Here is a 120,757-nt window from a genome sequence, read left to right on the forward strand (position 1 = left end):
ACGCTGGGTCCTGCAGGGTGCTGGGAGGCACAGGCCGGGTCCGTGGGGCGCTGGGGGGCGCAGACGCTGGGTCCTGCAGGGCGCTGGGCGGCTCAGGCCCGGTCCGTGGGGCGCTGGGGGACACAGACGCTGGGTCCTGCAGGGCGCTGGGAGGCACAGGCCGGGTCCGTGGGGCGCTGCGGGGCGCAGACACTGGGTCCTGCAGGGCGCTGGGAGGCACAAGCCGGGTCCGTGGGGCGCTGGGGGGCGCAGACGCTGGGTCCATGGGGCACTGAGGCAAGCAGACGCTGGGACCTGCAGGGCGCTGGGAGGCACAGGCCGGGTCCGTGGGGCGCTGGGGGGGCAGACGCCGGGTCCATGGGGCACTGAGGCACCCAGACGCTGGGACCTGCAGGGCGCTGGGGGGCGCAGACGCCGGGTCCATGGGGCACTGAGGCACGCAGACGCTGGGTCCTGCAGGGCGCTGGGGGGCGCAGACGCTGGGTCCATGGGGCGCTGGGGGGCGCAGACGCTGGGTCCATGGGGCACTGAGGCAAGCAGACGCTGGGACCTGCAGGGCGCTGGGAGGCACAGGCCGGGTCCGTGGGGCGCTGGGGGGCGCAGACGCTGGGTCCATGGGGCACTGAGGCACACAGACGCTGGGACCTGCAGGGCGCTGGGAGGCACAGGCCGGGTCCGTGGGGCGCTGGGGGGCGCAGACGCTGGGTCCATGGGGCACTGAGGCACACAGACGCTGGGACCTGCAGGGCGCTGGGAGGCACAGGCCGGGTCCGTGGGGTGCTGGGGGGCGCAGACGCCGGGTCCCGCTGGGCGCTGGTAACAGCCCCTCTCCCTGCCCTGCTCTGCGCAGCTCATGGACCTGAAGCTGACGGTGGATGGGCTGGAGAAGGAGCGCGATTTCTACTTCAGCAAACTGCGGGACATCGAGCTGATCTGCCAGGAGCACGAGAGCGAGAACAGCCCCGTCATCGCCGGCATCATCGGCATCCTGTATGCTACCGAGGTCAGTGCCCGGGCGAGCGCCAGCCGCTGAGCGTCGGGGGGGGCCTGTCAGCTCTCCGCCCTGCCCGGGCCGGGTCAGGGGCTCACGCTCAGCTCTTTGTGCCTGGCTCCATCCCGTTCTGCGGGTCTCTCCTCAGTGCCAGGGCACGTGCCTGCCCGCCGGGCACTGAGCGGCAGGCCGGTCGGAGCCGTGCACCTGGCGCTGGGAGCGGGCTGGGGCTGAGTTCCCCTCCCTGGTGGGAGTCTCTCGGGGGGGGTTCCGTGGGCCAGGGCCAGGGGAGGCTCACCCCGTCTCTGCGCCCCCACAGGAAGGCTTTGCGCCGCCGGAGGATGACGAGGTGGAGGACCAGCCGCCGGAGGACCAGGACGAATACTAGCTCCGAGCCCTGCTGCCTCACGTGACGCCGCCCGGCCGTGCCCGGCCTGCCATAGACACTGGAGGGTTTGCGTGTACAGCCGCGGCCTGCACTATCACACATTATAACAGTTTCAACCAACCAGCCCACCACCCCGGTGCTTTCTGTCCAGCCGCAGATCCTGGGACCCCACGGACTCCGACAAGGCCTAGAGAGGAGAACCGAATTGTAAATACACATGGGGCTGCCGGGGGGGGAGGGCCCCCTGCCCCCTCACCACCTCATCCCCCTTATTTATTTCAGTTGTCACCTTTGGTGTGAGCGCTGCAGCCTTCCCAGGGAGGGCTCCCGCCCGGCCCCTGTATTATAGCTACAGCCCGATCCCTTTGTATATTGCCCGGGAGGGAGCTGACTTGCACTTTGCCTGCTGTGGTCACGGGCGCCCGGTTGTCGTGGCCTGGGGAGCGTGAGGGCTCCAGGAGCGCCCCGGACCACATGAGGCTCGGCCCTGGCCCGGCCTCGCAGGCGCGGGACGGCGCGTTTATTTATTGGTCTCACTTCACGTTGTCAAAGCCGAGAAAGGTGGCTTTCCCAGCGCCCCGCCCCCGCCTGCCATGCCCGGGCAGGGGTGGTGTCCGCACTCTGCTGGGCTGGCAGGATCCCAGAGCAGGGGACACCCCCAACACGATTGTGCTGGGGGGAGCAGGAGCCCCCAGGCTCCACACTGAGTTTCTGGTCCCCCTCCCTGACTGCAGTGCAGGGCACTTGGCCCGCTGCTGGGGGGCGGGACCCGGGCCTGCCCGGAGGCTCAGTGCCCGCCCCCGGGGGTTCCAGCACCACGCCGTTTCGATGAGAATGCCACACAGCCGCTGCTGCCTTGCCCGTCTCCCTGTTCGTATTGCCTGTCTGCCCAGTCGCCTGCTGTGCAATCCTGCATCTGTGTTACGTTGGATTTCAAATAAACTGGTGTGGTAACCGCGTGTCCGGGGGCGTCTCTGGCTCGGCTGCCCGGGCTCCCCCAGCTCCAAAGGGGGCGGGCGTCTCAGGAGGGCTGGGCCCTTTGGAGCTGCTGAGGGATGGGCACCTAATGCCCTGAGGTGGGGGCAGGGCCCCGCCGTCACTGCACAGAACGTGGCATCATGGCCAAACCCCAGGAGTCCAGGGCAGAGGCAGGCGGTTCCCATTGGCGCACCTCCCAGCACCCTCGCTCAGGCCAGAGCCAGCCCTGCGGGGCCCGTAAAGGAAAGCCCCAGAGACCCACGCTGCACCCCCCATTGCTCAGCTTCCCCCAGGAGCTCCCCCCACAACGTACCCGCTCAGCCAAGAACCGGCTGCGGCCTGGTCAGACTCAGCTACGGTGTGAGAATCCCCCGAGCTAACCCGCCCGGATCCCCTGGCGTGGATACAGCTCCCTCAGCAGCCGTGTTCTGCCGTCGCTCGGGGGTAGGAATGACAGCGCCGGACCCCCCCTGCCATTGGTGCAGGCCGTGTCTGTGCTACGGTTCCTCTGGCACCCACAGCCTGAGAACGGTGCTAAACACGGAACTCCAGCCAGTGCAGTAATTCCTGCGGCACTGCCTGTCCCCACTGCACTCCTCACCTGGCGCCTTCCACCCTCCGCGGGCTGGCAGCCTAACCCTGCGGGGGAGAGGAGAATCCCGAGTGCCCCCGTTACCCTGCCTGCAGCCTGGTGCCCCTCCAGCGCTGCCCTCTGGCCTATGCCATCCTCACCGCCCCACCAAGTGTCCCCTGGGATAGCCAGCCCTGGGTGCCCACCAGAACCCAGCCCCTGTGGGCCCCCGGGAAGAGGGCAGCCATGTTGCCCAGGTTTACCTCAGCCCACCCTGCCCGGGGCCACACAGCACCAGTTCCATTAGAGCCGCAAGAACAGCGAGGCCAGTAAAACCAATGGGTGAGATGGGGCCAAACGGGTCCATGGCAAATAAACGATAAAGCGTCCACGGGCCGGACATCCCCGCTCTCCTGCAGGCTGGTGTACCCCACGGGCTGGACATCCCCGCTCTCCTGCAGGCCGGCGTCCCCCACGGGCTGGTGTACCCCACGGGCCAGACATCCCCGCTCTCCTGCAGGCTGGTGTACCCCATGGGCTGGTGTACCCCACGGGCCGGACATCCCCGCTCTCCTGCAGGCCGGCGTACCCCACGGGCTGGTGTACCCCCTGGGCCGGACATCCCCGCTCTCCTGCAGGCTGGTGTACCCCACGGGCTGGACATCCCCGCTCTCCTGCAGGCTGGTGTACCCCACGGGCCGGACATCCCCGCTCTCCTGCAGGCCGGCGTACCCCACGGGCTGGACATCCCCGCTCTCCTGCAGGCTGGTGTACCCCACGGGCTGGACATCCCCGCTCTCCTGCAGGCTGGTGTACCCCACGGGCTGGTGTACCCCACGGGCTGGACATCCCCGCTCTCCTGCAGGCTGGTGTACCCCACGGGCTGGTGTACCCCACGGGCCAGACATCCCCGCTCTCCTGCAGGCTGGTGTACCCCACGGGCTGGTGTACCCCACGGGCCGGACATCACCGCTCTCCAGCAGGCCGGCGTACCCCACTGCCCGGACATCCCCGCTCTCCTGCAGGCCGGCGTCCCCCACGGCTGGTGTACCCCACGGGCCAGATATCCCCGCTCTCCTGCAGGCTGGTGTACCCCACGGGCCGGACATCCCCGCTCTCCTGCAGGCCGGCGTCCCCCACGGCTGGTGTACCCCACGGGCCGGACATCCCCACTCTCCTGCAGGCTGGTGTACCCCACGGGCCAGACATGCCCGCTCTCCTGCAGGCCAGCGTACCTCACGGACTACCGTACCCCACGGGCCGGACATCTCCGCTCTCCTGCAGGCCAGCGTCTCCCACGGGCTGGTGTACCCCACGGGTTACCATACCCCCCCAGGCCGGACATCCTTGCTCTCCTGCAGGCCGGTGTACCCCATAGGCCGGAGTCCCCCCCGGGCTGGCATACCCTAGAGGCCAGTGTGTACCCCACAGGCTGTCCCTCTGATTGCAACCACTTTGGGTGAGGTTCCGTCTCACAAGAGGGAGCCCGCAGGCAGCTTGTGCTTATGGACTGAAGGGTGCCCAGGTTCCTCCTGCACCCCAAATATACCAGAACCCACCTTTGCTGTTCACCTCAAGCTAGGCCCCCCCGTTCCCATTCCTGTTAGCTTCCTCCTGAGGCCTCCGCCAGCTCTTCGGCACCATTTCACTCTATTAAATGGGCCTCCATTGCCAAGCTCCCAACTCCTCCCATACACATCGAGCACGAAACGGGGCTCCCTGTCCGGCTGGGGGGACCATGCGGAAGCTGTTGTAGTGCTCCTGTCCCCCGCACCGCCCCGTGCCACGCCTGAGCCCGGCAGGACCCCGGCTTTCAGCGGAGACCTCCCATGCCACACTGCAGTGAGTTCAAATGTAAATCCCAGCCCCCGGGATCCCGGTCACCCTTATGGCCAGTTGGCATCAAGTGGTCCCTGGGTCGCAAACCTTGGTCTCCCCTCACTCTGTCTTGCCAGCCTGTCTACGCAGGGTGTTAGTCGCTCTGACTGTCCTTAGGGGTGTCACTGCCTACGCAACACCCGACTCCCTCCCCTTGGGCGGGCTCCTGTGCCCGGCTGCACAGTGTCAGCCTTGCCCACGGGCAGCAGCTGGGCTAGCGGATGGCACCGTCAGCAGAGGTAAGTGCTCATGTGCAGCTGTGCCAGTGAATCGCTCCGAGCCAGTTTCCTTTTGCGCTCTCCTAGCGCGGTGCCAGGGGGCCACGTGGCATTGCCTGCTGCCTTGGCATCCACGGCCCTCCGGTCGCTGCTGGCAGAGGAGTAACAGACTGGCTGGGGCTCTGCACTTCTTGTCCCGCTGGCACCAGTGCCCCAGCAGGGGCCGAGAGTCTGATTGCAATGGGGCTGTGTTAGCGCCTTACTAACCTGCATGGCCAGGACGCCCCCTGGCTCCCGTTCAGTGATGCTGGCTCTCTGGGTTTCTCTGAGAGCCCCAGCTCCTGGAGTCCTGGGATTATCAGACTCGCCACTGGCAGTCAAAGGAAAAGCGCATTTCTAGCCCGGCTGGCTGCAGGGAACAGCTGGAAAAGGACCAGCAGGAAATCAACTGACAAGCCCAACTGTAATTGGCTTAAAAGTCAGAGTGTTTTAAATTTACTCTTTTTTTGAACCTTGGGGGTTGGCAACAGAGCACAGCTGTCCCTGGCCTGCCCTGCTCCTGGCCAGCCTCAGCCTGGGCCGAGCACTCACTGGTCTGTGCCGCAGGGGGGTGCCCAGGGCAGGATGGGGCAGGGTCAGTGCCTGCCCTGTGACCCTGGCTGACTCCCCGCTGTGCAGCTTGGCTCAGAACTCTGATACCAGCTGCCTGCTCGTGGCACAATGGCGTCACCTTGGCTTCCACGCAGGAAAGCATTTCCTCTGCCATACACAGCCCCTCTCCCGTCAAAGCCTCCTGACATTGCCTGCTCCGCTAAAGGGCTGGCTGGGTAATAAAACACCAAGCAGATTGGTCAGGGCTCCCAAAGCAAAGGGGTTTGCCTACCCATGGTTACAAACAAACAGGTACAAATATGCTGTGAGGCTTGAACCGAATTTACAGATGAGAAGCGTTGCTTCAAAGTAGTTTGCTCACCCCAGTTTTCTTCCAGCGTGGCTGGCCCGGGCACAGCTAGGAGCTGGCTTTCTCTAGCTCTCCAGGGGACAGCAGCCAAAATGGTTTTATCACTCTACGTCGATCCTGTATCTACAGCCCACGCTAACTCTCCTGACCAGCGTCACCCGTATCACAACCCACGCTAACTCTCCTGACCAGCGTCACCCGTACCTACACCCCACTCTAACTCTCCTGACCAGCGTCACCCGTACCTACAGCCCACGCTAACACTACTGACCAGCGTCACCCGTACCTACAGCCCACGCTAACACTACTGACCAGCGTCACCCGTACCTACACCCCACGCTAACACTACTGACCAGCGTCACCCGTACCTACACCCCACGCTAACACTACTGACCAGCGTCACCCGTACCTACAGCCCACGCTAACTCTCCTGACCAGCGTCACCCGTACCTACAGCCCACGCTAACTCTCCTGACCAGCGTCACCCGTACCTACACTCCACGCTAACACTACTGACCAGCGTCACCCGTACCTACACCCCACGCTAACACTACTGACCAGCTTTCAGAGTAGCAGCCGTGTTAGTCTGTATCCGCAAAAAAAAAAACAGGAGTACTTGTGGCACCTTAAAGACTAACAAATTTATTTTAGCATGAGGTTCTGAAGAAGTGAGCTGCAGCTCACGAAAGCTCATGCTAAAATAAATTTGTTAGTCTTTAAGGTGCCACAAGTACTCCTGTTTTTTTTTACTACTGACCAGCGTCACCCGTATCACAACCCACGCTAACTCTCCTGACCAGCGTCACCGGTACCTACCCCCACGCTAACTCCTGACCAGCGTCACCTGTACCTACACCCCACGCTAACTCTCCTAACCAGCGTCACCTGTACCTACACCCCACGCTAACTCTCCTAACCAGTGTCACCCGTACCTACACCCCACGCTAACACTACTGACCAGCGTCACCCGTCTCTACAGCCCATGCTAACTCTCCTGACCAGTGTCACCGGTACCTACACCCCATGCTAACACTACTGACCAGCGTCACCCATACCTACACCCCATGCTAACTCTCCTGACCAGCGTCACCCGTACCTACACCCCACGCCAACACACATGGGTAATGTGTATGTGACCTTCACAACACCTTTTAGATATCGGCTATGCCAAGAGTGCATTGGGTGCACTGAGAGGGTCAGGCCAGCTGAGGCTCACTGCTAGACTCTGGGAGCCCCTTGCCCTCTGGCTGTGGGGTGCTCTTGGGGGTCACAGGTTCCCGTTTGAGCTGCTCGCTGGGGAGGGGCTGGCTAAGGCTGGGCTGTCTCCTTCCCCTGGGTTGAGCCTCCAAGTGGAAGAGCAGCAAATTCAGCTGCAGCAGACCCCTGCGAAGCTGGTGGGGAGGGACAGGCTAGCTCTAGTGTCTATGGGGTAAAGTCTCTCCCCGGGGTCAGGGGCGGCTCTACGTTTTTGGCCGCCCCAAGCAGTCATGCACGGGAGGCGCCCCGGAGCCGCGGGAGCAGCGGACCTCCCGCGGGCATGACTGCAGAGGGACCGCTGGTCCCGCGTGGCTCGGCTGGACCTCCCGCGGCTGCGGACGGCTCGCGGGTCCGGCGGCTCCGCTTGAGCTGCCGCAGCCATGCCTGCGGGAGGTCCAGCCGAGCCGTGGGACGAGCGCCCCCTCCGCAGTCATGCCTGCGGCAGGTCCAGTCGTCCCGGGGCTCCGGTGAACCTCCCGCAGGCATGACTGCGGCAGGTCCGCCGGCCCAGCCTGCCGCCCCCACCGGCCGCAGGGGACGCCCCCTAGATTTTGCCGCCCTAGGCACCAGCTTGTTTTGCTGGTGCCTAGAGCCGCCCCTGCCTGGGGTCCTGGCTCCGTCAGGTGCCTCCCATGCTGCTGGACCTTTCAGTGAGAAGCCGCCCAGGAGCCTGGCTGCCGAGCCTGGCCTCTGGGCTGCTGGCTGAGCAGAGAACAGGCCGGGGGAGAGGCAGGGGCGGCTCTACAAAGTAGGCTGCCCCAAGCAGCGCGGAGCACTGCGCCGCCCTTCCCCAGTCCCGCGGCGGGTCCCCTCTTCCCGCGGCTCCGGCATCCTGGGAGGGCGGCATTTGCTCGGTGGAGCTCCCCGGCATGCCTGTGGCAGGTCCACCGAGCCCGGACGAGCGGACCTGCCGCAGTCATGCCTGCGGGAGCTCAACCGAGCGGGAAGACGGGACCTGCCGCAGTCATGCGGCGGAGCTCCACCGAGCCAAATGCCGCCTCCCAGGATGCCGCCCCAAGCGGGCGCTTGGCCCGCTGGTGCCTAGAGCCGCCCCTGGGGAGAGGGGACTCTCTCCCCACCTGTGTGTGTCACCCCCAGGCTTGGTCACAAAGGCCTCGCGTTCCTGAACCTGTCCCCCACGGGCTGGAGCAGCCCGGGGTTACCATCGCCTGCCATCTCCCTCCGCTGGCTGCGGGAGGGCAACCAACCCTCCCTGCCCCAGCCCCTCTGGGCTGGGCTCTCACATGCCAGTGCAGCCCCTCTGGTGCCCTGCACCTAGGAGCTGGCAGGGCCCTGCCCGGGCATGGTACCAGGGCAGCTCAGGCATGAGGCAGCGCTTCAGTCTTGAGCCATCCACACCATGAACGGTCTCTCTCTCCGTCTCACGCCCAGCCCCTGGCGGGACACCGCAAGTCCCGCCAGCTTCACCCGTCCAGCATCACAGCCTTACAACCACCCATTGACAGTCTGACAACAACCAATCCCCTCCCGTGCCCAGCTGTTTCCATGGTCACAGACAGCCATAGAAACAAACCCACGAGTGGGGCAAGGCCCCGTTGTCGGGCTCAGATCCCATGGCTGGGAAATCCTGCAGCACAGACCCGGGCTGGGAGAGGGGTGGAGCTGGGCCCCTCAGGGGGAAGAGGTCAGGCCCCATGGCGACGTACAGGCCAGGGCACAGCGCGTGTAACACGCCCAGGAACTGAGTGAGGCTTTACAAGGGTGCCCATCACCATGGCATCTGGGAGCCTTCCACAAAGAGCAAGACCCTGTTCCCGGCCAGTGTCGTGCGTAGGGAAGGAGGCAGCTAAGGAGAGCCCAGAGCAGGGCTCCAGACCAACCAGGTGCTGTCCCAGCCTGACCCCCACATGCGGGCGAGGAAGTGCCCAGGGATGGGGAATACGAAATGGGCATTCTGCTGCCTGACTGCTTCAAATGGAGGGGGGCAGGGCCCCCTCGCCTGGCTAGGGGAGGGCGGGTGTTTGGTGGTGCAGGACAGGTACTGCCGAAGGCATTGGGCTAGGTCCCTTCTCGATCGTGCAGGGTAGGCAGCTCAGTGCCCGGGCCGAAGGCATGAGACGGAGCCCAGTAGAATAGCCGGTTCCCAGCTCCAGCAGCCAAGCCCAGCCAGCCCCTCCTCCCCAGGAGCCCTGGAGCAGCCCAAGGATGGGGAGGAGAGGGGTTGCCAACTCTTCGGGGTTTGTCGGAGTCTCCCGGACTCGGGCTCTATCTCCTGGCGGCTGCTGAGGCCAAACCGGGAGATTTTAGGTGCTAAAACTCCACTGGCAGAGTGGGGCCCCAGCCGCGTGCCACTCCCGGCAGCAGCCAGAATGGGAGGGAATGGGGGGTCTCTGCGTGCTGCCCCAAGTGCAGCTCCCATTGGCTGAGGCCTGTGGCCAATGGGAGCTGCGGGGGTAGTGTCTGCAGGCAGGGGCAGCACACGGAGCCCCCTGCCCCCCCGCCCCGGCTGCTGGGACGTACCGGCCACTTCCAGGAGCAGCGCATGGAGCCCCCTGGCCTTGCTTACCTCGGGCGGCTCCGGGCACCGGTGCAGCGGGGCTAAGACAGGCTCCACCCCCAGTGGCCGCAGTTCCCAGCCAATGGGAATTGCGGAGTCAGGCTCGGGGTGCGGGCAACGAACAGAGATCCCTGCCCCCCCCCCCCAGGGGCCGCAGGGACGTGCCGGCTGCTTGGAAGCGGCGTGGGCCAGGGCAGGCAGGGAGCCTGCCTTAGCTCCGCTGTGCAGCCGACCAGGAGCCGCCAGAGGTAAGTGCCTCCCGGCCAGAGCCCGCACCCCTCACCCCCTCCGGCACCCAAACCCCCTGCCACAGCGTGGAGCCCCTTCCTGTGCCCAAACGCCCACCCAGAGCCTGAACCCCTTCCTGCTCTCCAGCCCCAGCCCTGAGCCCCCTCCTGGAGCCCACATCCTGCACCCCCTCCCCCAGCCTGAGCCCCCTCCAGCACCCAAACTCCCTCCCAGAGCCCACATCCTGCACCCCCTCCCCTGCCCCAACCCCCTCCAGCACCCAAACTCCCTCCCAGAGCCCACATCCTGCACCCCCATCCCCCGCCCCAGGCGCAGCCTGGAGCTCCCTCCCACACACCAAACACCATGGCCCCAGCCCAGAGCCTGCATCCCAACCCCCTGCCCCCGCCGGGTGAAAGTGAGTGAGGGTGGGGGAGTGTGGGTGACAGGCAGGGGATGGAATGAGTGGAGTGGGGCCTCGGAGAAGGGGTGGGGCAGGGGTGGGGACGCGGGGAAGGGGCGGGGCAGGGGTGGGGCCTTGGAGAAGGGGCGGGGATAAGGAGAAGGGGCGGGGCAGGGGCGGGGACACAGAGAAGGGGCGGGGCAGGGCGGGATAAGGAAGGGAACGGGCGGGGCAGGGCGGGGACACAGAGGGGCGGGGATAAGGGAAGGCGGGGCAGGGGCGGGGACACAGAGAAGGGGCGGGGCAGGGGCGGGATAAGGGGAAGGGGCGGGGCAGGGGTGGGGATAAGGGGAAGGGGTGGGGCAGGGGCGGGATAAGGGGAGGGCGGGGACACAGAGAAGGGGCGGGGATAAGGGAAGGGCAGGGACACAGAGAAGGGGCAGGGCAGGGGCGGGATAACGGGAAGGGCGGGGCAGGGCGGGGACACAGAGAAGGGGCGGGGCAGGGGTGGGGATAAGGGGAAGGGGCAGGGCAGGGCGGGGACACAGAGAAGGGCGGGGACACAGAGAAGGGGCAGGGCAGGGGCGGGACACAGAGAAGGGGCAGGGCAGGGGCGGGGATAAGGGGAAGGGCGGGGCAGGGGTGGGGATAAGGGGAAGGGTGGGGCAGGGGCGGGGATAAGGGGAAGGGCGGGGCAAGGGCGGGGATAAGGGGAGGGGCGGGGACACAGAGAAGGGGCGGGGATAAGGGGAAGGGGCGGGGACACAGCGAAGGGGCGGGGCCGGGGCGGGGATAACGGAAGGCGGCGCAGGGGCGGGACACAGAGAAGGGCGGGGCAGGGGTGGGGATAAGGGGCAGGGGCGGGGCAGGGCGGGGACTCGGGGAAGGGGCAGGGCAGGGCGGGGATAAGGGGAAGGGGCGGGGCAGGGGCGGGGACACAGAGAAGGGGCGGGGCAGGGGCGGGGATAAGGGGCAGGGGCGGGGACATAGAGAAGGGGCGGGGCAGGGGCGGGGGAAGGGGCGGGGCGGGGCAGGGGCGGGGATAAGGGGAAGGGGCGGGGCAGGGGCAGGGACACAGAGAAGGGGCGGGGACGCGGGGAAGGGGCGAGGGAAGGGTTTCGGGTTTGTGTGATTAGACAGCCGGCAGCCCTAGGGGAGAGGGGTACGTCCGTGCTGGTTTTTAGACTGGCAGGACTCCCGGGCTGCCCTGCGGGGCCAAAGGGCTTTTCCTGCCTCCCGCTAGAAGAACAATCAGACCTAAGCTGGCCACACAGCCGTGGCCCTTCCCCTGCGAGAGGCACCAGCTGAGAGCAGGCCCCAGAGGCGAGAGTTCCTGGGGGTCTAAGCTCATGTCATGTCCCTCTCTGCGGGCCTCAGTTTCCTCCCCTGCCGTGTGTCCCAGGCACTGTGAGCCTCGGGTCAGAGTTGTGTTAGTGACACACGTGTGCAGGGCCGAGCCTGCACTCGCCCATAGCACTGCCCCAGCTGTGCCGTCCCCAGCCCTGCTGCTGCTGCTGGACGAATGTGCCCGTCGCCCGGGCTAGCGCCGCTCAGCGGGCTGGGCACTGCAGCGACAGACCCCCCCGGCTGGCGCTGTGTGGAGCCCCCACGAAGTACCGCCCTACGGCTCTGCTGCAGGAGCTCCCACCGCGGTACCCCAGTGACGGGGCAGGGAGACGCCATCACTGCCTGTGTCCCGTACCACCAGGGCTGGCGCCCACTCTCTCGCTGAGCTGTGCAGCCTGGGGAACCCAGGCCTTTGCCCCGGTCAGTGCAAGCAGTGAAGTAGGACATCCCCATGTGGGGGGAGGGGGAAGTGCCCCATGGCTGCGCTAATCACATTAAAGTCCGTGTGAAGAGGCCCAGAGTAGACGCCCCCCCAGTACTGGCTGTGACGGAGCGATTCTGGCGGGACCCAACTGAGAGTGCCAAATCAGGACCACTTGCTTAAACTGGGCAGTCACAGCCCTAGGCTGGGGTTTTTCCACCTCTAAGGCAAACCAAACCAGCCAGACAAAAGGACTTTGGTCTCACCCCACTGGCTAACCACAAGTCACACAAGCAATTTCCTTAGACACTCCATTCTCCCAGTATCACCACCAGTGCACTCGTCCTGGGGATAAATGGTTATGAAAACCAACACCCCAATAAAAGAAAAAGGTTCTCTCGATCCCAAAGGACCAAGCCCCAGACCCAGGTCAATATACACATCAGATCTTACCCACAAATCACGCTGTTGCCAATCCTTTAGAATCTAAAATCTAAAGGTTTATTTACAAAGGGAAAAAGGTAGAGAAGAGAGGTAGAATTGGTTAAATGGAATCAATTACATACAGTAATGGCAAAGTTCTTAGTTCAGGCTTGCAGCAGTGATGGAGTAAACTGCAGGTTCAATTTAAGTCTCTGGAATGCATCCCCCGCTGGGATGGGTCCTCAGTCCCTGGTGTAGAGCTTCAGTTTGTAGCAAAGTTCCTCCAGAGGTCAGAAGCAGGATTGAAGACAAGATGGAGATGAGGCATTAGCCTTATATAGACTTTTCCAGGTGTAAGAATCCCTTTGTCTTCACTGTGGAAATTTACAGCAAAATGGAGCCTGGAGTCACATGGGCCAGTCCCTGCATACTTTGCTGAGTCACAAGGCGTGTCTGCCTTCTCTCCATGGGTCCATTGTGTAGCCGATGGGCCATCAAGCCAGCTATGCAGGGCTGACATCAGCTTGTCTGGGACACTTCCCAGAGGCAGAGCATAAAACAAAATATAGACATTACAGATCCAATACTTATAACTTCAACTACAAAATGATACACAGACATACAGACAGCATAATCATAACCAGCAACCCAGAACCTGGTCTTAGACACCTTATATGACCCCCTTTACTTAGGATTTGGTGCCACTACAGGACCTTGGTTGCAACCCATGTTCTATATGGTCCCCATTTATATCAATAACGTCACACTGGCATGGTGAGGTGTGTGGCCGGCGGCATCTTGCCCCCATCAGCGTGCTCAGAGTCGTGGGGACTCGTGCTCGCCAGGGCTGGCAGCGGCAGGTTTGCTGAGGTGCCTGAAAGCTGGGGTGGGCCCTGCTGAAGGGACGATCACGCCTTTATGGTCCGTTCAAAAGCCTTGTAAGAACTAGGTCCAGGATGGGGGCGTGAGCAGGCACCTGCACTCCCTGTGACAGAGCCCTGCAGCACGTGGCTAGGGGCTGAGTCTAGTGTGCTTGGCCTCGGCAGACTGGCTGCATTGCACACAACAGCAGGGTGGAGCAGGGCCTCAGGGAAGCCATTGTGAAGCAGTTGGAGGAGAGGAAAGTGATCAGGAACAGTCAGCATGGATTCACCAAGGGCAAGTCATGCCTGACTAACCTAATTGCCTTCTATGAGGAGATAACTGGGTCTGTGGATGAGGGGAAAGCAGTGGATGTGATATTCCTTGACTTTAGCAAAGCTTTTGATACGGTCTCCCACAGTATTCTTGCTGGCAAGTTAAAGAAGTATGGGCTGGATGAATGGACTATAAGGTGGACAGAAAGATCAGTGGTTCTCAAACTAGGGCCACCGCTTGTTCAGGGAAAACCCCTGGCAGGCCGGGCTGGTTTGTTTACCTGCCATGGCCGCAGGTTCGGCCAATCGCAGCTTTCAGTGGCCACAGTTCGTCACTCCAGGCCAATGGGAGCTGCAGGAAGCGGTGCGGGCCGAGGGACGTACTGGCTGCCACTTCCTGCAGCGGCCCTAGTTTGAGAACCACTAGGCTAGATGGTCGGGCTCAATGGGTACTGATCAATGGCTCCATGTCTAGTTGGCAGCTGGTATCAAGTGAAGTGCCCCAAGGGTCGGTCCTGGGGCCGGTTTTGTTCAATATCTTAATTAATGATCTGGAGGATGGCGTGGGCTGCACCCTCAGCAAGTTTGCAGATGGCACTAAACTGGGAGGAGTGGTTGATACGCTGGAGGGTAGGGACAGGATACAGAGGGACCTAGACAAATTGGAGGATTGGGCCAAAAGAAACCTGATGAGGTTCAACAAAGAAAGAGGCAGAGTCCTGCACTTAGGACAGAAGAATCCCATGCACTGCTACAGACTAGGGACCGAATGGCTGGGCAGCAGTTCTGCAGAAAAGGACCTGGGGATTACAGTGGACGAGAAGCTGGATAGGAGTCAACAGGGTGCCCTTGTTGCCAAGAAGGCTAATGGCATATTGGGCTGCATTAGTAGGAGCATTGCCAGCAGATTGAGGGAAGTGATTATTCGGCACTGGTGAGGCCTCATCTGGATAATGTGTCCAGTTTTGGGCCTCCCATTACAGAAAGGACGTGGACAAATTGGAGAGTCCAAAGAGGATGGAGCTCGGCTGTTCTCAGTGGTAGAAGATGACAGAACAAGGAGCAATGGTCTCAAGTTGCAGTGGGGGAGGTTTAGGTTGGATATTAGGAAAAACTTTTTCACTAGTAGGGTGGTGAAGAACTGGAATGGGTTACCTAGGGAGGTGGTGGAATCTCCTTCCTTAGAGGTTTTTAAGGTCAGGCTTGACAAAGCCCTGGCTGGAATGATTTAGTTGGGTTTGGTCCTGCTTTGAGCAGGGGGTTGGACTAGATACCTCCTGAGGTCCCTTCCAACCCTGAGATTCTATGATTCTATGACACTGGGACGGTAGGGCAGTCCCTGAAATGAGAGCCCAGGACACTGCTTGTCACAGCACCGCTCTGGTTCCTCACTGTTTGTATCGCCTCCGTGCCAGGAGCTGAGGCACAAGGCTCAAAGAAACAGGACTGTAGTGGTGATCCCCACTGAGTTAACACCCTGACCCACAGCTGCACTGGGAGGGGCTGGAGACAGACCAGGCGTTCCAGCAAAGGGCCCTGGAGTTTGCTTCTCTTCCCACCTCTGTTAGCAAGAGCTAGGATTTCTTGACCTGCAGGTCCCAGTGCAAGGCCAAGCTGCCTTCTGCTGTCTAGAGGGTGGGCTAAGTCATTGGGAGGATGGGAAAGGACCTGCGGGAGCCTATGATGAGTGTTTGTGTGCATGCCTAGAGCACGTGCATATCAACTGCACCAAGCTTGCGCAGCCAGTGCCTGAGCTGGGGACACAGCCTGTCACGGAGTCATGTCCCAAGGGGCACGTGTCTGTCCTGGCTGACCACAGTGGTTGGCAATGGAAAAGACCTACCTGACTATTTGTCTGGAGTTTTAAGGTAGACCAAGGCATGCTGGAGTCCATCCCCAGTTCACGTGCTGAGAAGTAGCATAGACTCATAGAGTATCAGGGTTGGAAGGGACCTCAGGAGGTATCTAGTCCAACCCCCTGCTCAAAGCAGGACCAATCCCCAGATCTCTCAAGGATTGACCTCACCACCCTGGGTTTAGCAGGCTAATGCTCAAACCACTGAGCTATCCCTCCCCCACAGAGGTAGGAGCTCAGTAATAGGGATGTAAAATACTAAACAGTTAACCGATAAGCAATAGTCTTACCAATTAACCAACCCTATCCATTAACCCCCATCCCGAGCCCCGGGCCAGCCAGCTGGAGGGACTCCAGCCCCAGGCCACACCAGCCCACTGACCCCAGCCATGTGAGTTGGCCGGAGCAGCACCAGCCCCAGCGGCCCCAGCCTCTCTCTTTAATTGGTTAACTGATTAAATGACATAATTGTAGTGGTTAAATGGTTAACTTTTTAAATGGATATTAACATCCCTACTCAGCAATCTGCTCCATGAGCTCAGTCCTGCTGCCAGCTCCAGGAGCGTGGAGCACGTCTTCTAAAACCAGCACCGCTAGCCAAGTGACCGGGACCCTAGGCTGGGAAACAGGAGCCCTGCCTGGGGTTCTGTTCCCAGCTCTGACACTGACTGACTGCATGGCCTTGGGCAGGTTTCTGGGTCTGTCTCCCTAGCCATAAATGGGGCTCATGACAGAGCCCCTCCTTCGTAGAGCTGGGATGCTCTATGGCAGAGAGACAAAGTAGGGGAGGTGTAGTGAGGCGGTGTGGCTCCCCGCCACTCCGGAGAGGGACGAGCCCAGCCGGAGGCCAGGGTGGGTGGAGCTAGGGAGCTCTGAGCCCGCCCCTCAGAAGGTCAGGCGGCGACCCGGAAGTATAAAGGCTCAGCCTCAGAGCTCAGTAGAGGACCAGCCGCCGGGGAGGCCAGATGCCTCCAGCCTAGCCTGCAGCTGGGAAACCCCCACGGCTCAAGGTGCCCACCAGGACTGGCCCGACCTGCCTTGCCCTGCCCCGCCCCGTGCCTGCCCGCTGGAGGAGCCGCCGGGCCCGACCTGCCCCGCCCCGTGCCCACCACCTGGAGGAGCCGCTGGGCCCGACCTGCCCCGCCCCGTGCCCGCCAGCTGGAGGAGCCGCTGGGCCCGACCTGCCCCGCCCCGCGCCCGCCAGCTGGAGGAGCCGCTGGGCCCGACCTGCCCTGCCCTGTGCCCACCACCTGGAGGAGCCGCTGGGCCCGACCTGCCCTGCCCTGTGCCCGCCAGCTGGAGGAGCCGCTGGGCCCGACCTGCCCTGCCCCGCCCGCGCCCACCACCTGGAGGAGCCGCTGGCCGGCCCCACGGCCACCGCCCCGAGTTGCTGCCAGGCCTGCCCTGCGCCTGCCGCCCGGACGAGCCGCCGGTCCATTACCCTGAGGAGCCATTGGTGCTGGACCCCCCGGAGGACACCACCGGGCCTCAGGTACCTTACGAGGGGGAGGTAGGAATTAGCCTGGGGGCAGCTGACCCTAGTCTGGCTGCAGCACACCCAGAGCCCATGTCAGCGCGTGCGGTCAGGATCCCCACTGACACAGCAGCGAGTCTTCTGCCACTGCTAGGGCCCCGGCTGGGACGCCGTGGAGCGGGTGGGCCTCGCCCCCTGACACTCACCCCGCGGGTGTCAGCCTCCCCCTCTCCCAGGCCCTTCGGAACCAGGACCGGGGCCTCCTAAACTTATTTGTCTGCTCAGCCCCTGCCTGAGGGCCCAGGCCACTGACTCTGCACTGCCGCGCCCTGAGCTGTTACTGAACCGTTCGCTCAGCCCCTGCCTGAGGGCCTGACTCCTCCTTGCTCTGCCCTGACCGAGGGCCCCAGCAGGACTGTACTTATTTCTGCCTCTGCGAGGGCCGCCCGGGAAGACTCCGCGGCCGGACTAATTCCCCAAACCTCAGCAGTGTGTAGTGAGCCGGTGTGGCTCCTCGCCGCCCCAGAGAGGGTCGAGCACCAGCCAGCCCCACATCTGTAATGAATTTAAGCTCCCAGGCTCGTGTCGTGAAAGCGTTGCACAGGTCTCCGGTGAGGATGAGGCCTGAGAGGTCAGCTATGGAGCGATGGCTTTGTGAAAGGTGTGCACCCACCGGGGACAGGGTGTTTTTGTCTCTTACCATTTTTCTGTGCGAGGTCATTCGAGAGCAGAGTGATTGTCTGGTTTCACCTCCGTAGGTAGCTGGTATTGGGGCGCATGGTGCACAGGATGATGTACTCCATGTGTTGGGACAGGCTTGTGTATTGAAAGGGGAGTGGGGGGGTGTTGATCATGGTGGTAGTGGAGAGAGGCCTGCAGGTCTTATTTTATATATATGGAGAGACACCTATCTCCTAGAGCTGGAAGGGACCCTGAAAGGTCATTGAGTGCAGCCCCTGCCCTCCCTAGCAGGACCAAGTACTGATTTTGCCCCAGATCCCTAAGTGGCCCCCTCAAGAATTGAACTCACCACCCTGGATTTTAGCAGGCTAATGCTCAAACCACTGAGCTCTCCCCCCACATCTGTTGTTCTGGCAAGATCTGCCACCGCTTTGAGTAGGTGGGTCCGGGTCTGTGGGGAGTTTGTTTCTGATGATGAGCTTGGAGGGGCTAGGGGGACTGCAGGGCTGTCCCTAGGGGGCTGCGGGGGCTGGGACAAATCAGCCTGTATGGGCCCCCCCTGAACATTTTTTATACAGGTGAAATCTGGTATGGGGAGGGGACACCAGTGTGAGGGGTGATGGAGAGTCACAGGATGGCCCCTGTGCAAGGGGCAAAGGACCCCCCTGTGCTGGGGGGTCCCGGAGATGGAAGGGTCTGGGGCGGAAGGGCAATGGATGGGGTCAGTCTGGCCATAGGCGCCAACTTTGGTTGGCTCCGGTGGGTGCTTGCGCCCTGCCCTGCCCCAACTCCGCCCCTCCCTGCCCCTATTGGACCCTTCCCCAAATCCCTGCCCCGGCCCCGCCTCTTCCCCAAGTGCGCCGCGTTCCTCCCTCCTCCCTCCCAGGTTTGCACGTGAAACAGCTGTTTTGCGGCACAGGCGCTGGGAGGGAGGGGGAGAAGTAGGACGCGGCGGTGCGCTCAGGGGAGGGGGAGGAGGCGGAGCGGAGGCAGAGGTGAGCTGGGGGGGGGGGTAGGGCAGGGAGCTGCCAGTGGGTGCTCCACACCCACCAATTTTTCCTCATGGGTGCTCCAGCCCCGGAGCACCCACGGAGTTGGTGCCTATGAGTCAGGCGCTGGTGTATTCTGGCGGCACTAGGACGCTGGCGGCCGGTGCAGTGGTGGGCGAGTAAGAAAAAGAAATACAACACCCGTTTCCCAGCGGTGAGTGCGGGCCCGACCCCCATTGCCGGCACCAGGCCCCTGCTAAAGCTGCGGGCCGGCCTGGCCCCCCTGAACCCCAGCCCCAGGCCGGCCTGGCCCCCCGGCACCCCAACCCCCCTCCGGGGCCGACCTAGTGCCCCCCTCATGACTCTCACGCTGAAGCACAGGGCCCCCCAAAGCACAGGGCCTGGAGCGGTTGCCCCGGTTCGCCATACCCACGGGCCAGAAGAGGGGGTGCAGGAGAGATCTTTCAGTGCTGATTATCCCATGGAACTTTGTGTTTATTCACTGTGGCCACAAGGTGGGACTGTTGCTGTCTGCAGTGCTGAGAAAACAGCCTCGGGGGGTAACCCCCCCACCCCACCGGGCAGGCTGCACACGGGGACTGGCCTGGCTTTGCACAGGGTGCTGAGAACACAGAGGAAGGTGAGCGTCTTCCTGGTTTGTTGCTCTCCTCTGGACTGTCTCCAATTTGTCCACATCTTTCCTGAAGAGCGGCGCCCAGAACTGGGCACAGTGCTCCAGCTGAGGCCTCGCCAGCGCTGCCTGGAGCTGGACAATGACCTCCTCTGGGTTATGACGTTGCTGTTAACACACCCCAAGAAATCAGCGTTTTCACAACTGCCTCACATTGTTGCCAGGCCTGAAGAAGAGCTCTGTGTAAACTCGAAAGTTTGTCTCTTTCACCAACAAAAATTGGTCTAATAAAAGATCTCACCTCATCCACGTTATTGACTCCTAGCCAATTTGGGATCCAGTATAACCCCCAGCTCCTTTTCAGCAATACTGGCACATAGCCAATTACTCCTCATTTTGTAAGTTGTGCATCTGATTTTCCCTTCCTAAGTGAAATACTTTGCGCTTGTCTTTACTAATTTTATCTCGTTGGTTTCAGGCCAATTCTCTAATTTGTCATTGTGAATTCTGATCTGGCTCTCCAAAGTCCTTGCAACGCCTCCCAGCTTGGTGTCACCTGCATATTTTATAAGCATACTCTCCGTTCCATTATCCAGTTCGTTAACTGAAATATTGACTCGTACCGGACCCAGGATTGACCCCTGCGGGATCCAACTAGATACACCTCCCAGTATGACAGCAAACCATTGATAACTATGCTTTGAATATGGTCTTTCAACCAGTTGTGCACCCACTTTCTAGTAATTCCATCTAGACCGCATTTCTCTAGTTTGCTTGTGAGAATGTCGTGTGGGCCTGTGCCAAAAGCCTCACTGAAATCAAGATACATCATGTCTACTGCTTCCCACATCCAGTAGGCCAAGAACCCTGACAAAGAAGGAAATGAGGTTGGTTTGGCAGGATTTGGTTTTGACAAATCCATGCTGGCTGTTCCTTATAACCCTCTTATCCTCTAGGTGCTTACAAACGAATGGATTAATAATTTGTTCAAGTATAAAGGTAATAATTGGAGATATGCCAATCTCCTAGAACTGGAAGGGACCTTGAAAGGTCATCTAGTCCAGCCCCCTGCCTTCACTAGTAGGACCAATTTTTGCCCCAGATCCCTAAGTGGCCTCCTTAAGGATTGAACTCACAACCCTGGGTTTAGCAGGCCAATGCTCAAACCACTGAGCTATCCCTCCCCCCAAGTATTTTTCCAGATATTTAAGTTAGGCTGACTGGCCTATAATGCCCCAGGTCCTCCTTTCTCCCCTTTTTAAGATAAGTATTATGTTTGCTCATCTCTCTTCCTGGACCTTACCCGTCCTCCTTGAGTTCCTGAAGATAATTGCTAATGCTTCCAAGATTGTTTCAGCTAGTTCTTCGAGTGCTTGTTCACGTCCATTCCAATCAGGTGTGCGCACGTGCACCGTGGCCAGAAGATTTTTCCCCTAGCAGCATCCGTCGGGTCGGTCTGGCCACCCCTGGAGGTGCGCCTTCGTGGCATTCAATATAGAGCCCTGCCGACCCGCCACCCCCTCAGTTCCGTCTTACCGCCAGGGACGATTGGCTGGAACGTCTCGTAGCCCTTGCTTAGCAAGCGTGTTCAATAGTTCTTTGTATATAGTTTAGCTTAGCTATTAGTGATTAGAGTTGTTGGAGGGGGGGGGGTCCCCCCCATTTCGACTCCCCGGAGCCATGGTATGCTGCGGTCTCTGGGGTTTAAAAACGGTGTGGTCTGCGCGAAGCGCATGCCAGAGTGATCCACACGCCTCGTGTTTACGGTGCCTGGGGGAGGGTCACCAGAAGGATCGCTGTAAGATCTGCTGCGAGTTCTGCCCTAGAACTCTTACAGAAAGGGAGCAGTGGCTTAAAATGATCCTCACGGAGGCAGCTGTACACCTCCATCTGGACCCGGGCGCAGGGAACCCAGCTCCTAACGCGTCGTCCTTGACATGGAGCACCCCGGCACCATTGTCAAGCTTGGTGTTGAGAAAAGACTCGTCCCGGGAGGTCCCTATGGGCCAGCAGCTACAGCTTCCTTCAATGCCGGAAGCTTTTGAAACTGTGCAGGACTTGCTACACCTTATGACGCTGTTCTCGCCCCCTAGGAGGGAGGGACCTTTGGCCCTGGCAGTCCCGTCCCACCCCTAGGTGCAGTCAGGCGGGAAGCTGTCAATGATGTCCATGTACTCCCCCTCTCCATGTCCTTCGGCACTGGCTCACTCAGACAGAGAACCTACTCACTCACCAAGCCCTCGACCCTCAAGGCACTGAAGCTCGGCTTCTCCGTGGTCTTCAGTCTCAGAGACCTCAGAGTCAGAGTCCAACTCCCATCACTCCAGGAGAAGTAAGAGCCGACGATCGAGGTCAGGAGAGACACGAGAGAGCCCCAGGAGTGGCTGCCACAGTGGCAGAATCCACCACAGTGGCCATTCTGGACCCCCTGGGCCTTTCACCAAAGCCAGAGAGGGATTCAAGGGCATCGCTCCACTGCATCTTCCGTGGCCTCAGCCATGGTCGTCCCCCCATCAACCAGGCAGCTAGCCTCGGCGCCTACCCACACGCCAACACCTTCAGCTGTGGCGCTGGTGCCGGCCTCGGAACCAACCTCGGCACCGGTGACTGGTTCGACTTCAGTGCCAGCACCAATCTCGACACCGACTATGGTGCAGGCACCAACAACCCCTGCACCGATACCGGCAACGGCCCCGCCACCTTCGTCTGTGCAGGCAGGGAGTCTGGCACCGGCTCCATCGGCGGCTCCACCAGTGTTGCCAATGGCTGTACCAACACCAGGTTCAACACTGACAGCTCCAGTGCCGGCAAGTGCTCCATCGGCACCGATGAGCCCCAAGAGTTGCGGGACCCATTGGAGTGGATGGCGGGGAGCATCCACTTCTTATAGGGGCTTCCTCCTCGTCCTCTCCGGATGAGGCATTGGGAGGCACAGGACAACAGGGTGCTACAGCAGTTGCTGTGCAGGGCTGCTCAGGGTCTGGGCATTTAGTCGAGGAGGCTGATCCCATGGTGGATGTCCTCGCCCCCTTAGGACCTTCTCGTATTGCCTTACCACTGATTAAGACTACTGTGGCCACCACCAAGACCCTGTGGCAAACCCCAGCTTCCTTGCCACCCACAACGCTTCCTTGCCACTTCCTTGCCACTCCTTGCCAAGCGCAACGAGAGGCATTATTTCGTGCCCTCCGAAGGGTACGAACGTTTGTATTCCCATCCACCTCCCAACTCTCTTGTCGTAGACGTTGCTAATCAGCGTGAGCGGCAGGGTTTCCAGGGGCCCTCCCCAAAAAACAGGGAGGCTAAGCAACTCAACCTTGTTGGGTGAAAGGCCTATTCTACAGGGGACCTGCAGCACCATATTTCAAACCAGCAGGCCATCGTCAGCAGGTATGACTAACACCTGTGTGGCGATGGCCAAATTCAGAGCTCCTCCCTTCAGACTCCCAAGTCAAGTTTTCAGCTGTGGTGGAGGAAGGGAAGCTAGTCTCCTGTGCCACGTTGGACGGTGCTGACGCTGCCACTAGGGTCATGGCTACTGGGGTGGCCATGAGGAGGGACTCCTGGCTCCAAGTCTCGGGGCTCTCTTATGAGGTCCAGCAGACTATCCAGGACCTCCCATTTGAGGGTGTGACTCTTTTTTTTTTTTTTTCTCTGAAAAGACAGACAAGAGGTTGCACAGCCTGAAAGCTTGAGCCACCCTCAAGTCTTTGGGCCTGCAATTTCAGTCTTCCAAATGTGAGTTTTCCCCCATATAGACCCTATTCGCCACGCGAGGCAACAGGAAGTGCCAGCAGTTCTGCTCATTCCAGAATCACAGCCCAGGCTCCAGCACAGACGCGTTCCTCCTCCATTGGGGATGTTCTCTCCTATACGCCTTTCTGCCCTTACCGCTTGTTCACAAGGTGTGACGAACTGGGAATGTTCTTAATGTTTTCTCTGAATACTGTGTTGGTGCATCAGTGTCCCCTAGGCAGTTCTTAAGTATCTAGGTGGTGGAATAAGGGTGTATGGTTGCCGCAGAGCAAAGGGCCAGTGCACCTAAATGCCTGGCCCTGTCTTCTAGCAACCGATGGCCTGGGCCCCCCTCTCTGCAAAGGTGCCAACTGAAGGTGTTGGAGACAGAGATCAGGTGACCTCCTGGCCCGGGAAAGAGACAAAGGAGGGGCTGGAGGGGTTTTCAGTTTGGGGCTGGCTGGGAACGAAGAGTGAGGGCAGACGTGCGAGTCTGCCTCACTGGGTCCCAAAATGGACCCGGCTGAAGGGTCCGGTTCGCGGTACCTACAAGCTCTGTGTTAGACCCTGTTCCTGTCATCGAATAAACCTCTGTGTCCCCGGCTGGCTGAGAGTCACGTCTGACTGCGCAGTGGGGGGGCAGGACCCTGTGGCTTCTGCAGGACCCTGTGGCTTCCCCAGGACCCCACCGGGCCGGGGTCGCTGGGGGAAGCGCACGGAGGGGCAGAGGAGGCTGAATGCTCCAAGGAGAGACCCAGGAGGTGAAGCCGTGGGAGCTGCTTGCCCTGCAGACAGGCTGCTCCGAGGGAGAGGAGGCTCCCCAGAGTCCTGCCTGGCTTGGTGGGGAGCAGCTCCAGAGCAGCGCCCGGGGACTCCGGGACACAAGGTGCTGCTCAAGATCCGCAGAGAATGAGCTCAGGTCCCCACTCAGGAACTCTGCAGAGTGGCGACGTGTCCTCCATACACACTTTTGCCACGCACTGTGCGATTACCCAGCAGGCCAGAGACGATGCGGCCTTTGGACGAGCAGTGCTCCAATCAGTGAACAACTTTGACTCTACCACCTAAACTTGGGTTTGTGAGTCACCTGATTGGAATGGACCTGAACAAGCACTCGAAGAAACACGGTCACTCGCTTCCCGTAACTGTTGTTCTTTGAGATGCGTTGTTCATGTCCATTCCAATGCCCACCTCCTTCCTCTCTGTCAGAGTAGCCGGCAAGAAGGAACTGAGGAAGTGGCGGGTCGACAGGGCTCTATATTCAGCGGCATGAAGGCGCGAACCCAGGGGGCGCCCAGGCCAATCCAACGGATGCTGCTTGGGGAAAAATCTTCCAGCCACCGTGCACGTGCGCACACACACACTTGATTGGAATGGACGTGAACAACACATGGAAGAACAACAGTTACGAGAAGGTGAGGAACCATTTTTCCTTAAGTACCCTAGAATTAATTTCATCAGGCTCTGCTGACTTTAATTTATCTAATTATTCTTTAACCCGTTCTTTCCCTATTTTGGGTGGTGTTCCTTTCCCCTTGTTGTTCACATCACATATCTAGTCACAATTAACCTTTTTACTGAAGACAAACAGGCATTCATGACTTCAGTCTCCTGCTGTCATCCATTATTCACTCTCCTTCTCCACTAAGTAGAGGACTATGCTTTCCTTCCTCTTTCTCTTGCTCCTAATAGATTTAAAGAACCCCTTCTTATTGCCTTTGGGGGTCATGGCAGCAAAGGGGGGTGGCTCTAGGCTTGCTCTCCGGAAACCCTGCCTGACAGTGAGATATGAGGAAATGAGAAGGGTCCCCATTGTTTGAGATGTCTGCACTAGACTGGAGAAAGCCCTGACTGTCGTAAACAATCCTGCCATGGGTGACTGGGATCAATGAACCTACCCTAATAGGTCCAGTCCACGTGCAGTTCCTGTGATTTTCGGAAAGGACAATAATGTTCATAATGAACCGGACTTTGCAGTGCACAGCTGTAGAACGCTGGAGCCCTTGCTGGGAAGGAGAGCTAGGCTTGTTGTACTCAAAGTACCATACAGGATCTCTTCAGGGGGATTAAGGCAAAACGCCACATTTATTAGTAATACAGGTATTAATTAATACTCTATGATATGCATATGAGATATATCACAGTCATGCATACACACACAGGCACACACACACTCCGTCTTGCTGTTGTTACCAACTAGTTGCTCCCCTTAACTGCACTGGCCAGGTGAGTTAGATGGGGGAGGGGTGGAGCCGGGCTTCTGCCGATCCGGATCGATGCTCCGATGGTGACAAGACGAGACCCGGGGTCCTCCTGCAAGACACCTCACATTTATAGCAGCTTCTCTCTTATGCAAATCTAGACCAGATTCAAAATCTGGGTCTGTGTCCGTTGGTCTTTGTGCTGCTTTTCTCTGGGTGTTGTCCCAGTGCTGCTCACAGAGGGTGTTTTCTAAAGCAGGTGCTGGCTTCTAATCCCTGAGGCCGTCAGTATGTCTGCGCTTCTTTGTGGGGCCCACTTGACAAGTTGTATTGTCCTTTGCTCTGGCTCCCATTCCCTCTGCAACTCTTGTCCCTGTCTGGAGGTGGGCGTCTTCCAAGCCTCACTCATTCACACCTCATTCAGTCAATAGGGCAATTGATTACAGAGTGGGGGGAAGATCTTATTCTACTTCTAGCAAAAAGGCACATGTTTCTTTTACTGTAACTATACTATCCTTAGGGGCTATAACATTTGATACAAAGTTTTTTTTTTTACCAATTTTCTATATAGGGATCTAATACAAAGTTGTATGAAAATAGAGAGGCACAATGCCAAGTCATATGAAATACAAAATAACATAATGCAAGATGCAATGTCATAAAGATACTTAATATAGAAAGATACTTATGTAAGCAGAGTCAGGATGAGCCCTACCCTGACATCTGGTGGTAAATTATGAGGAGTGGGCAAAGGAATTTCAGGAATGCACATTTGCATTGGTAAACCCACTCCACTTAGCATAACACACAGCAGCCTGGGATGGTTATTTTCACAGCTGTGGAATCCCCAATTTCTTTGTTATTGGGGCAGGAAGGAAAAAAAAGGGCTGTTACCTTAATTATGTGAATGAGGAACTATGAGACTGCTTTATGACAGAAATGACTCAACCTACATTAAATAGTACTTGCTAGACAAGGGACATGGGTTCCAAAACCCAGTGAAGGGAGAGAGGTTGGGGACTGGTGTGTGTACCTGATGGTATGGGCCCCTTTTGAGGGTCTGGAACACCAATTGCACTTCCTCCTCTCTCCACTGTTAAAGAGCAGAGCTAATTTTGAATCCTTTAGGAGTCCATCTAGAGGTTGCTGACCTGAATTCACGTTGGGCCATGTGGCACTGGGGCTCTCCTACTACAAGTGGAAATCACTAAGAGCTGAAATCACTAAAAGAGCTAAGCTTACTGAGCTGAGATCACTGAGTGCTGTGTTAAGTAGTGGGAGAGCCTGAAGATCTATCACCAAGCAGCTGGCAGAGCGGAGCAGTCTGCAGCACGTTGGAGCAGCCCATGGAACAGTGAGCAGTGTGGAGCGGTTTGCGGGGACGGCTGACGTGGTTCACGGGTCGGCTGAAGGAGCGGCACAGCTGGTGGAGATATACACACCTGCCCCTGGAAATTTCCACTGCTTGCATCCGAAGAAGTGGGTATTCACCCACGAAAGCTCATGCTGCAAAACATCTGTTAGTCTATAAGGTGCCACAGGATTCTTTGCTGCTTCTACAGAACCAGACTAACACGGCTCCCCCTCTGATACTTGACAGCTGGTGGAGTGGAGCCAGTCGTGGTGAAGGCTGCAGCAGAACTCCACGGAGAAGCGGGGCAGTCGGCCCTGGCCCACGTAAGGTGTCCCTTAGCACCCTGTGTGTGTGACCCCCCCCCCCATTTCCACCCAGGCTGGGGGGGTAAAACTCTGCAGATAAACTTTTGAACTCTGGGGTGGCACTGACCAGAGACTGAGACTTTTGGGTTGTTGGACTTTGGGGTGATTGGACTTAAGACCCTAAGGACAGTGCCAAATGTACTTGGAGGTGGGTTTTGCTTATGGTTTGTGTATAGTCCTGTTTGTGGTGTCTCTCCAACGTGATGCCGCATTGTTTCCCTCCTTTATTAAAAGGATTTTGCTACACACAGACTTCGTGCTTGCAGTGGGAAGTAGTGCCTCCGCGAGGCGCCCGGGGGGGGGGTGGTAGGTAAGTGTCCCAGGTCACTGGGTGGGGGCTTGAGCCGGTTTTGCATTGTGTTATTGAAACGGAACCCCTGGATACTGAACCCGGCCCTTGTTGCTGCAACTCAGAGGGGCAGAAGGGTTACACTTAATACAAAATAACACAATGCAATGTCATAAAGATTTATAGAGATAGTTAATACAGAGATTTCTCTACAGGCTGACAAGCAATTTCTGGACTCTGCAGAGAGGCGTGGATGCCAGAAAGACGCCTCAGAAGGGGCTGCTGTCTCTGCTGGCTGGTGACCATTGTTCCCTCTTATGTTTTTAAGTCCATGTGCAGAATGAATTTTGTTATGTGCACCAATATGAAGGTGATATGTGGCAGGGGTGGGGCTGAGGGGTTCAGAGTGTGGGAGGGGGCTCAGGGCTGCAGCGAGGGTTGGGATGCAGGCTCTGGCTGGGGGTGCAGGCTCTGGGGTGGGGCCAGAGATGAGGGGTTTGGGGTGCAGGAGAGGGCTTAGAGCTGGGGCAGAGGATTGGGGTGGGTGGGTGAGGGATCCAGATGGGGGTGCGGGCTCTGGGGTGGGGCTGGGGATGAGGGATTTGGGGTGCAGGCTGCCCCAGGGAGAGAGGACTCCCCCAGCCCTCTCTCGCCGCAGCAACTCAGGACCGGGTGGCGAGGAAAAGGTATTTCTCCCCACCTGTGGCAGCTCCGGCGGGCTGGGTGAGAGGCGCCTCTCCATGGCCGCAGCAGCTCTGGCAGGGCCGGGCCGGGGGAAGGGCGTCTCTCCCCACCTGTGCAGCCCTTGATAGCCTGCTGTGCAGCCCCGTAGCTTACAGGGATCGTAGCTGGTCACCCATGCAGCGTTATTGTACAGTCACAAAGGAATTGCCACAGGAGCATCACTCGGATCCCTGGGCACCTACTTGCCCAGAGACCCCAAAGTATTCAACAGGAAACGACTCTGGGAATGACCTGAAGTCCAGTTTCCACACCTCAGAGCTGAGCTCGCTAAAACTCAGAGCTGTGAGATGACACAGTTTCTCTGGGCAAAGGTTTCTGCTCCACTTTGGATGGGGCAGGGGGATAAATACTAAGGCTGGACACAGGGCTGGACTCTCTGCTGGAGGAAAAGTCACTGGGGCAGCCTGGGCGTGAGCAATTGTCTGGCCTCTGCAGAGCCCAGCATGAAGCAATACTGCACTAGTCTTGCCCCAGATGGTCGGTCAGCACGAGGTTAGTTTGTCTTGTTTCTGGTGGGGAGCAGCCTGCTCCAGCGCACAAGACATGGAGCTTGGGTAGAGTGCTGAGACCTCGCTGGATAGCTGTGTTTTCCTTCGCCCACCCCGGCTAGCTCCTACCAAACCAGGCATGGGACAGTCACTTGCTTCAGTTGCTAAACTGTCCGGACACAGCTGCTCCATTCCACCTCCCTGGCATTGTGAGGCTCTCTGTTTACACACAGGATGCTCCAGGCTTTTGAAACATCACAGAGATTTGGCTCTGCCTGGGGTCTCGGGCATGTCATACACCCTGGGATATGGCCTTAGAGCAAAGGCAGTAAGAGCAAACAGAGCTGCAGCAGCAGGATAACCGGGTCCTGCAGCCTTCTTGCAGAAGTGATGACTGTTTCTTTTTTCTGGGGAGACTCTGGACCCTCTGCCCTGCAAGAGGGGATTTGGGGAGGAGGTATGTGGTATTTATCTTCAAGGAATACAGAAGTAAAGTAGCATCTTATCAAATGGATCACTGGATGATTGCCTGTTCTGTTCATTCCCTCTGAAGCACCTGGCACTGGCCACTGTCGGAAGACAGGACACTGCGCTAGATGGACCTTTGGTCTGCCCCAGAATGGGCATTTTTATGCACTTAAATGTTGACCCTAGATATCACCCATCTCTGTAGCAGCCCCGTTTAGTGCAGGACAAACTCATGCAGTCTGGTAACTTACATCCTACCCACCTTTTCACTTGTGACTTGATCATGGTATTTTTGTTCCCCAGGGAGAAGTCTTGTCATAGCAGTGGGCTCTGACCCTTGCAGACAAAGACAAAATGGGACTCAAATGCTGGAACTTGAACAGTAACTCGCACCCAAGAGTTGTAAAAGAGTTGTCTGAGGAGCCCAAAGGACCATCAATGTCGATTTTTTTTTTCAGTCAGTCTTGGAACACGGGGAAAGTTTCAGAAGGCTGGAAAAAAGCTAATGTTGTGCCAATATTTAAAAAGAGCACATGGGATGACCTGGCTAATTATAGGCCTGTCATTCTGACACTGATCCCAGGCAAGATAATATAGCAGTTGATACAGAAATTGATTAATAAAGAATGATCAGACGGTAACATAATTATTGCCTGTGAACCTGGTGTATGGAAAATAGATCCTATCAAACTAACAATTAATTTTTTTATGAGATTACAAGTTCATTTGATAAATGTCATAGCGTTAATGCAATAGACTCCTCTAAGGCGTTTAACTTAGTTACCACATGACATTTAGATTAAATAACAAGAATGATATAAAATTAACATGGCACACAGCAAGTGGATTAAAAGCTGGCTAAATGCTAGGTCTTAAAATGTAATTGTAAACGGGTATAATCATTGAGTGGGCGGGTTTCTAGTGGGGTGCTGCAGGATCGGTTCTAGGCCCTATGCTAGTTAACAATTTTTCAATTACCTGGTAAAAAACATAAAATCTCAACTGACAAAGTTTGCAGATGACCCACAAATTGAGGGAGTGGCAAATGATGACGAGGAGCAATCACTGATACAGAGCGATCTGGATTGTTTTAACATGGCTAAATGTAAATGCACACACGTAGGCCCAAAGAGTGTAGGCCGTAATTACAGGACAGGCAGGGCAGCGAGTCGCATGGGCCCGTGGTGCCCAGGCTCCAGCAAAGTCAGGGCCCAGGGCTTGGCTCCACCAATGTCTGGGGCTGGGTCTCTTCCCGGCCCTGCTTGCCACCCCAGTGCGCCTCCCCGAGCGTCCCTGCCTGCCCTGGGCAGCGGGCGGCTGCTCCCTGCAGCTCTGCACTGCACTCTCTCACAAGCCACTGCCGTCTACAAGGGATTGGCGCCAGGGGCAGGCTGAGGCAGCTACTGCACGTGATCTGCAGAGGGAGGAGGTGCATGGGAGCCCTTCTCCCGCCCCGGCAGGCAACTCCGAGTTGACTCCGGGGGGGAGGGAAGGGCTTCTCATGGCTGGCCCGTGTCTGGTACAGCGGTCCCCCTACTCCACTTTGTTTTTGGGCTCCTCCTGTGGCCGCCCCTCCCTGGCTGTTCAGTTTTTTACCAGGGCCTCGGCCCTTCGCAAAGGGAGGGCCTTAAGTTGTTTAACAAGAGCCATTGCCCTTCTCAAAGCGATGGCCACTTGTGCTGCGTGCTAAGTGGGACCACTGCCCTGTTCAAAGGGTTGGTCCTGTTATCACCTTGTTAAACCTGGGCTTGGTGTAGGGTAGGCAATGTCCAGAGCTGCAAGACCTAAAGGCCAAATAGCTGAGCATATGAGTCATACCTGGGGGCTCAGAACTTGCCCAGACATGTTCTATGCCTACCTGCAGTCTTTTCCCTGCCTTCTCTCCTCCCTGTGAGAAGGGGAACCAATCAGAGTTACTGGTGGGAAGCTGCCTGAGTTTGCCTTTATAACCAGACATTTTCTGATCAAACCTCAGAAAGGTTCCTGCATTGCTGCCTGGTCTGATCAGCCAGGGGTTCTGGGGGTCCTTTCTCCGCTCTCGTTTTATTTTTGAGCGTACCCCCCATGAAGAACAAATTGCTGCCTGAGAGATCTCCTGATTATCAAGACCGTACTGAGCCTTCTGATGTTCTTGCTGCTTCTGCCTTTGCTACTGCCTTGGGGGCTGGTAAGAATCCCTCTGTGAAACTTTCTATACTTTTATTTTATTATTTTAGCTGCTGGCTCTGTCTCCCCAGCACACAGACTCAAGCTAAACCTTGGTCTGTGTCTAAAACCTCTCTTAAAATCTGTGGGACTTTGCCGCTAAAAATAAGTCTGTGCCGCTGCTAAGCTCTGCTCCTGTGGGCTTTGCCTCGGGCTCACTGCTTTCAGCTGTATCCACTGCGGTAGCCACCATCCCTTGGCTTCCTTGGGGGCTGCCTTGGGAGCTGTATCCTGGGCACATACCACTCTGCCCTCTGTAACTTCCCCATAGCATAAGGTGCGCCATAGGTTTTGGTTTTTTTAGTTTAATAAGTCATAGTTTTGTTAAGATTGTAAAGCTTGTAAGTCTCACCTGCCTTGCTATAGTTCGTTGTTTTGTTGCTCCCTATAGTTGCTTGTTATAGTTTTGCTTAGAATTGTGATATTTGTTGTTTTGCCTAGTCGTTGGTTAAGATAGATTTAAAAAGCCATTGCCTGGTTGTATTCTGTACCTGTTTTGTTACTTTGTAGAAGCTGCTTGTCATTTTATATAAGTTTGATTAAGTTAGAGGATAGATAAGGTTTTTGCTGCTTGAATTCGTCTTCCCGCTGTCTCCATCTCTCCCTGAACTTTCCCGTGTCTGTTTTTCCCCCGCTCCAATCTCCCCCTCTGTGTACTTCTCCGTGTCCCCCTGTTGTAACCCCCTTGCTGCTTTTCCCCCCGCGTCTGCATCACCCTCCGAACTTCCCAAACCCCTTGCTGCTTCCCCCCCCCCCCCAACACTGCTCCGTTGTCCTTACCCCGCAGGGCTTCAGAGTCTCTCGCTGCTTGCAGCTGCACCTCTCATCACTTGCCACTATCATTCACCCCCCTTCCTGTTTCTTGACCCAGCCTTTGGGTACACTCTTGCTATCACAGCCTCACAAATTAAGTCAGTAATTTGCTACATTGCATAATTTCACTTATCACCCATATTGTATTATTGCACTGTGATTCACATTTTACTTGTAATTATAACACCCCATTGGTTGCCTCCACCTTTCTGATATACTTTGTATTTGCATTGATACTATTGTGTTACATTGTGTATAAGGCCACTAACCACTTAATACATTCTATCTAAGATTGTTGACCATTCTATATAGAAGCTACCAGTTTGTCTTGCATCTCCTTTTTGGTATGTTTTACATTCCACACTGTGTCTAGAGTTGTTCCTATATAAAGTTGAGTTGCTTATTAACTGTACTGTATCCCATTGTGCCAAACCCCACTTACTGTACCCCACTGTTAGAACTCCCTACACTGTTCAATAAGAACCCCTCCCCACCATCGTCTATTGTAAACGCCCTATACACCCCATCCCATCGTATTTCATTGTTAAATTCCCACCACTTCCTTTTTCCTTTTAATAAAGAAATTAATTGGCACCCCACCTGTGTGGTAATTGCTCCCCAAGATCCCATATACCTGCAGGCAGGGACAGACCTCCTGAGCAGTAGCCGGGGGGTGGGGGGGGGGGGTGACGGGGCTGGGGTGAGTGTTGTGCCGGGTAGGATCCCTCCTTCCATTCCCCCAGAGCTCGCTGCTGCTGGTGGAGAGAGGGCTGGGGGGAGTCCTCCTCTCTGGCCCCCCTGCCCCAGCCCCAGGGCAGCCTGCCTGCTGCACCCCAAACTCCTCATCCCTGGCCCAGCCCCATGCCCCACACTCCCTTCCACACCCCAACCCTCTGTCCCACTCCAGAGCCCGCACCCAGTACCCAAACTTCCTCCCAGAGCCTGCACCCCAAACCCTCTCCTGCACCCAAAGTCCCTCCCAGAGCCAGCACTCACTCCTGCACCCGTGCCCCAGCCCAGAGCTTGCACCCACCCCCAAAATCCCTCCCAGAGCCTGCACCCAAACTTCCTCCCAGAGCCTTAGGCAGGTGAATAGAGAGGCAGGACTTGGACTCATTCTGGGCACCACCAAAAATTATACAAACCTGCCGCTCCTGAGGACAGGGGACTATATTCTGGGCAGCTTGAGACTGAAAAAGATTGGAGGTTTGTGGTGGATTGGCCACAGCATTGCCCTGGGAGCAAACGAGCTAATGCAATTCTGGGCTGCATAAAACAGAGCAATCCTGAGCAGAAGTGGAGGGGTTATTTTACCTCTGGGTTTAGTACTGGTGCAACCACTGCTGGAATCCTGTGTCAAGGTTTAGTGCTCACAATTCAAGACAGATGTTGATAAATTGGAGAGAATTCAGAGAAGAGCCAAGAGAATGATTAAAGGGTTAGAAAACCTGTCTTATAATGATAGATTTAAGGAGGAGCTCAATCTATGTAGCTGAACAAAGAGACGGTTGATCAGGAATATCTAGATGAGGAAGAAATATTTGATAATGGGCTTTTCAATTGGGAGAAAGGTCTAATGTGATCCAAGGGCTGGAAGGTGAAGCTAGACAAATTCAGACCAGAAGTAGGGTGAAAATGTTTAGCAGGGAGGATAATTAACCATGGGGCCAATTTACCAAGGGTTGTGGTGCAGTAACTCCTCACTTAACGTTGTAGTTCTGGTCCTGAAAATGCTACTTTAAGTGAAATGATGTTATTAATCCAATTTCCTCATAAGAATTAATGTAAATGGGGGGGTTAGGTTCTTGGGAAGTTGTTTTTGCCAGACAAAAGACTGTATTTTATATACAAGTTTTGAACAATTGGATACTGTACACAGCAGTGAGAATTCTGAAGCTTGATTGAGGTGGTGAAGTCAGAGGGTGGGATATTTCCTAGGGAATGTCTTACTGCTCAATGAACTCGCACTTGGCTGAGCCCTCAAGGGTTAACACGTTGTTAATGTCGCCTCAGACTCTACAAGGCAGCACGAATGGAGGGGGGGAGACAGCGTGGCAGAGAGAGACAGAGATGTCCGTGTGTGTGACATGCATTGCTCCTTTAAGTACGCTGACCCCACTCTAAGTACTTTGCCTTTTTAAGGAGATCAGCAAGTTGAGGCAGCAGCTGCTGCCAGCAAGCTCCCTTGGTCCTGAGCCCTGCGGTGTCCCTCCACTGCTCTGTGTAGATGGCTGATGGGTAAAGGAGTGGGGGGAGGGGGACACCCTGACATTAGCTCCCCTCTCCTCCCCCCCACCCCGCACAGCAAGCAGGAGTCTCCTGGGAACAGCTCCAAGGCAGAGGGCAGAAGCAGCACATGGCAGTGGGGGGAGGGACAGCTGAACTGCCCACACAGGGAATTTAGGGGAGCTGATGGGGGGGCTGCTGGTCCACCCTGGTTCCAAGCCCCCACCAGCTAGCTCCAACAGGCTGCTCCTTCTGCAAGCAGTGGACAAAGCAGGTGGTTGCCAAACAATGTTATAAGGGAGCATTGCGCAATTTTAAACGAGCACGTTCCCTAATTGATCAGCAATGTAACAATGTTAGCTGGGAGGACGTTAAGTGAGGAGCAAAGAGCCCTGTGGCACTTGATAGACTAACATATTACTCATAGACTTTAAGGTCAGAAGGGACCATTATGATCATCTAGTCTGACCTCCTGCACAATGCAGGCCACAGAATCTTACCCATCCACTTCAATAACAAACCCCTAACCTATGTCTGAGTATTGAAGTCCTCAAATTGTGGTTTGAAGACCTCAAGGTGCAGAGAATCCTCCAGCAAGTGACCCGTGCCCCATGCTGCAGAGGAAGGCGAAAAACCTCCAGGGCCTCTGCCAATCTGCCCTGGAGGAAAATTCCTTCCCGACCCCAAATATGGTGATCAGCTAAACCCTGAGCATGTGGGAAAGACTCACCAGCCAGCACCCAGGAAATAATTCTCTGTAGTAACTCAGATCCCACCACATCTAACATCCCATCACAGACCACTGGGCATACTTACCTGCTGATAACCAATGATCAATTGTCAAATTAATTGCCAAAATTAGGCTATCCCATCAGACCATCCCCTCCAGAAACTTATCAAGCTTAGTCTTAAAGCCAGATATGTCTTTTGCCCCCACTACTCCCCTTGGAAGGCTGTTCCAGAACTTCACTCCTCTAATGGTTAGAAACCTTCATCTAATTTCAAGTCTAAACTTCCTAGTGTCCAGTTTATATGTATTGGAGCATGAGCTTTCGTGGGTGAAAAGCCACTTCATCGGATCTGAAGTGGGTATTTACTCACGAAAGCTCATGCTCCAATACGTCTGTTACTCTATCAGGTGTCACAGGGCTCTTTGCTACTTTTACAGATCCAGACTAACACGGCTGCCTCTCTGATAAGTGAGGAGTTACTGTAGATTCTCCATCGCTGACAATGTTTCAATCAGGATTGGCTGTTTTTCTGACAGATCTACTCTAGGAATTATTGTGGGGCAGCTCTCTGGCTGGTGCTAGGCAGGAGGTCAGACTATGATCACAGTGGTCCCTTCTGGCCTTGGAATCTCTGAACCTACACAACGAGGAGTCCTTGTGGCACCGTAGAGACTAACCAATTTATTTAGGCATAAGCTTTCATGGGTTAGAACCCACTTCATCAGCTGCATGGAGTGGAAAATACAGTAGCAGGTATAAATACACAGCACATGAAAAGATGCTCCCATCTTTACTACACGATTAACAGTCCCTTCTGGTCTTGAAATGTCTGACTGGTGGGAAGATGCTGCAAACCATGGGGGCAGTCAGCGAGAGTGACAGATAATCTTGTTCCATCCTGGAGGGTTCAGTCTGTGTGTACCAGCCAGCTCCTGCCAGAACAGAAATGCAGCCACCTCTGGGGTGGAACGTAGCAGCTGTATAACTGTGCCCAGCAGTGCTGCATGGCCATGCTGGAGAGGGAATGAAAAACAAAGCTAGTATTGAATGGAGGCTGTGAGGGAGATTCAGAAAGACTGGCCAGACCGGACTCTGACTGGCTCCTTGCTCTTGTGCCAAATACCGCAGGCTAGTTGGTGAGCGTAGGCATTCAGGCCCTCACTTCCCCCAGCAGGGGCGCAGCCCCACCTGAGCCAGCAGCGCCCCTATGGGCAGGGGGAGAGGTGAGGTGGGGAAGGGCCACAGGGGGTGCAAGGGGAGGAGATGACGGGTGTCCTGGGCGGTCAATGAGGGGGAGCAGGTGGGGGATGGGACACAGAGGACCATTGAAGGGGAGGGTCAGGGCTGAAACTTGAGGGGGGAAGGGGTGCTGGGAGGAGGACCAAGCTGAAGGTGAGGGGGTGTTGCTGGGTGTCCGGGGGTAGGGGTCAATGGGTGGGTGGGAGTGAGGGGAGCTAGGTGTGGGGTGGGTGGCAGTGAGGGGGCTCTCAGGGGAGGACTGGGAACGTGGGGTGGGCGAGAGTGAGGGGAGGGGAGCTCTGAGGGGAAGGGGCCCTGGGCTATCTGAGGGGAGAGGGTGGGAGTGGGGACGGGTCCCCGGGGGAGGGGCTCTGGGCTGTTTGAGGTGGGTGGGAGTGGGGAGGGGCTCTGAGGAGGGACCCTGGGGTTCTGTGGTGGGGAGGGCCAGTGGGTGGGAGTGGTTTCTGGGGAGGGGCCCTGGGGCTGTCCGAGCTGGGGCGGGGTCTCGGGGGCGGGGCTCTGGGCTGTCTGAGCTGGGGCGGGGTCGCTGGGGGCGGGGCTCTGGGCTGTCTGAGCTGGGGGCGGGGTCACGGGGGCGGGGCTCTGGGCTGTCTGAGGGAGGAAGGGTTGGGTCGGCGGTGGGGGGGGAGTGGCCCCTCCCAAGCGGAGACAGCCGCCGCTCGGCCCCGATTGGTCCACGTGAGCGAGGCCGGGGGGGCGGGGCCGAGACGTGGCACTGCGAGCGCGGGGCCCGGGGGGCGCGTCCCCGCGCCGGAGGCCAATCCGCGGGGCCGTGGCGCGCGCCCCATCCCCTGCCTGCCTGCCGCGGGGGCGCGCCCTGGCTGTGCGCTGACTCGGCGGGCGGTGACGGGCGGCCCCATGGCCTCGGTGGGCCCGGCCGGCGCGGGGCGCTGGGAGCTGGTGCGCAGGGGCCGGGGCCGGCGGCCCGCGGGGGGCGCTGCCGGGCGCAGGGCGCTGCAGGAGGCCAACAGCGGCCGCCTGCTGCCTCGGCCTGTGAGTGGGGCGGGGCTGGGCCCCGTGGGGTGCGGGAGCGGGGCTGGGCCCCGTGGGGTGCGGGGCGGGGCTGGGCCCCGTGGGGTGCGGGGAGCGGGGCTGGGCCCCGTGGGGGGTGCGGAGCGGGGGCCTGGCCCCGTGGGGTGCGGGGGCGGGGCTGGCCCCGTGGGGTGCGGGCCGGGCGGGAGCGGGGCTGGGCCCCGTGGGGGTGCGGGGAGCGGGGCTGGCCCCGTGGGGGTGCAGGCCGGGCGGGGAGCGGGGCTGGGCCCCGTGGGGTGCGGGAGCGGGGCTCGGCCCCGTGGGGGTGCAGGGAGCGGGGCCTGGCCCCGTGGGGTGCCGGGCGGGGAGCGGGGCTCGGCCCCGTGGGGGTGCAGGCCGGGCGGGGAGCGGGGCTGGGCCCCGTGGGGTGCGGGAGCAGGGCTGGGCCCCCGTGGGGGTGCGGGGCGGGGCTGGCCCCCGTGGGGTGCGGGCCGGGGTTGCAGGCTGGGCCCCGTGGGGTGCGGGGAGCGGGGCCTCGGCCCCCGTGGGGTGCGGGGAGCGGGGCTGGGCCCCGTGGGGTGTGCGGGGAGCGGGGCTCGGCCCCGTGGGTGCCGGGCGGGGGAGCAGGGCTGGGCCCGTGGGGTGCGGCAGGCGGGCCCCAGCCTGCACTGGGGGGCTCAGCACCAGGCCCTGTAAGTGGGAGCAGAGGCCGGCCCTGGGGCTCAGAGCTGATGCCACCTGCGAGCCGGGCTCGGCCCCACTGTACAGGAATTGGGGAGCCGGCCGTGGGCGCAGGAGGGCGAACGCTCTGGGTAACTGTTCCCATAGGACTTGTGGGAGGATTTGTTCTGTCGTGGGTCTGTTCTGCTCCCTCCAGCACCAGGGTGCACAGCTCTCTGCAGGGCCTGGGTGTCCATGAGACTGGCCTGTGGGTACCGCAGTGATGGGCATGCCAGGGCCGAGTCCTGCCCCAGCCCCCCTGTGGTGGGTGGGTGGGAGGGAGGGAGAGATGCTTCCTTACATTAAATGGTCACTTGCCATGCAGCCCACCCTGCTGCCCAGGGCTCAGCCTGGAGGGAAGGAGACTGACCTCAGTGCCAAGCCTCTGCACAAGGGAGATAGTGGTTTGTTAAGCAGCTGTAGTCCCTGACTTGTAAAAGTTTTATTCACTTAATACTGGATTTGCTTTTTTATGGGGTCTGTTTTAGCTGATGTGCTTCATCCCAGTACATCTGCTTCTACTTGAGCGGCCTCTACTGTCTCAGCCAAACTGATCACTTCCCTGTTTTTCTTATTTGTAGCACCTATCACTACATCAGACACCATCTTTGAGCTGGGGTTTGAGAAAACCGTGAAGAAGCAGAACAAAGAGCAAGTGCCTCCAGCCCCTGCCCCTGCCCCTGAGCAGCATCACAAAAAACAGAACATGGGGAAAAATGCTAAAAAGTCAACTGCAGTCGATGCAGGACTCAAGCAAGGCAAATTCCGAACGCTGGAGGATGCACTGAAAGCTGTGAGTTTTGTACCTCCTATTACTGAAGCAGAAGGGCGTGAAGAGCAGTGTATCAGCAGTCAGGAGTTTGTAGATGGGCCTGCTCATCTCAACTCATCCTGGTGATGTCACAAGAAGCCAGGCCCAGAGCTGCCGCAGAGCATAGGGTGCCCGTAGTCTCCAACCCCAATGTTAATGTTTCAGAAGGTGAAGAGCGGCACTTCGTTTGTGTAAAATCGAGCTGTCAGAGATGTGTGCATTAGTGTAATTAAGCATCAGCTATTTGCACAGTGCTGTCTGAGACACAAGTTTAGTCCTTTGCTTGAGGTTCTTAGCTTCCAAAATTCAAACACTGATGAGGAAAGATGCACTGGAAGATCCGTAGAAAAGTGTTCTCTTCATTTCCCCCCCTTTCCATCTTTCTTTTACTACCCACTGTTAGGGTTAGGGTGGGGAAGTCATTTGACTAATGCGTGCTACAGTGGCAGGTTGCATGGAAGAAGTGAGCCCTCAGGCAGGTTTTGAGGGGTATGTGTTGGGTATGGGGGCAAGATGGTGCACTGGGACTGAGATTTTGTTCCGTTTATAGGAGAAAATAGGGTGGTGACGCTGACAGTTCTCGGCAAGCAGTTCACCATCCTGGAACACTGCATGCTGGGACCTGTTATCTCCAGGGTTTGCACCTCCATATTAAAGACCAGGGTGGGCACATGCTGTGTTGTAGAAATCTGTGAAGCTCATCTTAAGAAAAGCAAGGTGGTGAAATGTGGGAGTGAGGTGAAAAGGGATCAGGAAGAATGCAGGGGGCTAAAAGAATCATGTAAGGGAAAATGAAGAGTGGAGAAACATGTTTCTAAAGAGAAGTTCTGTGATCTCACAGGAGTAAGAAAAGTCAGATGATGTAAAGGGAAAACAGCTTTCGGAAGAGCTAGCTAGTAATTTCAACTGGATGGGAGCAGCAGAATGTAAAAACCGAGTACACTAGAATGTGAAGTTTTCTGACCTCCCACCTCCTGTGCTGTTCTCTCTCTGTTGCTCCTCCATCTTGGGGACTCGGATAGTGACTGTGATGGTTTCAGAGCTATAGGAGATTGGGCATCACAATCTGCTCCACTAGTCTGGATGAGCAAACTACGCATGTGCCTTGAGGAGCAGCATTCCCTTCTGCACCAGTTCTGGAAAGTGCCCATCTTACCTCTTCCTAGAATTCAGATTTCAGAGGCTGCTGCCTTTGACGTGCCCTAGTCCTCTGAGCCAAACTGTTGTTTTGCGGTTCACTGTTGCACTGCCTGAATAAGCGTCTCTGCAAAGCAGTAGGGCCTCTTTGGAGTTTTAACAGACTATATGTATTGTCTGACTTTTAAACCAACCTTTGTACTTTGGGATAATTTAAGCACTATGCCCGGATGTACAGACACTCTTAACCTGTGTATTATATAATTTTAACATTAGCTTTAATAACAATGTTAAATCTTGATGAAGAAAATAGGATAGGGAGTGTACTGTCTCTGTCCCAGTATCATCATTCCAGTACTACCAGTGCAAATGAGATGAGATAGGGGCACTCCCGGCTACTGCCTTGGTGTGTCTAGTGCCATTCTTGGAGGGCACGTTGATTATTTGAAGTGAAACTTGTCTTCCTTTTTAAAAACCCAAACACCTTGTTGCTATGACAGGCCAAAGCCCAGGCTGGGACTTTCTTTTTGTTCTCTGTTTGCACAGCGCCTCGGCCAATGGGGGCCTGGCCCATGACTGGTGCTCCTGTAATCCCAGTAATGATGACTGATAATCCCAGTCCTGTTGTCTGCTGCGTGAGTGGAGCGAATGATCTTGTCACTTGGTTGGCAGAAACGTGATTGCAAGAATTAGTTCTGTTTTTCTCCTTTGCGACAGGCACTTGAAGTTGTGTTGCTCCTGCAGGGAGGAAAGTCCCTTCAGACCCCAGCAGGCTAGAAAGGAAGCACTGGCTTCTTTTCTGCCCACTTCTCGTGCTCTCTGGGAGGAACTCTATGAAGGCTTCACTGCTGGGAATGTTCTCTCACATCTTGTTTATCACACCTCTTGGTGAAATGGGCTGCAGTTCAGCTGGTGCGAGCTTGACATGTTCTAAGTAAACCTGCTACAGTGTTTGTCTGCCTAGGTGCTTATACAGTGCCCATTGGCGTGGTACCTGAGTGTAGACTGACTCTCTCAGAAAAGCCAAACAAACAAGGATTACATTGAAACTTGTCATGGCATAATGAAGACCTGGTACACCAGCTGTCTGCTGGGCTCCTGTATTCAGTTCTTTCTCTTTAATTTAGGTTCTTACTCCATGCTCATCATAGGGGTATCTGGTACATTTCTGTCGGAGAAGGACGTTACCATTTACATTTGATTTCTGGTTTAAGCCAAATTCACGTTGTACGTCAGTGTTAATTGTGTTTGTGTTTTACAAGAAGGATAGAAGTTAGGCGTTAAAAAGAGCAGTCCAAGCGGAATGAGTGTGGAAGGGGATAAAGAACCTGGCTTTTAGACTACAAGTTAGGATGCGTACATGGCTGGTCCCTGAGGGTGCAGTGGACTAGATGTTTAGTTCTTGCACAATGATCCAGTAATATTTCCAGGCAAACAGGCCCTCCTGGCTTTGGGCGTGTTTACAGATGTAGCAAGAGGTGGTCCCTGCCTTGAAGAGCTTCCAATCTAATTTTAAAACAAGATGTGCCAAATAGGCAGAGGGTGACAATGGTAAGAACGTATCTTGAAGTAGACTAGTTATTGGCCCACTGTGCTGGTTTTGGGTGGTTCAGACAAGCAAGGAATCTTGCTATCAAGTCATTTCCTAACTCCAGGTCTCTGTGCAGGGGCACACCCCAAAGTGCACTGATTCTGACACACACACAGCTGTGCATAGTGGTAAGTGTGTACAACTCAGCATGGTTGACTCTCAGATTGCTAGGGAAAATGCAGCTACATGCCATCTCATTATCTTCAGATTATGCCTTTGGTAACACCTGTTTTTCCCCTTGCCAGTTGGTGGGATGCACAAATTGAACCAATTGGCCTTGTAATTGAAACTTAGCAAATAGTTCTGTTGCTGCAAGAAATAGTCAGGTCCAGCTGTGACTCCCTTTCAGCTGTTGGCTTGCTAGTGCTAACAGGTGCAGAAGGTGGTGAAAACATATTTTAGTCACCAGCTCTGACTTGCACCTTCTTGCTCCCCATGAATATGAAAGTTCTGCGTAGTCTCTTTTCAGTTTAGAACAGTGTTTTATTTTATTTGCTTTACTGACTTCAGTGTTGCTATAAAAATCTGTTAGTTCTGGACACGTGCTCAGGTCCCTGCATATTTTTTATTCTTCTCTTTGCCCTCAGCACGGGGCTTCACTAGTTTTGATAGTTTCTATATAAAAAACCAAAACCAGATCTTGTGTGTCCATGCAACTGCTGCTGTTCATGTCATGACGCAAAGGATTGGCGAGTGCGGGGAGCAGTGATGGTTGCGGGTCTGGGAAGCCTGTATGGCCTGTATTGGAAATGCAGGGCTCTTTTTGCACCAGTACAGATGGAAATTCAGTTCAGCTGCCTCTTTACACGATCCTCCTGAACTAACTTATATTTCAGATCTCGCTTTTCCATACCGAGGGTAGTTAGGTTTCAGAGCCGTTCTCTGACTCTCCGATTGAGATTTTATACCATGTTCTTTGTGTGTCTTTTACAGCTTGATTTGACAGAACTTCAGAAGGAGCTGGATAAAAGTCAGAATGTGTTTCCTGAGAACCCATCTGTGTGGGTTAAAGACCTGGCTGGATATCTAAACTACAAGCTGCAGACCCCTCGGAGTGACCCCACGCTCAGCCAGCATATTCCTGGTCAGTGACTCTTTAAATAACAAACTGTCCAGTGTGAAATGCTCGAGTGGCATGAGAGCAGTAAAACCTCATCCTGATAGCCATGCTCTCATCTTGCATGTTGCTTTACAAACGCTGATGCCAGCCTGCTAACACAGACATCTTGGTCAGTTCTGATGCACCCTTGAGCTAGGCAAAAATGGGCCCATAACTCAACACCCACGGGTGCACTCAGAAAAGGGGTTGCAGTGGTGGAACCTGTGGTGTAAACAGGACCCAGGCATTTTTACCACTCTGCTCAGAGCAGGTCTGCATGACATGGTGCTTAAAATTAGCCAATCTGCTTAATAGCTAGTGGTCTAATCATCACCATAAGGAAACTTTCAAATTGTAACTCTAAGATACAGGTCTAATTTTAAACCCAAATTGATCCCTTCCTTACAAACCTGCTCCCATTTTTATCTTTGCATATTTACATCACAGAGGAAAAATCTTGAACCTGAGGTTGAGTTAATACACAATATGCTAAAGAAAACCAGCGCTCATTAGGGCTGTAGTTCTGTTGTAGTTCTGTCCCTCATAGGCACAGATCATTGTCCTGGCGGGTGAGAGCACAAGATGGGGTGTTAGTTGGTGTCTGCTACAGACCATCAAATCACAGCAGGGAACCAGATGTCAGCTTCCTTATGCACCTGTCTGTAATGTGTAGCAGAAAAAGGTGCATAATCACGGGGGACTTTAGTTTGAGTGACACATGTGGGAGGTCTCATGCTGCCAGTAGTAAAACATCCTTGGAATTTCTCAACAGCACAGATGACAATTTCCTAATCCAGAAAGTTGCAGCCAACCCGGGGAAAGAAATTTCTACATTAGACCTCATCCTAACGGATAGAGAGGAACTGATCACAGAACTAAAAATTAATGGTAGTTTAGGTACAAGTGATCACATTTATCATGCGCAACCAGCATAAAGTCCAGGCCAGTAATATACATCTTTGGTGCTTTAATAGGGCCAATTTCACAAAGCTGAAAACAGTTATGAGCCAGGTCAGCTGGGAGGAAGAGTTTAATCAGAAAAATTTAATCATTTAAGGACACTTTACTACATGCTTCCAAAGGCACAGTCGAGGAAGAAGGCCGTGCTGATAAAAAAAAAAAAAATTATCTGGTTTAGAAGGGAAGTGAAGGCAGCTATAAAATAAATATATATAAACAAATAGAAGAAAGGGTAAGTTGACAGTAATGAATATAAATCAGAAGTTAAAAATTGTAGAAAATTTTTGATCAGGGAAGCCAAGGGACACAAGGAGACATCTATGGCTGTAGAGTTCAGGACAATAAGGAGTTTTAAAAATATATTAGAAACAAAAAGAATCCTGACAGTGGTATTGGTCCACTACTAAATGGAAATGATGAAATTATCAATAATGCAGAAGAGACAAAACTGTTCAATAAATATTTCTATTCTGTATTTGGGGAAAAGACACATGATATGGTCTCATCATATGGTGATGATAGCACTCTTTCCACTCCACTGGTATCTCTGGAGGATGTTAAACAGAAGCTACTACAGTTAGACTTTTTTAAATCAGTGGGTCTTGATGACTTGCATCCAAGAGTTTTGAAAGAGCTGGCCATTAATGTTGATTTTTCAATAAGTCTTGGAGCACTGGGGAAGTTCCAGAAGATTGGAAAAAGGTTGCTGATGTGCCAGTTTTTAAAAAGGTAAATGGGATGACCCAGGTAACTACGGGCCTGTCAGGCTGACATTGATCCCTGGCAAGATAATGGAGCAGCTGATACAAGACTATTAATAGGGTAATATAATTAGTGCAAAGCAACATGGGTGTATGAAGATCAATCCTGTCAAACTAACTTAACATCTTTTTTTATGAGAAGTTTATTTGCTCAATGTAATAGTGTTGAGATAATATACTTAGACTTCTCTATAGGCATTGGATGGCAGCCCATAACATTTTGATTAAAAAACTAGAATGATATAAAATTAACACTGCACACATTAAATGGATTCAAAACTGGCTCACAGATAGGTCTCAAAATGTAATTGTAAATGAGGTGTGTTTCTAGTGGGGGATCCTGCTGGGATCAGTTCTAGACTGTACACTCTTTAACCTTTTTATCAATGACCTAGAAGAAAACATAAAATCATCACAGATAAAGTTTGCAGTTGACCCAAAAACTGAGGAGGTGGTAAATATTGAAGGGGACAGGTCCCTGATTCAGAGCTATCTGGGTCTCTGCTTGCACCCAGTTTACAAGAACAATGTGTGTTTTAATACGGCTAAATGTATACATTTAGTAACAAGAATGCAGGCCATTTTTACGTATTGCATATAATCAGCTGAACATGCTCTCCCAATGTGACACTGTGGCCAAAAGAGCTAATGTGATCCTGGGATGCATAAATGTAAATCTCCAGTAGGAGCAGAGAGGTTATTTGGCATTAGCGTGACTGCTGCTGGAGTACTGTGTCCAGTTCTGGTGCCCACAGTTCAAGAAGGATGTTGATAATTTGGAGAGGGGTCAGGGAAGAGCCATGAATATGATTAAAGGATTAGAAAACCTGCCGTATAATGATAGACTCAAGGGGCGCAATCTATTTAGCTTAGCAAAGAGAAGGTTAAGGGGTGACTTGATCACAGTCTGTAAATAGTTACGTGGGGAACAAATGGTTGATAATGGGCTCTTCAATCTAGCAGAGAAAGAGCCAATGGATAGAGGTTGAAGCTAGACAAATTCAGACTGGCACTACGGTAAATGTTTAACAGGGAGAGTAATTAACCAGTGGAACAACTTACCAAGGGCTGTGGTGGATTCTCCATCACTGACAATTTTTAAATTAAGATAATATCCGAGGAGAAGCCGCGTTAGTCTGGATCTGTAAAAGCAGCAGAGAGTCCTGTAGCACCTTATAGACTAACAGACATATTGGAGCATGAGCTTTCGGATGCATCCGACGAAGTGGGGATTCACCCATGAAAGCTCATGCTCCAATACGTCCCTTAGTCTATAAGGTGCCACAGGACTCTTTGCTGCTTTTAAATTAAGATAGGCTCTAGGAATTATTTTTTGAAGTTGTCAGGAGGTCAGACTAGATCAGTGGTCCCCAAACTGGGGTGTGTGCCCTGCTGGGGGGAGGGGAGGAGAGGAATGTTTAAGGGGGTGTAGGGGAACATTGGGGGGGTGGCGGCGCCCAGGCCAACCCCCATGGGGGAAGGGAGGGGCCCTTGCTCCCTCTCCCCCTTCCAGCCATTGGCCCCCACCCACCACCAGCTCCGCCCTCAGCCGTGGCGCTAGCCCTGGCTCCCAAGCAAGGCTCCCGGGGGGTGTGTGTGTGTGGAGCATGGACAGCGGTAAGGAGGGGCACGACGTAAAAGGTGTGGGGACCACTGGGCTAGATGGTCCCCGTGGTCCCTTCTGGCCTTGGAATCCGAGGGCTAAATGAGCAAAGTGCGGAACACGTTGACTTTGGCCTTATCTATGCTAGGCTTGCACAACATTTTTGATAGTGGCTACTGCTAGTTCAGCAGCCACCAGAGCAAACATGGAGACTGGCTTCCAAGCAGCCACTGGATTGTAATCTTTGGATTTGAAAGCTCACTCTGCATATGAGCCGTGTGCTGGCACCCATCTGTTTCAGGTACTTTGCGTGTGCACACGTTATACAGAGCGAGATGTTTTTCATTTAACAAGTAGCTTTTCCTCAGTCAGCAGGCTTTTGTGTACCTCGAGGGTGGAACAGAATCATAAACCTCATCTGTGACACTGCAGATAAAGCATGGGGCACTTGCTTCATTTTGTATCCTTCTGTAATTCGATGTGTGTATACGCCAGTTAAAAAGTCACTGTCTTCGCACATGGCAGAGGACTGACAAATTAGTGACTTTCCTTAATCCGACCTGCTCCACAAGAGCCTACATTTTCTCACCTGCGGTTCTAAAATTGGACAACAAAGTTCCTGTATGGCCATGGGTCTCAAGCTTTTTGTATTGGTAACCCCTTTCAGACAGCAAGCCTCTGATTGCGACTCCTCTGATAAATTAAAAACACCTTTTTATATTTAACACTATTTTAAATGCTGTTCAAAGTGAATTTACATTTTCTCACTGCTTTTAAATTAAGACTAAAACACATTTTTATTGAATGATTGTGATAAGCGTAAAAGTTAATTTGTTAAATTACTGTTTAATACTGGGGAGGGCACAAAGAAACTTTGTCGATGTCACTTTTCACAGCAGACTTCGTGCCCCATTACTACCTTAACTTCTGCGCTGCTGCTGACAGAGGCGCAGCTACAGAGCCGGGCAGCTCTGAAAGCAGAAGCAGTCCCGCCGCCAGCAGCAGAGCAGAAGTGAGGGCGGCAATGGGGCGCGAAGTCTGCTGTGGAAAGTGATACTTGTATGTTTGTTAATCACTTTTCACAGCCTCCCAGCTCTGAAAGCTGCACCACAGCCAGGAGAGCCTGCTGCCTTCAGAGGTAGGTGGCTGGAGAGCGGCGGCTGCTGGCTGGGTGCCCAGCTCTGAAGGCAGCGCTGCCAGCAGCAGCAGTAGTGCAGGACTGCAGAAGTAAGGGTGGCAATGCCATGCCATGGCACCCTTACTTCTGTGCAACGTTTGACATGTGTGCTGGGAAGGCTGGCTCCGGGGGCGGGCTAAGGCAGATTTGGAGTGGCTATTGCTCCTGCCAGGGCTCCCCCCCAGCACCACCCCACCTGTGTGGCTGACTGTTACATTATAAATTACCTTTTTTGCTGATCTCAACGTTCTGATTGGTCTGCAGTTTAAAGCAGCTCTTCAGCTGCTGAACAGTCAAGCCCTTGAATGTTGTCTCAGTCCCACCTTTTTAGTCTCAAAACAACAAACCTGCGCGCACAATACCACAATCCTCAGAGTCCAGCTTCCTGAAGGTGGTGATACCGCAAACGTATATTTTGTTTAGGAACAATGGTTGCTTCGTTCTATGTTTACGATACTTTTTGAAGTAAATGCACTACGTTGCGATGGAAAGGTGTGTGTAACTTTCGGAAACGCTAGATTGAAGTGATCCATTTGATAGCAGTTGCTCTCTGTTTTGTGCATATACTTGTGACCCCTACTTAATAATCTAGCGACTTCCACCTGTATTTTAAGAACCCCTGTGGTCCTTGCTAACCCACTTCTGGAGCACCGCCGATGCCTGGGAAACTGGGATTTAATCATAGGCCAGCATGACTTGCTCCATTGGTGGGTCACTGTCTACCTGCAGGCAAGAATCTGAATACAAAGGTCTCTGTTCATCCATCTTGAAAGGGACAATTGTAAAGAGAGATTATTTGCAGGAGTCTCTTCTGCTTTATGCATTGCCAAGCCACCGAGGTTCTGAATGCAGCACTTATTCCTGTAGATTAGAAGACAGAGGCAGAACTGCGATGTTTTTTCCCCCAAATCCCACGTGACTCCAGTGAAACAAGCAGTTAGAAAATAATCCTTTTTATTCCTACTCTGGCATAACTGAGAATAAGAGTTGCTTGTTGACCCTGCATTGCACATGATCTGGGATTGCCATGTTTCCTTGAAGCCACTTGCAAGCTTTGATAGAAGCATGCATTAATGTGGGCCCATGAAATTCCCTCACACTTGTGTGTTCTTCTGGCTCCAGATTACCCCTACAGCCTCGTGAGCAAGGAGCTGAGAAGCATCATCAAGTCCCTGCTAGTGAAAGCCTCCAGCGTGCTGGAGCTCTTCTTCGACCACTGTATTTATACCATGTTGCAAGAGCTGGACAAAAGTCCTGGTAAGAGCCGAGTGGACCAGAGCCTGGTCAGTTCAGTGGGTCTCTAGGCTACAGGCACTGCCTGTGCTCTGTTGTTCCAAGAGCTGCTCGTGCAGGAAGCTCGTTCACAGGCCCAGCCTAGTGTTGAGACATTCTGGGGCTGAGGAAGGTTTTGAAGCTACAGGAATCTCTCTCTGTGTATTTCTGTTTATCACTAGCAGCCATCTTAATAGCTTGTAGGCGCGTGTACGGTAAAGCGTGCAGACTGCTGGGGGGAACCTGTTCTGACTGATTTCCTGTTCTGGTAGTTGCAGCTCAGATTTGGGCTCTATTGGACTGTGGCAGGGAGGGAATTCCTGAGCTGAGAACGCCTCCCAGAAAATACCCTCCTCCCAGCCCCTTTTTTCCCTTGTATTTTTGGCATACACCAAAGCTTTCAAAAGCAAGCCTAGAGTGATCATTATATGATGCTTGCAGTGTGCATGCCATCATTGCTGGGGGGCTCCATGTCTTGTGGCTGCAAAGTTTGCTGCAGTACTAGTCTTCTCCCCCCCCCCCCCCCAACACCTGCAAACAGATCCAAGACCTGAGCTGCTGTTTAAATAAGAAAACCGAGAACATGTGACCAGCGTGTGAACTGATGCTGTCGATTTGTAAATCTCTGGGCTGCCTGAAACAATAGCTCTGAGAGGTGTGAATTGCCTCATTTGTCTCAACAAGTGTTAACTCTGAAACCTAAAGATAACAAAAATACTGACATTAACTATTTCACTGCTGATCATTTTAGCAGAGCCATTCCAGTCATGTGCTGATCCCACTTTTAATTCACAGGGAGCTGCCACAGGTTTTGTGCTGCAGAGTGGCTGCAGTGCGGCTGCAGTGCGCACAACTCGTGATCATAGTGAAGCAGTAAGGAATGAATGAGCTGCTTCTCATAACCATCACCGCCCACTGTCTTCCTGCTCCCCTCCCCCGTGTCCCTTTGTAATTTAAACAAGGGTGGGGTTAGCCCCAGGCTGCTCCACTGAGTTACCCCGGGGCAGAATCTGTCTGGGAGCCAGCAGCAGCCACCTCTGCATTTCTTGGAAGCCTGGGCTAGGCAGGAGGTTTTTCTGCCCGGAGAAGCTATTGGTGATGTTTTCTCAGAAACTTGGTGACTCTGTTGTGGAGTGAGTGGGTCAGGGGCTGCTGGGGATCACCACAGTGGGGGGGTGATTATCTCCTGCGGTGGGACTGTACTTCCAATCTAGCAGAGGCAGGTGTGTGCTCACAGCATGGCTGAGATCAGAGGGAGGGACCCAGAATGGGAATGGAAAGCAAGGAGAGTGGATCAGAAGGAAATGGACCCCAAAGCATCATGCTGGGCCCCACCTCTGTTATGAAAGGGTTAGTGCGCCAGAGAGAGAGAGCCGCTGGACAGGGGAGCGGGTTGTGCGAACCTAGCTGGGTGTGCTGCTTGGCGGCGGATGGGGGGTAACCCTTCCATTTTTGGACATGGGGGTGGGGGGAGGGAGATGTGTTTAAAAGCAACATAACCTCCAACTGCTGGGACTCCAGCCTAGTCTGAGCCTGGTGTCGTGTGTTTTGCAGGGGAGTCGCTGCATGGATACCGGATCTGCATACAGGCAGTGGTGTTGGACAAGCCTAAAATTGCAACAGTGAATCTGGGCAAGGTGAGCGGAATGTGTGTGTCCAGCTACTAGGCTGGCCTGCTTGTAAAACCAAACAGCGATTCCCCTCCTATGCAGTGGGTCCTGCCGGTCCTTAGGTAATAAAAGGTAATAATTGGAGATATACCAATCTCCTAGAACTGGAAGGGACCTTGAAAGGTCATTGAGTCCAGCCCCCTGCCTTCACTAGCAGGCCCAATTTTTGCCCCAGATCCCTAAGTGGCCCCCTCAAGGATTGAACTCACAACCCTGGGTTTAGCAGGCCAATGCTCAAACCACTGAGCTATCCCTCCCCTTCAGAAAGATCTCTTGCTTTGTGAGCCACAAGGGATCTGCTTAGCTTAGTGGAGGGAGCCACGTTCCTTCTGAGCACCCCCATGTGCTGACCAGCATGCATAGAACATACTGATGGATAATTCAGATAGAGCCGTGGGTCTCAGCCAGGGGTGCACACAGCTCTTCCAGGGGGTACATCAACTCAACTAGAGATTGCCTAGTTTTTTCAACAGGCTACAGAAAAAGCACTAGTGAAGTCAGTACAAACTAACATTTCTTACAGACACTGACTTGTTTATACTGCTCTAGATACACTATACACTAAAATGTAAGTACAGTATTTATATTCCAATCGATTTATTTTATAATTATATGGTAACAACAAGAAAGTAAGTAATTTGTCAGTACTAATGTGCTGTGACACATTTGTATTTTTGTCTGATTTCGTAAGCAAGTAGTTTCTATTTGAGGTGAAACTTGGGGGGACGAAAGACAAACCGGACTCCTGAAAGGGGTACAGTCGTCTGGAAAGGTTGAGAGCCACTGAGGTAGAGTGTATTCCTGACAGCCGCATTCCCAAAAGGGACGTGGTTGGAAAGTTTCCAGAGGGTAGAAATGGCCCACCATTCACAGGTGGATGTCAGTGCTCCCGCCCAGACACGTAGAGGCCCAGTAAATACAGGTGCCACTCCCTTGAAGAATCCCATTGCCGTCTAGTAACCTGGTTCCCTGTTAGAGGGCACCGACTCTTGTCTCTGGGCCGGAGAGAGCAGAGAAGGACGTTTACCTGTTAGCTTTGCTTATTGCTCTTAAGCAGTGATGAGATGCACTTTTGTAATATCACACTCACTCAGAGCAAACGAATGCCACTGACTTTGGCACGTGGGCCATGCGGTCACTACGGTTTGTGGCCTGGGCCGTGGCTCTGGCTCGTGCTATCCCATTGCGCTGACGACTCTGTTTTTCTGGCCCATTATAGTTTGAACCCTGTGTTCCTGTGACCCAGCCCAAACCACAGCTTCACTTTTATGTGACCTCTCATGGTTTGTTTTAATTAATCCCTGGCCAGAAGAAGAAAAGGCTGGGAGTGGATGGGGCCTCTCCTGTGAGAATTGGATGGCATGTCTGAGTGCTGGAAGGCCACACCCTGGAAAACCTGGAGTTAGCTGGATGCTATGAGCTTCCCTCCTTTGTCCCTCCATAAAACTGCTCTTTGGCCTGGCTCCGAAGGTTTCTGTGAGCCACTGTGGAACAGGCAGTTTCTTTAATGAATGTTAAAAAATCCAACCCCCAGGCCTCCACAGTGACTCGCTCGGTTTCACTTTGGGACACAGCTGCCTGTGCTGCGCAGCGGCCGGGGGAGCTCGCTAAGGCCCTGTATTGGCAACAAACAGGCTGGCAGGCGTTTGAGCTGGACTTTTTTTCTGACTAAGTGTGTTTAGAAAAGTGAGGGGCTAATGGCACTAACAGCAGAGTCAGGCATATTGCATCCTGGGGCTGTGCGAGCTTCTCTCTCATACGGCTCCTGGGCCGTGCACCTGCTTGCAAGAACTAGGATACTGGGGAAAAACAGGAGTCTCTTGCCGCTGCTCCTGGCAAGGTAGGATTGCTCTGCACCCATCCTTACTGGCTCTGTTCTCTGTCTCTGTCCCAGCAGACCCCCTTGAGAGATGTCTGTCCACACCTGACTCCTTCTTTGGTTTCCAGCTTAGGTCTTTTCTTCTCTGCTGCTCCATTGAGCCTTCCAGATTCTCCATTCACACGTATGGATTGGAGCGAGTCCTTGTGAAGAGTCTGCTTCCAGCTAGGCAATGCCTGCGCTACGGGCGTGACAGTGGCACAGCTGCCGCACTGTAGCCATACTGCAGCAGCCGCAGCACAGGTTATTCCATTGACGTATGTGTCTCCACGAGCAGCAGTAGCTCATTTGACGGAAGCATCCTTCTGTCGCCCTAGCTGCATCTATACCAAGGGTTAAGTCGCCTTAACTGCGTCAACCCTGGGGTTAGGTTGCCTTAGCTGTGTCACTCGGGAGTGGATTTTGCACACCCCTGAGTGATGTCGTTATGTTGAGGAAGTGTAGACCAGGCCTCAGTGGATAGCAGTGCCAAATGCACAGGGCTACCGCAGCTGGCATATGGATCATAAAAACATTACAGAAAATTCCCACATTCGTTGAATAGGCATCACCTAAGAAGCATCAGTTATTCCGCCTGTAATAAGATGAAGCCCTGAACCATAAACCCTTGGTATCAGATAACCATATCTTCAGAAAGTTAGGAATAATTCCAGCTGTTGCATTCCTGAAGGGTTAAAATAATTAATTTACTGGATTTATTCAAAGTAAAGTTTTTATCTTGTTTTCTTTTTTTTGTTTCTTGTTTTGTTCTGTTTTCAGTTGCTTTATCTTTTGGAGGTTTCTGTAAAAACTCTAACTTTTAAAACAGAGAGACAGAGCTGAAGTGGGGGGGTGGGGGAAGGGCAACCTAGGAAGGTAGCGAGACCTGAGCCAAGAGAGATTAACTCCATCAAGGTATTTGAAAGTACAGGCAGCAGCAGCGAGTTTAGCAAACTGAGGGTACGTCTATACTACCCGCCGGATCGGGGATTGATTTATCGCATCTTGTCTAGACGCGATAAATCGATCCCCAAATGGACGCCCGTACTCCACCTCGGCAGGAGGAGAGTAAGTGGAGTCGACGGGGAAGCTGTGGTGGTCGACTCACCGACTTACCTGGCCGTCCTCACGGCGAACTAAGATACTTTGACTTCAGCTACGCGAATAGCATAGCTGAAGTTGCGTATCTTAGTTCAAACCCCCGCGCTAGTGTAGCCCAGGCATGAGGAAGCATATAAAGGAAAAAACTTAACCAGTATGTAAAAATATTTGAGAAAGAAGATTATATTTTTAGGTATGAGTGTGGAGTGTGGTTCTGTGGGTCAAAGCCGTTGGGAACCGGCACAGTTGGGAACTGCGCCCCTGGTTTTTATTCCAGCTCTGAGAGGAGATTGGGGGTAGTTACCTGCTCTTGTAAAACCTGAATTTGTTCCCCCAGTGTCTGTTGCTTTTGTGTGCCTGCCAAATGGGCGCGGGGGTGTTCTGACAGGCACCAGTCTAGGTTCCAGTTTAGGTTTTACCAGAACCTGGCTTTTATCATAAGGTGGTGGTTGCACTGCAGTGGACCCCGTTTCATCTTTTAATTTTACTAGGGCCACCTTTTTCCACTTCTGTCCCCATTCTTCAGGCACTGGGTAGCACCGGAAGCCTGCTGTTAACCACCAATATTTATAACGGGACGGCACATGTATTTTTTTGTAGGTTTCTTGCAGCTGTTTCCAATGTTTTATTCCGTTCCTGTGCTGGTTGTCTGTGGACTGCTTGCCGCCCTGCAAGGAGAGTGAGAGCAGCCCAGGGCTTTGTAGCATCTTCTGATTCTTTTAACACTTTCTTTGTTTCTGTTACTTGTCCCACCAATTTTGTGGCATGTTGTCTTAACCATTTAACAGCCATGGTTATAGTTTGCAATATTCTACATTTCAAGGCTACGGTCTCTGCCCTAGCCTTACAAATTTAATTCCATGTTTCTTCCCCATTATATTTTTTAAACTCTGGGGATTTGCAGGGAAGGGTTAAGGGGGTTCCCTAGCTCATGGTTTTCTGTCATGTTAGATTGCGATTCCTACAGAGGAGAGCTCGCTTACTCACCAGATCAGCGGTCGGAGTCACCAGTGTTGTCAGATGCTACTGGTGTGGTGCTCTGCTCTGTTCAGTGTTGATAACAGTCGGCTGCGTGCGTGTTCCCTCTGTGTGCTGCCTCGGCTCTGCAGATCGCTGACACAGTAAACCCCGAGAGAACCCCCAAAGACCACAGACTCTGATAAGGTACCAAGGCACACGGCCAGGTTTATTGCCAAACTAAACAGTCTCTAGCTCCCCGGATCAGATGTCTACGGTTCTGCTAGTACCTAGTGCCCCCTGGCAATGGACCGGCTCAGTCAGTGGCGGGACTCTCCACTACCGCCGAGGCTGGCCAAAGACACCGCCCCAGGGGTGTGTTCTTATACACAGGTACAAACAAGTTACACATCACTCCTGACGTACTGAGGTACAACCCCTCTGCGTGTTGCGGTGCTGCCTCTCCCCTGGTACAGGTTGGTTTGAACAAACAAGTCTGTCCATCGTATTATCCTTTTGACTGTGTCTTTAGGATGGGTCGGCCTCTTCCTCATTATCACTGTGGAATGTCTTCGTGCCGGAATGTTCTGGTGCCATCCTGGCCCGTGTTTATCCTATTAGTACTTGAGACCCTTTAGATATGTGTATCTGTCCAATTAGCAGCCTTCTTCTTGCCAGCTTCTGTGAGCAGGGCCTGCCTCTGGCGCACAGCTTAACTTTGCTCTATGTTAGCGAAGTCTTGACCATTCCTTTAGTTCAGGCCTCATCCCACGCCTCTGATACCGAGGGTTTATGGGTCAGGGTCTCATCTTATTACCCTGCCTTTCTGGGGCCATAAGTATTGTTCAGCTGATGAAACTGAGAATCCGGAAATGAAGAACTAGGCTGCTTTCCAAGCCTCTGAGTCAGGGTTCATTAATGTGATTTGTTCAGCCTGCCTCCTGTCCTACACAGAGCTCACAGCTAGACTAAATCATCCGGCTGGCGACAGGGGCACGTAGGGGCAGCTTCTCATTTGTTTGTTTAAAAAAACGCCAAATCCTTCTAAATGACTGAGCAGGATCCTGCTGTGCTCCTAGCCCGCCTGTCGCGGCTTGAGCTTAGGGCAGTACCCTGGCGCTCTCCAGCCCTTCCTCTTGTCGGTTTCATCCATTTGTTATAGCTTGTCTTGAAGTGTAATCTGGTCAGGGCAGGGACTGCAGCTGTGTATGCGGGCGAGGCCTAGCGCCAAGTCTGGGGGTGAGGAGAATGCAGACCTGTTTCAGTATGTCTGAGTATTTGTGGGCAGTTGAAGCCCAGAGGCCGTGGGGACCAGTAACTGGTGTGGAGAGAACCGAGTGCACAGCACTGAAAAGACAACAGTGGCTTCTCACCAGGTTTTCACGTTTTTCCCCGCTGTCTGTCTCAGCTTCTGGGGCGAATAATATTAGTGGCAGCTCACTTATATCTTAAATGCCCTTGCAGGTAGCGTTGATTTATTCGGCGTGTGTGTATCTTGTGGCCTTTAACCCTGTGCCGAGGGCATTTGCAGCCTAATTTTGGTAGCTCTCTTGCTGCTGGAGCACAGATTTGTTCCCCTCCTGTGCTTCGAAGGAATAGATCTGCTCTGATACAGCTGCGTTTGTTGCACCTGGGGGAATGCCTGGCACTGAATATAAAATTCACCCTCTGTTTTAGTCTCGTGTTACGACTTTTTTTGCTTTGAATCTTGTCTAGTTGTCTCTCTTCGTGCAAACACTTCAGTTGCAGGTTTGTTTCAGCTTCTCTTGTCGTGTTGTTTCCTGTCCCCAAATTGCCATGGCAAAGCCATGGCACAAAGTGGCTTAGCTACGGGTCAGATTTGTAAAATGTTGCTCTGAGCCTTCCTGCCTTTTCTTGGGAGAATGTTATGGGGTGAGGGAGGCTGTGGAGTTTTCTTAACTTAATTTAACATGTTTGATTTTCCCTTCAGTACTTAGAGCTGTTACGGTCCCATCAGAACAGGCCAATGAAATGCCTCACAATCATGTGGGCTCTGGGACAAGCTGGATTCACAGACCTCACTGAAGGACTGAAAGGTAAGAATGGGATGAGCTGCCCGAGTCCAGAAGATGCAGTCTGGGGAGATCCAGGGAGTGAACTTAATTTCCACTCATGCACTTGCTTTGCAACAGGACACATACCAGAGATAGCAAAGGCAGGTCACTGCAGGCATGTTGCTGTGGGACGCAGTGGGTGAGGGACCCCAAATAATTAATGCAAGACTTGTAAATGTGTGGTGAGGCTCCTCTCTCTAATGGGATTAGCTTTCTCTTACCTCACTTTCATGACGTCTTCATTGCCAGGGTAAATCATTTAACAGTAAAAGCCCGGGGTCACCTAACTTCTTTGGAAACTCGCAGTGCATTCTTAAAAATGTTAGAGACCAAAGAACCCAACTTAGGCCATGTCTATACGTACACCGATATGGCTGTGCCGCTAGTGCATTCGTGGTGAAGACGCTCTGTGCCTATGGGAGAGAGCGCTCCTATCAGCATCAATATCCCACCTCTGCGAGTGGCAGAAGCTGTCAGCAGGAGTAGCGCATGAGCGTTTTTGCCAGAGTAACTTGTCATTCAGGGGTTGGTTTATTCATACCCGAGTGACAAGTTATGCTGGCATGAGCTGCAGTGTAGATGTAGCCTTGATTGTCAAAGACAAAGTGGCACAGTACAAAAAAGGAGACACATGTATCGTCCTTCTGGAAAGCAATTCTTTTCTCCCAGCATATTCACCGTACACAGAAGGGGAGTTCAAAGGTATGCGTTTTAGCTGGTAGTATTTGTCGTCTGATTTGTATAAGTTGCAAAGCTCTTTGCCATTCTCAAGCCCACCAGTTTGTAACAGTTCCTTAACCTGTTGCTTTATGTGTTACTTTTCAACGCTCTGTTTTGGATACTGCATTCCCAGCCAGCTGATGCAGAGCTCCATCCCAGCCTGTGCTAGGACACACCAGTCCTGTATAATGGCAAAGCTGACTTCAGCTTTGCAGTGTGTTGTGGGATACTTGATGTGGGTAAACAGAACGGTGGAGAGGCATAATACCTTCAAAAAAACCCTCACACTCACACACTCTCCCCCCCCCCCCAATACTGTGTGCATAATGCCCCTTAACAAGGTGTGTACTACACCTGACAGACAGGAGTTTTGTTTTGGGTTTACATATAAAAACATTTCTGGCCCTTTAAAACATTCATCTCCCTGCCTGTCTCTCCCAAATAGCTTCAGGCAGGGGTGTAGCTCTTATAAATACCTACCTTTTACGCTGGCCGTGTTGCCGGACAGTTGGTAGGAAACACTTCAGAGACTCCTCCCTGTCCTGTTCTAATAGCTTTCTCCTTTTATGCAGTGTGGCTTGGCATTATGCTTCCAGTGCTGGGGATCAAGTCCCTCTCCCCGTATGCGATTGCCTACTTGGACCGGCTGCTGATGTGAGTTATAGCTGAATTTGATTGGTGTCTCTCCGTTAAGGATAAAACCTGCCCCAGCTGTCCTGTACCGCAATTCCTGGGCCATGGGTACCCTTGGCCTGCTGACATTAAGAACCTGGAGTTCTGACCTGTGGGATGGGAGCTCCTGCCCTCACCAGGGGTTGACGGTGTGTCACGCTGGCATAGTGTTGGAAACGTGAGGCTCCCTAGACTTGCAGTGACCCATGACCTCAGCCTCAGTGGGGTGACAGTGTCTAAATGAAGTACCAGTAATAACTGTATCTCGTTAGCTTAGCCTTTAGCGTGTCTGTTTTCTGTAACTTGGTGCTGACTACTCCCTGCCTAAAGCCAGAATCCTGGCAGCCCTGCATGGCTGAGGAGCAGGATTGGTTCTAAGTGTCCCATGGTCTCCTCTGGAGAATCAATAGCGGTGTTCTGCTTCTCCTTCAGGAGCAGGGAGCGCGAGACGTGAACGCTGTCATTCAGCATCAAGCAGCCACGGCTGTGCCCTGTGTCAAAGATCGGGGCAGCTGCGAGCTGCATCGTTGTATGCCGATTAGGTCCAGCCCTCATGTTCCTGGCCAGCTGCTAATGCAGCAACCCAGATCTAAAACAAGTGACACAAGAGAGAACCTAGCTTTGGCCAGTTTTCATCGTGAGTCAGGGAGCTCACTGGGCCGTGTCTATTGCGGACTGCTCACTGGGTGTGGGAGGTGCTGGCAGCCGACGGATTGACTTGTGCAGATGGAGTGCTCTGAAGGAAGCTGGTGTCTGTCCCACTGCTGCTGCCGGCAGTGCCTAGTTACGACATTCTGTCTCGAAAACGACTGAAAATTCCCCAACCGCAGTGTGTGTGTGTGGGGGGGGTTGACGCTTCTGTTGTGCAACTGTGCTCGTTTGTGTTTGACAAACCTGGGGAGAGAATGGAGCAGGCTCCCCCCAGCTACGCTTGGGCTGGGTGTTGGATGAAGATTCCTGGGCAGGAGAGAATACTGAATGGTGCTAACAAATACTGAGTGTTGCGTGAATCCATAAACTAGGATTACAGGTTTATGGCCTCATTTTGGTGTAGTAGGGCCTGTAATTAACAGCCCAATGGAACTGTCACTGACGCCTTGAACACTGGCACCAGCAACACAGAGCCCAGGACTAGACATCTCAGCAGCAGAAGATAAATTGGGTTCAAATTTGTCTTAATTTTCCTTGACGAAAAGGTGCAGGGCATATCTGGCTGAAGGGCCTGGGAAGAGATGCTGCAGAGTAGCCGAGGGTGGCAAGCTGTGCCGGTACTACCGGGACAGACAGATCATCTCCGAGGTAGCCAGGCTGTGCAGCGGCGCATTAGTGGACCGTGGCGGGGTCCTTATTCAAAGGCTGTGCACTGTCCATTCCCGAGAGAACGCCGGGGGCTAAGTGCTGGGCACAGAAGGAGAAGAGGGGACGTGCACCCAGGAGCCATGAAGGGAGTGAACAGACTTTTTCAGGGACGGGCTCCACAATGAATAGGCTGAATCTAGACTGCAGCTGGGGGGGAGGGCTGCTCTCACGAATGCCTCTGGCTCTTTAATTATCCTTTCCCCTCCTTCAGACACAGGATCCAGGTTTTCTGGTGTCTTCTCCTGTCTCTCGTTCCTGCAGACTGGTGGAAATGAGGACTGTGAGCATGGGCTCATTGCTGTGCACACAGCCACACAATAGCCGTTTTCACCTGTAGCGTAGAAGTTTGGAGGGCAGACGACATGCCGTCCCCAAGATGTCCTTTCTCCATTCCCTGCGTTAGGGCACGGGCTCTAGAAAAGCCATTTGAAGGTGATCTGTGAAGGATAAAGAGGATGTGTTCTTTAGCCACCATAGAGCAACAGAAGAGAATTCCTGAAAAGTTTTTACTTTAAATAAGGGTTTTCCCCCCATTTGTCTTTTCCCCGGGAACGTCACACCTGCCATGCGTCTGACGAAGTGGGTATTCACCCATGAAAGCTCATGCTCCAGTATGTCTGTTAGTCTATCAGGTGCCACAGGACTCTGTCGCTTTTTACAGATCTGTCATGTGTGAGCCAGATCTTGGGTGGTGTTTCCCCAGATTCTTCAGCCTTTGGAAGCCTGAGTAAATGCTCCAGCCCTTCTGGCAGGTTTCACTGTATGCTCTCTCCATTGCCACTGTCCTGCTAGGTAGCTGGCTGTCCATAGAATCCCAGGAAGAGTAGATAAGGCCTATGTTCCTAATGTTAGAAACAAGCACAAACACCTTTCTTGCCTCCCCATTCCAGCCCTTCACTATAAAGAAGCAAACAAGTGCACAAGCCCATTGTTTCGTCGCCTGTAAAGGGGGTGGGGGAGAGAGACTTTCGTCAAAGGCCGGTCTGGTATGAGGCTGAGTGCGTAGAACAAAAGGCAGTGTGTATTGCACAAGAAGACATGCTGGGAGAGGGGGAGTGAAAAGTACAGCATCAGCGCAGCCCCGAGGGAGTTCCTGGGGGTGGGCTGTTATCCTTAGCTCACGGCCTCGGGGTTGTAGTCTCCAGATGCATGGGGTGTTGTAAGGTGCAGCCTTTAATACTGCTTCAGAGTTGGGCCTGTGGAGCAGCTGGCAAGGGGCTTGGTTCTTTGCTTAGAACAGAGTGCTGCAGAGTATACAAGACAACTCTCCACCTGTTCAGCAGCCAGTGATGCGTCACAGCGAAACGGGGCCTGGAATAGCTGCGGGGTGATTCTGAAACCCACACACTACGCTCCCACCGCAGCTGTGTTCTCGGAATGAACTGGCATCTTCCCTGCGTCTGAGGCCTGAAACGTGTGAATGTTTGTACCAGCTGCTGCTGTTCTGGAAGCAATCCCTTGTAAGAGTGTTAGCAGAATATTCCCCGCTTGCTAACAGCAAAGCAGCCTTGCACGGCCGAGGGTCCAAAAGGACATTCTTTACAGGCTGATTTGTTTGATGTTCCCACTTTGAAATTAGGCAGTTTGGATTTAATCTCGTGTCTAATCCTGGAGCTCAGGTGCTCGTGATGGGAGTGGGGGGGAGCATGCACAGGCCTTGGAAACAGCTCACCAAGGGGTTCCCATCTGGCTGCCTGCCTGCAGTGACATGACTCCTGTAACCTCTGTCCTGACATTTTTCCATTGCAGGACGCACACAAACCTGACCAAAGGGTTTGGCATGATTGGACCAAAGGACTTTTTCCCACTCTTGGACTTTGCCTTTATGCCCAACAACTCCTTATCACCCAGGTACGGCTGACTTGCCCCCGGTCTTGATACAGGAGAGGTGACTTGCAACCCATGGGGCTTTATTTCAAGCAAGTGAAGAAATGGGTAGTGAGAAAAGCAGCTTGGCTGGGCAGGTGTCCGCAGCATGTGAGATGTCCTCTCAGGCAGGCGGCGCTAGCTGGGGACCTGGCGTGGGCTCAGGAGAGCGACTGCTGCTATCTTCATTTACCTGACCTTTGTTGGTTCGCTAACGGAGCTCTTTCCGGTAACTAATGAGGCTTGCACGTGTGTGTGGTAGACACGCTGTGAATGAATGAAAGAGGGCCTGGTTCACGGCCAGTTTGAAGACCAGATCGTTCCTCAGACAGGGAGCTGGGGGAGCGTGCGTCATGCTGGAAACAGTTGTTTATAGCTCCCGTTGCACCTGTCCAAGGGAAAGCCATGGCACAGCAGCTGGATGCACAATTGCCGTTCCTCGGGGGCGGGGGGAGTGTGTGAGGGCCCAAGTCTAGAGAGCCTTGGGAGGAAGGGTGTGTCTGTGAAGGCTGAGCAGATTGAGGCGGCTGGAACTGAAAAGCAAGAGAATGACGGGGGAAGGGCAAGGGGATTGGAAGAGGCGATACACTGGCAAAGGGGAGGGAAATGTTATGTTCCTGAAACTGGCTGCTCGCCACCCCTCCATTCCCTTCTCATGGTCCTGAGCAGGACTCGAGCGCCGACATTCGCACTGGCTGGGATCGTAACGCTCGGTGCATCCTGGGTGCTGTCTGACTGGGAGGAGAGAACAATCGCGCTTTGCCAGCAGCCCCACTGGAGAGCCATCTCCTCGCTCCTGTTCTGGCTCCCAGGCGTGCGCCCTGCCTTGCCACGTGTTCAGTGTTCCCCTGAGCAGCTCAGTGAGGCCGAGCACACAGGGCTGGAAAGAAGGCAGAGGTGTTCATGTGTTCTGTCCTTCAGCCTGCAGGAGCAGTTACGCCAGTTGTACCCCAGGCTGAAAGTGCTGGCGTTTGGCGCTAAACCTGAGACCACGCTGCACACCTACTTCCCCTCCTTCCTGTCCAGAGCCACTCCAAACTGCCCTGCCGACATGAGAAATGAGGTGAGCGCTTGGGGAGTCGGCAGAGTGCTTGGGCTCTTTGTTCTTGGCACGGCTGGGCCTTGACTGAGCGTGAGATTTCTGTGCGGAGTTAGCACCGTTCGGGAGCCAAGTGAGGCGAGGGCGGCACGCCTCGGGCCGGGATGCCCTGTGGGTGAGTTCTTCGAGCCCAGTTCCAGCCAGTCCAGAGAGCTGCCTTAACAAGGGGGGTGGGGGTGGACTTTGCCTCTCTTGCTGCCTTAGGGTGGATAAAGGAGGTCTGACGGGCTTGTAAAAAACACTGGCCTTCTGCTTCGCTCTTACGTTAAACGTTCAAGTCTTGTCCACTGCGTCGCTCCTGGAAGACACGTAGGGATGACTGGAGAACCGCTAGGACTGATAGCAGAGACCTAGCAAAGGAGACTGGATTGAGATGAGAATTCTCCGGGCGCTCTAAGTTGGTTTTTTAACACCCGTTCGTTCCCAGCAGCTGGGAGAAAAGCTCTTGGTGCAGAGACCCACCCCCTCAGCCCATCAGCTAAGGGCTGAGAAAGCTCCCGCTCACACTGCAGCCCCCCAGTGAAGTGAGGATGATCTGACTTGTTTGTGCAGATCTCGCTAAGGAAAGACTGGGCAGAAGAAGGGATTTTTTAACAAAACACCTTTCAGCCCCATTTTCTGTGCTTGGAGGGAAGTACAGGTGTGAGGGGCCCGGTGCCTAGATACCATGGTGATTAGTACGTTGGCAGTAGGTAGCTAGAGAGATGGGAGAACTAGACTAGAGAAAAGGGTCGAGAAATAACCTGAACTGCATAGTGGTGCTGGGTGGTCCAAGATGGCGCCCTGAACCAGGGCTGCTTCTATCAACTGGGGAAGCCAAATACTGCCACACGAGCAGAAACGCCGTCTCGCTAGTGGGGAGGCGAGTGGGCCTGGCTTCAGGGAGAGCTGTGGCTGCTCAGCCCTTCTGGAAGTCAGGTCACTTGCACATAGGTCCCAAACTCGGTCAACAAGCAGATGCGCAGCTTTTGGCCTGGCCAGCTGAGCTGCAGAGCTGGGGTGCAGCGTGACTGAACTGAGCCTCCCCGAGGGAGGGCTGGAGACACGTTGAAGTTGTAGCAAGCAGCCAACCAGTCTTTCTGCTTTCCTCCTGCGCAGCTCCTGATCTGCCTGAGCGAGTGCCTGAGCGTGGATGCCCTGAGCTTCAGCGTCTGGCGGCAGCTGTACACGAAACACCTCTCCCAGTCCAGGTAGGCGTGTGCACAGGGCCGATGCCAATGAGCAGAAACAGTCAGCAGGAGGCAGGGGATCCACTTCCTCTTGCCTGGGCTTGGCTCAGCGTCTGTTCTGGAGGACATGGGCTCCCCAGTGAGCACAGCTGATGTTCTGACGGGGTGGGAGTGGCGGGCAGAGGAAGGTACCCGCCCTGGGATGGCAGCGAGCCCAGGAGGAACTGACAACGAGCCTGATGAGTTTAACAAGAAATGATTTGGCGAGCGGCAGTTACCTGATAGCCCAGTGTGTCTGCTTGTGTACAAGCCTAGGGCCGGAGCATTGGGGTAATTGTCAGATTCCCCTAGAACCACCCTGGGCCAAGCCGGGATGCTGACTCAGGAACATGAGCCATTCTGAAGAAATTCCTGAAACCAAGAGCAGGTGTCTGAGCAGAGCTATGGGCTCGGGGCACAGCCAGCCTGGCTAACGTGCTTTCCCTGCGTAGCTGCGTCCTGCACAGCTTCAGCAAAGGCCAGAGCTGGGCTTCCTGGAGTTAAGGTAATAGGTAATAAAAAGAGGAGGGAGGGATAGCTCAGTGGTTTGAGCATTGGCCTGCTAAACCCAGGGTTGTGAGTTCAATCCTTGAGGAGGCCACTTAGGGATCTGGGGCAAAAATTGGTCCTGCTAGTGAAGGCAGGGGGCTGGACTCGATGACCTTTCGAGGTCCCTTCCAGTTCTAGGAGATTGGTATATCTCCAATTATTACCTATTACCTTCCTGGAGTTATTTGGGGAGATTCCCTTCTCTGCAGGCAGGGGCCACCTGTGTCAGTTCCTTTGAGTCCCAGCAACGTGCCCCTTCACTCCTCATTGGAGCATGAACTCTGTGAGGCTGGTGCAGTGGCACGGAGTCAGGTACTGCTGCCTTCAGGGTGGTCCAGGCCTTCTCTTCCACGTGACTTGTGACCCTTTGCAGTATTGGGCCTCCATAAGCACATCTAGGTTGCCTGGAAACTCCATGGAGCCCACTAGGACATACTGGCAGGCTGGGACATACAGCTCAGCCCTGACATCTTCTAAGTGAGAGCTGGGGAGGGACCATGCGAGGAAGAACAGCTGGAGCAAAAGCAGCCTGTGGGAAGAGAGGGGCAAGACGTCCCTTATCACTGCATTCTGTGGCTGGACATCTTCCTCCTCGCGGACACTAGCCTGCGGGCACCACCCTTTCACAGAGAGACTGAGACATCTTTCCTTTGGCTCCACAGCTTGCTCCTGACCCATCTGTTGGAGTCTTGGGACAGCACCTCCAGAAAAGTAGGTGATATGCTGGGGGGCAAGGACAATGGGGAAACCATCCCTTTCCATGGGGCGGGATGTGCTGGAGGGAAGGAGAAGGTAGTGAACTGGCACGTAGGAGATGAGGGTTCAACCCCAGCTCTGCCGTCGACGCCCTGTGTGACCTGGGCAGTTGCTTAATCTTGCCGGGTCTCGGTTCTGCCTTGCAGCGAGCTGGGCAGAATCGCTGCTGTTTTATCATTTCGACAGACAGTAGCGATGTTTGTTTTAAGCATTGTTTTTATTGTTAAACGCTCACCGGTGTGGGAGATACTGGGGGTCAGACAATAATTTTTAATGGCAGGTGATGTTGAGAGTCAGAGTTAATTCTTAATAACCATTAAAACCCATTGTCAGCATTGCATGTGAAAATATACCTAGTAAATACCTTTCAATGAAACTCTGAGATCTCGGCCCGTATCTTTCTTACTTTGCTTACCTGTAAATTTCACTTGTCGATGGAAACGTTTTCCCGGCAGTTTGTGTACGGTGAAATCAACGGTTACCTGTAGAAATCGAATCCTGCCATGCCTACTTTGAGGTCGCTTTCCCTGTGGGGCTAATGCGATCTCACTGCCTCACGGGGGCTGTTGTGTCTGCGGGTCCTGTCACTGGGGAGGTGTTTGGTCACTGTGGGATGGGAGCCTTCTAACATACCAGTATAGACCGAGGTGGTTCAGACCGTCTCCTCGCCTTCAAAGTGCCGTATAACCTGGCCCTTCCCTGCCTGCGTCTCAGGCCTTGCCTCGTACCGTGTCCTTCGCGCTGCTGATGCTGCCAGTCTCAACGTCTGGTTTCCTTTCCCTCCCTCCGCTGTCCCATGCTGCCCTCCAGCCCAGGCCAAGGTGTGTCTTTAGTCAGGTCCCACGTTCTTTCCAAGGCCTGCCAGAAGGGAGTTTCTAATTACATGGCCATAGCGAATGCCTGTTGTGGGCTTCCCAGTGCATCCCACCTTCCATGTCTGCCCTTTGGATTGCAGCTCTTGGACTTTACATTAGATTGAATTGCAACATTTAACACTAGACTGGAGAACAGAGGCGAGACCACTCCCCCCGGTTTCCTGGGAGGAGGGGAATGGACTACCTGTGACCTAACTGACCTCCCCCCTGGCTGAAACCCAGGGGTTTGAACAAGCTGGGCTGCCCAAACTTTGCTGCCACTGTAGTGCCCATATTGGGCAGAGACGCTGCGCTGACGGTGGGACAGATCCCAGAGCAGCTGTGGTCACCGCCCCATGCTGACTGAACACGCCCAGTGGTGCAGACCCCCTCACACAGAGTCAGTGTCACTCCTTGCGGGGGTGGCTTTAGGCTGCCTGGGGGGTAGAAGTGTGATAGAGAGTGAGGCTTGATTAACTGGCCTGGGGTCAGCATGGGAGCAGGCTCTGGGTGGGCTGCCGCTCTGCACCGGAGAGGGCAGTGTGGCCGCCCTGTAGGCCATGCTTTGGTCCCCCGGAGGTTCTGCCCAAGTGGGGTGTTGTGTTACGTCTCTGTGTTGTGGAACTCAGTGTCCTTCTTTCTTCAAGGTGCGAAAATCTCTCCAGGAAACGGTTCGTTCATTCAAAGTGACTAATGAAGAACTTGCCGTGAAAGGACCAAACAGCCTCCAGGATCTAGCAGCCTGCCATGCCACCTGCAAGGTGAGTGGCTTTCCCATGCAGGGCGGTATTGGGGCAGGGAGGCCAGAAGAGGCTTGGGAACTAACCCCACATCCCCAGCGCCTGGTTGGCATTGATAGGAGAGGGATTTCCCCAACGCTGCCCGGGAGTCCTCAGGCTGTTTTGTTTTCCTGCCTTTCTCTTCTGGCGTCGGTAGGAGTTACTCGGTTTCAGAGTGCAGCTTGGGAGTGGTGCTCAGAGGGGCCTGCAGGGCACTGCTGGCTCTTTCTCCTTGCTTCCCGCTGCAAAGAGGAGCCTGGCGCCTTGTGTAAAACAACGGGAAACAAGGCGGCCACATGCTGAGAAGGGGACTGTGTGGCTAACCGCAAGCGTGGCACCATCTGCATAGGGCTCCGAGAAGTCCAGGCACTGTGCGCCCGGCAGCCGGAGGACTGAACGGAACACAACAGATGGGAGGGGGAAGTGAAAAGAATGACCCAACTCTCCGATGTGGTAGTCTGTGGTTAAGCAGTTCGGAACCGGCTGCGTTTAGCAGCATCAGTTACTTTTTGTTCTGTTTCCAAGAACCTGCTGCATAAGATGAAAGGCCGTGGCTTCCCCTGGGTTCGACTGCTGCTTGTGCTTCTGGTGTTCGCTGCTGGCTTCCTGGTGCATGATATCAGGACACAGGGGTCTTTTCAAGGTAAGCCCTTCCCCCACTGAAACCCAGCTAAGATCAGATCCTCCATCGGCTTGGTGGATTTGTTTGAGTACGTGATTTCCCCAGCAAGTTCTTCCTTTGCATCCAGAGTTTGTGCCACCTTGTTTCCTCCAGGGCCGCGTGGCTCCCTGTTGGGAATCTGTGGGTTTTGTTACCTGTGTTGTGTGGCTGCTTTCATCCCTTCTCTAGCCAGCAGGGGTGAGCATGTCCCACCCGGGATGCACAGGCACTCACGGGGGCGTATGGCTCTGTTCACCATTCACTCAGCAGTGAGGCTGTGTTTTAGTAAAAGTCATGGACAGGTCATGGGCAATAAATAAAAATTCACGGCCCACGACCTGTCCATGATTTTTGCTATAAATACTTATTACTAAATCTCTGCTCCTGGGCCCTACTGCTCTGGGGGGGGGCCCTGCTCCAGTGGTGGGGGCTCACTGCTCCGAGGCCCCCGGAGACCGCTCTCCCGACAGCCTCCAGGACCACCCCCAGGGACTGATGCTCAGGCGCTCCCCGGGGCTGCTGCTCTGGCCACTGCAGCTGCGGAAGTGACAGAGGTTGCGGGAAGTCACGGAATCTGTGACTTCAGCGACCTCTGTGACAGAATCACAGCCTTGCTCATCAAACATTCAGCAACATAAGAACATAAGTACAGCCGTATCGGGTCAGACCAAAGGTCCATCCAGCCCAGTATCCTGTCTACCGACAGTGGCCAATGCCAGGTGCCCCAGAGGGAGTGAACCTAACAGGTAATGATCAAGTGATCTCTCTCCTGCCATCCATCTCCATCCTCTGACGAACAGAGGCTAGGGACACCATTCCTTACCCATCCTGGCTAATAGTCATTAATGGACTTAACCTCCATGAATTTATCCAGTTCCCTTTTAAACGCTGTTCTAGTCCCAGCCTTCACAACCTCCTCAGGTTGCAACATTCCCAGACCACCTTCTTACCTGAGCAGTAAGATGTTAGTGTGTTGCCCCTGCACAGTCACGTGGCTCAGAGCCAAGGTCATAAAGCAACGCCAGCAGCCTCCGTTCCTTCCCCCGTGAGGCTGGCTCCATGCGGCCCTTGGGAACCCATGCTAAATATTGGTGCTGTCGTCTCTCCCAGAACCACCTGTACCTGCTGAGTAGCTATTTCTCCCTGAGGTTGCTCTCCGCGCTGGGTTCCCTGTGTGCCTAGGACTTCCTGCCCACCACAGAGTAGCCCCTGCCCCGCTCTAACCGCGGTAACGGAACTTCCTGCTAGCTGCACAGACTGCAGCCCCGGGAGGGAGAGCTTGCAGAGCATGCTGTGTTCGAGCACTGCCGCTGCCGAATCAGGCCAGCCTTGTCTAAATTCCTCTCCCAGTGTCATTTGTTCTTTTCCAGCTTCTTCTGCTCACATCCTTCGCTCCTCGGGCATCCTGTCGGTCTCCCAGCAAGCCTGGAACAAAGTGTCCCATTACTCCCTGCAAGGATACAGGTCAGTGGCAGTTTTTAATTAAGCAAAGGGGCCAAAGGTGCATGAATGCATGTGGGGTTACTAATGCACTGAAGCCCACAGCCATTAGGAAATCCCCTTGTCTTGGAAAGCCACTCGCGAATGGTCCCCAAGGTTCCTAATACAACCTTATAGCTCCCCTGTTCGCCTGGTCTCTAAAGGCAGCTTTCACTGTAGTTCCGTTCCCCTCATTGCCTTCGCTGTTCAGATACTGACGCTAGCTCTCTCTTCCAGCTGGTTGGAGAGGAATGTCCCTGTTTACTATTCCCAAGTGCTGACGGTGTTGGGACCAAACCTGAAACTGGTTTGGACAAAGACCAATGAGACTGCAGTTTACGTCTCTGGGAAATGTTCCTCTCAGATCTCTTGGGTCAAAGACAACCTGCCCTGGTTCATCGAGTGGGTGAGGAAGAACTTGCATTAGCTGCCCGCTCACCAGCTCGGGTGCAGAAACTGCCTGTTCTGCTTAATGACTCCAGGTCACACTCGTCACAGACAAGTGACAGGAGCGGGTGGTTCAGGCTGCTGAACAAGCTGTCCCTGGCGATAGTCTTTCAGGGGTGTGCTAGGGAGAACCCGTTGTGCTGTGATGTGGGGATCTGAACTAGCGCCAGGAGGCTGGGCCCATAGCAGTGTGAGTGCCAGTGGGGGCGAGGCTACACCTATGTCTGGGAAGCTGCTGTAGCAGCTGTTACATCTCAGGAGGTGGGGTTTAGTGAAGAGGTTTCTTTCCCCAGACAAGAGAGAGCCCTTGCAGTCCGGGTGTTAACGGGCTGCAGCCAGCGTGGAATTTGTCTGATGCGAGCACATTGCCCCTGCTAAGCAAATTGCTCTCTCTGCCCCTTCGCTCTCAGCTCCAGGCCCGGGTTCCGGACTTCGTGCTGCACTTTGCTGAATGCATCAAGGAGCTGTTACTCTTCCTCCTGCAGAGCTGCCTGCTGCCGGCGCTGGAATCCATAGGCACAGCCCTCGAGCGGGGATGGGAGCTCTGTGTGGACGCTTGCAAGTGAGCAGCACTGGCCGCTTGATCGGCTTTTGTTCTTGTTCCTTTCGTCTTGTTTGTGAGCTTTTGGGCAGAAAGGGGAGGCTACACTGTCCCGGGGGTCAGGCCCGTCTGCCCTTGCTTAGAAAGAAGAGGAGCAGTTCATGAGTAATTCCCTGGGTCCACGTTCGAGTTCTGTAGAAGGGGAATGTTAGAACTAGAGCCACGGGAGTGATTAGTGGCTATTGCAGAAGTGCTGGCGGGGGCACGTGGTAAGAGACAGTCCCTGCCCCAAAGAGTTTACAGTCAGAACAGTGTCCGTGATCACCATTTCCAGAGGTGGAGCCGAGACTTGGATTAAGGCACATGCCTGAGGTCACATGTGGAGTCAGTGACACAACTGAGGCGTGACCCAAGATCTCCCAGTGCAGTGCCTTGGCCCCAAGCCTGTCTGTCCTTCCTCCAGAATCCCCTGGGGTTTTCCCCTCTGGCGAAAATACTGCCCAGCCCATACGCTTCGTGGTCATGGACTCTGCTGCTGTGGGCTGGGAGTGCACAGCCTCAGGTACATGAATTTGTGTGTGATGTGAAATGCCCCGGAACTGGCAGCTGCCTGTAGCAAGGCAGGTGATTCTGTGTGTTTGATTCTTTCGGGCTTTGTGCTGGAGCTCATCCTCCAGGATCTGAGCTATTTATTTTCTTACTGCCCTCGGTGAGCGGACAGGCACGGACTAGCAAGCAGAGGTGCTGGCGTTTGCCTGGTGGGGTCGAGGGAATGCCGGAGAAGTCCTCTTGACGTTGTGCATGGGTGTCTGTGCACAAACTGGAGTGGACTTTCCCTGCAGTAGATTTCGGTTGTCCCCTTTAGTGGCTTGCGTGGGTATAAGAGCTGCATTTGCTGCTGCTGGTCTGCTTAGCAGGTGTCTGTATGCTGTTAGCCTGTAACCTGTTCTCCTTACTCTTCTAGTGGAGAAGTGTCGTGGGATTGCATGAGAAAACAGCTGACAAGCTTTACCTATTCCTCCTGGCTATACCTGCAGAACACAACGCTAGCCATCAAGAACTGGGCCCTGGCCATGATTTCTGGACACTAGAGTCTGGCTCTCTGGAGCACTGGGGACGACGGTCACGTCGTTAATCTCCTCGTGTCTCGTGACGAAGGACGGTGCCGACAGTGCGTTTTCAGTGTAGCTGCGTTGAGGGGTTGGAGCAGGTGTCTGCGCAGGCTGAGACGCGGGGGTAGCTGGGGAGGTTTTCCCTGGGGCGACATGTCCAAGCTTTATGCGCCCTGTGGTTTAGTTTCGGCTATTCATGTCCAGCTCCCTCACCCCCGGCCTGTAACTCTGGCAAGTGAGCTGCTGACTGTGCCTCCCCACCTGGGCCTGGCACGGTCTTCACTGTGACGTTACCTGGAAGAGCAGCCCCTGGAAGGGTGGTGGCTCAGGTGTGTCCACTGCACCACATAGACATCAGTGGCTGCCTGGCCAGGCTAGCCTAGAGCCTCAGCCCTCGTGTGTCTGGTGTTGAGGTGCCGTGTAGCAGCCCACGAGCTCTCTTCCCCATTCACTCCCCTGGCCCCAACCGCTGTCACTTAGTTTGCTGAATCTCGCCACGCAGCCTCAGGTCACCTGCTGTGCTCTGATCCATTGCCCTGCCCAGGGGGCAGCCGTCCAGAGCCCCCCTTGGCCAGAGCGAACCTGCATTGACAGCGTGTCAGTTGTTCCCAGCCGCCCCCCTAAACTAACAGCTGAGGGGATGTGCTGGCGGCTTTCCAAAGAGCTGCAACATAGAACAGAGCCACTCTCCTCTCCACTGAACGTGGCAGCATGGGCCTTGGGGACTACAGCTCCCAGCAGGCATCACTCTGCTTTGGCCCTTGGGATCAGGAGGGAGTGCTGCATGCTGGGCCCTGGCGCCCCAAGCCACACCTGTTGCGGGGGTGGCCCACTGCCCTAGAACCTCTCCAGTTACCCAGACCGGGGAGTGGAGAGAAGGGCCAAGCCCAGCTCCCGCGGGATGCCTGAGTGAGGGCCGGCTGCGGGGCAGGCTCAGTGACCTCTGGCTTTGGCAGCCAGGCCCTGACGCCCGGGGGAAGGAAACAGGACAGGGTCAGGCTCCAATTCAGGAGGGGGGTGAGGGGAGCGTTTCTTTCATTTCACTTGTTCCTTGTGCCTGTAGGGGAGCCTGTCTCTCCGGATCCGCTTCCCCTCCCGTCAGTGTGTAAAACGGGCCGGAGGCGTGGCGGGGGCCAGGCACAGCGCTGTCCTGGCACTTGGCGGGAGGCCCAGAGCCTGTGGCAGGAGGAGGAGCTGTTCTCTCCTCACCCAGCTGGACGAGGGGAAGGCTGCTCTCTTGCCCAGGATAAGATCTAACCCCCGAGCCGACTCTGCCCCAGCTTGCAAAGGCAGGAGCAGTGTGTAAGGCTGCAGGAGCTGGAGTGTAATAGTGTCAGGCTGCAGTGTCTCTCATTCCACGCTCCCCCCAGCCCTTGCTGGTGCTGGGAGATTCTCAGTCCTAGACTGCAGCAGTGATCATCCTTCCCTCGACTGGCTCCGGGTTCAAGGGAGCAGCCTGCTCTTTAACCTCCTGTTCTGTGTGCCTAGGGCCAGGCCTTCTGTGAAACGAGCTGGTTGGGTCTCAGCCAGCCTGTGTGCTACTGGGCCAGTCTCCATCACCGCCACCATCCTGGCCAGAAGCAGCAGCGAGCCCGCTGCCTGGCAGTCTCTCCAGCAGAGGCCTGGCTGCTCCCTTAGATGCTGGGGATGGGCGAGGCTCTCTCTCAGCCTGGCTCCGTCCACTAGCACAGCCTAGACGGGAGATGACTCGGAGCGGGGAGATGCTCAGGCACGTCTGTAAAAGCCATATTAACCGAGCTGAGCCCTGGTGGGGAGCAGTGGAAGCTGCTTGGTGAACCCACTGTCCAGGCTGAGCCATATTGTCCCCCAAAGGATCAGCCAGCCCAGTGCAGTCCTGCTCCTCTGGTAGCCTAGGAAAGCCTGTCTCCTTGGACTCTGCAGCCTGCTAGGGAGTTTTCCCAACACCCCAAACCCTCTGTTGCTGGAGACAGGGCGTGCAGCGTGCCAGTGGGAGGACCCCCTGGGGAGACGGGTGTGGCAGGGGCCTCGCTTCTCCATGCTTGTATGTCTCGTTGAGGGGTGCTTGCGGCTGGGGTGTGCCCTCCTGTGCATGCCCTGCTTGCTGCCACCTGCCGGCCTGGAGTCTCACCCGTGTCCAAGATCCCCTCTTGCCACCTGGGACGGGCCCAGAAGGAGACTCGCAGCTGCCTGTGTTCCTGTCCGCTCACAGAATTCCAAAGGTTGCAGGACCCAAATCATTGAAATTGTACATGACTCTTCTTGAATGAAATAAAGGAAACGCGATTTGATCTGGGGTCGGGCGCTGGGGGTGATTTATGGGGGTCAGGCGGGCGCTGGGGCTGTCGGGGTCGGGCGCTGGGGGTGATTGGCGGGGGTCAGGCGGGCGCTGGGGCTGTTGGGGGCTGGGCAGGGGTCGGGCGCTGGGGGTGATTTGCGGGGGTCGGGCGGGCGCTGGGGCTGTCGGGGTCTGGGCAGGGGTGGGGCGCTGGGGGTGATTGGCGGGGCTGGGCAGGGGTCGGGGTGCTGGGGTGATTGGCGGGGTCGGGCGGGGCGCTGGGGGCTGTCGGGGGTCGGGCGCTGGGGGTGATTGGCGGGGTCAGGCGGGCGCTGGGGGCTGTCGGGGGTCAGGGCGCTGGGGTGATTGGCGGGGGTCAGGCGGGCGCTGGGGCTGTCGGGGGTCGGGGCAGGGGCGGGCGCTGGGGGTGATTGCGGGGTCGGGCGGGCGCTGGGGGCTGTCGGGGGCTGGGCAGGGGTCGGGGCGCTGGGGTGATTGGCGGGGTCGGGCGGGCGCTGGGGGCTGTCGGGGCTGGGCAGGGGCGGGCGCTGGGGGCTGTCGGGGTCGGGCGGGGCGCTGGGGGCTGCCGGGGTCAGGGCGCTGGGGGTGATTGGCGGGGTCGGGCGGGGCGCTGGGGCTGTCAGGGGTCAGGGCGCTGGGGGTGATTGGCGGGGTCCGGGCGGGGCGCTGGGGGCTGTCGGGGCTGGGCAGGGGCGGGGCGCTGGGGCTGTCGGGGGTCCGGGCGGGGCGCTGGGGGCTGCCGGGGTCAGGGCGCTGGGGGTGATTGGCGGGGTCGGGCGGGGCGCTGGGGCTGTCAGGGGTCAGGGCGCTGGGGGTGATTGGCGGGGTCCGGGCGGGGCGCTGGGGGCTGCCGGGGGTCGGGGCGCTGGGGGTGATTGGCGGGGTCCGGGCGGGGCGCTGGGGGCTGCCGGGGGTCAGGGCGCTGGGGTGATTGGCGGGGTCCGGGCGGGGCGCTGGGGGCTGTCGGGGTGTCTGGCCGAGCGGGAAGTGGCTGCACCAGACGCTGGTGCCGTTCGGGTCACTGCCCCCGCGGGGCCAGAGGCGGCACCACGGGCACGAGCCCCCCCCCGGGCCGGCAGCGCCCAGACTGGCGGGGACGCGGCAGAGCCTGGGCCCCGCGCGGCTCCGACCCCAGCTCGAGCCACCCCCCGGCAGCCAAACGTTAAACCGCCAGACACCGCGGAGCCCCGCCCCTCCGAGTCGCCAGCCAATGGGGGGGCGCTGCTCTGAGGGGCGGGGCCGACCAATGGGAGGGCGCGCTGCTCAGATGGGGAGGGAGCCGGCCAATGGGAGGGCGCGTTGCTCTGAGGGGAGGGAGCGGCCAATGGGAGGGCGCGCTGAGCTGAGGGGAGGGAGCCGGCCAATGGGCGGGCGCGCTGCTCTGAGGTGTGGGGGGCCGGCCAATGGGCGGGCACGTTGTTGTTGTCGGGCCGGCCGTTGTTTGGTGTCGAGCGGGGCCGGGCTCCGGGGAGCGGTGAGAAGCGGGCAGCCGGGGCCGGGCAGGTGGAGGTGAGAGACTCCGGCTGCGGGTCCTCTACCGGGGCCTGGTAGCGCGAGAGATGCCAACTGCCCCCCCCGCGCATCTGCCCCGCCCCCCCGCGCGCCCGGCGCAACTGCCCTGAGCCCCCGCGCGCATCTGCCCCTCGGCCCCGCCCCTCCCCGCGCGCCCGCCACAACTGCTCCTCGGCCCCCCCTCCCCGCGCATCTGCCCCTCGGCCCCGCCCCCGCCCCCGCCGCGCGCTCGGCGCATCTTCCCCGCAGCGTCCAGTTGCCGGTCTCCTGCCCCGCCCCCGTCATGTCTGTGACAATGCGACGCGCTCTGTGCTCCCCCCCGCCAGGCTCTGGATCCGGGGCTGCGGGACCCCAGGCCGATTCCTGATGTGTCCCGGCCCAGAACAGGGCCCCGGAGCCCCGGGACTGCGAACATGGGGCTCTGCTCAGTCTCTCCCCAGGGAGATGGGGGGGGGGGTCCCTGCGCTTCTCGCTGGGCTGGGACACGGCCGGACACTGCAGGGGCAGCGCCTGTCACTCGCCTTCCTCTTCCACTCAATCCCGACTGGACGGGAGCGGCGGCCATGTCTGAACAGGTTTGGCTGGAAGCCAGAGCTATGTTCTGTTAGGAAAATAGATGCAGCATTGATCTCCAGCTCTCACCACGTGTGAGGCATTGGCTGCTAAAATCATATGGAAAACAGTGAGCAGGTCACCAGGATGGTGTGCATTTGGGGTCTGCTGTGTCTTGCCCTGTCAGGGCCGGAGAGAGGCTTTGGTGGACCAGTACATGTTCTGTGTACTGTTCTGCACCAGAGGGAGAAATCTCTGTCCCCCGCTTTCACTATGTAGTCTCCTTCCCAAAGAGCCAGTGTGAAGAGTTCTCCCTTTTTCCTCAGTAACGGGTTGCTGCCTTTTGATCTAGTTTATTAGGTAAGATTGAGCACCATAATATCGAAGTGCCTTTGAGTCGTGTTGTGTTTCACCCCATAGGTTCACCAGCTTGAACAATGATTTGTACTTAGAGCCATAAAAAGCAGGAGGGAGGAGGATCCGCAAGCAAAACATCTATATTTGGAAGCTTGTTTCATCCAGCAGGTAACAAGTGGGATACCCTGAGCTGACCTCTCACTGGCGGGCCCATTTACTGCAGCACAACGGATTGGTTCATAGGGAGGTGAACCATGTAACTTCAACTTGGATTTCATCCTGAAGTTTTGGAGCTCAATACAGTCTCTTGCAAATGTGTGAATGTAATCTCCTCATTTGTGGAAATGTGATGACCCAAAACCTTCCTAGATTCTTCCTCTCCCTGTCCCTTCGGGTCATTTTTATATAAGATGTCTTCAGCGTATAGAGCTTTTAGATGAAATCCATTCCTGGTGCTTTTAGGGGTGGATTGATTCCTTGTGTCTGTTAGTGGTTTCGGATTGCTGTCAGGAGAAAAGAGGGGAGCTCTCTCCTGTCGAGGGTGTCCCTCTCTAGGAGCTGAGCGCTGAGTACTGTAATTAAGCTCTTTGCCTTTCCTAGGCTTGGCAACTTTAACTGTTTTGTTTCTTTCTACCTTCTCTTCACGCCTCTCAGCGGGTGGTGGTGTTGTTCTGTGGTTAAGATTTTCAAAAGTGGGTGCCTAAAGTTAAGCTCCTAAATCCATATTTAAGCACCTAAATAAGTGGCCTGAGATTCAAAAGCAGTGAGTTCCCCGCAGCTGCTGTTGATGTGTGTCAGTTTATGTTTGCCAAATTCTGTGGGATCCTTCAGGATAAAAGGTGCTGTGGAAGCATAACGAGTACTTTTACGGTGCTGAATAGTGGGCTGCACATGTATAGGGCATATAGAAAACCAGTCCGTGCCCCAGATAGCCTCCAGTCTCAGTTCAGGCCCCATGTGGAACCTGAGCTGAACAGGAGGCATGGGAAGATATGTGGATGGCCACATAGTCTGGCAAGGAGTGGTGTGCTATGCAGTTTGTGTAGAGGCATAACTCGATAGCTCAATTCATGTTTTTGTAGCAAATCCTTGTGGGTCTCAGTGAGGGAGTAGGATGAGGCCCTGGAACCAGAAAGGTACGGTACAATGATCACAAGTTAGCGGTGGCTAGGGAGGAGCTTCTAATTGTTGGGTGGTTCTCTGCGCTCCTCAGCTCTCAGGAACAGCCCCGCAACAGCCTTGGTGCAGACAAGAGGATGAAATCGCACTCTCGGTGGGGGACTAAACATGGAGATACGCTGCGGCGGCCTCTTGTTCAGTTCCAAATTTGACTCAGGGAACCTGGCCCATGTGGAGAAGGTGGAACACCAGGACGGAGAAGGGGACGTAGCTGGGAACAACAGCAGCAGCAGCAGCACTACTGTGTCTGCGGTGTTTGGCAGCTCCCTGCCCACGGCTGACTATGAATTCAATGTGTGGACCAAGCCCGACTGTGCTGAGACGGAGTATGAAAATGGGAACAGGTAAAGGGGCTTGAGAGGACGGTGGAGCTTCTCCTGATGAGCCTTCCTTTCATTCTCTCTGTGCCAGGAGGCAAGGCCGACATGAGCTAACAGCTGGAGCCATGCCAATCCTGGCAGTTGTTTAGCATGCGGCTCTGTTCCTTGGCCATTCCTTGCCTTCTCCCCATGTGCTGTGCTGATGACAGCGTGAACCTTTCTGCTGCAAAGTGCATAAAGAGCACGGAGAAACCAAAGAGAGCTCCTGCTCTGGCACTCTGAGAATCCTTCTGGGGTCTCACTGCCTCTTGCATCCGGGCTAATAGTAAAGCTTCTCACAGGAGGATGCTTAGCTGGCAATTCTGGGGATGATACCCGTGGTAGACTAGTATTCAGGTTCTCCTGTAGCCAATTGGCTTCTGCAGCGCTAACAGGGAAAGAATCAGTCCCTCAAGTCCCTAGAGACCCATGTGGCTGAGCTGCTGTGGGTAGCTTCGTAGAAAAGAGAGACACTTTTACATGCTCACTTCTCTGATTATGCTGCACTCTTACTCCAGGAGGCCTGAGGTTGCTGAGGTGACTTAATGCTGGAGTCCCATTTGGGTTCTGACTTTACTGCCGGTGCTCGTGCCCCAGCGCCAGAGTTGTTGTGGGGCAGCAGACAGCGCCTGTCTGCGGGATAGAAGAATGTCAGCTCCATGACTCAGCTGACAGACTGACCTGGTCCCTCTTGGTGTCATTTTCAGATCCTGGTTTTATTTCAGTGTGAAGGGAGGCGCTCCAGGCAAGCTGATCAAAATCAACATCGTGAACATGAACAAGCAGAGCAAACTCTATTCCCAAGGCATGTCGCCTTTCGTTAGGACCCTGCCTGTCCGGCCCCGCTGGGAGCGCATCCGGGAGCGGCCCACCTTCGAGGTATCCGTGCAGTGAGCGCGTCGGGGGATGCTGCTGCGTGGAATTGACGGTGGATTGGTGCGTTGGGGTCAGGTCCTGTCTGCAGCTTTGTGACTCTTTAGCATTCTCTTTGGCTCAGTGCGCAGCATGTAAGAGAGGGTTTAACTTTGTAAAGGAAAATGTGAACTCCTGGGTCTCTGTAACAGTCTTACCATGGAGTCAGACAGTCCCCATGGGCACTCCAGTCTCTCTTGCCACCCAGGCAAGCTGAATGTAGTGATAAATGATCACTTATCCCCAAAATCACAAAATATTCAGGTTGCTCCCAGTCCCAAGAACTCGTTGCTTACCCCAGATCAACTTGTACTCAGATCTCACACCAAAGACAACATTGGTAGCCAATCCTATAGTAAACTAACTAAGAATTTAGTAACTAGGAAAAGAGTTATTTACAGTTTAAAGCAGGCAACATGAATACACAAATGAGTTCATTCTGTGATTCCACAAGGTGACAGAGATGTAGTAATCTGTCAGAACTGAATGTGTTTTGAGGGCTAACTCAGGGTGACCCTGGGGATCTCTGCTTTTTGTTTCTTAAATCAGCTCTTGTAAGAGTTCAAATAGCAAAGAGATGAAAAATCTTCTTATCAGTATCTCTAGTTCCCTCTTCCAGAACTCAAGCTGATGGGACACATGTAGCACCTTCATGGTTGTAAGAAAGCCGTTACACTAGGCTTTGCATTGTGATGTTCCACAATGGCCCATTTAGTCTTGATAGTTCTTCTGGATGATATGGGGGTCACTTTTCCTGCCTAGGTTCACAAGTTCAGAGCAGGCATTTTTACACTTGTAAAGCAAAACTTACTTATTACCTTATAGCACAGGATACAGGCTAATGCAGGCAGCAACTCACAAGCATTTTATAGAGACTAAACACATTCTTACAAGTTCAGCACCCATCTCAAACGATATTAACATACAGGTGGGCTGGGCTGTGAATTTCCAGCTATGAATTTGTCAGTGCTCAGCTGACGCCTACAGCCTTGGCAAGAGCTAGCACCTGGTTTACCAGGGTCAGGCCCAGGAAACTCCTCCTACAAACTGAAGATCTTTTTTCTCTAATCCTTCAGTTGTAATGATAGCTGGGAAACAGCCTTCCGAACTGAAATGTGATTGTTAAGATAGTTCCGTATTTAAAAAAAAAACATGAATTGAAAACTGCTAGATTGGGAGTCCCTGGAGAGCTGGTGGAGGTGAGGGGGGCAGCAGCAGGACCGCAGTCTCACTGACACACGCACTGCTTCACTAATGGGCCTTGCCCCTGCCCTGACATGCACTCCTGTGCAGTGAGTTTGGTCTTCTGGCTCCTTCAGCGTTGGCCTTTGGAGAGGCTGGTGGTTGTTCTGTGTACAGTTGTTGCTGGAGATGGACTGAGAACCAGTAACCCTTGGATTGTGACTCTTGGTGACTGTTACTCTGGGCTTGGTTTGTTTTAGCAACCAACCAAGAGTTGAAAGGCTCTTAATTCCATTGCAGATTTCCTGAGGTGGCCTGTCCCATTTCCATGCCTTTCCTTCCTCCCAAATACAACCCCAAATGCTTGGGCATTTAACCTTATCAGAAAATATATTATGGAAGGGGTGGGATGTTGCAGCTGAATTTAGACTGGAGCTGGATAATTAGATGACATCAACATTTGCAGCAGAACTGGTTCAGATGGTGTCCCGGAGTCCCAGTCTCGGTGCTCTGGAACAGCTCTGAATGCAGTCAGCCAGGACTAGTGCAGAATGTCTCCCCTCAGGGCACGATCTCATTAGGGCAAACCTCCTCGGCTTCAGTGCCTCCTGGGTCTGACCTCAGAGCGTTCAGCTCCCTGCGATGAGTCCACCTGGGTGGGACACCTGGGGAAGCCTTACGCTCCCCCAAAGGGGCCCTGCCCCCTGACTCTGCAGCCAGCAGTGACTCTCCGCCAGCGTGGAAAACAGAAGGTTTATTAGTTGTTGGGAACACAGCGTAGAACAGACCTTGTTAGCACAGAAATTAGAAACATTTTGCAAAGGCCATCCTGTGAGAGCCCAATCCCAAGCCCTGAACCCTGGGCTGTCCCCTCTTCAGTCCTCCAACCGCTGACTGACCAGCTTCCAGCAGCCCAGCCTCTGTCATGCCCAGTTGCCCGTCCTCTGGCCTTTGTCTCTTTCCCTGGGCAAACAGGGTACCTGGCCTCCATCTCTCACTTTGTTCTCCAGCTGGCTCTTGCAGAGGATGGGCCCTGGCTATCAATTGCCAGGATACAGAGTGTCGTCCATTGTCTGACCCAGACAGTCACACCTGCCTTCTAAGGGTCTCTTGTCCCACCACCTAGATGCTTGAGTAACATGGGGGAAACTGAGGCACACACACAGTATTCAGACAAAACATTAAGAACCCTCCCACTTTGTCACAGCTGGGCTAACAGTATTTCAGACTTTGGGTGTCAGCAGATCACCGGAGGGAACAGGAAGAGGTCCCCTGTTCTTTCCTGGACAATTTTGCACAAATGGCCTGGTGCATTTTGGGACTTTTCACCTTCCTTTGAAGTCTCAAGTCTTGGTCATTTCTGTTGGGAGGCAGCAAAGTGAGATGGACCAAATGTCTGATCCAGTAAGGCAGAGCCTGTTTTCCTAGGCGGTGGTGTCTGGGCTCCTCAGGGATTCAGAGCAAACATGGGTGGAAGCTGCTTCGATTGTGGGTTTGACTGCAAAGCTGCAGCCACTGTTTAGTGGTGATTATACTACTGGTTATAATGGGTTATAATGCTAGAGCCGAGGGAGGGAGGGAATGGGCATATTTTTAGGTACAATGAGATGAATTGTAGGATGCCAGCCAGTAGCCATATATGCCATGCTGTGTGCCCCAAGGGGGATGACTGCAGGCTTGTGGGTCTCTGCTCCTGGGAGCCATGCTAGCCACTCAGCATCTGCTTTGTGTGTGTCTGTCCCAGATGATGGAGACCCAGTTTGTGCTGTCCTTTGTGCACCGCTTCCTGGAGTACCGTGGCACCACCACCTACTTTGCCTTCTGTTACCCCTTCTCACGGAGTGCCAGGAGATGCTGGCCCAGCTGGACAGCCGCTTTGAGGAGTGTCAATACATGTCACCCAGCAGGTGCGCACCACCCGTGTTACCCTCTCGCTGCCTGTCTTCCCCCAGCCTTGATATGCTGGCTCTGCTCAAGCGTACCTTTTGCAGTGGTTCTGGCCTGGGTGGGGAGTTGGGGTAATTGTGCCAGCTGCCCTGGGCTTGTATCTCTTATGTCAGCTCTGGAATGAGCAGCCACAGCTGTTTTCTCTGCACCCCTTGGTTCCCAGATGAGTGGCTCTTGGCGAGGGGGAGGTGAGCAGAGGGTGCCCTTTGGGCTTTATTTCGGGTCTCCTCCGGGAACAGCATTTTCAGTCCCAAGGTCAGACCAGCTTTCATGCATTCCCTGTGGGTGGGTCCTGAGTGGATCACTAATTTCCATAGCTCTCAGCTGCCTGGGACCCAAGTGTAGGGGACGGGCAGTGGGGGTCTGTAGCGTCCCTGGTTTCGCAGCCTCAGTGTTGTTTCATACTGAGGAGCAGAGGTGCTGGAGGGTCTGTAATGTGGAAAAGGAGGGAGTGGAACCATTGCCCCCAACGCTGCCTTTTGAGAGAGGGTCTAGGAGACCTGGCTAAGCAAAGGCTTCATTCCTTTTTAGCTTCCTGGCTGCAGAACATCCTCTCACACAGACCTTTTCCCTTCCCTCGGCAGCCCGATCCCAGGGGAGGTCAATACCTCCTGGGGCTGATCATCAGCACCAGGAATTCTGGCTGCATGGCGCTCGCACCAAAGACCGTCCCCTTTCTGGGAATTGCTTCTGCTCCCTTTCTCAGAAGCTCATTCTGATCTCTGCAGCGCTGTTCTGTGTTGCAGTCTCTCCCACCTCCGTCGCTTCCTGGCCTGGAGGCTCTTCCATACTCTGCTGTTATAGCCCTAAACCATTTTCCTTAGGCAAGCAGAAAGTAATTCTTTATCTCAAGGCAAATCAAAGGCATTCACTCCTCTCAGTGACCTTGTGAATGTCATTCCTCTGCTGATGGCTTTCCAGGGAGGTTTCAGGGACTCGAAGAAATCAGCTGGATATGAAAAGGCAGTTGATGTTGGCACATGAAGCCTGTGGTCTCTGAGCACAAAGAGCTGCAGTTCCATGACAGCCCCTGGCCTTTCTTAGGCTCTGGTTTGACATGGCGTGCAGGAGCTGGAGCAGCCGGAGCAGAGAGCTTTCACTTGTGGCTTTAGAAAGAGAGAGGAAACTGGACTCTGAATCCAGCCACTTGCTCCATGTTTACATACCCAGCCTGAGAGTTACACACATTCATCCCATGCTGCTGAAGTCCATGGCGTTGCCCGAGGGATGAATTTGGCCTCCTCACACCAGTGCTCCCTGCTCTGTCAGGTTGGGGTGAGTGGGAGATCCCTGTGTGATACTTGGTTGTGCTTCCTGCTGCTGCACTCTCCCTCCCGGGGGTCACAGGGGTCTCCTTGGGATTGGGAGCTGCCTTTCCCTTTTGGCTGAGCAAGTTCCCTCTCTCCTGATCCCAGACCAGACTCCTATGCTGCTTTTGAAGAGTGAATGTCCTCTTGAAAGCTCAGGTCTGGCGTCCTTCCACAGGTCTTGGGGTGGTGCCCAGGGCAGGACACCTGACTAGAAGAGCCAACAGCAAGCTATCTGCTCCTGTCCCACTGGAGGGAGCCAGTCCCAGCCTGCCCTGGGTGCTTTCAGGGAATGGGGAGCGTTCCCTGCAGAGCCAGTGATGGGCAGGCTTGTAGACATTCTGCATATTTCCCTTGGATTCCTGCCTTAATCTGTGTGTTGGGAATCTCTTGAATGGAAGTGCCGAGAGGCTTGGGGGAGAACTCTGCACTCTTGGAACTGTTTGTTGACCTTCTCTGCCTGTGCTCATGTCATCTCTCCAGCCTCTGAAGCTGGCATCCAGCCCTCCCGAGAGAGCCTGTCTGCAACTTTCAACACGTCCTGCTTCTCTTGGAGCGCTGCTTGCAAAGGGCCCTTTCAGGCCGTGTCAGCCAGTGCCCCCAGGGCAGAATGCTCCTGTGTCCTATGCTGATCCTTTGGCCTGGAGTCCTTGAAGAACCTTGGGCTGAATTTGAGCCCTCTGATTGGGCCCTTTTGCCATTAAGGATTTGCTTTCTTTCATATGTGATCTGTTGTCCTTGGCAACACCTGATCTGTCAGGCTGTTCATGGCATCGTCATGGTGACTGCCTTCGTCTCTTTCCTGTCCTCACCCCCCTTCTGTTTTGAAGCAAATGGCTGGGTATCAGATGCCTGATGCCCCCAGCCTGAAGGATCCTGGGGACATTAGACCACCTCTCACCTACAATGGATAGTGGCAAACCAGTAGCGAAGCAGAACACCGCTTTTAAGCTTAGGTGCCAGCTCTCCCTCCACATCCCTTGTGTCTTATTGCCTGGGATCCTTCATGTCATGGCTCTGTTTCAGACTGAGTCCTGCTGGTCGCCAGCAGCCAGAGCTGGCCCTAGGCATGTACCCTGCTTGTATGCATGACTGCATGGTGGGCTTCCTGCCTTCTGCATGTGGTCTGGACTGATGGCTCCCTCCCCAGGGCTCTGCAGTGCCTACCCTGATTTCCCTCTCCACACCTCCCTTTGGCTTCAGTAGCTGTGTGTCCCATACCCACCTAGATCATACAGACACCCAAAAGAGGCACCAGAGGATTGGCCCGCGGCAGCTTGATCCAGCTGCTCCCCTTCCTTTTGACTTGGTCTTTGGCCTCTCGGGGCACCCCTGCATTGGGGCAACAGCCGAGCAGAGACTTCACCTGACTTTTCCACTCCCCTCCTCTCAGGCAGGAGCAGAAGTTACAGCCTCCCCAGCAGAGGCCTCAAAACGAGCACGACCAATGGAGGAGCACTAGGGCTGGGCCATTCATAGGGGCTGGCTAGGTGATGGGAGGGTCTCTGGGCTGCTGTCACCAGAGCGCAGAGGGAAGAATCCTTCAGGTCATCTGGTGCCAGAGACATAAACTGGCGGTTAAAGAAGTGTTAAACGTTCTAGAGCAATTAGTCAGAGGGCAGGGACTGAGGGAGAGATACGGCCAGGTGCACGGAAAGAGCCTGAAGCCAGGGAGATGTCGTAACGTCGCGTAGTGTGGACCCCGCGGTAAGTAGATCTAAGTACGTCAACTTCAGCTACGTTATTCATGTAGCTGAAGTTGCATAACTTAGATCCATTCCCCCCGCCCCCCACCCCCTGTAGTGTAGACAAGGCTTCAGTGTTAAAAATGTTTTATTTCTCATTTGAATTTGTCTTCCAGCTGGTGGCTCGTGTTTATGCCTTTTTCCGCTAAATTCAAGAGCCCTTTGGTACATAGTATTTTACTTACACGCTGTAATCAAGGCACCTCTGTCAGCGTTTTGATAATGTTAGCAGATGGAGCTCATCAGGTCTCTCACTGTACAGCATTTTCTCTGGCTCGTGAATCATTTTTGTGACTCTTCTGCACACTGCAATTTTTCAACATTTTTTTAAAATGTGGACTCCAGAGCTGGACGCCATGTTCCAGTGTCGGTCTCCCCAGTGCCATATAAGGAGGGACGATCATCTCCCTGCTCCTACTCACTAATCTGGCAGCACCACCATCCTCTGTCACATGGGCATCACTTGTGAGTTCTCTGTCTCTGGACCTGCACATCCAGGCCAGGGCTTGTTGCTTTCTGTACAGCATTCCAAGGTGCAGCCTTTCTCCACCTTCCCGATTGCCTCATACGGGTGTCAGGGAGCCACAGGGTCTGTGCTACACCCCAGCTTTGGAATGGTCTCTGGGAGGAACCCCTACAGTATGCCAGACCCTCTAGGGGTCCCACTCTTCCTCCAGGGTGCACCACAAGGCCTCTCCCCCTCCTGAAACTGGGCCTCTGAGCCTGCAGACCCCCTGCTTCACATTGTGAGCCCAGTTTAGGAAGTCCCACTGAGCCAGACCCTGGGGGAAACATGTCCTCTCCTCGGGGATCAGTGCCCCTTGCCCAGCGCCTGCAGGGACACTCACCCAGTGCTGTGAAACCAGTCGGGTTTATTGGTCACCTGGCACATGGCCCAGACAGCCCCTCGGGTGGCCCAGAGAACTAACGGTTACAGCCCAGCCTGGCCTGGTCAGCCAGCGCCCAGCCCACCTGCAGTGACCCCCTTGGTTCAAGCTCTGTCTGTCTCCAGCCCCTACCTCTTATCCTCTCACCTCCCCAGTCGAGCTGGGAACATTGCTCAGCCTCCCTGCTGAGAGATGGGGAAATCCATCTGCCTCTGGAGCCAGGGTTGCCAGAGGTAAATGTCCTGGGGACTGGATCTGCCGTTGTCTTCTCAAATTCTCCGTGGATAGGGGTCTGCCTCAGCCAGTCCTTTTCCAGTGTCCCATCCCAGCTCAGAGCATGGGCACCACTCGCACTTGCGTCTCCTAGCCTCCCTGAGAGCAAACAGTCCCTTTCCCCTCACTGGGGAACACTGCTACTTATAGGGGAAACTGAGGCACACGCCGGCTTAAAATTTTTTTTTAAAAATGTCTGCTTCGTCCCCATAGGCTGTTCCTCGTCTGCCCGGTTGGTTATTGCTGCCTCTTCTTCTCTGGCCTCCTGGGTGCCTCTTGGGTCTGTCCAGAATGCTGTTGCTGTGAGCTCATTTTCCTGGCCATTGCTCTGGCCATGTCAGCCTCTCGGGATCCCTGCACTGCCTCCTCTGTACCTGGTGCAAGCTGCTTGTCGCTCCTTGCACAATTCTGCTCCTTCCTTGGCCTGCTCTTGTCTCACTAGGGCACCCCTCCTCCTGCAAGCAGTGCCAGCCTTTATTACCCATCCACCTGTCCCTCCCACCGGCAATGCCCTCTTTGAACTGATCTGTAAAGAGGCAACTGGGTCCTTCCTTAACACCTTCCCCAAGATGCACCTGTGGCGATCTGTGGGCTGAACTGGTAGGGAGCTGGCAGGGACCAGTGAGTCCACTGCCTCCTGTTGACACAACCCACCACTCTCAAACCTGCAAAACGTGCCCATGGCCCCATCATCCTGAGCACCTGCCTCCCTTGCCCACTCCCTCCACCTGCGAGTTACACCAGCTGGGTTGTCTGCTCTGCGGTGGGGTGAGGGCAGTGTCTCCGTACATCTTTGTGCATCACCCGTGGTGGTCCTGAGTGGGCCTGTGAGTGCTGCTGCAATGGAAATAATAAAGAAGTGATACATAGGGCTGGGCTCCAGATTCAAGGCAAGACTCAGAACTAGACAAGAGCAGGGTGCACTTAGACTGGATAGCCAAGCCGGGCTGGAGGCCTCACCCAGGGGTCCCAGAACTGTTCTGGGGTATGGGAGCAGAGCAAGCACTGAGGGAAGCCAGGAGAAGGTAACTGTTGTGTGGGGCTTCCTCCCAAAGGGAATGCAGAATGGAGCCCGGGAAGCCTGCACAGGGGAGCCTATTGGCAGGACACCCACTGCTCGGATGGTGGCCACCTTCCAAACTCAGGTGGGACTCTGCTAGTCCTCCTTGGTGGGACCTGTTCCCTGGCTGGGAAGGTGGGTACCTCTCCCTAGTGCTGAGGCCTGGGAGTGCCCAGCTGGTATGTGGGGGGAGCTGCCCTTCCTCCCTCGACTGTCACAACTGCTCTTCAGGGCCTTTCTGCCTCTCCCCCCTGCAGCACCCTTGACTCCATCTATTACCATCGAGAGCTGCTGTGCCGCTCCCTGGACAATCTGCGGGTGGACTTGCTCACTGTCACCTCGTGCCATGGCATGAGGGAGGAGCGCGAGCCCAGGCTGGACAGCCTATTCCCTGATGAAGCCACTCCTCGTCCGCATTGCTTTGCAGGGAAGAGGGTAAGTCGCTGGCTGCCTCTGGGTGGGGATGGGGATGGGGACTGGACTGCCAGGGAGCCCTGGGACCGACATCCTGCCAGCAGACTGGCTGTCCTGCTTGCTGGCATGTCTGCCCCCGGGCAGTTCCTTGAATCCAAGCACGGAGGATGCAGGGGACAGCCTTGTCCTCATGGTGGGAGACATCCCTTAGGGCAAGACGTATTAACGGGGATACCCTATATCCCAGTAAAGAGGAGAAGATAGAAGTTGATAAAGTACACGTAGGATCTGAAGACAAACCATCAAATGAAAGAGAGTCCCATTCAATGACATCAAATGAATGCAGACAACTAAACAGTGACAAATGTAAGTGCTGGTATACAAATGCTAGAAGTCTAAATACTAAGATGAGTGACCTCAAGTGCCGGATAGGCATCTCAGAAATGTGGTTGAACGCTAATCAGTGGGACACAGTAATACTAGGATATAAAATATACAGGAATGACAGTTGGTTGCGCTGGTGAGGGGGTGGCACTACATGGGAAAGAAAGCGTAGCGTCACATACAGTGAAAATTATAAATGAATCAAACTGTACCATAGAATCTCCATGGATAGAAATTCCAAGCTTGAATAATAAGAATATAGCAGTAGAGATGTGTTACTGACCACCTGACCAGGATGGTGATAGTGATTGTGAAAGGCTCAGGGAGAGTAGAAAGTCTATAAAATTAGAAAAGTCAGTAATAATTGGGGATTTCAGCTATCTCCATACTGATTCACCTCAGGATGGGATGCAGAGATAACATTTCTAGACACCATTAATAGCTGCTTCATGATGCAGCTAGTCTGGGAACCCACAAGGGAAGAGGAAATTCTTGATTTAGTCCTAAGTGGCGCACAGGGTCTGGTCCAAGAGGTGAATATAGCTGAATCGCTCGGTAATAGTGACCATAATGTAATTAAATTTGATATCCTTCGGCGGGGTAACCAAGAAATCCATCACAGTCACATTTTACTTTGAAAAGAGGAACTATGCAGAAAGGAGGACATGAGTTAAACAGAAATTAAAAGGAATAGTCACGAGTGAAATGCCTGCAAGCTCCATGGAAATGCTTTAAAAACGCCATATAAAAAAAACAGAGGGCCAAAAAACAGTGAGGCGGCAAAATGTGCAGATGACACAAAACTACTCCAGCTAGTTAAGTCCCAGGCAGACTGTGAAGAGCTACAATGTTGATAAATGCAAAGTAACTCACATTGGAAAACATAATCCTCAGTACATATAAAATGTTGGGGTCTAAATTAGCTGTTACCACTCAAGAAAGAGATCGTGGAGTCACTGTGGATAGTTCTCTGAAAACATCCACTCAATGTGCAGTGGCAGTCAAAAAAGCGAACAGAATGTTGGGAATCATTAAGAAAGGGATAGATAATAAGACAGAAAATATATTGCCTCTATATAAATCCACAGTACGCCCACATCTTGAATACTGTGTGCAGATGTGGTCACCCCATCTGAAAAACAGATATATAGGAATTGGAAAAAACCTCAGGAGATCATCTAGTCCAACCTCTGCTCAAAGCAGGACCAATCCCCAACTACATCATTCCAGCCAGGGCTTTGTCAAGCCAGGCCTTAAAAACCTCTAAGGAAGGAGATTCCACCACCTCCCTAGGTAACCCAGGAGCACTCAAGGAAGACACGGCCATTGCAGAGAAGCTAAACAAATTCGTTGCAGTGGCCTCCACTGCAGAGGGAGATTGCTCCACCAGAGCCATTTTCTTTTTAGGTGATAAATCTGAGGAACTGTCCCAGACTGAGGTGGTGGAGAAGGTGGTTTTGGATTTAGATAGTGGCAGGATGATATTTTCTATCCCTTTCCTAGTAGATCCTGACATTCTATTAGCTTTTCTGACTGCTGCCGCCCATTGAAACGGAACCTGCCTGGAGTGTTCAGATGCGGTGAGCTTGGGCTCTCACCCTGCACCGGTGGGCCAGGTTCCTGGAGTGGGATGTGGGGCGGAGCCCTGGGAAATGTACAGTGGCTGGAGCTCCAGAGCGGCTGGGAAGGGAACAGTCGGTAGCTCTGAGTGTCTCTCCCCTAGGTCTTCTTCCTGAGCAGCAGAGTTCACCCAGGGGAAACGCCCTCCAGCTTCGTCTTCAATGGCTTTCTGGAGTTCATCCTGCGGGAGGACGATCCCCGAGCCCAGATGCTGAGGCGCATGTTCGTCTTCAAGCTCATCCCCATGCTGAACCCAGATGGCGTGGTGCGAGGCCATTACCGGTGAGAGCTGCGCTGCCTGCGGATGCTGGGGTGGGTTTCTCTCTTGCATACCTCCCTGGAGGCAGAGGCTAGGCTCGTGCGCTGGCAGGGCACGGGGGGGCTGGCGGTAATGAATGCCGGCTCTGGGGCAGCTGGGAACCGGCCTGGGTTGAGCTGTTGACAGGTTCAGTTTGCATCAGAACCCCCCAGTGAGGCAGGAGCTGAGTTTGGCAGAGTTTAGAGCCTATGACCCTCAGGTCAGGGCCAGCTCTAGTTTGTAGCCTGCTACATATCTCCAGAGGGACAAAAACACATTTAAAGCCCATGATCCCACCCAGGTGTTTGGTAGCCTCAGTCACTTGCCAAATCATGTGCAGAGCTTAGAGTGAAGGGGCAGGAATCACCGGCCCGGAGCAGAGCTCCGGGTTTTCCTGCCTGAGTGGCTGACCTCCCCAGTGCCTGCCGCGTGCGGTGTCCAGAGCAGATGCGGTGCTTGTGAGCAGAGCGCCAGTCGGCGCCAGGTGCAGACTGCGCAGAGCCAGTTGGTGGGAGGACTGCAGCTCGCCGCCTCGTTGGCCTTGTGAGAGAGCAGGGTTGTGTCTGACGCACACCTGGCCGCTCCCTTCGAGCCGTGACTTAGTTGGTAGCCGGGCTCTGAGCTGTGGTGTGTTACAACAGCAGCTCCTGCTGGCCACTGAAGGAGCTGCAGCACCACTATCTGTGAGCACAACCAGCCATTCATGAAGGGGAGACACTCCAGAGTCTGGTAGCAGTGGGTTGTCTCTTGGCCAGGGGCCCCCTCGGGCCAGTACAGGGGAGTGGAGTGTCTGTAGCTGAGCTTTAGGCCCCACAGCATGGTCTGAACCCCTGGAGATATGAGCTTCTCCTTGCAGTGACTTAAGCTGAAGGAGTGAGTGCTGCGGGGGGAGAAGGGGAGCCTCTGGGAGGGCCAGAAGGCCTTCTTCAGTAACTCCCCCCATCTCCCCGAAGAGGCAGTGCGGCCCCCTCAGAGTTGCCTCTGTGCCTTGTGAAGGCCTGATGATGGCTCCTTCTGCCTCAGTGGAGCCTCCAGCGGCTTGCTGCATGCTCTGTCCAGTCCTGGGGGTGGAGGGTAGCATTGCTAGCCCACAGCAGGGTGGGTGGGGAGATCCATGGGAAGGACTCTGGGCCCGGCCCCTGCCTTCGGCAGCATGCCCTGAGGCCTGCAGTGCCCAGCAGAGAGCATCCAGCTGGGGACAGGCAGGTGTCATGTCTCCCCTTTCCCTTCTGCAGAACTGATGCCCGGGGGGTGAACCTGAACCGCCAGTATCTGAGCCCTGATGCAGAGCTGCACCCTGCTGTGTACGGAGCCAAAGCCGTGCTCCTTTACCATCACATCCACAGCCGTGGCCCACCCGCTGCTCCTGACTGGAGGATACATGCCTCCCCGCTCACCTCCAGCTCGCTAAGCACAAAATCTTCCAACCATTCCATCCGCAACTGCACCGTGGCCCCGGAGGCTCCTCTGTCGGAGCTGGAGAAAGCCAACAACCTCCGCAACCACCCCAGCACCCATCTCACGCTTTCTCAGGACCCCCAGCCGCTGGAAGCACCTGCTGCTGAGCTGGGGAACAAGGACCAAGCTGTGTGGATCTTGCCTTCGGAGCCCACCGGGGAGCACTGTGAGAGGGAAGCCGAGACCGCCCCGTCAGTGGCTCCCCTGGAAGCCGTCCTGCCCCAGGAGAGCGGGCTGGCGTACTACGTGGATCTGCACGGGCACGCCTCCAAACGCGGCTGCTTCATGTACGGCAACAGCTTCAGCGAGGAGAATGCCCAGGTGAGGGCAGGGGCGGTGGAAGCTCAGCAGTGGGGGTGCCTGCTGCCTCCCCCTGGGCTGGGAAAAAGGGGAGTCCTGCTTTTTAAACCCAGACATAAATTGAGTTCAGCATGGGGTGAGGCCGGAGGGGGAGCATTCAGGATGGGGGTTGGCGCAAGGCTGGCATAGATGCATGGAGGTTCGGGGGACGTGTGCAGGTTGGGGGGAAGCAGGATTGGTGCATCTGGCTGGAGCGAGGGGCTGGGCTGGCTGATGGGGAGGAGAAATGCGCAGTACAACTCAGGGCCTGAGAGCCTGGTACTGAGCTCAGTGACACTGGAGTTCGTGGTGCTCCAGTCAGGTGCGTCTCTTACCAGTACGTCTCGGCTTGCCTCGGGAGCCAGTGCTGTGCCTGCACCGTGTGGGCACTGCCCGACCTCTGTCTGCCTCTCTCAACCTGTAGGTGGAAAATATGCTGTTCCCGAAACTCATCTCCTTGAACTCAGCTCACTTTGACTTCATGGGCTGCAACTTCTCCGAGAAGAACATGTACGCCAGAGACAAGCGGGACGGGCAGTCGAAAGAGGGCAGTGGACGAGTGGCTATCTACAAGGCCTCGGGCATCATTCACAGGTGTGCGGGCCCCTCGCGGGGGCTCTCCCCAGCCCTTCAGGCTGCTCACGTAGTGTCAGCACCACCTGGTTTAGTGCAGCGGCTCCCCCCGATGGGGCTGTACCACATCACCACGCAGCAGAACACCAGGCTGAGCCAGTGCTGTGCTGTGCGGAAATGCTCCGTGGCCAGCATATGAGGCCAGCCTGGGGTCCACACAGGCTCTGCCAGAAAGGTGTAAACTCCGTTTGCCTGGCAGAGGCGAGAGCAAGGATTGGTGCCCTGCCATGCCCACCCCTCTTGCCTGCCTGTGCCTGGCCTCTGCAGCGGCTCAGCAGTGGGGCCCAGCACAGGGGCTCAGTGTTAGTAGGAACCAGCCAGGATCTGGAGTCCCAGCACTAGGGTTCCCATATGGCTTCAGTGGCCATAGCTGAAATCTGGCTACTTGCTGTGATGAGCTCAGTCACCCCTACTGTGAGCCCAGGTGGGAGTGGGTGCTGCTGTGGGTGCCCTGCCCCCACCCTGGGGGCTGGCTGAGCCTCCCCTCTCCCTGGGGGTTGCCTGGCTGTTTAGTTTGGCTCTGCAGGCCCTGGGCATTCGGAGCCGCTAGCCCTGCTGCTTTCAGGGGAGGGCTCAGGAGCCCCCAAAAAAGGCTCTGTTTTTTCCTGTTCCAGTCGGAGTGCGGTGATGGGGTGTGCAGTGAGCTCCCTATCCTGGCTCCCTGCGCCCCGCTTCCCGCGGGGAGTGCTCAGCAGAGCTGGGATGCTTGGAAACCAGTCCTGGTCTCGGCGTGGCTCCTCCCACCTGGAACCACCTCCGGTCTTTAGAGGAGGCTGTCTGGCTGCAGGAGGAAGTAGAGCAGCTGGTCGGCACCGGGAAGCCTTGTGGACAGGTCATAGGTCATAGGACATCTGCTCTGTCACTGCCCAGCTGTGACCTTGGGCAGGTCCCATTGCCTCCCTGAGCATCTGTCTTGGGTAGGTTTCAGAGCAGAGCCGTGTTAGTCTGTATCAGCAAAAACAACGAGGGCTCCTCATGGCACCTGAGAGACTCACACAGTTATTTGGGCACAAACTTTCGTGGGCTAGAACCTACTTCATCAGCTGCATGGAGTGGAAAATACCGTAGTAAGCAGTATATATACACAGCACATGAAAAGATGGGAGTTTCCTTACCAAGGGGGGGAGGGGGGGGGGTCAGTCTAAGGAGACAATTCAGTTAACAGTAGAATACCAAGGGAGGAAAAATCACTTTTGTAATGGCAATGAGGGTGGCCCATTTCAGACAGAAGGTGGGAGTAACCACAGGGGGAAGTTAGTTTGTGTAACGACCCATCCACTCCCAGTCTTTATTCAGGCCTAATTTGATGGTCTGTCTTGTGTAATTAGTCCCGAGGGGCTATGTGTGTGCAGCAGCCAGCGCAGTGGGGCTCTTGGGCCAGTAACAAAGGACTGCAGCTGTGCCTCTGGCCCCTGCCTTCTAGAGAGACAGCCCCAGCAGCGGCCGTGCTGATGCAGTGGGAGGTGGCTCCCCCTCCGAGGATTGCTGGGCTCAGGGCAGGGGTTTGTAGCAAGACGTGCTGCTCACTTCTGCAATGAGGATGGTGGTCCTGGCTGTCCTGCTGTGAGCGCAGTGGTCCCGTTTCAGTGAGGGCTGTCAGCTCAAGGGGCAGCAGGTGAGAGGTGCCCCTTGGAGATGCTGAGAGGGGTGTGGTGTCGTTTGCTCTGGGTGTATGTCTCTGGAGCCTGGGAATAGTAATGGGGACAGTGCTGGTCCTCGTGGTGTGGATGAAGTGACGTGGGCTTCCCTTGTGTTTCCTAGCTACACACTGGAGTGCAACTATAACACCGGGCGCTCGGTGAACAGCATCCCCATGGCCTGCCACGACAATGGGCGGGCGAGCCCTCCACCCCCTCCAACCTTCCCCACCAAGTACACCGTGGAGCTGTTTGAGCAGGTAACGCGACTGGCTTGGTCACTCACGGTGCCTCGCGGTGCCGTACGAGGGGGAACCTGGCGGGCTTGATCACACGCAGTGCCTCGTGGAGCCGTATGAGCAGGGAACCCAGCGGGCTTGGTCACTCATGGTGCCTCGCAGAACCGTACGAGCGGGAAACCCGGTGGCCTCAGTCCTTCGTGGTTCCTCGCAGAACCGTACAAGCAGGGAACCTGGCAGGTGCGATCACTCTCAGTGCCTTGTGGAGCCGTACAAGCGGAGAACCTCGCAGGCGCCGTCACTCGCGGTTCCTCGCGGAGCTGTGCGAGCAGGGAACCGGGCAGGCGCCGTCACTCGCGGTTCCTCACGGAGCTGTGCGAGCAGGGAACTGGGCAGGCGCCGTCACTCCGGTTCCTCACGGAGCTGTGCGAGCAGGGAACCGGGCAGGCGCCGTCACTCCGGTTCCTCGCGGAGCTGTGCGAGCAGGGAACCGGGCAGGCGCCGTCACTCGCGGTTCCTCGCGGAGCTGCGCGAGCAGGGAACCGGGCAGGCGCCGTCACTCGCGGTTCCTCGCGGAGCTGTGCGAGCAGGGAACCGGGCAGGCGCCGTCACTCCGGTTCCTCACGGAGCTGTACGAGTAGGGAACCAGGCAGGCTCCCTCACTCGCAGTTCTCGCGGAGCTGTACGAGCAGAGAATGTGGCAGGCTCAGTGCTGAGCACTGAGCAGAAAGCGTGTGAGCCATAAAACTCCTCCCGGACTTGGGAGCAGCCCTATGGAATCAGCCCCTGGGGGCCCATCTAGGCCAATGTTTCTGCAGCTTTCACCTTGCTGGTTCCTTATTTGGAGTCAGGTTTTTGCAGTTTGCTGTACAGTCTTTGTAAAAGGTATCAGTGCTGACAGTGCAAACCCCGTAACTGGGTGGGGGATGCCAACGAGCTGCCAGAGTGCTTGAGCTGGAAGGGTTGGGCAGTGCCTGTCCTTGCTGCTGGGCGCATTCCTGGCTCCCTTTGGGGCGGCTGAGACTAGATCAGCAGTGCTGTGAGCTGTGGGTTGTCTGCCCTGTCTGCATGCTGCCCACGCCGAACGCGGGCCCCCAGGACCTGGGATTGGCACTCGATGACTCTCCCATTTGCTGCGCTGTGCTGTTCCCCGACTGGGCTCTTCCCTACTGAGTGCCTCTTGCCTCTGCAGGTTGGACGGGCGCTGGCCATCGCGGCGCTGGACATGGCAGAATGTAACCCCTGGTCCCGGCTTGTCATGTCTGAGCACAGCAGCCTCAACAACCTGCGAGCCTGGATGCTGAAGCACGTGCGCAACCTGAAGGGCATGGCTGCCTTCTCCCGCAAGAAGGGCTCCAAGTAAGGACCTGCCTGCATCTCCCCCAGGCGGCGTGGGGAGGGGACCCCGGGATAGGGCTAGCGGGTCTGCTGAGTGCATCAGCACCCCAGGGCCTGTGAAAGGCAGGTTAGTGGTGCCGCATGGCTGGGACTCTGCGAATTCCAGCGTTGTGTCCATGGGGCAGCCTCTGCCTGCAGCCAGACGCCGCCAGCAGGCTAGAGACTGCTCAGGGCTGGGCACCCCTCGGAGTTAGTGCTGACGTGGCAGAGAGAGGTGGGATGGCTCTAAGCAGTGTGGAGAGGGGCTGTGCTACTGGAGGGCCCGTCTTTCAGACCCACGCAGCTTACTCCTGGGGCCTGAAGGTCCCAGGGCCCTTCCCTCAGCATCCGAGCCACGCTCCAGCGGGGAGTGAGACCATTCATTCCAGCACCTTTCTTCGCTGCCTTCCCAAACTGTGGTGGCCAGATCCCAGCAGCACTACACTTCTGGAGCCCAGCCCTGTAAAACTCTGGCAGCGGCTGGGCTGGGACGTAGCACGCTGCTCCAGAGGGAGAGCGGCTTCCTGGCGGTCAAGTGCCCTGCCCCGCCCACTGGCAGATCTGTGAGATCATGGGGTGCCCCGCCCAGCTCATAGCACTAGAAGTGTGCACAGTGTTTTAGAAACAGGAAAGAAGATGAGTCCACTGCCCCTAGGAGCTGCCAGGAGCCCCCAGATGTGCACAGCACCAATGGCAGGGGTACTTTGAGCTCTGCACTGCAGTAGGCTCGGGGCTTCAGAGGGGCCAGTGCTTGCTGTCCCTCCCGAAACCCCCTTTTTTAAAGCCCTCTGGAAGGGGAGCTGGCGTTTGCCGAGAAGTACGCACAGGCCGTTTGGAGAAGAGGCCTGAACTCGGGACGCCAGGAGAGAATGGCGTTTCAGCAGGCAGCAGCCTCCAGCTTGGCCCTTCTCATGCTGCCAGTCATGGGAGAGCAGATTGAGCGGCTAGCGCAGCCGAGGGGTGTGGGAGCCAAACTCTTACTGCCATTTTCCCTGTTCCTTCCAGCGGGCTGCCCGCCTTGAGCTCCGAGAATGCCCTCTCCCGGGCCAGGAGCTACAGCCATGGTACCAGTGGGAGCAGCGTCAGCCAGCAGAACTCGCCCCAGATCAAAGCCTCATCCAGCTTCACCTTCAGCTGTAACAGGGCTGGTGGCCCCGCAGGCGGGAGTCAGAGCCCTCAGAAAGGCAGCCCGAGGGTCCTGGCACCAGTGAGAGGTAAGCTGGGCAGGGAGCCCCTCCTAGCTTTCATTCAGTACATGTGGAGCTGCTGTGTCAGGCAGTGCCCCTGAAGGAAAGCCCTGCGCCAGCCTGTGCTTTGCTTGAACTTAATAAAAGTGGTTTGCCGTGGAGCAGTAACTGCTTGTGAGGTGCTGCCTCCTGTGTCTTGAGCAACGCTCTGGGTGGCCAAGTGCAGCACGGAGCCTTGAGACTCCAGAGTCCAGCTGCAATGCTCCCCGCAGCTTCCCCCACCTTCAGTCAGCTCCCGTTTGGGAGTGTGGGCTGCCCCCTGGCTCCTGCCATCCTCCCCTGCAGCTGGTAGCTGGACACAGCTAGGTCAGCTGCTGCTCCTGAAGCCCTAGGGATCTGGGGCTGCTGCAGTGCTGGGCTAGCTACCCAGCTAGATGGAGCCTTTCTGTGGCAGTTATTGTATTGTCCAAATCCCACAGCCTGGTAAATCCTAGAGCAGGACCCAAAGCCACGCAACGGAAGCCATGTTTTAACTGGATTGCTGTGGTGGGAAGTCAGCTCGAGACTGCAGCGTCTAGAGAAGCTGGCAGGGGGAGTTCCAGCTCCATTCCCCAGCCATTGCTACTCCCAGAAGCATTCCCATGTCCAAGGGGCGCTCGGGCTAAGTGCTGAGAAGCACTAGGAGTTGCAGTGTTTCCAGTGTGCAGGGTGGATGGCAGAGCTATGATATGTAACCGGGGGGTGAGCCCAAGCGCTAGCCTACGCAGGTGCTCAGACTGGTTTACTGACCCCAAACTAACAAGGCCCTTCCACAGACCTGCCTGGCTTGGGTGATTCTGGCCACTGGCCACCTAGAACCTCTCTGGACCACATCTTGGTCCTATGGTGCCCTGACATGGAAACAAAGCGCGCTCGAAGGTGACTACCCCCCCGGCAAAGCCCTCGCTGTGCGCAGCACTTACTTCTCTGGCTTTGTCTCCCCGCTACACACGCTTGAGATGGGTTTAGAGCCAGTGGCAGGCTGCTTGCCTGGCCACGGACTGGAGACCACTAGGAAATCCCAGTGGGGTGCAGCTGCTGGCTGGCCGAGGACATTCAGGACATGATCAGCCTGTATGCTGTAATTCCCCAGCCAGCTCCACTAGGTAGGCCTGCTGCTCTAGGCTGGTCCCAGTGGCTAGCAGCCAAGTGCCGGGCTTGGATCGGAATCTGCCCTGAAGTATGTCCCGCTTGCCATGTCCTGCTGGGGCTGCAGTGTTCTCAAGGGCCAGGCATTGTCCATGGGACTCCACGGCTTGGGTAAAGGATCGTGGTACCAGATGCTGTTCTCCCAGAAGAGAGTGTTGGATTCCCGACTGGCTTGGCTTCCTGCACGCTGCCTTCGTTTCACATGTAGCTTCGCCCTGTGCTTCTGCTTTCCAGCTTTGGCAGCCTCCATGGGAACCCCATGGGGAACGAATAAAGGGCTTGTGTCTCCATGGGCATGTTGTAATGTCTGTTTCTTCAGCTTTGCTTGTTTTGTCTGCCGCTGTCGGCAAAGCAACCCGCTGGCCTGAGGCTGTGTGGCTAGAGCGAAACCAGGTCCTGTGCGGGCTGGGAACTGTCCTGGGACATCCCCGAGGCCAGATGAGTGAGAGACTGGGGTTCTGGGGGAGCCAGTCTTAGTGGGGAAGCTTAGGTAATACCCCAAGAATCCGTTCCTTCTGCTTTGTGCACATCCTGGGCCTCGGAGTAATGTGGGGTGGCCGGATTGCTGCCTGCGTGGTTGGCTGCGGCTGCACTGGCAGTTCACGGGAAGCCCTCCCAACTTTACCAGTGACTGCAGGGTTGGGAATGGGAGTGAGACCGGGCTTGCTGCAGGTGTAGTGTCCCCAGGAGCGGGGACGCTGGAGGCCTTCCTACACTAGCACTCCACAGTGCTAGAGCAATAGTGGGCGATTGCCCAGAGCTTGCTGTGGCGGTATGTGGGGCCAGGAGACTCATGACTTGCTAGTCTTTGCTCTAGAACTAGGGCCTGAAAGTACTACAAGTCCCAGCCTGGATGAGTGGGGCACCCAGGCTCCTTTGCAGGTTGGGGCCTGAACAATGTAGGCCCCGTCTTTCTTACTCCCCTTTCAAGCACACCAGAAGTCCTCACACTTCTGTAGTGTCCAGCCCCTCCTGGCATCTGGAAGCAGGGTCAGTTTGTGGTGGGCTGGTGAGAAGGGAAACACTCCAGGATGCTCCTGCTGGCTCGGTAATCATCACCCCTCCTCTATGCTGACAGTGCTGTCATGCTTCTGGGGCTCTGTGACCCTAGGCTCCCCTTGCTGTGCCCTGGAGAGCACCTTGCATAAAACCGACAGCAAAACCTGTCCGAAGGCTGGCTGCATTGAGCATACTGCTCCGAGCCCGGGAATCGGGCCTCCTGTGCTGGCTTGCAGCTCTCCACCTGCGTGTATTGGCCTCTCGGGGAGGTAATGCTCTGTGTTTGTGTTTGGCGGGCAGAGCCTTGCTTTCCCTGCCTGTAACATCTCTGCCTCCCGCACTTACAGAGCCGTCTGCATTGAGTGAGGTGGGCGGAGGAGGGGGCCGGCGCAAGTGGAACGTGCGCTGTATGGCGCAGGAGTTGGCCCGAGGCTCGGTCCTCGAGCGCAGAGGAGCAGAGTACTCTGACGGCAGTTCCGGCTCCGACCTGATAACATGCATTCCCTCTCCCAGTGCTTCCCGGCCATTGATGCTAACGGAGGGAGGGTTAGCCCCGGGTACAGACTGGGGAGCGGTGTCCAGCCATGCTGGCTGCTGTGGTGCCTCAGGGTGCAGTGTTAGACAAGCCAATGCTGGCGACACCAGTGCCCACCTCTGCTGCCTCGCTGGCACTGAGCCAGAGGGACTTGCCCCTACCAAGGCTGCCAGAGCCAAGAAAGGACTTGGGCTGGTGGTTAGAGAGGAGGACCCTGTGCCGTGCTGTGAACACACAGCAGTCCCTCCCGTCCCTGGCCCTGGGAGCGCTGGGCATGCTGGTGACAGGGCAGATCTGCTAACAGCCAGGTGAGGCCGAGGTAACCTGGACAAGGGCTGTGTCCCCTTCTCCCTGGCTTGGGGCAGGCTGGCTCCTGGACAGGTCCAGGGTCCTCATCAGCAGATAGCTCGGCTTGAGTGCTGAGGTCACTCCCCTGGGCCTGTGTGGGGTTGGTGGTGGCACCGGTGAATCCCTCACCTGCTCTCTCAGCCTGTGTGAAATTGGGGGGAGAAGGGGTGTTAATTTTTAAACAACGTCCCAGAAGCCCCATCACCCCCATGAGCAGCACCCCCCACAGGCAGAGTCTGTGCTGCTCCTGCCGTTAGACGTGGCATTGGCAGGGCGGCATTGAGACACCTGGGATATGGACTCTTGCCTTGCTGCTGCCCGGGCACTTGGGGCCAGGAGTCCAGCCCCAGGTTCTGCCTAGCACCTTTCAAGCTCCTATGCCGTGCAGTGCCATGCTGCGCTATGCCGCCGCCATCTCTTGCTCTGCTGTGGTCTTCCTTCCTTGCACATCTGCGATGCCCTGTTGATCTCCTCCCACAGGTGTCCCCACAGCCTATCACCTGCCGCCCTTGGCCTGGAACACCTTCTGAGGGGAATTGCTGAGCCACCACCTTTGCCATGTGCAGATGGTGCCGAGGAGCCCCCCCCCCCCCGGTGCCCTCCACAACAGGCACGTGTGCGCTTACAATCAAAGCCAGCGCCATCTCGGAGGCCACAGAGTGGAACCACCTGATCCTGGCTGGACCCCTGGCCTTTCTCCACAGGCCCCGTTTGGAGGCTCTTGGCCGCAGGATCCTGTGTTCTACAGAGCACCTAGCACAATGAGAAATGACAAAACAATTCACTGAGCTCAGAGGGCTTTCTCAGCGCCAGCCTTGCATGTGGGTGCCAGCTCTGCGTGTGGGCGCCAGTGCTTGGCAAACCCAGAAGTGATGGGTTCATTCTGCTCACTGAGCTGCATCCATGGCAGCAAGAGTTGGTTTATACACCACCCCAGAGCCAGCTGAGTGCCGCGTGGACACGCACGTGCGGTCCCTGCCCCGAAGGGCTGGTAACTTCACTGGGCAGCATACCAAGCCCAAGGACGGGGGATTGGACACAAGAGCCCCTGGTTTCCAATGCGAATCTCCTTCCTTGGCTGCTTTGCCCGGGTATCTGTATTTACACCGTGCAGAGAGTGTTCTTCCAGTAACGTCCCTAGGGGTGCTCCATGTTGGGTGCGCTCCCGGGCGCCTTTTGACCAGAGACATGTGGCAGCAGTGCCCTTCAGTCCACACCTGCACCCTCGCTATCCTCAGGCCTCGTACTCAGCCACCTCCGCCTGAGACAGCAGCTTGAGGGGCCCACTGTGTAGCGAGTTTTCCCTTTGGGAACAGCTCCTCATTTAGCGTTTCTTGTTTCAGGCTGTAGTTAGTGTGTTTAAGTTTTACTAGTTAGAGTAGTTTTTAGTAACTTTTTTTGGTGGCGGGGGACTTCTTGTCCCCCCTCACCCCATCAGGGCCTTTCCCGCCTTTGAAGGAATCTGTCTCCTCATGGCTAAATGCCCTGGATTTAAACATTGCCTCAGATGGTGGGATTCACTCTCTGTATTTGCTGCTTAGGAGACACTTGTGTCCCAGCTAAGTGTGAGATTTTTTTGAGGATTTAAGAGTAGGACTAGAAAAAACAGGAAAATTAAGTTTAGTCTTCTCATGATGGAGCACTGCCTTCTGCCTGCCTTACAGCTGGGCCCTGATCTCCTCTCTTCCTGCCCCATACAGTGGTCTTGCAATGAGGACAGCGCCTGTCGACCTCTGCAGCCCACTCACTCACCAGACCTTTGGGGGGGTTAGCACCAGGACTTCCAGGAGGAGGAGCTCCAGATCCCGTCACAGACAACTCCGCTGCCAAGAAGCCTAGGTCACCACAGAGACCTGCGTTTCCAAAGACCTCACAGCCCCGAAAGGGTACCACTGAGGTGCCAAGTTCTCCAGGTACAGAGATTTCAGGTACTTTTAAGTCCCACAGTACCCAGCATTATTTGGTATTGCCCAGGCATGATCATGGTGCAAGGGATTCTAAGGACTCTGCATCAAAGAAATTGGTACCGAAGGTGGGTCCCACTTCCATGTTATCTACAGTATCCACGTCGACGTTGCAAACTGGTCAACTGGTGCTATCAATGCCAACATCATCCTTGGTACCACCACTTCCCACCGCAGAGCTTTGCCAGGTTTCTGTGCAGATTCACTGGTACTGCATGCATTTCAGGTTCTCCAGGGACTTGTTTGTCTCAGATGAACCCACCTCCTTCCTACTAAAGAGTACACAGAGACTCTTGGTACCGGAATGTTGTCTGTCACTGCATCATTCTCTAGCACCACCTTGTTCCCAGGTACCCACTAGAAAAGGACAAGCAAACCTGCCTTAACACCAGCCCTTCTGCTCCTCCCATGGACTATGAGCAGGGTAGCTCCTCTAACTCTGGTTTCCATGTGAGAGTCACTTAGTTCCCAGCCCAGAGCTACCTCTCCTGACATCTTTTCTGAGAGAGAAACTCCAAGACACAGACAGACTGCTGTCACTCCACATTCTTCCTGGTATGATCAACCCTGGATGCCCCACTTTTCCCTTATGGCCCCCCTCAGTTGCTGTATTGGGACTCAAGGGGATGCTTATCAGCAACAATTCTCCAGAGTGGCCAGCTACACTGGTGATGACCACCAAAGGAGTGATCACCAACTCCTCCTGTCCCTCCACATCAGCCTCTGCACCTTCGGAGGAAGCTACACCAAAAACTTAACCTCTCCTGCTCGCCCCGCATACACAGATTATTTTAAGCAGTTCCAGGAGCTTATGAAGAGGATCTAACTCCCTCCAGATCCCCTTGGAGGAGGTCCATGAGACCCGCCATGAACTTTGAGACGTCCTGTATACTGCCACTTTGAGTCCAGTAGCTTTGCCTGTAAACAAGGCTTTACCTGAACCTCCCAAAACAATCTGGCAGACCCTGGCCACCAACCTCCAACTGGTAAAAGGGCAGATCATGTTCCTGATAAAGGTTCTGAATTTCTGCCAACCATCCCCCAGCACCTAACTCCTTGGTCGTGGATGCTGTGGCTGAGCGAAGTAGACAACCCCACAAGGCCACACCGCATAGTAAAGACCCACAATGCCCTGTTGTTGTGTTTTTAGGCTCGTTTAGATGAGGGGTTTTGCACTGAGTAGGGATACTTACATCGCCGACCTGGTGGATCGCAGCATGAAGAAGCAGGTTTAAGAGAGATGCATTGTGCCTGAAATGCCTAGGTGAGACTCATTCTCTGGCACCTGGTGCTAGCTGCAGCACACTTACTGCTTGGCAGACAGAACAGACTTCTGACCCTTCTGTTACAAGAGCCCTTGTCAGTCGAACCTCTGGGCTCCGATAATTCCAAAGGGTGGAAAGGAAGGCTAGGAGACCTGAATCAGCTCCAAGCACTTCCAGAGCTAAGAAAGTGTCAATCATGACAGCTTCGGCCGTGGCACCAAGCTCCAGTTCCAAGTCAACAGAGCTTCTGTTAGCCAAGGCCTCAATCCAGCTCCAGAACTGTTCTGGTCTCCATCAGAACTGGAGAGAGACCCTAGGGATTGGGACAATTTACTGGATCCAATTCCATCAGTTCTGAAGAAAAGGAGGCTAAATTTAAAACATCTCAGGTGGTTCTTTGGCCAATTCGCAGCATGCAGATGCAAGACCTAAGGACTTAAGACTTCTGGATCTTTCAGAGGAAACTGATCCAAAAAAGAGGCCATCGGATCGAATCATAGCAGCTCACCCTCATATTATCATAGTTACAGCGCATGTTGATCTGGACCTGCATCATATACCAGGTCCGGCCGCATGACATTGTTCTCCTGATAAGAGACCGAGACGATAGTGAGCGGGAGAGCTCTCCAGGGTCCCTGCTACCACCGCCTTACATTCCACCTGGCTAATCAAGAAAGACCCTATCACTACTTTCTGTATTTCAGATCCCTACTTCAGTTATCTTCCCTATTGTTTCAGTATCTGATCCAGGATTGAATCTGTAGATGTTGAGCTCACCCCTACACATCTAAGACTCAATCTTCTAGTGTGAAACAGTCTCCCTCCTCAAATGAACATTCCTGGACATTCTAAGTGTCAAACCAGTAATGTAATGCCAGATTTGGGTACTTGGCAAGACTGGCCCATGCCACCATGGATGTCTTGGCCATCTTTGCCAACCTGTTTATTAATAGCAGTCGAGAGAACCTGATTCTTTGATTCCAGAACAACTTCCAGCTGAACCTATGGATCTGAGGTTTCCAGATCCAAGAGCCAGGGAACATTGCCCTACCTTAATGCAAGACACTGTCTCTGATGGAGGGTGCCAGGACAGATCTCCTTGGAATGACTCCTAACAAGAAGTCATGGAACTAGAAAATGGTTCGTTTCCAAATGAGAATGCCGGTGTAGCTGCAGCAGCATCTCCTTCTGAGGACGCAATTCAGTTCCATGGGCCTGTGGACAGGACGGCATCAACTTGAAAATCATAAGAACATAAGAACGGCCGTACTGGGTCAGACCAAAAGTCCATCTAGCCCAATATCTGTCTACTGACAGTGGCCAATGCCAGGTGCCCCAGAGGGAGTGAACCTAACAGGCAATGATCAAGTGATCTCTCTCCTGCCATCCATCTCCATCCTCTGACGAACAGAGGCTAGGGACACCATTCTTTACCCATCCTGGCTAATAGCCATTTATGTACTTAACCACCATGAATTTATCCGATTCTCTTTTAAACACTGTTATAGTCCTAGCCTTCACAACCTCCTCAGGTAAGGAGTTCCACAAGTTGACTGTGCACTGCGTGAAGAAGAACTTTCTTTTATTTGTTTTAAACCTGCTGCCTATTAATTTCATTTGGTGACCCCTAGTTCTTGTATTATGGGAATAAGTAAATAACTTTTCCTTATCCACTTTCTCTACATCACTCATGATTTTATATACCTCTATCATATCCCCCCTTAGTCTCCTCTTTTTCAAGCTGAAGAGTCCTAGCCTCTTTAATCTTTCCTCATATGGGACCCTCTCCAAACCCCTAATCATTTTAGTTGCCCTTTTCTGAACCTTTTCTAGTCCCAGTATATCTTTTTTGAGGTGAGGAGACCACATCTGTATACAGTATTCAAGATGAGGGTGTACCATGGATTTATATAAGGGCAATAATATATTCTCAGTCTTATTCTCTATCCCCTTTTTAATGATTCCTAACATCCTGTTTGCTTTTTTGACCGCCTCTGCACACTGCGTGAACATCTTCAGAGAACTATCCACGATGACTCCAAGATTTTTTTCCTGACTCGTTGTAGCTAAATTAGCCCCCATCATATTGTATGTATAGTTGGGGTTATTTTTTCCAATGTGCATTACTTTACATTTATCCACATTAAATTTCATTTGCCATTTTGTTGCCCAGTCACTTAGTTTTGTGAGATCTTTTTGAAGTTCTTCACAATCTGCTTTGGTCTTAACTATCTTGAGTAGTTTAGTATCATCTGCAAACTTTGCCACCTCACTGTTTACCCCTTTCTCCAGATCATTTATGAATAAATTGAATAGGATTGGTCCTAGGACTGACCCTTGGGGAACACCACTAGTTACCCTCTCCATTCTGAGAATTTACCATTAATTCCTACCCTTTGTTCCCTGTCTTTTAACCAGTTCTCAATCCATGAAAGGATCTTCCCTTTTATCCCATGACAGCTTAATTTACATAACAGCCTTTGGTGAGGGACCTTGTCAAAGGCTTTCTGGAAATCTAAGTACACTATGTCCACTGGATCCCCCTTGTCCACATGTTTGACCCCTTCAAAGAACTCTAATAGATTAGTAAGACACGATTTCCCTTTACAGAAACCATGTTGACTATTGCTCAACAGTTTGTTTTTCTATGTGTCTTACAATTTTATTCTTAACTATTGTTTCGACTAATTTGCCCGGTACCAACGTTAGACTTACCGGTCTGTAATTGCTGGGATCACCTCTAGAGCTCTTTTTAAATATTGGTGTTACGTTAGCTAACTTCCAGTCACTGGGTACCGAAGCCGATTTAAAGGACAGGTTACAAACCTTAGTTAATAGTTCCGCAGCTTCACATTTGAGTTCTTTCAGAACTCTTGGGTGAATGCCATCGGGTCCCGGTGACTTGTTAATGTTGAGTTTATCAATTAATTCCAAAACCTCCTCTAGTGACACTTCAATCTGTGACAGTTCCTCAGATTTGTCACCAACAAAAGCCGGCTCAGGTTTGGGAATCTCCCTAACATCCTCAGCCGTGAAGACTGAAGCAAAGAATCCATTTAGTTTCTCCGCAATGACTTTATCGTCTTTAAGCGCTCCTTTTGTATTTTGATCGTCAAGGGGCCCCACTGGTTGTTTAGCAGGCTTCCTGCTTCTGATGTACTTAAAAAACATTTTGTTATTACCTTTGGAGTTTTTGGCTAGCTGTTCTTCAAACTCCTCTTTGGCTTTTCTTATTACACTCTTGCACTTAAGTTGGCAGTGTTTGTGCTCCTTTCTGTTTGCCTCACTAGGATTTGACTTCCACTTTCTAAAGGAAGTCTTTTTATCTCTCACTGCTTCTCTTACATGGTTGTTAAACCACGGTGGCTCTTTTTTAGTTCTTTTACTGTGTTTCTTAATTTGGGGTATACATTGAAGTTGGGCCTCTATTATGGTGTCTTTAAAAAGCGCCCATGCAGCTTGCAGGGATTTCACTTTAGTCACTGTACCTTTTAACTTTTGTTTAACTAACCCCCTCATTTTTGTATAGTTCCCCCTTTTGAAATTAAATGCCACAGTGTTGGGCTGTTGAGGTGTTCTTCCCACCACAGGGATGTTGAATGCTATTGTATTATGGTCACTATTTCCAAGCGGTCCTGCTATAGTTACCTCTTGGACCAGCTCCTGCGCTCCACTCAGGATTAAATCTAGAGTTGCCTCTCCCCTTGTGGGTTCCCGTACCAGCTGCTCCATGAAGCAGTCATTTAAAGTATCGAGAAATTTTATCTCTGCATTTCGTCCTGAAGTGAAATGTTCCCAGTCAATATGGGGATAATTGAAATCCCCCACTATTATTGGGTTCTTAATTTTGATAGCCTCTCTAATTTCCCTTAGCATTTCATCATCACTATCACTGCCCTGGTCAGGTGGTCGATAATAGATCCCTAATGTTATATTTTTATTAGAGCATGACATTTCTATCCATAGAGATTCTATGGAACATGTGGATTCGCTTAAGATTTTTACTTCATTTGAATCTACACTTTCTTTCACATATAGTGCCACTCCTCCCCCTGCACGACCTGTTCTGTCCTTCCGATATATTTTGTACCCTGGAATGATTGTGTCCCATTGATTGCTCTCAGTCCACCAGGTTTCTGTGATGCCTATTATATCAATATCCTCCTTTATCACAAGGCACTGTAGTTCACCCATCTTATTATTTAGACTTCTGGCATTTGTGTACAAGCACTTTAAAAACTTGTCCCTGTTTATTTGTCTGCCCTTTTCTGATGTGCCAGATTCTTTTTTATGTGACTGTTTATCATCTGATCTGGCCCTTACATTATCCTCTTCCATTCTCTGCTCCTGACTATAACCTGGAGATTCTCTTTCAATAGACGCTCCTCTGAGAGAAGTCTCTGTCCGATCCAAATGCTCCTCTGCAGCAGCCGGCTTTCCCCCATCTCCTAGTTTAAAAACTGCTCTACAACCTTTTTAATGTTTAGTGCCAGCAGTCTGGTTCCACTTTGGTTTAGGTGGAGCCCATCTCTCCTGTATAGGCTCCCCCCATCCCAAAAGTTTCCCCAGTTCCTAATGAATGTAAACCCCTCCTCTCTACACCATCGTCTCATCCATGCATTGAGACTCTGAAGCTCTGCCTGCCTACGTGGCCCTGCGCGTGGAACTGGGAGCATTTCTGAGAATGCCACCATAGAGGTCCTGGATTTCAGTCTCTTCCCTAGCAGCCTAAATTTGGCTTCCAGGACATCTCTCCTACCCTTCCCTATGTCATTGGTACCTACATCAGTAGCTTTGGAAGAAACCACCTATCCAGTGTTTTGATGTTTTGGACTCTCCTGCAAGGAGGAAAGTCTCCTTGCCTGTGTTAAAAGGTCTTTGGCAACCAGCAAAATCTCTCTAGTCCAGTCTGTCTTCATGTCAATCAGTTTCAAAACAGGCTGACAGACTGTATTAGGTCACATATGAAGGATTCTCCTGCTTTCACCCATCACCTCCCTCTCGTTTTTTTAATGTAACAGCAGCCGTTCAAAGGTTCAAGTCAGGTCTTCAACATTCTACCCCTTATGACAAAGAGGGGGAAAAGCTGGATTTTCTACAGAGAGAATTGTGGTTTTTTGGCTTCTTTAAACATGTATGTGGCCAATTATCAAGCAGTTGTGGCCACAGGTATTTTCACTTGCGGGAGATGTCAGTCTTCACCAAGATTCTTCCAGGGGATCAGAAAAAGTTAACAGCAGCTCTCAACAAAAAGGGACAAGGCTAAAGCGTGCCATCAGGCATTTGCTGTCTCCCATACCACCTCAACATCTGTAGCATCAGCAGTAGCTCTCCCTAGGCATGCATGACTATGGTCATCCTCTCTTCCGATGGAAACAAAATCTAAATAGAAGATCTGCCCTATGAAGGGGTGGGACATTTTAGTGTGAAAACTGATGCGCTATTGGGAAAGACACGCTCCACTACGAGATCTCGGGGATTACTGCCTCATTATAGAAGGAAAGCACCTCTGCCCGTGTTCAGGTGTCGCAGGAAATATTTTCCACCCTCTTCCTCTTTGGCTTATAATCAAGAGAGACAGTCACGCTATCAGGAACTCCACCACCGCCCCAAACGTTCTCTCCTCCACAGAAGAGGAAGAAATCCTACAAGCCTCAGATGGGGACAAAACTCCTTGGCCGTATCCTCTCTGCCTAATGTCAGGCCACAGATTGACACGAAGATCGAGAAGTCAAACTCGAATAGCTTAATGGGACGAAATCAGGGGGCCCAGATAATCTTCAACCAAGAGTATTAAAGGAACTGGCACATGAAATTGCAAGCCCGTTAGCAAGAATTTGTAATGAATCTGTAAACTCAGGGGTTGTACCGTATGACTGGAGAATTGCTAACATAGTTCCTATCTTTAAGAAAGGGAAAAATGTGATTCGGACAACTACAGGCCTGTCAATTTGACATCTGTAGTATGCAAGGTCTTGGAAAAAATTTTGAAGGAAAAAGTAGTCAAGGACATTGAGGTCAATGGTAATTGGGACAAAATACAACATGGTTTTACAAAAGGTAGATCATGCCAAACCAAACTGACCTTCTCAAAGAAGGTAACAGATTTTTTAGACAAAGAAAATGCAGTGGATCTAATTTACCTCGATTTCAGTAAGGCATTTGATACGGTTCCACATGGGGAATTATTAGCTAAGTTGGAAAAGATGGGGATCAATATGAAAATTGAAAGGTGGATAAGGAACTGATTAAAGGGGAGACTACAACGGGTCGTACTGAAAAGTGAATTGTCAGGCTGGAGGGAGGTTACAAGTGGAGTTCCTCAGGGATTGGTTTTGGAACCAATCTTATTTAATCTTTTTATGACTGACGTTGGCACAAAAAGTGGGAATGTGCTAATAAAGTTTGCGGATGACACAAAGCTGGGAGGTATTGCCAATACAGAGAAGGACTGGGATGTCATACAGGAAGATCTGGATGACCTTGTAAACTGGAGTAATAGTAATAGGATGAAATTTAATAGTGAAAATTGCAAGGTCATGCATTTAGGTATTAATAACAAGAACTATTGTTATAAGCTGAGGAGGCATCAGTTGGAAGTAACAGAGGAGGAGAAGGACCTCGGAGTATTGGTTGATCACAGGATGACTATGAGCCGCCAATGTGATATGGCTGTGAAGAAAGCTAATGCAGTCTTGGGATGCATCAGGCAAGGTATTTCCACTAGAGATAAGGAGGTGTTAGTACCGTTATACAAGGCACTGGTGAGACCTCATCTGGAATATTACGTGCAGTTCTGGTCTCCCATGTTTAAGAAGTATGAATTCAAACTGGAACAGGTTCAGAGAAGGGCTACTAGGATGATCTGAGGAATGGAAAACCTGTCATATGAAAGGAGACTCCAAGAGCTTGGCTTGTTTAGCCTAACCAAAAGAAGGCTGAGGGGAGATATGATTGCTCTCTATAAGTATATCAGAGGAATAAATACCAGGGAGGGAGAGGAATTATTTAAGCTCAGTATCAATGTGGATACAAGAACAAATGGATATAAACTGGCTATCAAGAAGTTTAGACTTGAAATTAGATGAAGGTTTCTAACCATTAGAGGAGTGAAGTTCTGGAACAGCCTTCCAAGGGGAGTAGTGGGGGCAAAAGACATATCTGGTTTCAAGACTAAGCTTGATAGCCTAACTTTGGCAATTAATTGATCTTTGATTATTAGCGGGTAAGTATGCCCAATAGCCTGTGATGGGATGTTAGATGAGGTGGGATCTGAGTTACTACAGAGAATTCTTTCCTGGGTGCTGGCTGGTGAGTCTTGCCCACATGCTCAGGGTTTAGCTGATCACCGTATTTGCAGTCGGGAAGGAATTTTCCTCCAGGGCAGATTGGCAGAAGCCTTGGGGGGGTTTCACGTTCCTCTGCAGTGTGGGGCATGGGTCACTTGCTGGAAGGTTCTCTGCACCTTGAAGTCTTTAAATCACGATTTGAGGACTTCAGTGTCTCAGACACAGGTTTGATACAGGAGTGGATGGGTGAGATTGTATGGCCTGCATTGTGCAGGAGGTCAGACTAGATGATCATAATGGTCCCTTCTGACCTTAAAGTCTATGATTCTATGACCATCCTACTCCCATTACTGGAGATTTGTCCCATTTCTGCACTGCATGGACAACTGTCGCCTCCAACAGATGGGTAAAAGAAGATGATACTATCCAGTTCAAATCCCTTCCTTCATGCAAATCCCCCTGTCATGTTATTGACTTGAACTGGGACGGTATAGAACATTGTTGCAACCAAAGTCCTGTAGTGGCACCAAATATTATATAAAGGGGGTCAAATAAGGTGTCTAAGACAAGGTTATGGTTTCCTGGTTATGATTATGCTGTCTGTATGTGTGTATCATTTTTGTAGTTAGTTATAAATATTATCTCTATACAATCTGTATTTCAAACTTCTGCTATGCTTCTGGGTGACATCCCAGACAAGTTAGTGTCAACTCTGCCTAGCCTGCTTGATGGCCCATTAAGGACCATCAGCTATACAACTGACCCATTGAGAGATGGCAGCTATGCCTTGTAACTCAGCAAAGTATGCAGGGACTTGCCCATGTGACTGCAGACTGTAATTTTAAACAGTAAGGACAAAGAGGTGTTCTTACACCTGGAAAAGCCTATAAAAGGCTGATGCCTCATCTCCATCTGGTCTTCAATCCTGCTTCTTACTTCTGGAAGGACTTTGCTACAAACAGAAGCTCTACACAAAGGACTGATGATCCGTCCCAGCTGGGGATGTACTGCAGAGACTTGACTTCAACCTGCAGTTTATTCTATCATTGCTACAAGCCTGAACCAAGAACTTTGCCATTACTGTATAGATCATAGAATATTAGGATTGGAAGGTCATTTAGTCCAACCCCCTGCTCAAAGCAGGACCAATCCCCAGATTTTTACCCCAGTTCCCTAAATGGCCCCCTCAAGGATTAAACTTACAACCCTGGGTTTAGCAGGCCAATGCTCAAACCACTGAGCTATTCCTCCCCTCAATTGTATCTAATTGATTCCATGTAACCACTTCTTGCTCTCATCTATATCTTTTTCCTTTTATGAATAAACCTTTAGATTTTTGATTCTAAAGGATTGGCAACAGCATGATTTGTGGGTAAGATCTGTTTTGTATATTGACCTGGGTCTGTGGCTTGATTCTTTGGGATCGAGAGAACCTTTTTTTCTTTTACTGGGGTACTGATTTTCATAACCATTTGTCCCCATGATGAGTAGCACTGGTGGTGATACTGGGAAACTGCAGTGTCTAAGGGAATTGCTTGTGTGACTTGTGGTTAGCCAGTGGGGTGAAACCAAAGTCCTCTTTGTCTGACTGGTTTGGTTTGCCTTAGGGACGTCCATACTACCCGCCCGGGTCGGCGGGTAGCGATCGACTTCTCGGAGTTCGATATATCACGTCTCATCTAGACGCAATATATCGAACTCCGAACGCGCTCCCGTCGACTCTGGAACTCCACCACCGCGAACGGCGGTGGCGGAGTCGATGGGGGAGCCGCGGACTTCGATCCCGCGCCGTGAGGACGGGTAAGTACTTCGAATTAAGGTACTTCGAGTTCAGCTACGCTATTCGCGTAGCTGAACTTGCGTACCTTAGTTCAAACCCCCCACCAGTGTAGACCAGGCCTTAGAGGTGGAAAAACCCCAGCCTTGGGCTGTAACTGCCCTGTCTTAAGCAATTGGTCCTGAATTGGCACTCTCAGTTGGGTCCTGCCAGAACCAGCATCGTTATACCCCCCTCCCCACCCTTTTCAGGGACCCTTCCCAGGAGAGGTTATTGAGGACATAATACAAGCTCCATTGCAAGCAGGAGCTATAGAAGTAGTATGATTAACTTCCAGAAACACAGGGTTGTAATCCCAATACTTTCTAATCCCAAAAAAGAATGGAGAGCTCAGAACAATTCTTGATCTCAGAGCTTTAAACGGTCACATTAGGAAGAGTCAGTTCCGGATGCTAACCCTGGTTGTGATTATTCCTTCCCTGTCTACTGTCGCTGCTGTCGATCTCAAAGATGCATACTTCCATAAGACCTTCCCATTGCAAATACCTACCTTTTACCCTTGGTCCAGAGCACCACGCCCAGAGTTCATACCCAGCATCTGGCTCCGGCAGCAGTATATCTGAGCCGAGAAGGGATTTTCATCTTCCCTTACTTAGACGACTGGCCCCTGAGGGTTCCGTCTGAGGAAGAATTAGGGAAAGCCGTTCTGTTTGGTTCCCCACGTGCTGTGTTCACCATATCGATTGCAGCTGGCAAAATCAATGCAGCAACTCACCTCAAATGATGCTTTCTGAGCTTGGCCAGACCCAGACTTGGCTTTCTTGAATTGCACTTGTTGATACAAAAGTTCTGCTTTCCGGCACTGGAAAGATGACTTTGGTTTTCCTGTGTTCCTTGTCAGGGGTTTCCAAGTGTCATTTAAGTTTTGTTAGGTGTCATGGTGTCGCTAGATAGCACTGTGGGGTGTAACAGGCATTTCTGGCCTTTCTTCGTTCTTGACCAAAACACTGGTGAAGCCATTATCAAAGAAAGCCCGTCACGTTTGTGGGCACATTTCTTGGACTCATCTTTCGTTCCTAACTGCATCACTAGACTCTCCGCTGGAGGTTGAAGCAGATGCTTTGTGTAAAAATGAGCTAACTGGGTCTCTTACCATAATAGTTCATTGTTAAGTGAGTGAGGCCAGGACATACGAAGGCTCTGTGTGGTGATACTATGGCAGCATGGAGACAGTGACTCTTTTCGTGTGCGCCAACAGGGATGCAAGAAGATATGGATCCTGCCTTAAGGAGCTAACAAGCCACTGCAGAGTCTCATCTGAGGAGAGGCCAGCACAGGCTCCTCCCAGCTCAAGCAGAGAGGATGCCCACGGCTAAGGATCTTCTGCACTCAGGTCCCTCAGGAGGATGCTTGCACAGCTGGAATGGTGCAAATGGCCAAACTGGCATCTGCAGAGCCAGTGTGTCTGGAACTGCGCCACAAACGCTGCGCCAGGAGGCTGCCATTTTGATTTACAAAATGGTGGCCTCCGCCCAGTGCAGCCTTACCTGTACAGTGTGTGCAAGATCACCCTGGGCAGAGGCTGCTATTTTGTAGATCAAAATTGCTGCCACCTGGCATGGAATTTGGGGAGCTGGTCCAGACACATTCAGGGGCTGACAGCATCATCTCTCAGGCCCGTTGGACCTGCTGCCCCATATGCTTACGGCACAACCCCATTTGGGGCCACAACCCACAGTTTGGGAGCCTATATCCTACAACATAAGAATGTCCACACTGGGTCAGACCAATGGTCCATCTATCCCAGTATTCTGTCTTCCGACAATGGCCAGTGCTAGACGCTTCACAGGGAATGAACAGAACAGAGCAATTATCTAGTGATCCACCCCCTGTCGCCCATTCCCAGCTTCTAACTGTCAGAGGTTTAGGGACACCCAAAGCATGGGGTTGCATCCCTGCCCATCTTGGCTAATAGCCATTGGTGGGCCTATCCTTAATGAATTTATCTAGTTCTTTTTTGAACCCAGTTATACTTTGGTCCTTCACAACATTCTATAGAAATGAGTTCCACGGGTCGACTGTGCATTGTGTGAAGAATTCTTCCTTTTTGTTTGTTTTAAACCTGCTGCCTATTAATTTAATTGGTGACTCCTAGTTCTTGTGCTATGAGGAGTAGATAAGGAAGTGTTATTTACTTTCTCCACACCAGGCATGACTTTAGAGACCTCGGTCATATCCCCCCTTAGTCATCTCTTCTCCAAATTAAATTATTACAAACAAACAAGTAAAAGATGTGCTTCTAAGAATAAAATCTAATTTAACAAACTAGAGTCTTTTGCCCCAAGTCAGGTTTTCACCTAGATTCAGTTTATAGAGACTGAACATCCACTTTTTACAGATCCACCGCTCGGGCCTCTTCTGTCTGCCCAGTAGAGGATGCCAAAATGACTTTGTCATTGCTTATATCTTCCAAAGACTCAGGAAGGTTTCCTGGAGCTGCAGCTTCCATTCCCCATGAGAGTGTTAAGTGTCCATCCCCCATTCTGGTTTGTCTGATGGCTTTGTCTACCTTGCATGTAAATGTACCTTCATTGTCTGTGTCTGGCAACCAGGCTGGTCAGACAAGGAGCTGCATGTCCCTTCGTCTTGGGCGGGCTGGGGTTCCTGGCCTGCTTGCTAGACACATTTTAAGAACTGAATTCTAGCATGTATTTCTAATGTTTTATACACACCCCAGATATACACACAGGATGGTTTTCGGGACCAGAGTGTCACCAGTTTGTGTATGCCTTACACCACGCCTTTCGGATACTGATGGACAACAATGTGTGAGGTGTAGTGAGTATGCCAGGCCTGACAAGCTGCTGCCACAGTAGTGAACTGCCAGTGGGACTCTGTGGCAACTCCCCGCCACCCTCACGCGCACACCGTTTTCTGTAATGAAAAGGTATCTTCCAACCCCATCCCCAGACTGGGATGTCAGTCAGGGCCTCATTCACCAGCACTTCACACCTTAGATGGCAGGAGGGTGTTAGCTTTTTATTTGGGCAAGACTAAATCCTGTCGGGTGTCTTCCAGGCAGACAGAATTAGAGGGGCCCCCATTTCTCCTCAGAGACTCTCCAAGCACATTTCTGGTTGTATCCTCTTGACAGCGCAGTGTGGGCAACGCCGGAAGTGGATTCCAGCGCACCGTGGGACGCGGCTTGAAAAGAAGAGGTTACTTACAGCGCCCAGGCCTGATGTTCTGGAAGATTTGTCCCTACGGGTGCTCTGCCACCCGCCCTCCTTCCCGTCTGTTTCATCTCGTCTCGGCAGCACGTTGTGGTTCAGAAGGAACTGAGAGGGTGGTTCATCTGACACTGCCCCTTCCCCCAGGCTGGTGTCCATGCGCACTGGTGGTGCAGTGCCTGGAGGGTCAGACGTCTCAAAGAGCTCGTTTCCACAGTCCCGGCTCTGGCAGAGTGGGGCAGGGCAGCAGAGAGGCACCGGCTAGCCTAACCCGAGCCAGGGGGCGGGAGGGCGAGGGCCTTGGCTGACGAGAGCAGGCACAGGCACGCCAAGCAGCATTTGTAGGCAACGTGCATGTTTTTAACTTTCACAAAGTTTCCAGTTTCTGGTTTGGGGGGGTGGGGGCGGAGTGGCGGGAGGGAAAACTTTGACCATAATGAATGTTTTTCATAGAAGGTTTTTGCTTTGGTCAAACAGCCCTTTTTTGTCCCTACCTGCACAAGGCAGCTGTGTCCCCCGGCCTGGCTGACTCCCTTCCCCTTCCCCTTCCAGCTGGGCTTTCAGCCGCAGCTTGCTGTGCACGCCCAGTCCCCGCTCCTGCCTGGTCCCCTCACAGAGCCGGCTCCGGGCCGGGTGGTGCACGAGCAGAAAGGGGGCCAGCTCTTCACCTCGGAGGAGCATGGAGAGCTTGTACAGGGGTGTGTGAGAGGACACAGCTCTCAGCAAACCCCTTTCCACGCCTGCCTCCATGGAAAAGGGTCCCTGTTCAAAGGGCCAGTTTGCACATTGACTAGGCGGCTGCCTGCTGCTGCGTCTCCAGGGGCTGTAGGAACTGAGCGAGAGAGAGGCCCGTAAGTCACGGCACGTGCCCTCGCTCTGCTGTGCATCGCCGCGCACTTGAAGTCAGAGAGGACTAGGGGCTTCCCTTATCTGCCCAGCTCTACTGCTGCAGAAATAACACCAGCCTTCTCTCCTCCCCCTCTCCTCCCAAGTGCTACCCACGCAGGGGCTTCCTGCCAGGCCAGCTGTTCCCCCGGGAGGCCCCGCCTGCTGTGTGCTGAGCCCCGTGGAGCCAAGTGGGGCTGCTGCCAGCTCCATTTCATTCCCAGTGGGCCCCAGGGCCCCCCAGCTGTGGCACTGGAATGGGGCAGCAGAAACGTGCCCAAAAGTGCCAAGTGGGATTGGGGCCCTTTTGTATGACCTGCCCAAGGAGCTCACCAGCGCGAGAGACAGCGACTGCAGGTCGGGGCCAAGGTGTGCCCTGCCAGCAAGTGAGCCAGTCACTGCTGGCCCTGTGCTCGCGGCAGGCTGATGGTCGCAGGAGATGTCAAATGGCGGCCTGATGCCATGGCGTTTGGGAAGAGTTTACCCCGGTACCTTGGCCTGGTTCCTACTTGATCATTAAACTGTCACCCTGAAATTCCCTCACCACTTCTTGTTCACTTCCTGTCCTAAATTCCTGGGGTGGGCGGGGGTTGCCATGTGCTGCTTCGGAGCTGCTGTGTTCCTCCCCAGAGGTGGCTGGTGAACCTTCCGGGCTGTGGCGTGTTGCGTAAGGGTGGCCTGTGTACTCAGTGCTGCGCTCTCCCCCAAGGCCTGGCGGGCTGGAAGACGGATCAACCCCCCAGCAGCTGCAGAGCGTGGAGGGGGGCTTGTCGCGCCGGTTCTCTGCCATCCTAGGCGGGCTGCCTTGAGCTGTTTGGATGGCCCAGCCTGGTGCTCCAGTTAGGCTCCAAGCTAGGTGTGCCCTGACTGGGGCCTGCAGCTCTGGCTCCAGCGGGAGCTGGGGCTGCAGATCTGGCCCCTCCTGTTTGGGAGCCTGGTCGTACTTTGAGTGCCTCGTGGGAGTGGTGCCCTGGGCAGGTCATGGGGAATTGCTGCCCCTGCCAGGGCCATCTGGAGTCGGGTGCTAGCCTGACCAGCGGGCTGCCAGACCTGGCTGCAGATTGTCCTGTCCCTGGGGGTGCCCAGGGGCCGCCACGCCTTGTCTGAGCCCCAGCTCGCACGGCGCCCCCACAGTTTGGAGGGGCTGGCGTCAGGCAGAGCTTGCAGCAGGGAGCTGAGTCGCTCTGCCTCTGCGCTTGGCAGGCTCCTCCGCCTGGCAGGAGGCTGTGGGTCCTGGGTGTACTGGTGTGGAGATAGCGCTGATGGGGGGCATAGGGGCCTCTGGGGCACTGTGTGAGGGGAGGGGAGGGCAGGGGAGGGGGCAGTACCACCAGCCCCTTCCTGAACTTCCTTTTCAAACTCCCTCCTCCCCAGAGCCCCGCGTGCAGGACAAGCGGCGCCAGCAGCACCTGACTCTGCTGCGAGCAGCGACCAGCAGCATCCAGCCACCAGCGCCTCTCCCTCCCTGTGCCAGGCGTCTGTCCCAGCCTCCGCCGCCCGCCAGCCTGCGCCCCTGCTCCCTGCCAGCCTCCCTCAGCATGTCAGGTTTGTGTCTGCTCCACCCCCGGCCTCTCTGCGCTCAGCCCGTCTCTCCAGGCCAGGGCCCAGGCCTTAGGCGAGAGGCTCCCCCAAGCTAACCTGGCAGCAGTGCTGGGCGAGGGAGGCCTGGACACGGAGCTCACGCAGTGGGCGTTGCATCCTGCTGTGTGGGACGCTGTGGAAATATGGGCCGGGCCCTGGGCTCTGCTGGGGGGCCCGCCCCGTTCCATGCCCCCCCTCCCCCGGTGCGTGCCAGTGTCTCTGTGCCCAGACCCTTCTCGCCAGCCCAGGCCTGTCTGCAGGCAGGTCACTTGGTTACTGTGCCTCTGTCCTAGTGACTGGCCGCTCCCTGGCGAGGCCTGCGTGGGACGGCAGCGGGCGGCTTCCATTGTGCTCCAGTGCTGGGCTGTTACTGTCCCCAGGCCCTGTGGTGCAGGCTCCTCCCGGCTCCCTCAGGCAGCTGGATATGCCACCTACGCTAACAGGGCCAGGCCCTCCCAGAACCAGCCCGGCGAGGCAGCGCAGGACTCAAGGCGAGGGCCTGTGTGGCGGGAGAGGCCGGGCCCTGACTGAAATAGCCTCCTTGTGGCCTGGGGCACGCGGCGTGTTCTGAGCCCGTGCCACACCCCAGAGAGGAGAGCAGCCTGTGCCCCTCCCCACGTCCTGCAGGCCAGAGCAGGGGCAGGACAGGCAGACGCTGCTCTGGGGCTGAGGCATGGGCTGCAGGAAGGGACGTGCCCAAGGAGGCACCAGACCTGGCTTTGCCCTCACAGGGCGTGGAGGGAGCTGGGACCCTGGACCTCCTGCATCTGAGCCCCGCTGTGCTCTGGCTGCCTGTTCTTCCCTCGGGCACTCTGCCCTGCCCGGCCTCCCGGGGCCATGGGAGGGTCAGTGTGGCTGCCCCAGGGCGCAGTTGTACTATGCTGTGGGGGTGATATGCTGCTGCCTGGCCTAGGCCAGCCTTCCCCGCGTTCCTGTGTTAGCCGCACCGGTGGGAGGAATAAAGATTTTTCCAAAGATGGCGTCTCTGGACTCTCCTTTCACAGGTCCCCATGCAGCTCCACACCAGGGCCGCTCCCTGGGTGCTCTAAGCATGCGGGCATCTGGGCACCCTGCTGCTGGCCCCCGGCGGCTACTCTTCTCCGACCACACTGGCCCGAGGCTGCCACTCAGAGTCATGGCCCCTGCCCCTCGCTAGAGACCGTGCTGTCTCGGCTGAGCCGCGGCCCTGCTGGCACTCAGCCTCGGCCTGGAGGTGGGCTTGGGGCCTTTGGCTCCTGGGGGAAGCTGCTGACCCCATTTTTGTATGAGGTGAATGATAAGGTAACGAGTCATCCCCTGCCTGCCCAGGGGCCCTGCAGCCAGCAACGGCCAAAAGTGAAATGTCCCAGCACCCCAGCGTGGCTCCATGCTGCCAGTAGGGAATCTGAGGCACTCAGCCAGGGGTGACTCCCTGGTGGGTGTAGACAGGGCAGAGGCAGGGATCGAGCCCAGCTCCCCAGCAGTGCTCTCTAGCCACTAGCCTTTGCAGCGCTCTGGCCCTGGCAGGGAGGGGCAGGGCCCTGGGCAGCGCACCCGGCTTGGAACCAGGATGTCCTGTGGCCCGTCCCAGGGAAGGGACCATGCGCTCTGTGCGCACAGCTGAAGCCAAGAGCCCAGCTGGCGAACCAGGGCTTGGAACTGCTCCATGGCTGGGCGTGGGCACCGGACTGTCCCAGTGACTAGATCCTGGAGTGCAGCCGGTCGGGTGTGCCCTGGGGCCGCTCGGGCCTGGATTCTGCGGGCTTTCCGCCTCCCTTGGAACTCCCAAGACCTGGTCACCCGTCACACACTGTCACAACAGGGCTCAGCCTAGCCGGCTTTCCCTGCGCACGTGCCACCGCTACCCTCTGCCCGCACGGCGGCCCATCGGTACCATGGAGGTACAGCCAGCGAAGCCCACAAGCACTGCTCCCGCAGTGTGCCCTTCCTGGTGCCCGGGGCTGACGGTGTTCAGCTCTCTTTCGTTTGTTACCTAGGGACCTCGCCCATGGGCACTAAGGCCGGGGCTCTGGTGATCACCAGCCGTGGACTTCAGGCAGCAGAGCACGGCCGGGAAGAGCCGAAGACCCCCTATGGCACGGCGCTGGTGCAGGTAACGCTCGGAGCTGGGAAGAAGGTGGAAACCAACCTGGCTGCTACCCCCTGAAGCCTCTAAGCCAGCCCCTCCCTGCCCCTTGTGGTGACATGCCTGCTCTCCGGGATCCCCCCACCAGCCCCCATAGAGGTGGGTCTCCTGCTGGGGGGAGTTGGGAGCCAGGCACCTCAGCCCCATTCTCTGGGCTGGGCAACGGGCCCATTAGCTCACCCGGGCTCGGTCCCCGGCCAGGGCCGTCCGAACTCCTTCCCTTGCTGAGCCAGGGACTCGCCTGCTGGAGCTTGACTGGCAGCCGCAGGCAGAGACCAGGAGAGCCGGGGCCCCTGCAGCGCCTGGGAATCGATGGGGTGGGCTGCACAGACTACAGCTCTGGTGATGGGCCAGGGATCTGCACGAGGAGAGATGGTGGGTGGCCTGGGAAAGGTCGGGCGCCCACCTATAGCAGAGCGGGGTGTGTGGGGCACCGTTTCCAAAGGGAAGTGTTTTGGAATTGACATTTTCCTCTGTAACTCTGCTCCTCTCCCCCCTTCCAGCCAGCCCCCACGCCGGCTGTCCTGCTGCGGGGCTGGGCTGCTGAGGAAGGTGCTAGCCTCTGGCTGGCAGTCACAGGAGTTGCTGGGTGGCTCTGCTGGCCCCATGCTCCCTTGGGAGCGGCTGAGGGGTCGCCCACCCCCAGGGCTCTGGGTTGCAGCTCTGCCCAGTGAATAGATTCCTCCTTGGGCTGAGTACAGCTCCTGCTGAGCCCCTGGATTCCCATTGGACCCTATGGGCTCCACTCTGCACCTGCTGTCTGCTGTGTGCACGGGGGAGGCTTGGCTGGGTGGGGACCCCAGGCTTGGAGCTGCCCTGGAAGCCATGGGACGGGCGGGTGGCCAGAGCCCCAGGGGATGGGCAGGGTGGGCTTGGCTGCTGTCACCCCATCTCCAAGCTGGCTGGGCTGGATGTCACCCCCCCACACACACACGCCCCCCCTGCCCTCTCCAATCATCTCCTGTCTTTCCGCTTAGAACCTTCCGAAGAGGCTGAGCACCAGGAAAGTCCTAGAAGCACCCAGGTACCGTGTGTCCTGCGCTGGGGGAGGGCACTGGAGGGCCATGCCCCAGGGCAGGGGGGCTCCGGGCAGCTCCCTGACCACAACACCCCACAGCCTCCTGGAGCCCCAGTCCCACCAAGCACTGGCCAGGCAGGGTGTTCCCAGCTCTGGCTCCCTGGTGTCTCTCGCCGGCACGTGGGAGCCCATCACACTACATGAGGCTGTTCGCCAGGCTGGGCAGGGCTGGTGCCCCAGCCTCTGGCTGCCAGGAGCTGGGAATGGGGACGGGATGGGGCACTGGGTGATTCCCTGCTCTGTTCACTCCCTCTGGGGCACCTGGCACTGGCCACTGTCGGCGGACAGGCCACTGGGCTGGATGGACCCTTGCTCTGCTGCAGTCTGGCCGACCTTGTGTCCTGCCCTGCCCTGCCCTGCCCTGGGGGATGAGCAAGCGGGGGCTTTTGGGAATGCTGTGCTGGGGATCCAGCCGGGCCCACTGCAGGTACTTCCTATGGTGTGAGAGCAAGCCCTGGAGCCCCGGGGGCTGCACGGACCCCGCAGCACCTGCCCTGCCTCGGACCCTGCAGCGCTCTGTGGGCAGGCCCATAGTGTGCCCCTCCCCCTGCTGGCTTTGTGCCCCAGGGGTGCAGCTACTCCTGTAACGCACTCTGGGCGTGGCCCTCTGCCCCCTCCTGCCGTTGTGGGTGCAGGAGCCAGGCTAGGGTGTGCGGCTCGAGGAGCGGACCCAGCCCCACTGACGGCCGGGGGCTGCTGCTGAACTCAGACCCTGGCTGCCTGGGGAGCCTTCCTTGGCTAACATGCCCCTGCTGGCCACCTGCTCCAGCAGTCACTGCCCTGTGGCCTGGGGCTGGAGGGTGGGGCTTGGTGCAGCCAGGAGCCGTGAGCACTGCTGCCCCTGTGCTGCTGGGCAGGGCCTGGCCAGCGGCTGGGACCAGCCTCAGGACTGCAGGGCTCCAGTGCAGCTGCCCCCGGCCCTGTTGCTTTCTGTGGGGCCCAGGGGGAGCAGGTGCAGACTCAGGGGCTGCCTGGGGGACACGGCCCCTTCCCAGCCTGCTGAGCATGCCCCCTGGGGAGGGACACCCAGACCCCTCCCCCAACACCCAGCAGGAGCTCCCAGCTGGCTGGCCCTGCTCCAAGGGGATGCAGCCGAGCGCTGTGCTGCCCAGCGGGTGGGTTCGGGTCAGGCCCATTGGACCCTCCTTGGCAAGATGCCCCAACCACTGTCCATTTTGGGGCCCCTGGGGAGCCCCGCAAGCCAGCTCCTGTCACGGCGTCCGCCTTTGCTTTCGTCCTGCGGCCAGGCCCAGCTCCAGGGGTC

The 120,757-nt window shown here is 54.7% G+C and overlaps 3 protein-coding genes across 4 annotated transcripts in view; all 3 read left to right on the top strand.

The window, feature by feature from the left end:
• The window catches only part of LOC120392637 (microtubule-associated protein RP/EB family member 3), a 20,711-nt gene extending 19,208 nt beyond the window's left edge, over positions 1-1,503 (top strand). For both annotated transcript variants that reach the window (XM_039517398.1, XM_039517399.1), the window contains exons 6-7: positions 851-1,003; positions 1,311-1,503. In XM_039517398.1, the coding sequence (XP_039373332.1) occupies positions 851-1,003; positions 1,311-1,379 (222 nt within the window). In that variant the 3' untranslated portion in view covers positions 1,380-1,503. The remainder of the gene's footprint in view (positions 1-850; positions 1,004-1,310) is intronic.
• Positions 1,504-28,510: 27,007 nt separating this feature from the next.
• On the top strand, positions 28,511-72,367 carry LOC120392640 (transmembrane protein 214-A-like). The gene is made up of 18 exons (XM_039517401.1): positions 28,511-28,528; positions 36,911-37,220; positions 38,501-38,712; positions 42,392-42,542; positions 48,181-48,315; positions 49,885-49,967; positions 55,868-55,973; positions 57,284-57,365; positions 60,492-60,593; positions 61,530-61,671; positions 62,806-62,897; positions 64,127-64,175; positions 65,722-65,835; positions 66,379-66,496; positions 67,885-67,978; positions 68,231-68,399; positions 68,851-69,002; positions 69,946-72,367. The coding sequence occupies exons 1-18, from the start codon at positions 28,511-28,513 to the stop codon at positions 70,070-70,072; spliced, it is 2,256 nt and encodes a 751-aa protein (XP_039373335.1). The 3' UTR covers positions 70,073-72,367.
• Positions 72,368-73,741: 1,374 nt separating this feature from the next.
• LOC120392638 (cytosolic carboxypeptidase-like protein 5) lies at positions 73,742-113,951 on the top strand. Its single transcript, XM_039517400.1, is given in 14 exon segments — positions 73,742-73,880; positions 74,856-74,960; positions 76,006-76,315; positions 77,038-77,209; positions 80,169-80,259; positions 80,262-80,331; positions 85,901-86,078; positions 88,165-88,343; positions 89,595-90,138; positions 90,581-90,750; positions 92,551-92,686; positions 93,858-94,024; positions 95,048-95,256; positions 113,749-113,951. Coding segments are annotated over 12 exon segments (2,340 nt in total). The 5' UTR covers positions 73,742-73,880; positions 74,856-74,960; positions 76,006-76,079; the 3' UTR covers positions 113,937-113,951.
• Positions 113,952-120,757: the final 6,806 nt, after the last annotated feature.

The sequence above is a fragment of the Mauremys reevesii genome, unplaced genomic scaffold (assembly GCF_016161935.1).
Source record: "Mauremys reevesii isolate NIE-2019 unplaced genomic scaffold, ASM1616193v1 Contig107, whole genome shotgun sequence".
Classification (NCBI taxonomy): domain Eukaryota; kingdom Metazoa; phylum Chordata; order Testudines; family Geoemydidae; genus Mauremys; species Mauremys reevesii.

Coding starts and splice junctions, on each gene's coding strand:
- LOC120392640 (XM_039517401.1), top strand. Junction 37,221..38,500: donor GCCGCCTGCTGCCTCGGCCT/GTGAGTGGGGCG, acceptor TCTTATTTGTAG/CACCTATCACTACATCAGAC. Junction 65,836..66,378: donor CCTGCCATGCCACCTGCAAG/GTGAGTGGCTTT, acceptor TCTGTTTCCAAG/AACCTGCTGCATAAGATGAA.